Genomic DNA, 144179 nt, shown 5'->3' on the forward strand with positions numbered 1-144179 from the left:
ATTAGTATCAGTGAGTAATCTTGATGATGACATATTTTGGAAAGACCAACAAAAAAATTGACAAAGACAAAGCCAAGGTGGGATGCAGGGGTGATGAAAAGCAATAATACATCTATACTCAGTTTGAAAGATATGCAAAAGAAAACCTTCACAGAAAAAAAAAAAAACATATGGTGATTTTATATAATTATTTTTCAATATTAAACTTTTACATACAAATAAATTTTTTATTGTTTCTTTTTAAAGGGATCTTATTTTAAGAATGCAAACTATATATTAGGTTTAGCCTAATAACAATAAAGATTTTTTATTTTTTTTAAGTGAATTTACTACTGGTGAAAGCATAGTCAGGAAGACAATATGGACATTACCACAGACTGAGGCCCTTGGGAGCAGGGGTTTAATTGAGTTTCCTGGTATTATGTGGCCTGAAGCCAGGGAAAAACCAATGTGGGTACACTAAAGAGAATAGTTCTTCACAATCTTAGGGGAAAGGTTATAAAGGAGTACTGTGACAGATATGTCTTTTTGCATGTAAGTAACATATGCCATAAACATTAAGAAGGTTTAAGATTTTGCAAAGTGCTTGAGTGCATGATCTCATCTTAGTGTCGTAATCATTTTGTGAGGTAGATGCTATAGATTTTATCTTGATTTTATACATGTTGAAATTAAGGCTCAGAGAGAGTAGGTAACTTGCTCATGATCACCCAGCCTGAATTAGAAACATGATTCAAACCAGTTCTTCCTCATTCTCAGTCTAATACTCTCTCACTCCATCACTCTGTTTCAGTGATTTACAAGAAATATGGAAAAACTGTACAATTACCATAATAGACATAATAAATCATTAGAATTAATGGTTATAAAAGAGAAGCTGGTCAAAAAATTGAAAAAAAATCAAGGTTAATCTAGAGAAGAAGCAGCTATTTTATTATACAAAGAGAGGTCCTCCAAAGGTTATTGCAGGGCAGGAAATGTTTCCCTCTCCTTTGATTAACTGTATCATCCTGGGCAAGTTACTTAATCCCAATTGCATTGCAAACAAACAAACAAAATTATCCCTTTTCTCTTCGTTTTTCTCTCCTCTAAGATTGTAAACAATTTGATTTAGTTTATATATGTGCAATCATATAAAACACATTTCCTTAGTAGTCACTCTATAAAAGAAAAAAAAAACATGGAAAAAATTAGGGAAGAAAATACTATGCTTTGATTTGCGTTTAGACTATCAGTTATTTCTCTAGAGATGAATAGCAGTTTTCCTCATGAGACCTCAGCAGTTTTCATAGATCACTGTATTGCTGGGAATAGCTAAATCATTCAGGGTTGATAATCATACAATGTGACTGCTACTGTGTACAATCTTTTATGGTTCTGCTCATTTTACTTTGCATCAGTTGATATCTTTCCAGATTTTTCTGAAATCCACCTGCTTGTCATTTCTTATAGCACAATAACATTCATATACCACAACTTGTTTAGCCATTCCCCTGTCATTTACTTTGACTTTCATAACCCTGACCTGTCCTGTACCTACTCTCAATTTATAATTTTCAGTGTTTATACTATTCACAAATTACAGTGTTAAATTACCTGTTACAATTAAGTAAGTCTTAATTTTTACCTAAGATCTGTTGCATTGCAATGCCTGATTTCTATTAGGCCCTTCTTTAATCTATTTATTGACTGGGTTTACTCTAGGGACTTTTCTCTAATTCAGAGGTCCTACACTGTTTGGTGACCTGGAACCACTTTGATAATTTGGAAAAGTCTATGTACCCAGTTTCAGAATAATTAAATAATAATTGAAGGACAAAATTAGTTACAAATTAGTGAAAATAAAGATATAAATTTTTTCCACATCCAGGTTAACAGACTTCTTAAAATCTTAGCTTCCCAGGTTAAGAACACTTCCTTCCTCTATACCTCTTGATCAGGGTTGAGTGAAACATATAAGCTGGATTATTTTTCTCTTTTTTTCTTGTAAATGTCCAGCTCATCTCCTCTTCCAGTAACTTTTCTATATTACAAATTCTTAAACTGGGGTTTCCCATAAGTTCCAGGGTTTCATGGGTAGGTTTCAGGATTTTGTATTCTTGGATAGAGAATCTATCTATCTATCTATCTATCTATCTATCTATCTATCTATCTATCTACACACATATATATATGCATGCATGTATGTATAGCTTTATTTTTACTAATTTTTAACTGAAATTTGTCCTTTCATTGTTATTAATCTAGGCAACAAACCATTATTCTGAGGAATCCATAGGCTTCATCAGACTGCCAAAGGGGTACCAGACCCACAAAAAAAGTAAAAGCTGCCTTAAATTATGTCCCAATATCACTGTTGTCATTCAGTCATTAAGTGTCTGGCATTTATTATTTTATTAAATGCCCCGTACTATACTTTATATAAATTTAAAAAACAAAAACAAAAAAAAAAAAAAAACAAGGATTGTTCCTACCCTGGAGGAATTGACAACCTAATGGAGGAAGATAATACAAAGGGAAGCTAAAAAGTTGGGAAGGGAAAAGGAGAGAAAGTACTTGAATGGGGGTATCCTGAAAGTTCCAAAACAGTGTAGTTAGTAGGAAACGGAGAAAAAGCTGTGCTGAAGCCAGCATTTTGAGTCTTTTAACTGAAAGACTAAGCTTTTTTTGTCTGTTGTTGAAGCTTACTTTTCCATAAGGGAACTCTTTTAAGTTCTTGATTGTTTAATTAGCAATTAGAGAGTTAACTGTGCCCTGCATTGGTACCATGCTTACTTCAAATAAGATAGTAGTGAAGAGTATAAAACTGAGTAAGAATAACAATATGAAAAGCTAGTCATTAGCTACTTATTAGGGTTATAAAGTTGTTGAATTCTCTTACATAAGTCTCTGGAGCTTGTTCTATTACTTGTATGTCTGACCTGCCTCTTTGTTAGCTACTTGAAGAATTCCCATATCTAAAGCCCTGCCTGTTCTAAATGGAAGAAGCTTGTAATGCCCTTGGCTTTTCCAAGGGAAAGGGAGAGGTAATGGGTCATTCTGACAGTGCTTTAGGTGGTCTGGGAGAGAGCTGGCTGTTGGTCTTGGCAAACTGAGTAAGAAGAGCAAGGCTTGTGAATTCATGACAGTAACTAATCAAGGTTGATAGTACCTTTAGCTTGTAGGCTGCTAAGTCTAACTATATAAAAATCAAATATTGACTTAGAAGAAATTAAAGAAAAGGTCATTTTTAAAAATTATAACTTTTTATTGACAGAACATATGCATGGGTAATTTTTTACAACATTATCTCTTGCATTCATTTCTGTTCCGACTATTCCCTTCCCTCCCTTCACCTCCTCCCCTAGATGGCAGGCAGTCTTACACATGTTAAATATGTTATAGTATATCCTATATGTGTGTGCAGAATATATGTGTGCAGAACTGTACACTTTTGTTGCACAAGGAGAATTGGGTTCAGAAGGTAAAAATAACCTGGGAAGAAAAACAAAAATGCAAACAGTTTACACTCATTTCCCAGTGTTCCTTCTCTGGGTGTAGCTGATTCTGTCCATCAATGATCAATTGGAACTGAATTAGATCTCTTTGTTGAAGATATCCACTTCCATCAGAATATATCCTCATACAGTATTGTTGTTGTATTTATGTAAACACATTTTCCTCACTAGGATAAGGACAGTTTTATTCTTCACTTTGCTTAGCACTCAACAGATGCCTAATAAATGCTTGTTTGATCAATTGAAATCCTTCTTTTTGGCATTTAAGCCCATTTACAACCTAGCTTCAACCTGTTCTTTCCAAGGTTTTTGCTCATTTGAAGACCTTAGCTTTAAAAAGGCCAAGGTCTCCCATTTCTTCCAGGGATGTCTTCAATCATCCTGATCTTCATATTGCCATTGGACCCAAATGGCTCTGGAGGGGGAAATAAGGCAGGTGACCTTGCACAGACCTCCCTCACCTAAATCCAATTCACTTGCATGTCATAAGATTGCCTCCCTGATATCATGATTCTCTTCTAGAATGAAGGATAAACAACAATTTTGAAGCAAATTTACTCTAGGCCACTGGGAGTTTACTGGGTAGAGTACTGATTCTAAAGGGAAGAAAAATCTATGTTCAGATTCAGCCTCAAACACTCATTAGCTGTGTGATACTGGGGAAAATACTTAACTAACTCTCTCTCTTTTTTTTTTTTTTTTTTTTTTTTTTTAAGAAAGCAATCTTCTATCATCTTGCTGATTTTTTTGTTCACTTGCTTTTCAGTCACGTCCAACTCTTTGTGACTCCATTTGGGATTTTCTTGGCAAAGATACTTTGTCCTTTATCATTTCCCTTTCCAGATTATTTTACAGATGAGGAAGCAAATTGAGGGTTAAGTGAATTGCCTAAGGTCACCCAGCTAGTAGTGTCTGAGGCCAAATTTGAACTCAGGAAAATGAAGCTTTCTGACTCCAAGCCCAGCAATCTATCCACTATAACTCTAGCTGCCCTATCTTGCTGATAATATGATCCTAATTTTAAAGAATTAGAATATACTACAATATACTTAGTATTTAAAATATTCTGATCATATTTTCATCATTCTTTGATTTAGAGGGCACTTTAGAATGTATTATCTCATCCTGTGGATAAGCTGCCAAAGAGCCATTAAGTGATTTGCTTGATGAAAAAGTATTTCTTATTAAAATTCTACTAAGAAACTATAAGCAATGACAACTTGGAAGACAAGGAAACAAAGCTACTCAGACAATAGCAAATTTAGATTAGAAATCTAGACTAAATTGCCCCTAAAAGAATAGGCTCAGAAAGAGTTAAAAACTTTTGAAAGAAGCCCAGGAATACTTGTTGAGCTAATGATGGGGGTAATCACATGTTTATTAGCTGCCTTTGGCTTGATTGATAAGCTACATCAGAGCAGTCTAACAAACCCTTATTGAGTGCCTCCTAAGTACATATCCCTGTACCAGGCACTAAGGGGGAAACAAAGAAAGAAAAGATTTTTTCCCATAGTATGAATAAGGGGTAATTCAGTAGTAAGTGGGTCAGCTGGGTTTGGATTGAAAAATGACTAACCTAATTGAACAAGAAGAAAATAGCTAAAACAAGCAAAACACACTGGTCTGCTGGTTCCATCATTCATATGTAGAAATTCGGTTTTTCAGGCTTTCATAGTGAAATGTTTTAGTTGTTTTGGTATTTGGAGGTCACCACACTATGCTCAATTTTCTATCATAAGATTATAGATTGAGAGGTCATCTGATCCAACCCTTTTATTTTACAAATGAGGACATTAAGGACCAAAGATGAAGTGATTTTGCTCAAATGGTACACACACACACACACACACACACACACACACACACACACACACACACACACACACACACACCCTTTTCAATTAATCATCACCTCCTACCACATCTGGTGCTTTTAATCAAACTGCACATTTTTCCTCTTATTTTAGTAAATGGGTAGAATATCTAGCTAAAAGAGAATTATTTTAATATGACTTTCATCATATATTCTTAAGCATTTAATCTTGTTTTCCTTAAGTCAGTTTGACTTACAGCCGATGAGATGGTTTACCTGAAATGTTGGCCACAGATGATGATGATGACAGCAATAATAAAGATAATTCTTTTTTCTCTATTTGTCTGAAATCTGGAGGAAAAAAAAAACTATAATTTTTCAATTTCTGAAAAGTACTCTGGTATATCTCAAAATATGTCAAATGTTGCTTCAACATCTGCTTTCCCCTTAATTACTTTTATAATGTATTATATTTTTATATCACCAAAGATAAGACTATCACAGATTTAGAGCTAGATCTTTGAGAACATCTAGTTCTAGGCCAACTCTCTCATTTTAAGATGAGGAAACTGAATCTAGAGAGGTTCTGCACTTTTAAGAGGGCCAAAGATTCTGGAAAATTTTCCTTTCCCTCCCTTCCTTTCTCTTCCTCTTTGCCTCCTTCTCTTCCTCCCTCTTCATCATTTTCTTCTTGTTTTGGTTGCTTCCCAACTAGGTTGCCATTGCTTAAAGTTATCTTAATAGAAATTTGTAAGAGATTGTTTCATCAAAAAGGTCATTTAAATGACTTTTCTCAGCTTTTCAGGATTTCATAAATGAGCAGGGGACTTATTTTCCAAGACAGCTAAAATATGGCAGCAGAAATGCTTGCTTATAAAATACAGTACACTGAGTAATTAGCTTATCCTGTTTATAAAACTATTCTTCTGGAAATATTTTGTTCCCAACCTCATCTTTGGATCACACATCTGATTGGTTATCTTCCTTTAAAGAAACAATGTCATAAGGCTGAACTCTCTTTGTGCCTGAAGGATTCATTATCTGAATGTGTGGCATTTTTACTTAGTAGTCAGAGTTATAGTTGGAAATCAAACATGCCTTCCTTGTCTAAGGCATCCTTTAAAGTCAACGGGGAACTCAACATTTAGCATACAGAGAGACATGAAGAATAAGATGTAAGGCATCTTATACAGTATATGCATGTGTTACATATAATGTATATAATATGGTTGTATAGATTGTTCAAGGAGGACTAGCACCCCTGATGTGAAGATTCTTTTCAGGGCTGCTTGTCACTTTGAGGTCCATCTGGCACTCAACTCTTGCTTTCTGTCTCCAAAAAGCTGTAGCTGAACCCAGGTAAACTGTCTCAACAAGTGAACTAAACTAGATTGAGATAACCAATAGTATGAATATGTGTATATATGTGCATATATCACTTATCTGTCTTTGAAACAAACTATTTCTTTCTCCCCTGTTGCAGGAATGGCAGGCAGCTGTAAGGTTTATCTGCTTGCTTGAATGGCAAATTTGAATTTCTCCATGGTCTACTTTTTTCCTCCTGTTGAGAATCTCTACTTGGGTCATTCGACCACATGGAGACTTCAAGGAGTCTCTTAAGTATAGAAAACCTACTAGAGACTGACATGGGTTTAGCCTCTGGCCCTTGAAAGACAAAGCTCTCTTGTATTCTCTGTGAAGAGTCCTTTTTCTATAAGGGAACTCTTTAAGTTTTTTAACTGCTTAATTAGTAACTGGAGATGTAACCATGTTCAATCTGGTATCATGCTTACATCTGTAAGACAGTAATGAGTGTAAAAGCCAATAATAATAGAAATTATCATAAATTAAAGTTAATCATCACCTATATATCAGAGACCTTAAAGTGGTTGAATTCTCATATATTTTATATATGTCTGACTTGCCAACAATAGACAAGGCCTTTGCTAACAATGTGTAGAAGAGAGCTCCTTCACTCCTAAATTCTACCAAGAGTTTGGGGTGTTATACATTGAGCTTTTGAGAGAGATGTGGGGTTAGATTGTGGCAGGATGAAAAAGAGAAAAACTGTGAGCTCAAAAAGGAAAGCACAGTAGTTACACAAGATCCAGGCTGCCTTGTCAAATGGAAATTAATAAAATAAGTATTTCAACATCAAATTTTGACTTAAATGAAGTTAAAGAAGATCCTAGTTATTCTAGACCTGAGAATTAGCTTTATCTGAATAGGAAATCCTCAAATGTATTTCTATAGGTTTAAAAAGGAAAGCAAATAATTTGTGGAATCAGTGCCATAGAACTAAAAATCTATTGAGTAGTAAACATTTATTAAATGACCTGGGTTTAAATCTGACCTTAGATATTTATTACCTGGATGACCTTGGACAAGTCACTTAATCTCAGTTTCCTCAATTGTAAAATGAGGATAATCATAGCACCTATTTCACAGGTTGTTGTGAGATATTTGTAAAGTATCTGGCATATAACAGGTGCTTAATAAATGCTTAAACATTTTTTCCTTATTCCTTTTATAATGTTCACATTGTGCTTTGTTTTTTATTTGCGACTATCTTTCCCTTCCTATTAAACTGGATTGTGGAAGGAAAGGACTACATCTTATTCATCATTATTTGTTCATTGTTCCCAGTCCAAATGCATGTAAAGAAAAGATGCTTAATACATATTTGTTCTATCAAACTGAAGTAAGTTCTACTTATAGTGTACCTGGGATTCAGTATACAGTAGTTCTTCGTTAAAGATTCGAAGAGTTGGAAGGGAATTTAGAAATCATTTAGTCCCTCCTAGAACAACCCTAGTCAGGGCTCAGTTTCTACTTAATAAATGTGCTTTCTCCTTATTTGTCTGTTTGTCGGTTTCTCTATCTGTCTGTCTGTCTGTCTGTCTGTCTGTCTGTCCAGCTATCTATCCCTCCACCCCAGGATTAGAGATGTTACACTAATATCTTTTATTTAAAAAAATAAATAAATGAGCTGGCAAAAAAGAAAGAACCCCACCTTAGAAACTTACTATGGGAAGAGGGAAAACTGGTTTATCTTCAGAGGAGGACACTGAAGTAAAAAAAAAAAAAAAGCTTCTACCCCAAAGAGTAACAGGAAATGGCTCCCTGCCTAGAGAGAATTTATTGAAACACTCAAAAAAGAATTTAAAAACCAAATGAGAGACATTAAGAAAAGACAAAACAAAATACCAACCAAACAATCAAACAAAAAACTGTCCAAGAAAAACAAGATTATAGAAAATTTAACATATAAGAGCCAATATCAAAGACCATTTTCAAGGAATTCAATATGGACAAATGATTTATGTTATTTGTTTACATGCATAATGTACACTATATGTTTAAGATTCATATTAACAATAGGGAAGCTGAAAAGAAAGATTGGCAGAGTTAAGGTAAAAATAATAATTATATTATACAAATTAGGTGCAGAGGAAGAATAGACAGAGAGACATTGTTGGGGCAGAGGAGAGCTCATAATTCTGAAAACCTACTCACATGAGAAATGGATTTAATAGGCAACACATAAAGGGTATAGCATCCTCCAAAATCTATAATGAAATAAGGGAAGAAGGAAGGGAGGATGGGGAAACAAAAGTTATGGGAAGAAGATAAGGGAGGGATCTATGGATGGGGAGAGGTTAAGTAACAACAAGGAAAGTTAAGAATACAATTAAAGCAAAATCAACAGGGATAGGAAAGATATGTGTGCATGTGTGTATGTTTGTGTATCTATATATGTACATATGTATACATAAATATGTTTTTTCTTAACTATAACTTGCTTGAGGTGAGGGAATGAAAGGGGGAAAAAGAATAAAGTAAAAAAGTATACAGCAGAGAACAAAACAATTTACAAGGAAGTAAAGGGGAAAAATGGATATTCATGAATATAACTTCTACTAATACATATTTTCTTGATCTGGTAATTTGTTGTTATAGATTTTGAATCTTTCCTAATGAGAACATTAGGGCACATGATAATGTTCTCTTTTGTTTTGTATTCCTTTTCTGTTTTTCTTATTGCTTGTTTTTTTAAATAAAATGAAAAAGGGGCAGCTAGGTGGCGCAATGGATAGAGCACCAGCCTTGAATTCAGGAGGACCGGAGTTCAAATCTGGTCTCAGACACTTAGTCCTGGCTGTGTGACCCTGGGCAAGTCACTTAACCCCAGCCTCAAATAAATAAATAAAATAAAATGCATATTCATATATACATAATATACATATATGTATGTGTCTATATGTATACATATGTATATTTACACTCACACCTAAACACATAGGGGTTTGTGTTCTTATTTTAAAAGTTAATTGATAAAATTAAAATGCACATACACATGTACATATATACAATGCACATATGTGTATGTATGTATATGTCTACATGTATACACACATATATTTACATACTCATCTAAACACACAGAGGGGTGTGTGTATGTGTGTGTGTGTATGTGTGTGTGTGTGTATGTGTATGTGTGTATTTACTTCCAGAGGAATTTCAGACAATGATCTCCAGGAACTTTGTGTCTAGGAATTGTGGGCAATGTGGGATGCTGTTTTATATATATATATATATATATATATATATATATATATATATATATATATATATATATATATATATATATATATATATATATATATCAATTCAAAATTTCTATTTGAAACAAAAAGGGGATGTCTCAGGACCTTGAAAATACACTTATGCATTAAGAGAAAATATTCCACAAAATTAAGTTGAAACTTCAAAAACAACTGGCAAGAAACATATCTGATTCTGTTTGAACATTTTGGAACTTGATAGGGAAGACAACAACTAGCATAAATCATAGGAAGGACCATGGCTCTCTTTGACCATAGGAAGTCCTTTTGTTGTCTGACTCAGCTGTTGAGGATAAAGTTGTTCACAGTTTTTGTACGTATTTCTTTGCACACTACCGTCTTCAAAAATGCATCTTGAATTCTTTGGGAAGAAGATTTAAGAGTGCCAATGATGTTTAATTTTTTAAAATAGTAAATAGTTTTAGAAGTTTTAATTTGATCAAGTTATTTTAGGAATTGTAAAAATAGGGAAGATTTCCAGGTGTCCACCCAGTAGGACATAGCCTTTGAGACCCACAGACAAGGCTTAGTGAAATCAGGCTAGATATCAGTTTCTCCCAGTAGAAGGATGGCTTCATTATTATACCTGCCTGCAGAGATCAAAGGAATTTGAATTTGTTGGGCAGCACTTAGGATAAGAAAACTTTGAGACTTCATTGCCCTGATTGGAAGCTAAATGCTTTTTGTCTGCCTGATGGGGAAAGCTTGACGCAAGAATTGGCACTAATCCATTTCTTCATAAAGAAGTAATTTTATAGATAAACATAATAGACCTAACTTCAAGAAAACTCTATGCTAATAGGGATTTTTATGCTTTTTCCATTAGAAAAGGAACTGTTCTTGATATTTTACTGTTACACAGCAAACACAGTTACAAAGTTTAGCACAATACCTGGCACTTAGGTGCTTAATAAATGTTTACTGATTTATTTTTAGGAACCTTCGGTTATAGCCTTGAAAGTGCTAAGCACATTGAAAGTGCTTTAGTTTTGCATGACAAAACACCCCCTATCATTGACTCAGTCAACAAGCAATTATTTATTAAGCACCTTTTATGTGCCAGTCACTGTGCTAAATCCTGGGTATACAAAGAAAGATAAAAAAAAAAAAAAATCAAAATAAGCAAACAAATAAGGACAACAAAAACAGTTCCTGCTCTCCAGCAGGAGTCTAAAGGACAAAAGGGAGGCAAAATGCAAATAATTATGTATAAACAAGATGTATAAAGGATAAATTTGGGGTAGTCTCAGAGGGAAACACTGAGACTGAGGAGGAAGGTTGAAAGTGAGACTTCAGCTGAGACTTGAAAGAAGTCTGGGAAGCTAAGAGATGGACACAGAGATGGAGAAGATTTTGTTTAAAGGGGAAAGGGCAGCCAGTGAAAAGGTTAAGAACTGGAAGGTGGACCACCTAGTAAAGAATCATCGATGATTTGCATGGTACAATGTGTCTTAAGGCTAGAAAGGCAGAAAGGGGCCAGGGTATGAGGGATTTTGAAAGCTAAATAGAGGGTTTTATATTTCATCCTGGAGATAATCATGAGTCACTGGAATTGACTCATGGGTATATGTGACAAGGGCAGATTTGTATTTTAAGATCACTTTGATAACTGGTTGAAGAAAAAGTTTGGAGAGACTTGAGCCAAAAAGACCAATTAGCAGACTTGCTATAGTCCAAGCTTGAAGAAATGAGGACCTGCAACAGGATGACTGCAGTGTCAGAAAAAAGCAGGGGACATATACAAATAATATGAAGGGAGAAATTAAATGACTTACTGATTATATATGTAGACTAAGAAAAAAGTTGAAGGTGACCACCTGTGTTCAAACTCTGGGTCAGTGGGAGATGATGGTACTTTCTATAGTAACAGTATCATTAGGAAGACAGGAAGGTTTTGAGGAAAAGATCACTTCAGTTTTGGGCATGTTATATTTAATGTTTACACCAGAACCAGTCTAAGGTGTCTACTTTGACAAGTGGATGACAAAATAATCTGCATAGAGATGATAATTGAAATGATGGGAACTAATGAAATCACCAAGAGAAATAGTATTTAGAGAGAAGAGGAACGGGGGACAGAGCCTTGGAGGATTCCTCTAATAGTTAAGGGACATGACATGAAGATCCAGCAAAGGAGACAGAAAAAGAATAGTCAAACAGTAGAACCAGGAGAGAGCCATTTCAGAAAAAGCTAGAAGAAAGAAGATATCAGAAAAATCAAAAGGAATCAAAAAAGAGACAGAACACCAACTTTTCTGCTATTATAAGTAGCTTAGATCCCAGCTTTACTCTGGGTCATGATCCTATATAGGGTTGCATAGCTGAATATGAGGGGTCACAAAGTTATGATTTAATATCAGTAAATGTTTGATTTGTATAAATATTTTATATATCTGCATATATATTTTATATATTTGTATATGCAAGGGGCATGTACAAAATTTTCAGTCAAAAAAGGGTCACGAGTAAAAAAAGTTTAAGAAGCTCTGGCCTAGAGTACTGAGAGTTTAATTGAATTATCTCAAATAACAAAGCTACTATCTATTTAAAACAGAAATTTGTACAAGTCATCCTGCTTCTTAGCCTGGCTCTCCATCCATGACTACATTCTGCCTTTAACTGAAATAATCTAGTAAATAGAAGTCATCTTCATTCTCTTCTTCAAGCTCTGAAGAAAACACTAGACACCTTTGAATCCTTTAGTAAGGAGAATGTTAGTTACACTGCCAAATACTTTACAATGGAAGTAGATGAATCAAAAGAAGGATCTATAAATTAAACCAAATTTGTTTATTAGCTTTGCATGATTTCCCTCCATTCTTGATAATATTGCTTTGAATTGGGGAAGAAGGGAGGAGTTTAATTTGGATCTTTAGTTTTGAGATGAAAAACAACTTTATTTAACAAGATCTTGGCCAGGTTCAAGGATACACAATGAATTCAGTTTTGAGAACTGAGAACTTTTATAGAAAAGAAAAAAACTTCCCTCCTTTCCTGAAATCTGTTAAAAATGGGATAAATGTTGGGTAATCGCAAAGGAAAGGCACTAAGATTAAGATTAAAGAGGAATGGGGAAGGCTTCTGGTAGAAAATAAGACCTTTCTCAAGGCTTGAAGGAAGCCAGGGAAACTCGGAGAAAGAAATGAGGAGGAAGAAAGTTTCAGAAAGGGATTGAGACAGTCACTGAAAATTTCCTGAGACCTGTTCAAAGAATATCAAGGAGGTCTGTGTCAATGAATCATAGAGTATATGGACGGGAGTAAGAAGACTAGAAAAGGTAGAAAGGGGCCAGATTATGAAGGACTTGTGCCTCAGCAAATCAACAATAGGCCTTGGGGGTCACTGGATTAGCAATGACAGCTTTTGGAGCTAGTCCACAGATAGTAAGGAGGTAAAACTGATCAGAAAGAGATTACAAGGGGACTCTTTTTGCTGGTAGGGTGCAGGATTTTGTCATATTGCTCATACAAGGTTCTGGGTCACAATTACAGGGCAAGGAAGAGTTCTAATATTCTAAAGAGTGGACTCCAGAGCAATGGGGATGTTGGTCATAGTTCCAGGGCAGAAAAGAGTACTGGTGATCACTTACAGACCAGAGCATAGGCCAGGAGAGCAGTGATCACATCTTTCCTTAGATCATAACACTTTGGAGGAACTGAAAACTTTGAAACCCCCAGAACTATCTCTGAAATTAGGAGCACAAAAAACCCTGAAACTTGAGATAGTGTCCTTTCTACTTAGAGAATAAAGTCCAATTTTAACATAAAAATTAATAAAGTACTAGAACAAAGAGCAAACAACAACAAAAAACAGTCCAAGTGGTAACAGGGAAAGTCAAAACACAAACTTAGAAGACAACAATCAAAACAACTACATGCAAAGCCTCAAATTAAAATATGAATTGATCTCAGCCCCTTCTCCTCCCCCCAAAATAAGAATTCTTAGTAGAAGAGAAATTGGGAAAAGAAATGAGAGTGATATAAGAAATTCATAAAAAAAGAGTCAACATCTTGGTAAAAAAGGAGCAACAACAACAAAAAACAATTGAAGAAAATAAATAACACTTAAAAATAGAATAAACCAAATAGTAAAAGAGGCACAAAAATTCACTGAAGAGAAAAACTCCTTAAAAAGCAGAATTAGCCAAAGAGAAAAAGATGTGTTTTAAAAATCACTGAAAAGAACTCCTTAAAAAGTAGGTTTGGTCAAATGGAAAAGAAGATACAAAAGCTCAATGATGAAAATAATTCCTTTAAAGTCAGAGTGGGTAGAAATTGAGGGGAGGCCCATCAACTGGGGAATGGCTGAATAAATTGTGGTATGTGATAAACAGGATGCTCTCAGAAAAACCTGGAAAGAGTTTCATGAATTCAGGAAAAGTGAGAGGTACTGTGTACAAAGTAACAGCAATAATATAAGATGATCAGCTGTGAATGACTTTGCTATTCTCAGCAATACAATGCTCCAAGATAGTTCTAAAGGATTTAGGATGATAAATGCTATCCATACCCAGAGAAAGAACTGATTGTGTCTGAATACAGATTGAAACAAACTTTTTTAAAATTTAATTTTCTTGAGGGCTTTTTTTTTTTTTTGCCAGGAGGGAGGGGGGAGGGGAGGGGGAGAGGAATACATGTTTTCTTTCACAACATGACTTTTATAGAAATGTTTTATATAACTTCACATGTGCCTTCTTGATATGGGGTTGAGGTAGGGAAGTAGGAAGGGAGAGTACTGGGAACTTAAAATTTTTAAAAATAAGTGTTAAAAATGATTTTACATATAACTGGGGGAAAATAAAATAAAAATTATTAATGTTTTTTAAAAGTTAGAATTGGATAAATGGAAACTAATAAATCCATGAGACATCAAGAAACAATAAAACAATCAAAATAATGGAAGAAAAATAGAAGAAAATGTTAACTATCTAACTGGAAAAACAACACACCTGAAGAAAAACATCCAGGAGAGAGAACTTTAAAAATGTTACCTACCTGAAAGCCATAATTAAAAACAAAAAAGAACCTGGTCATCATATTTTAAGAAATTTTCAAGGAAAACTGCCATGATATCCTAGAATCAGAAAGTATAATAGAAACTGAATGTACCCATCACCTGCTATAAGAGATCCCAAAATGAAAATATTATAGAAAAATTCCAGGGCTCCCAGATCAAGCAATATTTGTAAGCAACCAGAAAGAAACAATTCAAATATCATGGAGTCACAGTCAGGATTACTCAAGATTTAGCAGCTTCCACATTAAGGAATCAGAAGGTTTGGAATATGACATTTTAGAGGGCAAAGAGCTAGGATTATAACCAACCACAAATCACTTACCCAGAATAGCTGAGCATAATCCTTCAGGGGGAAAAAATAGATTTTTATTGAAGTAGAGTGCTTTCAAACATTCCTGATCAAAAGACCAGAGCTCAATAGAAAATTTAGCTATCAAATACAAAACTCAAGAGAAGCATAAAAAGGTAAATAGGAAAGAAAAATCATAAGGAACTAAGTAAGGTTAAACTGTTTATATTTCTACATAGGAAGGTGACACTTCTAAGTATCCTAAGAACTTTTTTATTATTTATGGCAGTTAGAAGGCATATACATAAAATGAAGGCATGGGTGTGAGTAAACTTTGATCAGATATTAAAAAAATTAAGGGGTAAGAATGAGGGATGCACTGGAAGAAGGGAAAAGGGAGAGAGAGGAACAAATTATCTTAACATTAAAGAGGCACAAAAGAGAGTTTACAGTGAAGGGGTATGTGAGAAATGGATGGGCATTTATTTGCTTTCCATAGTTATGAAAATTAGATTGGAGAAATGAAATTGAAATTGAAACCCCACAAGAACATAAAAAAATAAAGGTGAAAGTTAACTGCCCCAAAATAACATAAAGAGTGGAAGCTCCTTGGGGGCAGGAACACCCTATCCGAATAAGCATTTGATAATTGACAGGCTTTCTTACCTCACATTTTTAGAAATCACTCTTTAGAAACCCCAACCAATGGGGAAAAGAGTCAAGGAATTGGGGAGGGCAGGTCGTATTAGGAAATAAAAAGGGACTTTGCTGTGTGTGTGTGTGTGTGTGTGTGTGTGTGTGTGTGTGTGTGTGTGTTTCTCTTAATCCATGCTTTGTGTATCAGAGATTGTGCATCCTTTCTCATGAGAAATACTTTTTCCTTCCCATCTACTGGAACTTCTGATTGTGTTAGTGGTCACTATCATCTCACAGGAAGATAAAGGGAGAAGATGGGTTGGCAGACAATTTATAAGAGTACAAGTCATTTCCCAATTGATAGGTGATCAAAGGATATGAACAGGCAGTTTTCAGACAAAGAAATCAAAGTAATCCATAGTCAATGAAAAAAGCTATAAATCACTATTGACTAGCTAAATATAACTAAAAAACTAAGATACTACCCCCCACACCTAATAGATTGGCTAATATGAGAGAAAATCAAAATGATAATTGGAGAGACTGTAGGAAAATTGGAATAATAAAACAGAAGTTGGTGCAATTGTGAACTGATCTAATCATTCTTTTTTTTTTCAATTAAAGGAAGATCTAATACTTTATTTTTTAAAAAATAATAACAGTTTTTATTTACCAGATATTTGCATGGGTAATTTTACAACATTGACAATTGCCAAAACTTTTTTTTCCAATTTTTCCCCTCCTTCCTCCCACCCCCAGATGGCAGGTCGACCAATACATGTTAAATATGTTAGAGTATAAATTAAATACAACATATGTATACATGACCAAACAGTTGTTTTGCTGAACAAAAAGAATCGGACTTTGAAATAGTGTATATTTAGCCTATGAAGGAATCAAAAGATCAAAAGATATGAATGTTTTGATAGCCTTTTGGGCATAGTGGAACTCAAAATTAAAAAAAAATGATTGTTAATTTTTTTTTTTTTGTATATAAAAAAAGAAAAAAAGATGTAACACTCCTCAATCTCCCCCTCCTTTTTTTTCCCTCTTTTTCCCCGCCCCCTTGCTAAATCCTTAAGCAGGGGTATTTTGGAGCAACAAGCAAAGCTGTGCTGATTACAGAGCAGTTTGATTGTGTCTGTGTTACATACTAAGGGCAGCCAAAAGATAAAATTCTGGAACTTATATAGCCCTCAAGATTGCAAAGTGAGAAGTGTATTGCAAAGCATTCAAGGTCTTTGCTTGAATTCACTGTTATAGGGCTTGGAGGAATACAATGAGTTTCAGTACCTTTGGCCTTGGAGATTATGTTAGGGAAGACCAGATTCTATTCACAACTAATAATAGTGCAAAGTAGAATGTGAAAGTATACAAAAGAGTTGCTAATAAAGTGTTAAAAGCTTTTTTTTTTTTTTTGGGGGGGAGGATTTTTTTCCCTGATTGCTAAAAAGGCAATTCAGACAGCAGTTCAAAGAAAAGAGAATTACCAAATTCATGAATTATCCTTTTGTTTACTTCAATTAAAAAACCAAAAAAAAAACAAAAAACAAACAAACAAAAAAAAAAAACTAACCCTCTATCTAAGAGGTTCTGGCTTGTTTACAAGTTATCTATTAAAAAATGAAACTGTATTTGGTTTTCACAAGTTTGCATTTTCCATCTGGAAGTCAAATTTAGATATCATTTCTACCAACAAACAACTGCAATCAAAGGCATTTTAAAAGTACCTTTCCTGGCAGGAAGTATAAACAGAAAAATAATTCATTAATTGTCTAATTCTTCTGAGCTATTGCAGACAATACTTTGATTTTTATAATAATGACATTTATGTAGCCTTTAACGTTTGGAAAGAACTTTATATTTAGTGTCCCAGTTGAGCCTCACAACCACTTGGTGAAATAAGTGCTGGTAAATTTTTTTTTACACAATAAATTCTTACACAAATACATGAAGAAACTTGAAGTTCAGAGTCACTTGTAATTTGTCCAATGTCTCATAGTTAGTGTCTAAGGCTGGATTTGAACCCAACTCTTCTAAAGTGCCTAGCACTTTAACCATTTGCCCTGGCTTCCTTTTTTTTTTTTTTTTTTTTTTTTTTAATTTAAATTTTCAGACAAGATTAAAGGTCTGCAAAGTACTTTACATATATTACTTTGAGCCTGTGAAATTGTTATTATTAATTCAATTTTAAAGATGAGAAAAATGAGGCATAGAGGTTAAGTGATTTGCTCAGGGTAATAGTTCAGAGGCTGAATTTGAGTCTTAGCTAAAAATTAAATGAGATTTCCAAGAAAACAAATTGTTTTGTTGTTTTCATTTCATAAAAGGAATTATGCATAGTCTGGCCATTTGGTCTGAGTTACATCACAACTGGGGACTACAAACATCAGACCAGCAGCGTTTATCAAGACCTGAATACACTGGAAAATTTTCAACTCGAAAATAAAATTTCAGTTTACTACTAAATTTTATAATTTTCTCAGCATTTTTGTTTTTAAATCTCCATTTGATTTTTCCAAATCACTCCAGCTTCTTTTTTCATAGGAGACAGAAATCTGTGTATATGCCACTTGCTGTTTCATAGCTAGATTGCTTTCATGTCTAAATTGGATTTTCGATTATCTTTAAGGTGTTCTCTTAAATAATTACTCCACACATTACTACCTTATCTAAAACAAAAATAGCTCATTGTATTGTTTGCTTGTATTTACAGGGCTTGGCATATAGCAGCAAATACTTTGGTGTCCATTTTTCCCTAACTCCCAGTTGAGCAGACCTGAATAATGGCCTAGATACAGGTTTTAAAATCTAAAATTTCCACTCAAGGCTGTATATTCTTAAACACCTGGAAGAATGAATTATTTCTCCATATTAAGTAGCCATAACAATGTTCAGGGCTCAAGGAATTAAGAGGGGTCTTCAATGAACATATGTGAGCAATGGGCTATTATTAAATCATTGCTGACTCTTTGGGGTTTTTTTGTTTGTTTTGACAAAGATACTAAAGTGTTTTACCATTTATTTCTCCAGCTCATTTTACATATGAGGAAACTGAGTCAAACAGAATGGAGTGACTTGCTCAAGATCACAAAGGAGGTATCTGAAGTCAGATTTGAACTCTAGGAAGATGAGGCTTTCTGATTCTAGGCCCAGAACTCCATCCATGTACAGGTAGCATACTTTATTTATGGACTAACACCAAGAAATTTTATATGGTCAGTGGATTTTCAGCTCCTTATATTGATGAGGGGGGACTTTACTGAGAATTCACCACAATTTAGGATAACTCCAGGACTTGAAGAGAACTTAGAGGCCATGTAATCTAACTTACAGTTTACACAAGAAGAAGCAGAGGCTGCCCAAGGTCCTTCAGACTATGTATGTATCAGAGGCAGAATGTGAATTCAGATTCTTTGATTGAAGATTCCTCTTCCCACTGATTCTGGGTTGGCAGAGCAGATTGCCTTCATAAAGCTTCTATTCTAATGGTTCTTTAAAACCTTTTGCTAATTTTAATATCAAAATATTGCTGTATTGCTTGGAGTTCCAGAGGATTTTCATTGCTGCCCACTCAAAGGTCAATAGAGAGATGGAAGTAGGATGGAACACAGTACAAATTGTTTGGGGAAATTGCATACAATCTCTGCTTTCCTTTCCCATTTCTACATTTAGCGTGGGTCTAGAACACATAGAAATAACCATGATTTTAAAATAGCAATAATTCATTGTATTGTTGGCTTGTACAGACATGCTTAGCACAGGGCTTGGCATATAGCAGGTGCTTAATAAATGCTTTGGCTTGACAGATTTTGGAGCTATGATCTGACTTCTAATTCAATGCTTTTTTCCATTAACTTTACCTTGTCTGTCCATAAAAGATATAAAATGTGAGAGATACGGAGAAAGAGAAGGGAGAAAGAAAAAGGAGGAGGAGGAGGAGGAAGAGAGGAAGAAGAAAGAAGGAGAAGGGAAAGGATTAGGAGGAAGAGGAGGAGAACTGAAGAAGAAAAAAGGAAGAATTATTAAGAATGAAGAAGAAAGAAGAAAGGAAGAAGAGAAGAAAGAGGAAAAACAGAGATAGGCCTTCGTGCAAGAGGTAGCATCTGACCAAGGTGGAGAAAAAAGGCTAAGATTTCAGTCAGGAGAAATGAGATAGCCGGAGGTACGAGAAGCACGTGAGCCAAGGTAAAGGGGAGGAAAACTTCCTTTGGACGAATCGCAAACCTAGCAGTTCGTTTTGGCTGGAACTAGAATACTTTTAAATTAAGAAAACATCCATCACTACGCATTTCAAGTGACCAGAATTCAATGCAGTTCGTGTGTGTACGTGAATGTGGTTTATTGTTCAAAGGCAAAAAGGCAGAGCTGCTCTAATTTTCCAAGGCCATTAAAGCAAGGACACACGGCTTTAGCGCAACCAACCACGGTGTCCCGACAAGGGCTGGCGGGGTTTGGAAGTCTGGATGTAAAGGAACTGCCACTTAGGGTGAGAGTGAGAAAGTCTAAAAAGAGGAAAAGTAACTGGAGGAGACCCCCCCTCCCCCCTCTCAGGGTTTCACTCAAGCCACCTCGCCCCCGCCCCCGCCCCCACTCTCGCTCCCTTATCCTGTTGGCAACTGAAAGAGTAGAAACTGTGTAACCCGAGCCCGGCTCTCCCCTCCTCCTCTTTTCCATGTGCGCACCCGGGAGATTACGGAGTTGGAACCTGCTGGCGGGAAGGCTAAAGAGAGGAGCTCCTCCACTCTCTAGGGCTTGGGGGAAGCAGGAATAAGTGCATTGCACACATTTACCCACGCACCGTGCAGCGCGGGGGGGAGCAGTAATAAGCGTCCACTACAGAAAGAGGAGGTGCTGGAGTCGGGAAGAGGAGGGCGTGTCGTGACAACTTTGGAAGCGGGGCTGGACAGTGCGGCTCTGGCCCGGAAAGGAGTGTCAGGGGCTGCTGCTGGAGCGGTGAGGGGTCTTCAGCAGTCTTAGAGGGACCCAGCTGTGGCCGGAGCAGGGGATCGGACCGAGCACCCCGGAGGAGGAGGAGGAGAAAGAGGAGGAGGAAGAGGAGGAGGAGTTGCTGCAGCTGGCGTGTTGGCAGCTGGAGGAGGAGCTCCACAGCTGTGTCTGTGTGTGTCGGGAAAGAGGCCGGGCTTGCCCGCCCCGGGAGTCGGAGGGAGGTTGCTAAGAGGGTAGTTGTGCGGGACTGGACGGTACCTGCTGTTACTGTCTGTTCCAGCAACCGCGATGGACAATCGGGAGCGAAGTCTTTAGTCCGGATAAAAGAGAATCAGAATTTGCCCTGCCTGAAGGAGGGAGGTGTTAGCGGGACGCGGGCGCCGGACGCTTTTGAGAGGACTTTTTAGCCTTAGCCAGGCTGCCTCACCATGGAACCCGTGACCAAGTGGAGCCCCAAGCAAGTGGTGGATTGGACTAAAGGTGAAAACAACTTTTGGGGGACGCTTGCATTTTGTCCTAAGCGGAGTTGGGGAAAGAATGGAGAGCAATGTTTGATTAGGGGCAGGCTCCCTTTTTCCTTTTCGGAGGGGCTGGGGAAAGGGTCCCCAGCCGGAGGGGCAGAAGGGAACAGCTGCCCAAGAGAACTGAAAAGCAAAAGTTGGTTTCAGACCTCCTCGCCAGACGTCTGCCTTCCCCCTCTTCCCAGCTGTTTTTTTGGGAGGAGGGGGAAAGGGGGTGGCAGTAAGAGGGTGGGCAGAAGGGGTGGCAAGGCTTGCAGCTTTGGTTGCAAAGTTTGCAGAGTGCTTGGGAACCCTTGCTTTGCTATTTGAGAGGCAGCGGGCAGTAGGAAGCGCTCCTAGGTCCTTAGTTAGGCAAAACTTTTTTCTGTGCCGGCCTTCCTTGCCCAGCCACGGCTCTGGCTGGCTGCGCTCGGATTCGGCAGTCCTCCGTTGAGCAGCCTCAGTTGGTTTAGTTCTGGCCTTTAGAGGCACAACGCACCTTTTGTGTGGGTGGCTCGGGTCGCTCCTCGTAAATGTCCCCTGTTCGGAGCAACCCTAAGGAATGAGAAGTCTGTGCTTGGACAGCTAAAGCAAGCAAGCATGTTTCTGGCTGGCCGCTTTATTCACTTCCTCCGCGAACTTTGCGGGTTGCGCTACATTAACTTTGTAACATTTGGCCGGGCTGGTAATCCTGACCCCAGGAATTCGGAGCACTAGCTGCCTTTTGTCTTTTGCTCTGGGAGGGTGTTGTTGCCGGGAGAAAGTTGCATTCCTAGGCTGTGCTTGGGGATTGAAAATGAAGAGAAAGAACTTGCCATCTGTTTTAAGACCGGGGAAACCTACTTATCGCCTGTTGAAACTGACTTAGTGGGTAGGAGTGTGTCTATTGGGCTGTGACTTGGGAGTCCGTGTTAGTCACTTTCACTCCGGTTTGACTTGCCTTCTTTGCCGCATCTCCCTGGGAGATGATGGAGAAGGCTACTTAGGCTTCTTTTGTTGAGTGGGCGGGCTCTATCTGCACAACTGGGCTGCTCCTTTTACCCCAAGGATGCTTTGCTCTACTCTCCTGGGTGTCCTTTCTCATGACGGGATGAAACTTTGGATAAGCTTTTAAAACTCTGTCTCTCCCGTGGGTGTGACCACAATTAAAACTATTAACCTCTTCTTGTAATTGCCCGTGTTTCATGCATACAATGGTATACCTGAGTAAGGATCGGAACCATAGATTATGAAGATCTGAGACTTGAAATCCCTCCTCCTTATTTTATTGATGAAACTGCCCCTCGAAGACTTTCCTAATTTCTCTAAGTTTAGTTCATATTGGATATGTTTATTTCCCATAGAATGTTTTATTAGCTTATTTTTATTTATTTCTACTTATTTGTTTATTTAAGCTCCTTTAAGACAGATTTTAGTTTTGTCTTTTTTTTTTTTTTAATTTTGGAGGAGGCAACCCAGGGCAGTAGAATGAGTATTGTTTTGAATTTCGAATTTAAGTCCCATTCATTCAAGTCCCATAGCTCACCCAAAACTGGACTTGAAATCAGGAAGACTGGTTCAAATCTCACTTCACATACTACTTTTTAAACCTGGATTTGTCCTTTAGCCTTACTTAACCTTAGTTTATTAATCTGTAAAATGGGATTAAGAACAGCACGTACTTCGAAGAGTGGTTGTGATGGTCAAGTGAGATATATGTAGAGTGCTGTACAAATCTTCAAGCCTCCCTGAAAGTTACTTATTAGGGTTGAGTCATTTGTAAAAAGAAGTGGTTGGATTAGCTCCAAATCTGTAATCCCATGACTGTATCCAGAGTAGTTTCTTAATAAATAAATAAATGTTATTAACATACGTAGTGTAGGATTGGTTTTTAATGTTAAGACTTGAGTTCAGTTTAAAATGTGACTCATAACAAATGCATAGGCTCTCAGTGTCTACCGGCAGTTTTCTAAGATTGTGTTAACAGGTCTGCATTAGTGAAAGGAATTTCCACCTCAGGGAATTCTCTACATAGATGAAATCATAGATCTAGGAGAAAATATGAAAACAAGATGATAGGGGTACAAAGGCAAACATGAAATAATAATGCTTGTCCTGAAGAAGCTTACTGGAGGGGTGTTGTGGGAACTCTGGATTTTACATCTCTTTAATCCAAATTCATAGTATAGGAAATGCTAAAAACAAACAAAACCCTAGGTTGTTTTTTTTTTTCTTATAGTCTTAGAAACTGTCTTGCTATAGATAAGTTTTTAACATTAGTAGTTATTACTAACATTCGGGGAAGCTGGATGGTTCAATGGATAGAATACTGGAATCAGGATGACCTGAGTTCAAATGTGGCTACAGACACTGCATATGGATTTGGACCTGGGACAAGGTACTTCGATCTTTTGCCTCAGTTTCCTCATCTGTAAAATGAGCTGGCGAAACAAAGGCCAAGCCACTCCAGTGATCCAGTAGATCATAAAGAGTTGGACCCAATTGAACAAGTTCAAGTGTTAACTTCTATTGAGCAGCCATTGACAAACTCTTCTTTCTAGTTGTATATCACTTTACCAGGAAAAGTGCATGCAGTGAGATAATCCTCTGTATATATCACAGTTTGTTTTGTCTTTCATCAGGTGAAGGACATCTAAAACAGAAAGTGTTATTTGTAGTATATGGAGCCTTTCTTTTTATCAGTAACTTCCCTTAGGGTACATGCCTAGCAGTGGAATGCCTAGGTCAGAAGGGATGGACATTTTAGCCAATTTGCATAATTCCAAATTGGTTTCCAGGCTGGTTGTACTATTTTACAACCCCACTGGCAATATATTAGCATCTTTATCTTTCCTATAAACCCCTTCAACTTTTACTATTCCTATCTTTTCTGACCCTTGCTTTTGACTGTAACTGGGGAAATTTATCATATCCTGTAGGACATGTGTGTGTGTGTATGTTTGTTTTCCCCTTGGGATTGGGGTGGTGGTGGGTGTGGTGAAATGGGGGTGTAAATTTGCATCCTGTTATGTTTGTTCAGTGTGATCACTTGAAAAGGAAGAGCAGATTAAAATATTTCTGGCATCAGGTTGCCTTGACTTTATGACAAACTAAGATTTCTCTCTTTGAAGAAAGTTCCCTGCCTGCCTGAAAGAGCATTTATTTGTAGCACAATACTTCTGTGTCCTAAGGTCTGAGCACTGATTAGGTTGCATACCTGTGGTCAGCACTTGGCAACTTTTCTAAATAATACTGCCTCTTTGGACTACAAGTACAGTGACACAGAGTGACCTGGACTATTTCAATATTTAAGCCTAGAAGGCCATAGAAAGGTGGGTCAAAGTGTGTAGCTAATTCATATATTAAAAAGATCTACTTTTCTAAATTAATGGCTTACCTTTTTTTTGAAACTCTATAAATCTTTTAAAATTTATAATAATATAAAACGTTGATTTGTTCAGATTTATTTACTGCCAACTTTTTAATCTGTCTTTTGTATTATCTCCTCATCCCCATTTTATAGCATAACTCTTTTCCCTGAGAAACAAGTTTCATAAGTTGTTGTTTGTTTTTTCTGATGCAGCATGGATTCTAAATCTTTGGGATTGTGATCCACAGAAATCTTTAGATTAAATAAACAGAAAGCATTTTGTGAAGTGAACACAATCTACAATTTAAACTTCTGTGAATGATATTAGGGCTGATATCGGTGAGAATTAGTTCAACTAGCTTCTGTTAAGTATTTATTCTCATCCATGTAGTATCTCTGTTATTAGAGCTGGAAGAGAGACTTTAGAATCACCTCCTTAGGTCTCAATTTTCTCATCTGTAAAATGAATTGTATGGTTCTAGAGGGCTCCTCCAATCCTTGATCCATGATTCTGTGATACTACCTTTGTTCTTGCTTTGAATTGATTCTTCATCATCTCCATCTTTCAGAATTCCTTGTTTCTTTCAAACACTCAGCTCAGGCTTTACAACAAAACTAATCAATATATGGGGCTGGGGCAGAGGGAGGAGGAAATGCTCTTATTACATTCATGTACTTCAATTTATTTAGCCATTCTTTAGTTGATGGGGATCTACTTTGTTTCTGGTTCCTTGCTAAAACAAACCAAAAAAAGTGCTATTTTGGAATATATGGAGCTCTTCTTTTTTTGTCAGTGACCTTCTTGGCCTGACAGTGGAATCTCTAGGTCAAAGGGGATAGATAGTTTAGCCTTTTTGTTTACGTAACTCCAGATTGTTTTCCAGCCTGGTTTTACTATTTCACAGTCCCACCAGCAATGTACTCCTGTCCCCATCTTTCCCATAACTCCTCCATCATTGACTATTCCCATCTTTTCTGATTTTTGACTATAACTGGAAAATAGCTATAAAACTCTATAGTAACTCAGTTAAAATTCACTAAAGCAGGTACTATTTCTTCCCCCCCCCCCCCCCCCCCCCGAGGCTGGGGTTAAGTGACTTGCCCAGGGTCACACAGCTAGGAAGTGTTAAGTGTCTGAGACCACATTTGAACTGGGGTCCTCCTGAATTCAAGGCTGGTGCTCTATCCACTTCGCCTCCTTGCTGCCCCTAAAGCAGGTACTATTTCTAGAGACTAATCAGTTAGATTTTTGAGTTGAATTTTTAGTGGCTCTAGTTTGTGAATTCTAAATATTAACTTTCTGGACTTGGTAGCAAGCAAATTAGAATTAAAATGAACCTTATGGTATTTGCTTATGTGTTTAAGCATTACCTAGAAACAGTAGAAGGTGATTCTTTGAAAAGCTAAATAAACATTCTTCCAAAAAGTTTGCTGAGGTTCTCTTCACAGGTAGATGTTTTAAGGGAAAAATCACGAAATTGGGGAGGAAAGAGTCTATTGCTTTTGGGTACTCTGGATGATTGTATACTAATCCTTTGAGACTAGCTTCCATTGTCTTTAGCAGTCAAATGCTTTCTTGACATTCTGAGAGGTCTACCTCCTTCTGTCATAGAGTAGCCTGAAAGAAAGAATAATATGAAATTCTCAGAAATTCACAGGAGACAAAAATCTAAAAGTCCTTTGTAAAATCCATGGTCTTATATATCTACACCTAAAGGCAATAAACAAGAACTAACCCTTAACCCAAGGGGTACTGACCTTGATATCATATTAGGTACCACTGGGAAAGATAACCATGACTAGACTCCCATTTGTACATGAGCATGTTTCATTCAAATGAATTAGAATAAGTAAAAGGAGAATGGAGGATAGAATTTAGTAGCATAGTATATTAAGATTGGAAAGTGAGAAATCAGAGTCAAAGAACAGGAAATTTGCCATTGAAATATGTTACCATTTCAGGACAGAAAGAGGAGATAGATGAGTTTTGGAAATAAATGGCACTTCATGCCACAATACAAAGTAGTGAAGAAGTTCGGATACCCAGATATTTATTGGTTTTCCCCTATTCTCTGTTGGTGAACATCTGTGAGGCTGAGTTTTTGAAATCAAATATAAGACTTTTAACCCTATTGAATTTAGTCTTGTTAGATCTACCCTAATATTCTAGATTTCTTTGTATTCTGACCCTGTCATCCTGTTACCTATTTTTCTCAGGTTTGTGTCACCTACGTTTTTGATAAACATACCACTTATACTTTGAAGTTAATAAAAAATATAAAAACAATATAGGCCCAAGCACAGATCCCAGAAGTACTACCATAGAGACCCTCTCTTCAAACCATTAATAACTACTCTGTCATTTAACTAGTTCTGAAACCACTTAACCCCTATTTAATCTATATTTCTTCATCTTTTCCCCATATGAGATTGTTTGCCAAATATATTGAATGCAAGTACACTATATAATGTTTCCCTAATCTACCATTCTAAGTAATAGCCCTAAGAAGGAAATAAGGTTACTCTTTAATTTTTTAATGAATAAATATTAGGTATTAGTGATTATTAGACATTCAGTAATCATTCTTCATTAATATAATTCTTAAATTTTGATTATAATAAAAGTCAAATTCATCATCTTATGATTTTGAAGACATTTCTCTTTTTTTTCCCCCTTTAAGAACTGGGAGATTTGTCTTTCTCCAATATTATGATAGCTTTCTTATTTTACATAATTTTTCAAAGATCACTAGCAGTGTTTCTGTTACATCTTTCACTTTTTTCCAACACCTTAGGTTGCAGGGTGTCTTGAATTTATAAAAGGCAGCCAGCTAGGTGCTTATTTTTCTCCTGATTAATATCTAGTCTCAACTTCTTGATAGAGAAAACAAGTAAAGTATTGAACAGCTCTTCCTCTCCATTGTGAGTTAGCTTTCTATCTACCTTCAGCCACTGTCTTTGAGTTTGCTTTTCCCCAATATAACTTTAAATTTACTTCCTTCTCCTTAAAAATCCCTTGATTTCAATTTTATTGTCATCATTATAAGCCTCAACCCATTCTAAATGTTAGCTTTCTAAGCAAATCTTGCAGGACATTTCCAGGTTCTTGTATTTATAATTAATTAATAGCTCATACTTCCAGTTTTTCTTTTTTTAACATATCATTTTGCATGTTCTTAATTATATGAATTATTAGTTAATTATTATTAATATTCTTAGTATTAATATTTTGAGCTCACAAACATCAGAAAACACTTCCATATCATACAAAGCAAAACAAAAAGAATTATATGTGAGATTATAATACTCTACTATGTATAACTTCTTTCTTTGAAAAAGAAAAATTCAACATGTTATTTTCAAAACAAACCTGTTTGTTTTCCTTTCTGTGGATTTTGAAAAAATGCTTCAATGACTCTTTTCTCTTTTCTTGGCAATGCTATCACTAGTTTTCTTTACCCCTCCAAATCCCCTCTCGATAGAAGAAAAAAAGTAAAATACAATCCTGGTGATAAATATGCATAGTTAAACAAAATAAACCCATGCTTTTGCTGCATCCAAAAATATCTATCTCATCCTTCAATTCCATCTACTGATGTTTAAGAAGTAGGTAGCATCAGGTAGACACTGTTGAGGGAATTCCCCATATTTTTTCCACTTAGTCATTTTCTCTTTGAACTTTAGAATTTTTTTCTTAAGTACTTTCCATCTATTGTATGTTCATTTCCCCTCTTGAGTTTTAGACCATCATTTCCTTCCTCCAACTTTCTTGAAACCTGCAAACTCCAAATTTAAGGTACATGTCATTCAAAGCTGCGTTTCTTCTCTCTAACAAATTCCTTCTGGGGAGTTCCATCACTTCTAACCTAGCAGCCAGATCTTGTTGATAACAATCAGATTCAGAATAGCAGTTCTCTTGATGGGAACCTTAATGGGTTCCTTCACATTTTGAAGGATGATCTGATTATGATCCTTAAGGCAAGTCGGGAGTAAGAGCTGCTCTGCTTTTCCTGAGAACTCCAACTGATGACTAGATAATTGAAGTGTCTAATCATTACTATATTATGATATGATTCCATGATTCTTATTTATCTCTTCTATCTGTTTAGGTTGTCTGTAGTATATTTCAATGATTATTCTTTCTGTTTTTGCCTTTTGTCTCCAACCAATTGTCCTCTACCAGGTGGTTCTTGGTATTACTCATAAATTACTCATAAGTTGTTGTTGTTGTTGTTGTTTTAATACAATGCTATTTACCACCCCCTTCACTGCCATTTAGACTGTTGGGCCTGGAATCAGGAAGGTTTAAAATCAAAGCTAGCTTCAGACACATTAGTTATGTCACTTAAACCCAAGGTTTTTGTGAGAATCAAATGAGATCATATTTGTTTTTTAAAAAGCCTGACACACAGTATATATAAATGTTTGTTCCTTTTGAATAAAGATTACTACTTCTGGCTATATCATACAAAATGGGTTTTACTCTACCAATATCAATGATACCTATAAGGTCAGATTTGCCTCCTTGCGTTTGTATATAGTTTTCCATGTTTTTATTACATACATTTTATTTCCTGTGGCATACTTCTTTTTTTAAGTCTTTATTTGATTATCTAAAATAGGAAAAGAAAAAAAATTGCTATGTGCACAGAAAACATGAGAGAGGATTTAAAATATAAAGCAACAAATTCCATTTCAAGAAAGCTAACATAATAAATACAATGTATTATGTTCAGAGATGTCCATCTTTTCTTTGCTTTTTTATAAGAAGGATAGTCTTTTTACATTATGGTTACTCTGGAGAAGATGGGGTGGGATAACGATACTAGCTGATATTCGACTAAAACTTTGAATTTTGTAAAAAAAATTTTAGATACATTCTTTTTTTTCCCCTGAGGTAATTGGGGTTAAGTGACTTGCTAAGAAGTATTAAGAGACTGAGATCAAATTTGAATTCAGGTCCTCTCACCTTATGGACCAGTGTTCTATCCATTGTACCACCTAGCTGCCCCATATAAATATATATTTTTTAATAGCTTTTTATTTACAAGATATATGCATGGGTCATTTTTCAGCATTGACAATTACAAAACCTTCTGTTCCATTTTTTCCTCGCCTTCTCCCCGCTCCAGATGGCAGGTAGACCAATACATGTTAAATATATTAAAGTATTAGTTAAATATAATATATGTATACATGTCCATACAGTTATTTTGCTGCACAAGACAGAATCAGGTTTTGAAATAAGGTAAAAGTAACCTGAGAGGGAAATCAAAAATGCAGGTGGACAAAAACAGAGGGAGTGGAAATGCTATGTAGTGGTTCACACTCATTTCCCAGAGTTTTTTCGCTGGGTGTAACTGGTTCAGTTCATTACTGCCCTATTGGAACTGATTTGGTTCATCTCATTGTTGGAGAGGGCCCACATCCATCAGAATCGATCATCATATGGTGTTGTTGTTGAAGTATATAATGATCTCCTGGTCCTGCTCCTTTCACTCAGCATCAGTTGAAGTAAGTCTCTCCAGGCCTTTCTGAAATCATACTGCTGGTCATTTCTTACAGAACAATAATTTTCCATAACATTCATATACCACAATCTATTCAGCCATTCTCTAATTGATGGGCACCCACCTAATTTCCAGATGCTGGCCACTACAAAGAGGGCTGCCACAAACATTCTTGCACATACAGGTCCCTTTCCCTTCTTTAAGATCTCTTTAAGTCCAGTAGTAACACTGCGGGTCAAAGGGTATGCAGAGTTTGATAACTTTTTGAGCTTAGTTCCAAATTGCTCTCCAGAATGGCTGGATGTGTTCACAATTCCACCAAAAATGAGATACATTTTTTTTGACTTCACATCTCTATGAAATAGGTGCTATTATTCCCATTTCTAGATTTGTATGTGTTTCCATTTCTTTCCTTTCTTTTGTTTTAAAGCCCTTTTTACTCAGTTTGTACAGTTTCAGCCAAACACATTGCCAGCAAATCTTTATTAGTTCTTGTTCTCATACTTCCAAACTTTAGTCCCCAAATACAAATCCCATTCTTAGATATCATCATCTTAAATGGCTGTTTTCTTTAGAAAGAAAGAAAGAAAGAAAGAAAGAAAGAAAGAAAGAAAGAAAGAAAGAAAGAAAGAAAGAAAGGAAGGAAGGAAGGAAGGAAGGAAGGAAGGAAGGAAGGAAGGAAGGAAGGAAGGAAGGAAGGAAGGAAGGAAGGAAGGAAGGAAGGAAGGAAGAAAAAAGAAATCTCTTCTGAAGTCCTTTTTTATTTATTAATTTTATAATTATAACTTTTTTTGACAGTACATATGATTGGATAATTTTTTACAACATTATCCCGTTGCACTCCCTTCTGTTCCGAATTTTCCCCTCCTTCCCTCCATCCCCTCCCCTAGATGGCAGGCATTCCCTTACATATTAAATATGTTGTAGTATATCCTAGATACAGTATATATGTGCAGAACTGAATTTTGTTGTTGTTGTTGTTGTTGTTGTTGTTGTTGTTGTTGCAAAGGAATAATTGGATTCAGAAGGTAAAAAATAACCTGGGAAGAAAAACATAAATGCAAATAGTTTATACTTAATTTCCCAGTGTTCCTTCTCTGAGTGTAGCTGATTCTGCCCACCATTGATCAATTGGATCTGAGTTAGGTCTGAAGTCCTTTTAAAGGACAAGTAATCCATAGGAAAATACCACTTGGATTCCCAAGTTGTGTTTTATTTTCCCTTGACTTCAATAATGTTTGTTACAGCTTCTAGATCCCTTTTGGCAATATCCTAGGTGCCCAGGTGAATCACCAGAAGTAGGTAATATTCATCTGGTTTGACAAGATTCTCTATTAAGTCCTGGATACAGGCCCTGGGAAAACAGGAGATCTTCCTATTGTTCTAAGAGTCACCAGCCTTTGCTCTTCCTCAAATGACCCTAAAAGTCCTTTTTCTCTTTAAATGAGCCTCATATTTGGTAACTAGTGCCAAATTGTCAATGGAGGTATTTTTCTTTCTCAACTTTGACCTTATTCTTCTACAAGTCAGGATTCTCCTCTGATTCTTTTTGTGCCTTTTCCCTTTGGTTTTCACATTGAAGTCCTTTCATTTCCTCCTCTTCCCCCCAAAGATGACTTTATTTTCTCTAATGGGTTGGAGAGAATTTCCTTGAGTCCTTTTTTAATATTTTCTAGCAGGAAACCCAACCTGCCCTTGGAGCATAGGTAGCAGTAACTTGGCCCATTGGAGAACTATATACATGGTATCTTCTGGGACCAGTCATTTCAAAATTTGTTTTATCTTTTGTATTTACTGGAAGTCAGATTCTTAGTCTTGGTTATTATTATTGTTTTTGCTTAGTAGAACCTTGGGAGAATTATTATGATAAATTGCTTGTTTGGTGAGGAAGTTTATGGTTGAGGAAACTGACATAAATAAAAGTTAAGTGACTTGCTCAAGTGTTACACAGGTGGTAAATATCTGAATTCACATTTGAACTCAGGTATTGCTGACTCCATCACTGTCTGCTGCATTCCCTAATTATCAAGATATTAGTATATTAGGTCTTTATTGATTCTTTAAAATAGGAAAAGGAAAAAAATAAAGATAAGATAGAAGTTTCTGCTGTCAAGGGAATTGCCATTTAAAGGGAGAAAGTCAGGGAGGAAGTAGCAATATTAGCTGACATTCATATAGTACTTTGAAGTTGGTATATTTTTTCAATACATTATTTTTTGACCCTCATAACAACTCTCAGAAGTAGGTTCTGTTATTATCCTCATTTTATATATGAGGAAACTGAAGGTCAACTTGAATGACTTGCTGTCAAATGTTTGTATTAGGATGGGAATCCAGGCCTTTCTGACCCCCAAACCAGCACTTTATATAATTATACCATACTTCTTTTCACTAAGCATTGTAATGAGATTCTGATAACATTTGTTTGTTTAGAACTAGTAGTTATACCTTGGGTTCTGGAATGTCTTTAAAAACTCATTTGGCGTTTTGATCTTGAAGAGATTTTCTTCAGACCATTCTTTTATTTTAAAGTTGAAATTAAAAAGATATACTGGTATAGACTTCAAAGTTTTGTTAGACTTGTGGGTTGTTTTTTTTTCCTTTAAAGAGGTTTTTGTATTCACAAGCTTCATTCATGTCATTATTCTTTTCTGGAGCATTCTGCTGTGTGCTGTGCTTTCTGAAACTGCTCATCTGCCTGTGAATGGAGCTTTTGTGAAAGTGGTACAGAACCCAGTTTGTTTGCTTTTGACATCAAGTAGTGATCAAATAATTTTTGCTCTATAATCAGAAGGTCAAATGTGTCTTTAAAACTAAAGTTTTCTTTAAATGTTAATCAACCAGTTTTCAAAATTAGGAAGTGGTGCCCCCTCCCCCAACAAAAAAATTCTTGCAAATTTTAATGCAGAAATGTTTTGGTCATGAAGGATTTGTACCTTTGTCTAAGTGGTTTTACATTTGTTTTCATTACTGTTTGAGGGAAACCTCTTTATGTTACACAATGGAAAAAACGTGCAAATTGTGGATCTGAATCATACGTTGCTGAGGAAAAATCTTTTTTTTTTTTTTTTTTTTTTTTTTTTTCAAAAGGAAACATCCCATTTCCTTATTTTCAGTGGCTTAGAGGTGGGGAGATATCTATGCTTGTGTCCTTTTAGAGATAAAGGACTTAGATTTTTTTCAAAAATGCATTAATTGAACTTTTAAAATCTTGGCTTAGCCCAGTGCCAGGCACATAATATAAGGTGCTTTTTCATTCATTTCTTTTGTTTTTGACCTTGGTCATTTTGCATTACTGTGATTTGAGACTTTCTGGGATTTGCCCTCTAAAACAGTGAAACAGATTTTTAATGTACAGTGGCCCAAACATCATGAAACACCTGTTAAAGTTGTCAGCACCATCTTAACATAGATTCCAACTGGAGCTTTAGACTAATCATTAGCAGGTGACACTTGTATTGGTAACTTTTCTAAAAGAAGTACTTGAAATTGCTGGGACAAGTATTAAAGATAAACATTTGTTACTATTAAGGCTTTCAAGTGTGTAATTATAAAGTAGCTTGATATTATCTCTTCATAGGCCTAGTTGAAGTTATTTTCTTCAGGAAAAAATGCTCATTTATTGAGGGAGAATGTTAAAGAATAGCCTTTTTTGGAGGTATCTTAGTTGAAGAGACCTGGTTCAATATATTGGCCACATGTAAGAGAGGGACCTCAATTCTTAAATATTCAGCTTTTTTGAATTGGACCTGTGTATCCACAAGGATACACAGTAGGGAACTTACATTTAAGTTTCAGAGATGTATTCTCTCAGTAGAGTATTTCCTTGTGTCACTGACAGTTTAATTGACTTAGCTAGGTCCCAAAGTGAGGAATATCAGAGGAAAATCAGAAGATTTCAAACCATGTTTTTCTGATTGTTTCTAGTAATCATTTTACTTTAAATACTTTTGCTTAACTTGGAATTAAAATCACTTTTTTCAAAAAATGGGCACATAAGATAGAAAGAGACTTTTTCTCTTGGTGGAAGTTTACTGGATTGGTTTTGATCCCTACTTCTCTAAGAATATATATTTTGTCCTCCTTCTGGGTTCATTTGTGGGGTTTTGCTTAAAGAAAGGGCTTTGATATTGAAGGTTAATTCTAAGTGATATTTTGAAAAGGGAAAGCTACTCTTTATCATCAAGCCTTTTCACTTATCCACCAAATCCAAAATTCAAAAAAAACCTATCTGACCATCCAAAAACCCTCAAACCAAACCATAAAATTCTCCAATCCAGCAAACAAAAATGTGATCCAATTTTCTTAAAGCCAGTTAATTTTGTAGAAATGAACATCCTAGAAGTATTCATTAAAAACCTTATTTCCTTCAAATTAAATTTTTTTTCCTTTTCCCTCCCCTGCCTATAAATTCCTTTCAGTAAGCTTAGCAAGAAAGAAGACACAAGGAAATGAAAAAAATAAGAAAATAAAATTTGGAAAGTAAGGAAAGTAAACAGTATTAACCTTTGATTCTACTAAATTCCTCCTCCAGTTAAATTTTATCCATTTATTTATTTTGTGAGAAGTATCAGACAGGTGAAAGGAATTTGGAGCTTTATTTACCTTTTAAACTAACAGGGTCCTTAGAACATAAATGCTACTTTTCTCTTAATGGTAATCCTTTCTTTGCAAGTTGATCTGTGGAGCACATGTGCTGCTCAATTATTCACACTCCTTTTCAAATTTGGGTTTATGACAGAAGTCTCTGAGAAATCTGTTTCTTGTAGGTTTTGCAAAAAAGAAAAAGAAGAAACCCTTAGAGGCAGTGTTGATTTAGATTTTTTTGGAGTCATGACTGCTTGAGCTTATATCTCTATTGTGAGATTATTTTCATTCATATACATATACATAAATATATATATGTGTGTGTGTGTGTAGGTGCGTGTATCTGTGTGTGGCATATATGTACATATTGTTTATATGTATATGTACATTACACACGTGAGCATAGTAAATATTTGCATACATGGTTTTATGTGCACATACTTATGCATGCATGGGTAAATATGTGCGTGTGTATGTGTGTGTGTGTCCCTTGAGTTCTATTTTATGAACCATAGAAGACCAAGAAAAACTGCAGAAGGAATTTCTGGAGTAACTGAAATATTCTGTTCTATTGTCTTAAAACACTTCTTTTTTTATTGTATTGTCAAATTCTTTTCCCAGTTTGTCCTAACAGCAATGTAAGCAGGCTTTCTTGTATGTTTTTCCTTGGATTAAGCTCATGAGAATATATTTTCTTAAATTATTCATTATGCTCTTAGTTAATGATCCTAAATCAACTTTTACTGAAATACTTAAAAAAACCCCTCAGATTCAGGTAATAGGGTTCTTTAAAGATTAATAGAGTACTTTGTTGATAACAGTTTTGTGACATTGGTAGAAATATTTTTTACCCCAATTTTAACATATGAAAGAACTGAGATTCAGGTTAAGTCTCACAAGGTCAATTAGCTAGTTTAAGGTTTAAGGGTTACCTGCATAGTTTCTGATTCTTATTCCAACCGTAACCAATGGGGAGTTGCATTTGTAATCACAATTGATGAGGGGAGAAGGGAAAGACATTCAAAACATAGAACCTTAGTTCCCTATAGTAAGTAATTTAGGTTGATATTTAGTTCTAGAAATTTCATGAAGCCAGTGGCTTGAAACTCAGGACACATTTTAGTAGACATTTATTAATTAAGAACAAATAAAATAAGAAAAGTACCTTATTTTTGTGTAAGAGACTACCCTACGAGTTGGAAAAAGCAGAGAGATGAACTCAGTACCAAGGAGCTTAATGGAGGCTAAAACAGAAAAACATAACCATAAGAAAGGGAAAATGTGATAACAGAGCTATGAGACATCAGAGAAAGGCAGGATCATTTTCAGTGAGCAAAAAAAAAGTTGCATTTGAACTGGACTTTGAAGGATGGACAAAATTCCCTTCCTTTTGTGCAATTAAAATGGGAAAATATTAGGTCAATTGATGTCTAATTTGTTTTTTGATATTCCTGGTTCTCCTATTATCCTAGGGAAGATGAGCAGGGCCTTTACCCAGATAGAATAGACCAATTTCTGGGTGCTGTTCATTAATTCTCTGGTTTCCTTGGGCTCCTAGAACCATATCATCTTAACCCAGGTCTTTTTGGGAACCCCAATTCCTTCTAGCTCTCAGTATTTCCTTTCTTTTTTCCTCCTGTCTTTCACTTTATATTGATTATCACTAACTTTAATCCAGTTCTTTTCCTCTGCTCCAAGACTCTCCTGCATAGTTTGCTTAATTTTAAGTACTTATTCTCAAATTAGAAATATGTTATTCTTATATCAAAAGGTGACTTGATATCTGTGCAAACTGTAGTTGAGAGGCTATTGGGATTTGTAAATTGCCGTGAAAACTTTCGATACCTGCTTTACTCAGAATTATTCCACCTAGTAGGCAGTAGGCAGAGATAACTAGGTCACTGCTTCTAGCACAAAGAGTGAGCTTGTGGTTACAGGTAAGATAGTGTAGCAAGAGGTCACTGGAGGGCATCCAAGAACTAAGGTCAGGTACAGAAGAATAGGGTGGAGGCCATCCAAAATGGCTCACCTGGTCATAGTTGTAGTTCAGGTTGGGTTGTGGTTCCTAGAAGTTAAGGAACTCAATTTAGAAGGACTAAGTAAAATTAAACACCATTTGAAGACCTGATCAAGTATATGGAGGGTAATGCTTATGAGCCTCAGGATCTTAGAATTTAGAACTCGAAGATACCTTAGTTATCTAGTTTAGCCTCTTCAATTTACAGATTTGGAAACTGAGGCCTAGATAAAACACAGTCATTTTTAAATGAGTTTTAAAGGTTTTGAACCCAGCTCTTTTATCCTAAAAGTCAGTGCATTATTCTGCTTTTTCTCCAATTCAGGAAGTTGGAGAGCAATCAGCAAACTTTTTATTAAGTACTTATTATCTGCAGAGCATTAGGCTAAGGCAGGTGTAAAATTGAGACTCTGGGGCAGTGTTCAAAGTTTAGGATATCAGAGTCATATAATAGGGAAGGAGGAACATCCATGCTATATTGTTATAATAAGCTCTCAAATGCTGGGACATTTTCCCACCTTCATCCTTTTTTGGGAGTGGGGTGTCTAGGAATTATAAATCCCTTTCTTTAAAGAATTGTTTCATAATTAAAAAAAAAAAAAGTCAAAACTCAATACAAGAGATTTCCTTCTTGATTCATCCTGTTCTAAAGTCAAATGAACAGATTCTAAGAAGAGTGTACAGTTAAATTTTCAGATCTGACAGCCCACTTTAATCAATGTCATCAATAGTAATAACTGATCTTTTTTGAAAATCTTAAAACACTAAAGATCAGTTATCCACTATTGATTTGCTCCTCTATAACATTTGTTCAAGTATGGATATCTCAAATTTTTCAGATGAGAAAATTGAGACTCAGGGGTCATACAGCCAGTAAAATATCGAGGGCAGGATTCAAACTTAGTTCTTTTTTGACCCTAAACCTAGCACTATCAATACACTAAGCTATTTTGCTACTTAAAGATCCAGAAAATGATAGCTTCCTTACGATTTGCACAATCTCAGAATACTCTGACTTCTTATAATTTCAATTAAGAATTTCAAGTCTAAAATGATGTTCAGATATAATTTCTGATAATCTTTTCTGGTATCCTAAAAAGTAGCTCCATGTCTTTGACTTTCCTGGAATCGCACAGCTCCTAAATGTCTGAGGACAGATTTGAACTCAGGAAGATGAGTCTTCTAGATCCCAAATTCTATTTATATACTATCTATCAGCTTTGAGAAAACTGTGTAAAAAAGGAGCTTGAACAAAGATCTGGAGGGTGACCCCTGTCATTTATGATTTATACAAAACCTCTAGCCCAGAATCAGATAAAGATCTGAGCACCACTTCTTCCTCCTCCTCTCCTTCCCACCTCCATTTCCTCTACCTCCTCCACCTTTGGAGAAAGGTGATATTTACTATATGAAGGAACTTCATCTGGGCCAAAGGAGATCTTTGGTTAGATTTGGACACTTTGTTCAGTTCATCCTTCTTTATGAGGGCCATAATGCCATGGGTTGCACTGATGAGCTCATTCATCAGACTCTGGAAGATAGTTGCAGTTGAGCAGCCAAATTGCTGAGTTGCCCTGCCCTGTTAGGCATGAGGAGCATGGGAGCAGCAATGAAGGGCTTGCCATGAAGAGGGGTTTTCTTAAGTGACTGAATAGATGATGGCAAATATTAACCCTTGCAAAATCTTGTGTTCCAAATTTTCCCTTCCTTTCCCCTCACCCCCCCCAGATGGCAGATAATCCAATATATATTAAATGTATGTTAAATCCAATATATGTATACATATTTATGCAATTATCTCGCTGCACAAGAAAAATAAGATCATAAAAGAAAAAAAGAGAAAGAAAACAAAATGCAAATGAACAACAACAAAAAAGTGAAAATGTTATATTGTGTTCCACACATTCTTTGTGATCCACTCTCAAAAAATCTTGCTATTAGAGAACTCTAGCACAACAGATGCTATTTCCTCCATATTGGTTTGTCAGTGACTAAGGACTCTTGTGCAAATGAGGGGGTTAGAATCAAGACCTGAGTTTGCTCCATGGTGGAAAAAAGTGGAGTTTCAAGTAGCATCACCTAATTAGACAATAATAATGATATATAAAAGTTTAGGGAAGGGTCTAATTAAACAGTCAACTTTGAGGCAATTAAGAATGAAGTTAGGATCAAAGGATTTTTTTAATGATAAATTATTCATCAGCAATGAAATAGAGGCATTTTTGAATTTGAACACCAACAGTGCTGAATGTGCTTATAGAAATAGTATTTGGGGATTCACCATTGAACTTTTGCCCTCTTTCCTAGAGTATCAGATTTTCTAGAACACTTCATTTAAGAAAATAAACCATAATTTTAATAAGGTTTTGAAAAAGAAATGTTTTAATTTGTTGGTGATGGCTGTTAGAAAATATGGGAAACAGAATAAATTTTTTAAAAAAGGAAATAGGGTCACTGGATCCCTAGCAGGTGAACAGTTATAAACTTGTTTTTAGGCCTAAGTAGATTGATGACAAGAATAGGAGTTGTTTTTTTCTCTCCCTAAAAGACCACAGGAATTAAAAACAAAACAAAACGTGTGTGTGTGTGTGTGTGTGTGTGTGTGTGTATAAAACACTTGTTTTAGGGTATCCTCTTTTCACCCTCTTTTGAAAATGGGCAATAGTAATCTCATGTCCTTTATTGTTAAGAACTGTAAACATTAATTATAGTCAGTAATTGTAAATATTTAAAAATATGTTTCAATTCAGTATTACAGCCAGCTCTTAGGAGATGAAAGATATTGGGGCTAGTGGAGGAAGACAGAAGGAAAAAGAGAAAGAGGGAGCAAATGGCAAAGGAGAATGAACTTTGGGTGGAGAGTGGGACCTAGACTCCTCTCTCTCCCTAGCATATGAGCTTGGCTAAATTGCGTTTCTGGTCATTAATTTCCTCTTTCCTAAAATGAAGAAGTTGAATCAAATGATATTTTCTAGCTTTTACCATGCTAAATTTATGAAATAAAGAAAAGTAGCAAAAGTGTTGAACTTGGAGTCTGTGGATCAATAGATTTCTTGTCCATACAAGTCATTTAGTCTCTGAAGGCTTCACTTAGCCATAAAATGAGAGAGTGTGATGAGAAGACCTCTAAAGATTTTTCAGCTTTGAAGTCTGCAACCCTATGAGAGAAAGAGGAAGAGGAGATCAATGGGTTTTGAGATCTTTCATTGTGTTATTTTAGTGGAATGTAAGCTTCTCAAGGACCTGTACTCTGATGTCTTACTGCTCCTGCCAAGGTCTAGGATGGTACTTAGCACAGAGAAGATGCTTCATAAGTGCTTGTTGAATTGAAGTTGTCTTTTTGGGCTTTGTAACCATAGGTTCTTATAGTCTTGAATTTCTTTAATCCTTAAATCTTTGGACGGTCTTCTGAATGAAAAGCAAAGAAACCATTAAGTTTTAGGGAGAAGGTTATTCTGTAGAGCAGAACCAGGTTTTTATTTTTATTTATTTATTTATTTATTTTTACAGAAATGTTATTTTTAAAAAGCAGAACTTTAGTGTCTTTTTTTTCTTCTGCTTATCAAGGTTTTAGATTGATGCATTATTTATCAATCAGACCTCAAAATTGTTTATATGAAACTCATCATTTTTAGAGAGCTGTATGAATTACATACAGGACAGGCTAGATACAGAAACCTTTCCCATTTGAATTCACTTATCTGGTGCTGAATTTTCTGCTAAGACCATACAGGTTACATAACATTTAAAAAATTAACTAATAGAGGTTTGTTGTGACCTGGAGAAAAAAGATATCAAAAATTTTAATGGACATGTCTAACCATCTCTTTGTTTTGCAAGATTTTCTGAAATTATAAAGGGATGCTGAGACAGACAGCTTATTACCAGGATTAATAATAGACAGATTATGAAGACTCAATAGTTTTATCTGATAGAAGCAAAGATGTAAGTTGTGGTTTAAAAAAAATCCCAACCCTCCAATATAATGTGTTAACATCTAAAATTCATCTTTGAAGATTAGCATTTTCTCACATGTTTTTCCAATGATATTTAGAAGAGGGAAGAGGATGGGAAGAAGCATGTATTAAGTATCTACTATTTTCCAGACACTGTGCTAAGCACTTTTATCTCTCACAATCACTCTGGGAGATAGGTGCTATTATTACCCCCATTTTAAGTTGAGAAAACTGAGTCAGCATTAAGTGACTTGCTCAGGGTCATGTAACTAGTTTAAGTTGCTTAGGCTGGTTTTGAACTCAGGTCTTCCTGATTCTAGGCTTAGTGCTCCATTCCCACTGTATTCCCTCATTGCCACTTTTTAAAGAAGTTGATCTCTTATAAAACAATGATTTTGATAAAGATTCTCATACTTTTGGAGGTTACTTTAAGCCATTTAACATTTTTGAGTGTCTGTAGACTTAAGCAAATAAGAGATCTATTTTTTATTTTTAAAATCTACCTTTGTGTATGTGTGTGTGAGGGTATGTGAGAATGTGCTTGTCTTGCAAACCTTCAGGCTGTGTTTGCTAGACTAGAAGTGACTTTTGCAAAACATTTTCTTCAAACAATGTTGATGTTGGGTGATTTTGTAATCTTGTAACACATGCAGGTTGGTAATTTTCTCACATTTCTTGAATTTTTTTCCCCTTTTAAAAGTTCTGAACTTAACAAATTAAGTAAAATGAGCATTTCCATATTCACAATAGAACAGATAATGCAGTTATACACGAAACTGAATTTCTGACATGTTGGCTATATAATCTTGGGTAAATCACTAGACCAGCAATGTCAAACTCAAGTAGAAAGGAGGCCACTGAACCATACATAAATAAGTTTTCCTGTGGGCCTCATATTGATTTAGAAAATCACATATTAATATTGTTTTATTGTAATTTTATTTATTTTGTTAAATATTTTCCAATTCTGCAGTGTTGTGAGCTGGTGTTTAATAGTTTTTGCTCTAATTGACACTTTAAGATGATAAATTGCAGAGAAGGTACTAACTTGCTTTGGGTGGAGTGTGTTTCCATACTTGGGAGTTCCCCAAGCCAAAGAAATCACAGTTATAGTCCCTATTCCTATCCTTGATAAGGTAGAACACTTAGAAAAGCTATACAAGCAGATCTCATCTTTAAAACCAGTCTATCAAAGATGCATATATTTTTTAAATCACTAAGGAAAACTGTCCAAAGAAAATCTAAGTATTACTGTTAGGATTCAGGGAGAGCACTCTGGAAGAAATGGTTGCCTCCTTAATTTTAATTTGTGCAGAATTCTTGAAAGGATGGGTTAGAAATTAGTGATTTATTAAGTAAATTTAATTTATGATCTCTTACAGTAGTCTTTCCCTTCCCTCCCAGTGGATGTAAGCCTTTTTTATCCAACACTTCACATTTCTGTATAGATGCTTAATAAATGTTTTTTGAAATTGTATTTGAAGTCTGAGCAAGAATGTTGTGGGGGAAGTTTGGTTGAAATAACTATTTTAAAGTGTCTTAGACATTTAGGGTCCTTTTTAATCAAAAGATCTCTGAGAATTTTTATGAGTTAAACAGGAAATAAGAGTCAAATGAGAATGTAGCTAAAAGTCCTGGAAATCTGAAAAATGCTGTAAAATATCTGAAGGGTTTCTCCCTTCCCCACCCCCAGAGTTTCCTGTTAACATTTATTAATTGCCTACTATATTCAAGACACTGTACTAATGCTTGGGATGCTAAAATAGCAAAAAGGTAACCCCTGCCCTGAAGGATTTAATGGGTAAGACAACAAGGAAACAAATATGTACAGACCAACTATATCTAGGATAAATAGGAGATAATTAAAATAAAGAAGGTACTAAAATAAAAGGAAGTAGAGAAGGCTTCCTGCAGAAAGTGGGATTTTAGTTGGGCTTAAAGGAAGCCAAGAAAGGCAGTAGAGTGAAGGAAAGTGAGCATGGGGGACAGCCAGAGAGAGAGCCAGGAACCAAGAGATGGAGGGTTCTTGGAATAGCCAGGAAGAAAAAGGTAGAAAAGTTAGCTTATGGAGAGCTTTGAAAGCCTAACAGGGTTTTGTATTGGATTGTTTTAGGGGTTTTAACAAAGGATTGGTAGTGATGAAGCTTAAAACTGAAAATCATTTTTATTGTTGTATGAAATGAGTCTTAAAAAAAGTTATTTCAGTTGTTGGAATGTGGATGCTTATTGTATAATGAGTGTGATTTTTTCCCCCTTCTTTTTGCATAAAAGAAGAATATAAAATTTTGTGGGAGAGATGGAACGATATGTATTATTTGGAGAAACAAGCTTATAAATTATTAACATAGATTCTAGGAGTTTTGGCACAGAGATTCAGATTTCCAGTGACATTCTTTTTATTATTATTATAGCTTTTTATTGACGAGACATATGCATGGGTAATTTTTCAACATTGACCCTTGCAAAAACTTCTGTTCCAACTTTTCCCTTCCTTCCCTCCGCCCCCTCCCCTACATGGCAGGTAGTCCCATGCATGTTAAACATGTTAAAGAATATTTTAAATACAATATACATATTTATACAGTTATCTTGTTGCACAAGAAAAATTGGATTTAGAAAGAAGGTAAAAATAACCTGGGAAGAAAAACAAAAATGCAAATAAACAATAACAGAAAGAGTGCAAATGCTATGTTGTGGTCCACACTCATTTCCCAATGTTCTTTCGCTGGATGTAGCTGGTTCTGTTCATTACTGATTAATTGGAACTGAAAATCCCAGATCTTGATCTACAAGAAATATTATAAAGTGTCTATTTTAAGGAAATGTTAGTCTTAATCTTAGTAAACAATTTAAAAAGAACAAATTATTGAGACCTTGACATACTGGAAGCTAGATAATGGGATGGTAGTAATAATAATAATAGCTATCAACTATTATAAGATTTTAAGGTTTGAAAAAGAATTTTTCATATTTTATGTTATTTAATATAATATGGATAGCAGCCTTGCAAAGTAGGGCTACTATTACTCCTTTTTTTTTTTTTTTTTTTTTTTTTTTTTTAATACAGATGATATTTAATGATTTGTTGAAGTTTCATTTTCTTTACCATCATCATTACATTCACAGTGTGATTTCTGGTGCATCAACTAAATTGAACTAGTCAGGTGCTCTGAGTATTTTTTGCTTGTTTTATTATCACTCAGATTTATTCTATTTACTCCTTTACTGTAAGGTGTTTCTTTTGACCAGCCCAATGGGTGTGACACTCCACGGGTACCTACATGGTCCCGCCAAACCCAATTAAGGATCTCAGCCCATTTTGCCAAGAAGACATTTCACAAGACCTGCTGCTCCTAGAAGCCCTGTGGGAAAAGGGTATCAATGTTAATTATCGACCTTCATTAGTCATCAGAAACACTTCCCTCTTATTTCCAAGCCACAGAAATCCACAATCTTCTGAATGAAGGGATTCTCTTAGATACTTATCAAGAAGAAAGAATGATGGCTCACTCTTAACCACAGTTATGAGCTCCATAAAACCTCCCACGTGAGAAACATAAACAAATAACATGCAGCATGCTATTACTATTTTTAAAATAAACTGAGGTTTGAGATGGGTAATCTTTCTACTTCTCATTTTTGTGAGGGAGAGTTGGTTCAGTTTATGTTAAATAAAAAGGCTTAAAGTATTACCTGATAAGTCTGCCTGTAGATAAAGTGAGCTTCTTATAAGATATCCTGCTACAAAAGGGAAGGGTATTTTTGTTTTCTGTTTAGTGTGTTTACGCTTCCAGGATGTGCTTTCTGCCAAGATGAACATTTTATATTGCTGTGATCACAGTCCTCATCAACTGAGGCACTACTTTCATAATAAGCCAATCTTGTATATAGCTTGTTGGTACATTGCTATTTGCATGTTGTTTTTCCTATTAAGTTGTGAACTCCTTGAGAGCCTTTTGAATTTCATTACCACTTAGTATAGTGCTTGGCACTTAGTAGGTACTTAATAAATATTTACTAATTGATATGTAAATTTTCATTGATTTAAACAGTCTAGGAGATATCAATTTCATTTACTAAGCTCTTTTTTAAAAATTTCTATAAAATTTCTGTATCTAATTGAGCTTTGTGTAGCCAGATGAACTTGGGGAGCAATGGGATTTCTGTTCATCTTTAAACTTGGTCATCTTGGATCCTCATTTTCAAACTTGAAGTTGAAAGGAAACTACAGAAATTTTTTCTCTTAACTTTCAGAGATGGGCAGTTGACATCTAAGCTAATGAGTAATGATCATTGAATTCTGATACGAGTGTCAGAAATTTTTGTTATTCAGTTATGGCTGCGATGAAGATAGTAAAGTGATTTGCCATTTCCTTTTATCCTTATTAAGTATACAGAAGTTGTGACTTGCCCATGGTCACATAGCTAATAAGTGCCTTGAAGCCAGACTTAAATTCAGGCTCTCCTGACTCCAGGTCCAGCTCTCCTAACTCCCTATCAGAAATTTTAGCTCTCTTTAATGATTTATAAGTCTCAGTCTTGAGGAAAGCAGGAACTTGAAGCCCTAGGTTAAAATAACATCTCTAATTCTAATAATAATAATTAGACATAAAAGACGTTCAGCATGGTATAGTGTGGATGGAGGGCCAGAGTCAAGGATTTGGATTCAAGTTCTGCCTTCAATGTACTGACTAGATAGCTTTTTGTCTTAGAGTCAAGACTTGAACATGAAGTTCTTCTTCTGTTCTATTCACTCTACTCATATGCCTCCCCAAAATAGTATTTTTTTCCAGTCCAATTCATTTATTTTTTCCAAAAATAGTATTGTTATTATAATTGCATTATTACATTAGAATTACATAATTGCTAATATCTGACACCTACCATGCTGTATAGTAATCATCTTATTGGATAAGTAGTCAGAAAGAAAGAGCTAAACCCGTATATTTAGGCTGTTTTCTGGGCTTATACTTGGATATTTGGAAGGGAAGGAATAATTCCTTAATATGAAAATACAGGGTGTTTGGGAGACTGAAATCTCAACCAATCCTCAGGTCTCTGGAGATGAACTGGGAACAAGCTTATGTTTTGGTAGAACTGGGAATTTGGTAATTACTATTGGTTAGTGGTGTGAAGAATAGGTACAGCTTCATTTTAAAATTCTGAAGCATGTGTGGGTTTATTTTTAAGGATTCAGAATTTTTTTTTTTTTGACTCAACAAAAGCTTTTTCTATTATGATCCAAACCTCTACTCTTGTAGAGGAGTTTAAACAGTTAATCTTGAAGGGATGCCCATTATATCTTCAGACATATAGAGAGCGATTTTTTTTTAATTCATTTTTCCAAATTATCTCCTCCCTCCCTCCACTCCCTCCCCCCGAAGGCAGATAATCCCATACATTTTACATGTGTTACAATATAACCTAGATACAATATATGTGTGTAAATACCATTTTCTTGTTGCACATTAAGTATTAGCTTCCGAAGGTATAAGTAACCTGGGTAGATAGACAGTAGTGCTAACAATTTACATTCGCTTCCCAGTGTTCCTTCTCTGGGTGTAGTTATTTCTGTCCATCATTGATCAGCTGGAAGTGAGTTGGATCTTCTTTATGTTGAAGATTTCCACTTCCATCAGGATTCAGAATTTTTTAATAAAAGACAAAAGTAAAAAACAAAACAAACAAAAAAGACAAAAGGACAATACCATGGGTACTTCTTTTAATATATTACTTGAAAAAAAAAAGCCCATTATGTAATAGAAATTTGTGATTTCATATATATCTCTTTTTCTGTTCTTTTTATGTGGAAATATTTATGTTGATGTTTATTGCTTTCATATTAAAAAAAAAAAGTGATGGATTCCTCGGTCTTGGAAGTTTTAAAGCCAAAGCTTGCAGGATCCCTCCTCAGGTGTTTTATACTGGATTACTTTTGGGTAGGGTTTGGGCTAATTGGCTGATCAGGTCCCCTTCCAATTCTATAATCCTGAGGTTCTGCAAAGAGCTTTGTCACTTTCAAGACTATCCATTCAGAACGTTTGGATAATATTAGCTACCTTTAATTCGTCATAGTTTTGTGTAAATGCTAAAGGTGTTCTTTGGGCGCCCACTTTCATATGATCTTTAGGAATGCTTGCCTTTCAGTTGTTGTTGCCATGGAGGAAACTTGAAATGAATGATAGGAAACAGCTGTTTATAACTTAGAAAGGAATCTAACCTCATGGTGAAATTTAACGTTCAAAAGAACCGTTAGTGGGGAAATCCTTTCAGATGCAACACGTCAGAAATATGGAATGTAGTCCTTATGGCTTCCCCATCCTTTCCCTTCTCTTACATTGCTATGTTCTTTTTTACAGGTCCAATTTAAGTAACTTCACTAAAGTTTAATCAATAGCTAGCTAATGAAATTGGACTTAGAGATGGTTTGATAGGAGTTCAAATCTTCTCTTTACCTCAATTACCTACCAGTTCTCTGACCATAGACCAAATCAAATAAATTCTTTGAGATTTAGTTTCAGTATTTGTTGTGATCAAGGAGATAACATTTATAAAGTGCTTATATAATGTTTGACATCTAGTTATTACTATAATAACTTCTCATTATTACTATTAGTGATGTCTTATCTCATCATTTTATTGGCAAACTACTTGTGTCCAACTGTACAAGGTATATACAGAAAGAGAAGAGATACAACTCTTGTCTGAGGAACTTATGGACCAAGTAAGAGACTCTCAGATAATAAATAATAGAGGTGGAAGGGGGAATTTTTGGTCATTCAGTTAGGTCCCCTTATTTTGTGGATAAAGAACCCAAAACTCAGAAAGATGAAATGATTTAAACATTATTAAATGATAAAAGGTAGTAAAGTGAAAAGTTCAGATATATTTAAAAGTATTTCAGAACTGAGTAGAAGTATACATGCTCAGTTGAAGAGAGTCACTCCCTCCTCCCCCCTTACATTATTATATATCCTACTGGAATTGATTCACTTTATTCTGGTAATTGTCTATTCCCAAAATGATTTGGCTGTTTTCCTCCTTATCTTCTTCCTCAAACCTTTCTTGGATTGAGAAGAAATGTTATCTTTGTATCTTATTTCATGAAAACTAACACAACTATGCTTTTTTTTTTTTTTTTTAAAGGATTCAGAATTTCTTAATAAAAGACAAAAGGACAATACCATGGAAGAATGCTGTTTATCCTTGCCTTGTAGCATCTTAAATGTTAGCAAATTTAAAAAAAAAAAACAAAAAGCATTTCATGGGGACAGAGAAAATATCCTTCAATAATCATTTCTGTCAGCATCCTCCTTTGATTTTGGATAATCTTACTAAATGTTGTCTTTCTATACTCCTAGTCAGTATCTAAGAATCAGTGGAGTCTTTCAAACTTAGGTTGGTATTGAGCCAGCATTTGGGTCATCATTTTTGTTAGAACCTGTTCAAAAAGATTTGAACAGTTAAGGGCCTGTAGAGTTGTACTGAGCCAAAGGATAGCTTTGGCTTTTGATGCTTGACAGTGGTACGAAGAACTCTTAATGGGAACTGTGATCCTTGTCACCAGCTGCCATAGATAGTCACCCAATGGGTGGGAGAATTACGGTCCAATTCACTGTTTTCATAAACTCCAGTTGGATGACAGGAGGAAAGAGCATTTTGACAGCCTTCTGAGCTGAAGTTTTGGCAAGCTGTAGTTCAAAACAAAAATACATCAGCTTGCTGCAAACTGCATTTAGGCCTGTTCCCTGTGGTGCATTAGCGATGGTCTGTGCAGGGTGATTGCAGATGGGATGCTCTCACAATGACCTCAGAGTACATTATTTGGGCAAATGGTAAAGTGCTTTAGTCATTTGAAAATTTGCCAGCCACTTGTTGTCTTTCTCTCTTTGCTATATTGAAGGTGACCAAGGTTTGGTCTTCAAGTCTATTTTTAAAGAAAACAATCTGATGTAATGGGGAAGATGCCCAGCTATCTATCTGTACTTGTAATTTCCCAACTTCTTTCTACTATTACCATAAACTATATATTACAATTATTTACATAACTGTTAAACATTTCATAATGTTCATAAACATTCCATAAAAATCCAAACTTGTGAGAAAGTTAGAGGCAAGAATTATATTCATTTTATTATAGCCAGTGGAGAAACTGAGGATCTAAGTTTAACTCATTGATAACCTCAATGGGCAGAGCTGGGACTTAAAATTTAGGTCTTTTGATTCTAATTTCAGTGTCTTTTCTGTTTAAACATGAGAACTTGAAGTATATATATGCTAACTATCATAAGGTGGAGGGGCTGACCATGATGATTTGTTATTGTGATAAGTTTTTTTTTTTTTTTGCTAACAAATTATATTTTAGACTTCAAACCTTTTTTTAGGTAGGTAGTAAGACTCATTTAAAATAGACTGGGTCCCTAGATTCCAAATGATGTATTTTGGGGCTCAGCACCAAATGCTGAGGTTGATGCAGGCATCAAATATTGGAGTTGGGCCATGTGAAGAATTCTTAGTGATCATTCTCTTTGGCAAAAGGTAGGTTTATTTAGAAGAGGTTATAGACAAAATAAAGAGATACAGTAGACACCAGGAATGGTAAATATGAAATAGAGTTAGGAGAGCATATAGTTAATAAGAAAAGGGATTTTTAACAATTAACAATGGAAAGGACAAATTCCTTAATGGAACTCACAATTAACCAGGAGAAAGGGAATGCTCCATGAGGTTGGACCATGCCCTTAACTGAAATGCTAAATCCTAAATCTCTTTGTTAGTTATAAAAAGGAAAAAGACATCATGAGCCATGGCATGGGGGAGGAAAAGGAGACCACAAAGCAGAGTATCATGGGGGACTATAACTCCAAAAGGAATTCAGCAAAGGGTGTGAACCATGGTCAGATTTATAGGAGAAATGTAACCTCAGGAATTTGACATAACTCATTTCTGACTGAACATAGCAAGGTGGGGCTGCCCACAACCTCTGCAGAGGACAGGACAATAAGACTGAATTGATCCCCATCAGTACCCTCCTCTGTTTACTTCAGGAACTAATTCTATCAATGTTTCAGGCTTTCTCCCCTAACCTCATTATTGAGATAGTGTAGTGTGGGTATGCAGACCTAGAGTTAATCATGCAAAAATTAACAGTTTTCTACTATGTGTGTTTTCATTAAGTCTTAGGTTTTGTTTTTGTTTTCTTAAATACAGTAAATGAGGTCTCTAAGAAGATATGCCTGGACTTGTCTGGAGGCTGGGTTTAATTCTTGGCTTTACCCCTTAACCAGCTGTGATTGTGGGCACATTATCTAATTTTTTTTAAAGCCCCAGTCTCTTTTTCTGAAATCTCTTGTGAGGAAAGTTCTTGCCAAACTTTTAAGGGATCTCTAAATATGAAATTAGGGCAGAGTCAGTCATGGGAGAATGGCTATATTTAGCAGTGAGCTGGTAAATGTTTAACAACTGGCTTTCTGGGAGGAAAAAAAAACAAGAAAAAAATGTATAGATGCCAAACTTTTAACTTTAATCTTCTTTATCAACATTTTCTCCATTATTTTCTTAAGTGTAGCATTCAACAACACATTAAATCAAATCTTGTTTTGTAGCATTTGCCAGTTTCCCAGGTGTAAATGCCCACACTGAAAAGTTAACAATAGGGAGCTGGTGTGAGCTGGCTCTAGACCATTCTTGGTTCCCCTATTTCCTTTCAAGGCTTGGTCTTAGAGAGGGGATACTGAGAGTACTGGATTTGGAGTCTAGATCCTTTGAATCTTAGCTCTACGTTTTAATTCTTCTGACCTGGGACAAAACATTTAATGCCTCTCTGCCTCAGTTTTTTATCTGTGAAATGAGGAGATTGAAATTGCTGGGTTATAAAGTCTCTAAATTTGTGATTCTCTCTCTGTCTCTCTGTCTCTCTGTCTCTCTCTCGCTTTCTCTCTTTCTCTCTCTCACACACACATTATTGGTACAAACACACACACACACACACACATACACATATATATATATATATATATATATATATTTCGAGATGGGTATTATAGAGATTCTCTGCCCTGGTACCCATTGCTAAATCTAAAATTCAGAAATTCCCCTAATGAATCCATTATTCAAAACTATCTGGAAAGTCATACATATGAGGAGTTGAAAAATATGGACAGTTGTAATTTTAGTTGCATGTTGCTTATTTTCATTGGGGAATTTTTAGCAAAGGGCTGTATTTGTGTGGAGTTCTCAGTCAACCATTCTTTTGACTCATGCATTCCTAAACTTGCAGCAGGAAGATCTATGTTTATATGAAATATGGGGAAGATATATTCCCCCTTCTTTCTTCTTTGTTGACTAAAGATGCACAGCTGAGCTATTTTTCATTCTCTTGTTTTTAAGGGGACTTCCGATTCACAAGCAGTTCTAGCAAAGCTAGAAGCAGAACCTAAAGCTTTGTTAGTAATATGTGTTTACTTACATTTGAGCAGACACACCCTGGCTTGGAATGAAAGTATCCCAACTAACTGGAGATGAAAAACCTAGGTTTTCCTGGATTTTAATTGTTTTTGAATAACTGCCTTACCTGTTGAGCCCCTATCAGGGGAATTTCCCTTTCCAAGCTTTGTTTCCTGTACTCATAAACTTTCTCCACTTTCTCTTTTCTGATGGTCTGTTTTGTCTTGATATCTAGGGCAGTACCAGAATACTTAATATGGAACTTTCACCAAGGATATGGAGTTCAATTTCATTTGGAGGCAAAAGTTGTCCTTTGAGCCTCCTGATTATCACTGCCAATTATCTCTTGGTTTTAAAAAGTCAGTCTTTCCTCTTTCTTTCCCTTTTGTCCTTTCAAGTGGTTCCCTTCAGTCTTTTTGAGGATACTATTTGGGGGTATGTGTCATGAGAACAAGAGATGTTAGGTATTAAGCTTTTCAAAATATTCCTCCAAATATATGAGTAGTGGACTGGAGGTCAGAAAGCTTTCTCTAAAGCTGACTAAAACTGCACTACTATGCATTTAAAAAGCATTTGGACACCTTACTTGTCTCAGTAAATCAAGAAAGTTTAATTCTGGCAGGCTGCAGGAAATGTACATTAAAGAAGATTGCAGACTTTTCCTTTCCTTAAATCCAATATTAGAGTCTTATTGTGACATCATTAGTTTGTTGAGTTTTGGTAGCTTAGATTTTTCTTACACCACACTGTTTTCAGTTCAAGAAATAGAAATATTTATGAAGACTTAGATCCTTGTTCTTCTGGATCTTAATAGCCCATCAATCCAAACGCACTTATTACCTCCTTTGTGCTCCGGGATACAAAAACAAATTGAAAGCTGCTACCTTCCCCTTAAGAAAGTTACAATTTAGCCTCAGGAGACAATATGTACATGTGCTAATTGAACGGATACATTGGGGCATAAGAGGGAGCAAATAAGTCAACTGCTGTTTGAATAGACAGCAGAGAGTGATGGTGGCAGATACTGTTTAGTGGCTTTGGGGGGGATCGGAGAAGACTTCAAAAGACGTGAAATTTCAGTTAAATTTTAAAGGGAGGATTTTTTAAATGAAATGTATCAAAAAAGTAGAGTGATGATATTGTAGGCAAGTACCTAAGATTGAGATGAAGTATGGCTGTGGTCCTTCCTATAAATGGTGATCTGGAATCACCAATGAGAAGAAGAAATTTATTCCCTCACTTTGGAGGTTCCCAGGGTAAAGAATGCAGTAGAAAAGGAAGCTAAGGTTTAAAGCTAGAAAAGATTTGAACAATCATGTAGTGGAGGTCCTTTACCATTTTGTGTCATGGACTCCTTTGGCAGTCTGGTGAAGGTTGTGGACCCCCTCCTCAGAATAATATTTTTAAGTGTAGAAAATAAAAATACTTTGAGTTACAAAGGAAAATGATTATTATATTAGTGGCAGTATATTTAATGAATTAATGAAGAAAACATCCATATTGACAATAAGATAGATTGTAAAGTGGGAGCCAGATGTTTGGTTTTGTTTAATCTGTAAACATTTGTCAAAAACTTGCATGCAATGCACTGCTAGGCACAGGAATACCAAAAAAACAAAACAAAACAAAACAAAAACCACCACGACCAACAACAACAACAAAAACTGCCTGCCTTCAGGGATATTTCATTCTGTTGGTGGAGAATCTGTTTTTTTGTTACAAGAATCAACTTCTTTTTGTTTGTAGTGAGGAAGTGATTATTAGAAATTTGCAAATGTTTAAAAAACATTAAAAACCCAATGTATCAATAAATCAATACTCCCTTTTCTGTCACCCTGCCATCCCTCAGTAAAAGCTGGGATCAGTTGTGAAATGGTAAATAAGAATGTTGATTTCTTTTAGGAGCACAGATACTTTTCTCCTGACCACCCCTAACTAAAAACTGATGTTCTTTTCTTTTCCTTTCATGATTTCCTTAAAATCATGATATGCCTGATTTTCTTCAGTCTTAAAAACAAAACAAAACAAAACAAAAACCCTGAAATATATTTTCAATTTTCCCTTTGCCTTATCTTTTGTATCTGCTCCCAAAGGCCTACTAGTTTTTCCTGGGCAGTATATTTGCATTTTTCTTTCAGATACCTGAGACTCTACTTCAGTTTTCCTTGCTTCATACTACTGTAGGGAAAAACCCTAACTATAGAGACAGAGGAGCTGGATTCAAATCCTACGTTACTAAGTCTCTCTGGGATTTATGTGTAGCATGAAAGGGTGAGATTAGATAACCTTTAAGCGGTTCTCTATTTCCAAATTTGATGATCCTGTCTGATCTCATAATTCCCCATAAATGCTTGTGGTGAGACATTTTCCACCTTTTCCTTGATCTTCTGATCAGTGGTTTGGTCAAACTCTCCAGTGGTGAGTGCTTGTTAGATATTTTAAATCCTGATAGATAATCAGATTGCATTAGGAATGAAAGAGGGCAGTGAACTTGGTATGGACTGTGAATATTGGTATATTTTGAGGAGAAAGAAGAGGAGCCTGTCCTAAATACTCCTGAGGTTGCCACATTTTTGAAAACTAGTGATAATTGTATTTTTGTTTATCTGAATTGTTTTCAGGACATATTTGCAAATTACAAGAAAGCCTGGAGCACATTATTGGCTCTCTTAATTGCCTAGTTAAGCTAATAGAAATGCAGCCCTTATACTTCAGTCTTACTGATAATGTTATCTTTTGGAGAAGTTTAAGTGCATACAGTGCATAAGTGCATAAACAAAGCATTTGGTCTGTTTTATACAAATATATGTATAAGTTGGTTTGTAACACATGGATCTTGACTGAGACTTGCAAAAAGTATTGATAATCATTTCAGGAATCTCTCCTGCCTTTCTTCCAGGGAAACTGAGATTTCTACTTTTCAGAAAAAGTGGGCACTCCACTTTCTAATCTCTGAGAGCAATACTAGACTACAACCATATCTATCTTTTTCCTTAAATATTGGTGGTATGGAGGCACAATTTTGTTTAAAAGAAAAGAAAAGAAAAGCTTGGGCAGGTAGATAGAGTACCTGCCTTGGAGTGTATGGGTAACCTGACTTCAGGCACTTGACAATAGTTGTGACCTTGAGCAGGTCACTTAACCCTAACTGCCTCCAAAAACAAACCAAAAAAGCAAGAGTTCCACAGAACTAAAATTCCCAGATATTAAAAATGACCCCTTTAAAATGACATTTTTTATTAAAGCTTTTTATTTTTCAAAACATATGCATAGATAATTCTGAAACATTAGCCCTTGCAAAACCTTGTGTTTCAGTTTTTCCTCCTCTTTTCCCACTCCCCTCCCCTAGATGACAAGTATTTAACAATATATGTTAAAAATGGTAGAAATATAAAATGCCATATTTTTTAAAAAGCCATTTGAATGTAATTATTTGTACATTGCTAAATTAAAATTTCCCATAACTTTCATTTGCAGAGCCTTAGATCTCAGTTTCCTCATTTGTAAAATGAGAGGTTTGGATTGGTGGCTTTTGAGGTCTTTTCTAAATATCTTCTCTGATCCTATTCTTGCTGTCATGATCATACATTATTTAACTATGGTAAAAAACAGGAAAGCTTTGGTGACACTACATATAACTGTCCAGAGACAAACTGTTACCAGACATCTGTGTCTGCTTTTTATCTAGTTTTTCCTCCCTGTTCTCTTGCAATCAGCTGTTTCTTCTTGCTGCTGTCAATGCCCTGCTTCTAGCAGACACACAAACTGCTTCTGATTTGTGGCATTTAATCCCTTGTAGACTGGAAAATCAAAGTTTATAAAATTTTAGGAGTTTAAAGGTTCTTAGTAAAGGTGTGAATTTTTTACTCAGAAGCAGAAGCTTTTATATCTTTTTATTGTTAACCAACACATTTGATAATTTTAAACCAATTTCTCAGAACCTCTTCTCTAATAGGATTGATAAGGTAAGGTCCATATTGTAGGGACTTTTAATGATTAATAAAGGATGCAAAAAACAAGGCATAACAAGTGCCTTTCTTGGAGGGGTAGAGTGGGGTGGTGGGGTAGGTTGCAATTTAGTTGGGTAGATAGTCAATCATCAAGCATTTATTAAATGTTTTCTGTGTGCTAGATAGTATGCATATTGCTGAAGATACAAAGAGGAAAAAACCATAATCTATTCTCAATGAGTTCATGGTCTAATTGAGGAGGCAACATGAAAACAACTATATACAAATGGATATGTAATGTTCTTTTCTCTAAATTGTAATCATTCTCTGGGAGCAGGTTTCTTGGAGCTTCTGGAGGCAACCTTAGTTTCAGTTCAATTTCAATAATCCCAAATGCAGGCGGGGATTAAAAGTCCAAATCCTTTACTTTCTCTTTCCAAATCCTATCTCCTCTTGGGGCTCAGCTAGTTTTCTGGAAGCCTTCCAGTTTGGTTTCAGTGTTCTCCACAGGACAGCCTGCCACCACTTCTCTGTCTTCCTTCGTTCTACTCGACTTGTGAATCTCCTTGACTGAATCCTGACTCTGAATCTCCCAAAATCCTCTCTGGCACTGAGAGCTTCTTGCTTATATGCTGCCCACTGAGTATATACCAATCATTACATCACTAGGAAACCATTATTTGTTGTAGGATTAAATCAATGCTAAACTAGAATTAACCATTGTCTCCTCAATTCCACTTAGTACCTTGTTTCAAGTTCTGGCCCATAACATCTCCTTGTAGAGTCATACTGAACCATGCTAAATTAGATAAGTATTGTCTCTATCCATTCCAGTGACCTTGTAAGAATCCTAACAGGGATATGTGTGTGTGTTTATGTATATATATGTATATGTATACATATATGTGCACGTGCATGTATACATATACCCACATACACATGCATGTGTATTCTGATATGTGTGTGTGTGTAAAGTCATTCATAAAGGGAAGGCACTGAGATTGAGGAGGGCTGGGAAAGATTACTTGCAGAAAGGAGAGTTTTGAATAAAGTTTAAAAGAACCCAGGAGACAGTGGAAGGGAGAAGTTCCAGGCAATGGGGGACAGTCTGTGAAAATGCTAAATACTGGAATTGGAACATGGTCATTTCCTCTTTAGAAACCTCTTCATGTATTTGCACAGTCCACATATGTGGACTTTAGCCTCTAAAAAAAAAAAAAGTGAGTTTTATTGAATTCAAGGAGAAATAGAAACTTACCTGTACTAGTTATATAGTCAAAGTTAAGTCATACTTTTTGGTTATTCCAAGCAACTTCATTTTGCATAGAGCACCCAGACCAGCCTGCACTCCTGCAGTTGCCAGCCTTTGTTTGCAGAAAGTACCTTTTTATTGCATATTTTTTTATTGCATACTTTCATTTCTTCTTTCTCCTCCCTTCCACCCCTTTGTAGAACCCTTCATTAAATAGGTGGGATAGATGTAAAGGATGGAGAAGGATTTTAGCAGGTGGAGAAAGTTAAGTAAAGGCATTCTAACAGGCAGAGTTGGTTATCTAACACAGTGGGCATAATAGACCTTAATAGATGCTTATTGGTTTGGGTGGAAATGGGGTAAAGATGAAATGTTGAATTATGACATGCTTTGGTCCCCTGTAAAGCTTAAACATATTCTTGGCTTCAGCTATATACTTTATACTCATAATTTCCAAATCTGTATTACTCTTTTCCTTTCAGACATGTCCACTTGGTTTTCCCATCACTTTTTGCTGGCTACTATATTCCCAAATAAGCTAACCTACTCCTAGGTTACTTATCTCTTTCAGTGCCCATTTTCTCACTTATTTGCATTAACTCATGGAGTGATTTTTTGACACTGTCTACCTTTTCTATTCAGTAAACAAATTATTTTAATTTGTTCTATCCATCTTCACATCTGTCTGTCTTCTGCCTAAGCATTCTTTTATTTCTATCTCCACAGAGACCACCCAAGTCCAGGCTTTCTTTTCCTTACTCCTCAACCACTATGACAGCTTCCTGTTAGCAGTTCTTTGATTCCCCCTTTCAGTCCATGCATGCATACTTAATCTTCTTTAAATACCTCTTTCATCATACCATTCTTGCTCAAACTCCAGTTTAGCTCTTAAAACCCCCTATAATTTATTCCAACTGAAGGATTGATGTTATTTGCCTCTGCTCTGCAAAATGAAGTGCCCATTTCAATCAAGATGTCTCCTTAATGATCTCTGTATGTGCTATACTCAGTCCTTCCTTCATGTTGATCTTTGCTTGGGAGAGGTTTAGACTCTTAGGAGAATGTTTTCTCTAATATCCAGGTTATAACATATTGTACATCCAGTCTCACACACTCTGTGAAGCCTACCTCCACTATCCCAGAGATCTTCTACTCTCTTCTTGAGCTTAGAGGCAGCTAGAAGGTACAGTGGATAGAGTCAAGAAAGCCTGAGTTTAGATTTGTCCTCACTATTATTATCTATGTCATCCTGGGCAAGTCACTTCACATTTGTTTGCCTCAATTTTTTCATCTGTAAAATGGAGATAATAACACTTACCTCTCAGGATTGTTGTGAGAATCAAATGAGATAATATTAGGAATGCATTTATCAATCAGCAAGCATTTTTAAGTGCTTTGTATGTGACAGATGCTGAAACAGATATTAGAAAGACCAAAATAAAATAATCACTGTTCCTAAGGAGTTTACATTCTGTTGGGAGAGACAACTATTGATTTATTAATTTTATACATGTAAAATTGTGTGTATGTATTCTTATATATGTTTGTGTGTATATATATATATATATCTATATATATAGCTAGCTTGTGTGCATATGCAGTTTGTGTATACATATACAATGAATACATATAGAATAAATACAAGGTGACAGTGAGTGAAAAACACCAGCAGTTGAAGGGATGAGGGTTGGGTCAAAAAGGACTTGAGCTGAGCCTTGAAGAAAGTAAGGGATTCCATACATGGAGAAGTTCTGAAGTCAGAAGATCTGTGTTCAAATCCCACTTTTCATTCTTGATTGTGACTTTGGGTCATTTGACCTCTCTCTACCTTAGTTTTCTCTTCTGTTAAATGAGGGAGTTGAATTAGACCTTTGACATCCCTTCCAGCTCTAGCCAATGGAGTTATTTTAATAGTGTCATGGTCAGACCTGTTCATTTTGACAGACTTGAGAGAGGGAGACTCAAATTTAGAATATATTTACACAGTTTTATGTGGGTTTTTACTAATAAAAATAAAGTGGGTTTTATTGGATTCAAAGAGGAGATGGCAACTTGTACAAGTTATGTAGTTAATGTGAAATGTTATACTTTTTGATTTGTAACATTTTAGTGTCAGTATTATTCATGGTATACTTTACTATAAAATTCAGTTTGAATGGCCCCTTATTTCTGAAAATAAGACTCACCTATGTTTTAAAATACAGTATGGAGCTCAATGTTTTATTAAGCTTAGATGATGTAAGCCAGATAATAATTATCCTTAAATTTTAGAAATGCCGAACTATGCTGTCACTCACTGTTTAATCTATCCTGTAAATAATAGATGTTTTGGATTGTCTAGGGGATGCTGAGTTGCAATTAAGCACAAATACATGATTGTGTTTTTACTGTAGTTGGGACCATTGCTTTCACTAATGCCCATCTAGGCACTTTGTCCCATTATGAATCAAGCTGTCTGTACTTGCCTGGGCTGTGCAGGTGCTCTTTATTTTAATGTGCTTCACATCTATTTGCTCAGAGAAATTGGCCTTTGAAAGTGTTTTTTGTTGAAACTTGAAGAGCCAGGTGCCTCTAGCAAGAGTGAGGACAAGCTCTGGTTTTAGTAGGCTTTATTGGAAATTTGCTAAATACAATTTGTTAACATGAGGATGGGCTATGTCTCAGTCAAGTGGAGTAGATTATTAGATTATAAAGCTGTTCAATGAGCTGCCTTTTGAATGATTCAGTACAGAGTAAGCCTGAGAATTATTGTAGCCCTAGTATTATTATTGCCATACACCTGACTTGGGACAGCTCCCTTTCAGGAGATATTTTTATATAGCATTTGACTTATTCTCCTGACTCAAACTATTTAATCAGCTAGACACAATTTTACCAATGATGTATATAAATCATTAGAAAAGAAGGCCCTCTATTAAAATGTAAATACATGGATTAATTACAATTTTAAGGGAGTGCTTCACTTTAGCCTTTGTATCCAGATCTTAGCACATGTCTGAGAAGAAGTCAATATGCATTTATTAAGTGCATACTAAGTGCTAGGCATTGTACTTAAGCACTGGGAGTACAAAAAGAAGCAAAAGACAAGTCTCCTGAAAAAGTTCACAATCTAATGGGGGAGACAACAAGCAGATATGTGCACATAAGGTATACACAAGACACACAGTAAACATTTAATAAATGCTTTTTTGGGAATGGAACCTTTTTTCCTCCTGAAGATCTCACAAGAACTGTCTCAGGTGATGATTTTAATTTAAAAGCGATGCTATGAAAAAACTGTATAGACATAGTCATTCACTCTCTGTGACTATTAAGTGCTTTCTTCTGCCAACTGTTTTTTTTTTTTTTGAGAAATTAAAAAGTACTCCAAAAATGTTAACTATTTGCTATTTACCATCAAAAGGATATCTGTTTTGAGATTTTTTTTTTCCCCCTCAGTAATGTGTCCAAGGTTTTCATTGAGCCATCCACACCATTATGATCATTACCTCCTTATAACCAGTGGCACAAAATTGTGAGCCTATTGGCTGGAGACAAAAGGATTTTTATTTTCTCCAAAACCAATTGGCTCATTTAAGAATAGCTCGTAGCTTTATTATCATTTACTCCTTGCTAGGCTCAAACCTATGACTTTTGGCAAGATCATGTTTTTCTATAGGAAACATTTTCCATATGTGTGAATTGGTTATTTTAACAAGATAAAATACCCTTTCCCATGACCTTTTAACTATTAGTATGTCTAGTTGAATGCATTTCAAGGGTCAAGGCTTAGGAATCTGACCTATCAGTTTTAAGCAATATATCTTGTGGTGAGAAGAACCATTTCTTCTCCATTTGTATACTCTCTTCTCAAAACACCTGTTTAACTTACGCCTTTTAAATCCCATAGCATCTTCTTCTTTTTTTTTATGTGAAGGGGGAAGAGGGAGACTAGGACTCCCTATTTTGTTCAGGCTAGAGTACAGAAACCATTCATAGGTGTGATCCTACTCCTGATTTGCACACAATCATTTTTGCTCCATTTTTTATCTAGACCGATTTGCCTTCTGCTCCAAGGGATCCACTGTAATGACATTGGACTTAGTGTGGACACTGAATTAACTTCACATACTATAGCTCTGATCTCTGGAGTTCAAGTGGAACCACCACTCTCAGCCTTATTAACAATAGTAATGATAGGTATGTGTCACCATGCAGAGCCCATAGTGTATGTTTAAGAAATCTATACAATGACTTGGACATAGTAAATTTAAGCTTTTAGGAATGCTTCCTTTCCTTCAAAGTATGACAGATGTTTCACTTTTAGCAAATTATGAAATGTCACTAGATTCTGGAGCAGCTACGGGGCAGAAGTGGAGAAGCATTATATAGACAAGTGGTCCCTAGGTTTCATTAGATTGTCCAAAGGGGTCTATCACCCACAAAAAAGGACAAGAAACCTTGCTCTTGACTGTACTCCATCACATACCAGCACTTTTCAGATTTGTGAAAAATAATTAAATGTTCTTTCTTCTGCTCCTAAAAACTAACTAATCACCCCTCATTACACTTTTTGGTCCACATTATTGCTTTTGCATGTATGTGTGTGTCTACTGCAGTACAAGTGTTTCCTTTGTTTTTGTTTTTATGCTAAAAAGCAGGTCAGTACATGATAGAATGAACAGGGATGTTCTCTGCAATAAGTACACCACAGACATATTTTTGTTTCTAAAGCCCTGGAGGTATATGGGTCTGTACTGACCTGCATTGAAGACCTACCTATCATTTTCCTTCTCAAGTCATATTGTTTCTTTGTCTCATTTTTCAGGTTCTTATTGACACACAGGAAACTTGGAATGCCTTAATTAACTTCAGGTGTGGTTCATAGACACTAAATTTATTTAATCTAAGAAAGTGAAAGCTTAGATTTCCCTGAAAGTATTATTTTCTTCTTAAATATTTCAATTTAAAAAGGAAATAAGGGGCAGCTAGGTGGCACAGTGGATAAAGCACCAACCTTGAGTTCAGGAGGACCAGAGTTCAAATCTGGTCTCAGACACTTAACACTTCCTAGCTGTGTGACCCTGGGCAAGTCACTTAACCCCAGCCTCAGAAAAAAAATAATAAATAAAAAGGAAATAAGTTGAGAATGGATGTCCCTGAAATGATATAAATCATTACATCCTGATTTAAAAGAAGTCATTGTCTTTGTTCCCTGCCCCACTATCTACTCACTATCTCATAAGAGATCTAGAGGTGAAAGGGATCTGAAATACCACTTAGTTTAACCTTTCTCATTTTAATTTTTAAATTTTATTTAATTTTTAATAATAATAGCTTTTTATTTTTCAAAATACAGACAAAAATAGTTTTCAACATTCACAGTTGCAAAACCCTGTGTTCCATATTTTTTCTCCTTCCTTCCCTAGACAGTAAGTAATCCATTATAGATTAAACGTGTGCCATTATTCTAAACATAAGAAAAATCGGATCAAAAGGGAAAAAAAAAAAACAAAAAAAAAGCAAAAGCAGCTGAAACCCAGAGAGATCAACTGATTTGCCCAAGCTTACAAAGTAACCTAGTAAGAGGTGGGAAGAAGCAAACTTAAGTCCTGCTGTGACTGTCATCAAATGATCTTTTGAAACATTGTACCTTATTTCCTCCTTATTGTTGGCAACCTATGGGAAGAGTTTAATTTTGTTCATAAGGGCAAGATTAAGAATTAGTGAAATTTAGAGCCTAGCCTATCAGAGAATGTTTTTAGACTCAATCTCTAGTTTAGGGTCCCGGCAAAACCAAGATAGAAATCCAGCTATATAACATTGTTTCCAGTTTTGATATTTTATAAACCTGGAAGGTACCTCAGAGAACATATAGTCCAGATTCATTTTATAAACAAGAAAAAGAAAGCCCAGAACGTGCTTATCTTGCCTAAGGACTTAGTTCTAAGATTCTGCTAGTCTTAAGGGGATCATCTTGTTTTTTTGCTGATATCTCCTTTGTAATTTTAACATGAAAACAAAGATACATTATCAGAGATGCTCTAATTCAGTCCATACTTAAATAATAGCCTCCTTTAATAGAGCCCAACAAGTGCTTGTTCAGATTTTGCTTTGCAGTGTTCTAGCAAGACTATTCCATTACCTCCTGAGGCAGCTAATTTTACTTTTAGACAGGTTTTGCAGGAAGTTTTTCTATATGTCATATAGGAATATGCCTCTCTTTTACCCATTATTCTTAGCTCTTTTCTGATGCGAAATTTCCTCTTTGACAAGTTAAACATCTCCAGTTCCTAGATCATTTCTTGAAGGATTCAGCCTTTTTCACCACCTTCTTTGTTCTCTTTAGAACACATTGCAGTGACCTTTTAAAGACAAGACATACTCATATAGTTCAAAGTGAATTGGTTACTGTAGATGTGGACTGACCAGGGAAGAGTCCATTAGAAAATGATTACTTCATGTTTAGTTTATAGTGCCTTTTATTTGAGATTAAAAACACATTAGTACTTTGAGGAGTTGTCACGTCACACTTGTTGAACTTGGAGTTCACTAAAACTCTTGTCTTTTTCAGATGAGCTGTTGTCCAGTCTTACCTCTTCCATCTTGTGTTTGTAAAGTTATTTTTTTTATATAAACTTAAACTTTATATAAACTTAAGATATGTAGTGAAATAGAACTTGTACAGCAACCATGTCTTGGTAAAATCATGGAGTTCAACCAGGTTGAAGATAACCAACAGACCTCAAATGTTATTGGTGACTTATGAGAATATCTACCCCAAACTGGATGAGAATAGTTTGTTCCAGTGGCCATTAAGGTGGCTAAAACAGATACTGTGGCATTCTTAGATCTTGCTCAGACATCAAAGACATGAAAGTCATCCTACTACTTGCTGAATCATTGCAGTATCTTGACTTTTATCTTGCCATTGGACCTTGATGATTGAAAGAGAGAATAAAGATGATGACCTTGCATAATTCTGCCTCATTTACATTCTATTCACATGCAAGTCAAGATATTTCATTCAGGCTGCTGTTCTAGTTTACTGTTTATTAACATTTTTTGTGTGTCATGATTGTCACTTCATTGACATTTTGTTGAAGTCTATGGACTCCTCAGAATAATGTTTTTAAGTGTATGAAATATATAACATTACAGAAGTATTTACATATATATAACTTATATGTGTGTATGTATATAGCTATATAACATATACACATAAATACAATAAAAAATTTTAAAAAACCAGAATAGTTTGCAGACAACAGATTAAGAATAACTGTTTCTAGCTAGTCACACTGTCTTTATTCAACTGTTCATTATACTAATTGCCCCTTCCCTTAAGTGCCCCTTAATCCCAATAATTAAAATATTGGCCATCATAGGACCAAAAACAGATCCCTGGAGCACTTCATTAGAGAATACTTCCAAATCAGCATTGAAATATCAGAGACTCATAGGTCCAATCATTTGCCAGTTCTTCTATCTCCACGACATGTATTATATTTTTGGATGCACATTTTAAAATATGAAATGGCAAAAGGCATTGTTAACATTTTTGTATTTCTCGTCTTGTGAGTAGCTCAAGATCTGTAAGTAATTCGATGTTTATTCAACAACCATTTATCAAAATCCTTTATGCAAGGCACTGTACTAGGAACTGGGGACAAAAGGACAAAACATAGCTCCTGCCTTCAAACAGCTTATATTCTACTGAAATGTAATTCCAGTTTAATTCCATTAGCATCTTATAAGTATTAGGTAGTAAGGTATGATTATTTTATAGATGGAAGCAATGAACTGTAAGGGAAATGATTTGTTCAGAGTCACAATAGGAAGCTGTTTGCTGAGCCAAGCGTAGGGTTCAGCTTTCTTGAATTTCCATTCTAGCAGTATCGAAAATACAATGTTCACTTCTATGAACCCTCTGCATATTTGCCAAGTTATTCCCTGTTGTCATACTTTGCTAATTTTTACCATTTCTGCCAGTTGATTGATACTAGAACTCCAAGATTACTAACTTAATGGGACTGATACAGACTTAAAGATTATTTTTTTCTGAAGTTTTCAAAATAATTGAAAGAAAAGTGGAAAAGATGGTTCAGTGATGGGTATGGATCTTCCCAGTTGGAAGCTGGCTGAGAGAAGGAGGAAAAAGACCAAAGTAATCAATACCACCAACCCAGGAAGATCATGTGGAGATTTTCAGTGCAATTTTGGGAAGTCAAAGTTTATACTGGCATCCACTGAATCACAAAAAAACTGTATTCAGATATCTTATTAGTCAAGAAAACATGAGAAACCAGAATTTTAAATACTTTGATACTAGAGCTGATGCCACGATCAGCCAGAATTGATAATGAAACTGAGAAAACTTTCTTTTCTGTTGATGGAGAAGCCACTGGGGTCCCAGTTACCCATGGATACTGTGCTAGGGCTAAGTAAGGTTCAGGTGCAAACACCCAAGCATTTTTATCCCTCAGTATCAATTACTGTGACCCTTGTGATGTTTTCAGGTAGAGGAGAAACATGTCACTTCTTAAAAAGATTCAAAGCCATACAGAAGGTGGAAAAAGTGAAAAGCATGATAATTTTGGCAGCCAAAATTTTCTGGTTGAAATTTCAGCTAAGTTGCGTTCCTTAGCCATTCAGAAACTTCTTGTGAGGGCCAAACTTTATCTGATTTCTGATATTTTGGTTATTTGAATCCTTGAGCTGTTTGTACTATACCTGTTATTTTTACTTCCTTAAATTAAATTATTCTGTCCAGAGAACATCTTACAGATCTGCTGTTTTAAAGTTATATTTCAAGTTATGTGTCATTCATTAATGTAATATAAAAACAATACAAACAAAAACCCAGCTTGGAAGGTGACATTCAATGAGGACTTTTGCTTTTAGAAGATACCTTCCCAGAAGTCAAATTTCTGAAGAACAGTATACCTCAAAAGTCATTGCTAATAGGAATAATAGGTGACATTTATAGTGCTCTGGTTTCAGAAGTCTTTAATGATGAGGAAAAGTAGCTGATGCTTATTTGTCATTTATTAATAAATTTATTATTTATAATATTAATCAATATCATTATTATTTATTAATAACATCACTTAACTCCCATTTGTCTCAGTTACTCATCTGTAAAACAAGGGCAATGGAGAAGGAAATGGCAAACTACTCCATATCTTTGCCAAGAAAACCCCATGGACTTTTGTTGATCTAACATAGAGTTGGATGCAGCCAAATGACTAAAAAGCAGTTGTTCTGAGGAAGGTGGAAAACTTCTTGATTTTTGCTTATTCTCTTGCCACTACTAAGCAATTTTAACTTTAAATCTCTTGTTTATAATTCTGTTAACCATTCAGGACTATTTAGATAATTTTTCTTAAGCATGTGAGAGCTTTAATTCAGTTTTCAGTACTGCAGTAAATTGTAGCATTATTCTGTTCCTGCTTAGCACACAGTACACAGTTTAAAAGAACATCTCCCCTCACTATGTAATTGGATAAATTTCTTATAGAGAAACAAGATTAAAGTTTTTCTGTAATTATTTTACAGGGAAATTCTGAGTATTAGGAATCTAGATCTGTGGGGGTTTTTTGTTGTTGTTGTTGTTGATCTTGATCCCAAAAATCCTATCTCCTGAATGATGGGAGGCCTGGAATCCAATGAAGAATGAATTCATCCTGTAGTTAAATACTGTCTTATCTCAGAGGCACAGTTGTTTTAGGTGCACTAGGAGTATTGACACCTCTTTGCACTCTTCATTGGAGAAGTGGTTTGTTTTTTTTCTATGCATAGAGATTTTTGATTTGGGATTTCATATTAGAATTATAAAAATAGTTGATAGTCCTATAATTTTGATGGTGTGGGTGTTGAGTGACAGCTATGGGGAGAAGTGAAAATATCATAAAGCTAAATGTTTAAGCAATTCCTGAATTTCTGGCATGGGAATTATTTGTACTTTTGGGGAAATAGTATGAAAGAAAGTATTCTGACATCCGATTTTGTGGCCTTGGCTCAACTTGATGTTTACCTGGGAAAATAACTAAAAAGAAATGGGTAACATAGAATCAATTGTAGGACCAGAAACTTTGCTCCAGGAAACAGTAAGAGTTCACTTTGCTGCTCTAGTAAGAAAGAATACTGTCTTTGTTGGTTTGGAATATTGCTGTATATTATTAGAAACAATAATTAGCTGTGATCATTGTACAACATTGTAGAAGAAGGTGAAGGCGATTGAAATGAATTTTACCTATCCTAGGCCATGACCAACAAGGGCATTGTTCTTAATTCAAATATAGAGTTGGTTTCTTGGTTGTTGCAGATGAAAAAAAATCTCAGTAAACTGAGATGAAGTTAATCGGATATGAAAATTAAACATAGTAAAATTCCAAGGAATCAGATTCTACTTATTATGAGAGAGCATTAGGTTCAGCCAACATCCTCACCTTGTTCACAGCGGTAATAAAGAATCTTACTTTGATATATAATGAGGCTTGAAACTATAAATATCAGTGAAGGCACATCTAATTAATTTCATGATTGTTCTTACCTGTGTAATCTGTCCAAGGGTGAGTTTTTAGGTAAGATATAAGGAGGTAAGGATGTGCTTTGTTTTTGCATCCTGTAATTGACATCAAAGGATTAGTTGTCACATTCATGTGGAGGTTAAAGAGTTTTTAGCCTCAAAAAGCTAGAGAAAATAGGGTTCTGTACTCTACTGACCACTTTAAAAGATCAAAAAAGGAATTAATTAAATTCACTTTAAAAAAAGTAAACTAAACATATCCATAATAAAACAGTGTATGTAGAAAATGAAGCTTTTTACTCTGTTGCTCAGCCTCCTTGCTGTGTCTGTAGCCAATTACTGTTAGTATTATAAATTAGCAGATATTGAATACCAATTTGACCCTTCCTTGCTGCTTACTGGAATCACTCAGTTCAATTCACCTTTGTCTTTCGTCTTCCAGAATAATAATTAGGTTTCGTAAATCCTTCTTTCTATCTTCAAAGTAAGTTTCTCAGCTGCGTTTTACACTATAGGCTTGCATTGTCACCATACTGGCTTATAGACATTTCTAATGTTCTTTTTGGGTGAATGATACAATATTCTTTTTTAACCTGGGTTCTTAACAGAAACAGGTATTTTGCAAACAAAACATCGATTTAGCCTAATATGATCACTTAGCACTATGTCTGACACTTAATAAATGTTTCTTGATTGACTGATCTAATAGTTACCATAGTAAAAGCCCAAGCCATTTTAACAGTGTACTTGGGTACAGCAAAGTCAATTAGAACCTAAGCTATTATCTGTATAATTACAAGTAGTATAGAAAATAAAATACTTAATTTATATGTAAAAGAAAAACTCAATGTATGGTTTAGAGTCTATAACTACTCTCCAATATAGGACATAAGAAACATTATTGTGCCTGATGGAGAAGGAAACTGAAGTATAGAGTTGAAACGACTTTCCACAGTCATACAGCTTTGACTATCACATCTAGAAAGTAGGTTTGCTGATTTTAAAACTAGTCAGTGTTCAGGTTTCTATTATATCAAACCATCTCCTCAAACAAACATATTTCAAGATATTCAGATTAAGACTCACAAATCAGGGGAAATGCCCAGATTGGAATACATACATCTCTTGTTCCTTTTCTTTTTAAACTAATTTTAGAAATTAGTTTCTATTCTGAATGATTACCTCAATGTACATATCATATTACTTCTATTTACTCTTATTTAGGCACATAGATTGCTGTGGAATGCTAAGGGCAGAGATTTGAGTCTCAATGTCAGAGATAATCCTGTTCATTCCAAGCATGAAAGGGGTCACAGGGAGCTATGGGAAGTGAGGGAGAGAGTTAACAAAAAGTTTTCTTCTTTAGGTACCTCCTTACAATGTGACTTGATTATATGATTCTAAAATATTATGATTTTCCATAGCAACTGACACATTTGAGTTATAATAAAATAAAACACACTCTAAAGTCAAATATCAGTAAGTTTTGGGTTTTATCTGTGTCCTTGTATGCCATGCTTTAAGCATAGAGAATCAAAAGTTGACTTTGCTTTTGTGACTTTCAGAGGTTTCTAAAAATAGAAAATAATGCTCTAAAGTCTTATAAATTCAAACGGATTTGATGAGGCAGATGTCTAGAGGGAGACATTTGCTTTTATTCGTTGTTGACACAGAGGGTCATAAAATATCTAAGTTGGATAGGAGTACCTCAGTTTAAAAAAAATTCAGTCAAAAGTTTTCTATAGAGTGGTGGGAAAATAGATAAGGCTTTGACATTCAGGTATAAGACGTGAAATAGGATCCCAAAGTTATGTGCCTGTTCTGTGGGTTATAGAAGAATAGACTTTAAAGAACATCTGATAGGCTGAGGTTTAACTATGTCATAGTTCTGTGCACTCCACATAGCAGACAATTGAAAGTTGAAGAGGTTGGAGTCTAGATACTAGTTTCCAGTTAGTTAAGAGACAGATCTGTTGTCTGGTTGTGACCTAATTAGTTATCTGATATAAATAACCCTTATACATGAAAAATGAAGAAAAGCTCCAGGTATTTAATTTTAGTACATTTTCTATAACTTCTCTTTAAGCTGATTTTTTTATTTTTTATTTGCTTATTATTAATAACAAAGTTGAAATTGGATTTCAATAAAGGTTAAGAATGCCTTGTATCAAGAGCCCAAGATCCATTAAAAAAAAAAAAAAAAAAAAAACCTCACATTTTTGCTTATCATTTAACTTGAGTTTCACTGTGTGTGGAAATGACCTGCTTTAAACTTGAGACTAGAAAGTAACTGAAACATCAAAGAGTTGCTATCACCATCTTTTGTTAACTCAACTTATCATTAGCTATACAAGTGGGGAAACCATATCAGGTGATTTGTTTGTAGTTGTATAATTTATAAACTACATAGAACCCTTTTCCTGAGTCACCTAAGTTTTACTGAAGAAATCAGTGTGAGGAACTGATGATATTGGAGGCCCCCAAATTTGTCATTATTCCAAGTTGTCAGTGATATGTCATTGCAGGGATGTGATGGTTTGCTTTGGTCTTTGGTCAGGTATATTTCCCAAGGGTAAGCTGTAAGAGCTTGAAAGTACATCATGATCCTGTAGTTAAGTTCTCCTTTTGTAACATGCATTGTACTAACATCTGCTATGCCTGATGACATATTCAGTGTTCCTCAGTCATCTCAAAAAAGAGAAGGGTGTGTATGTGTGTGTGTGTGTGTGTGTGTGTGTGTGTGTCTCTGTGTGTGTATACATGAATGTATACATTTTTCAACTCTTTTCCAAAGTTGTTTGGTTATTATAATTAACATTCAGCTTAGTTTTTGTTGTTTTTGTTTACATTATTGTAATCATTGTGCATATTGTTTTCCTGGTTTTGCTTTTTTTTAGCTGCATTTATTAGTTGGTATAAATCTTCTTACACTTTTCTGAATCCTTCATTTTCATTGTTTCTTATAAGGCAGGAATATTCCATTATGTTCATGTACCACAGTTTGTTTTACCATTATCCAGTTGATGGGAAATGCAATAATGGGAATATGGTCACTAATTTTCAGATGTAGCTGACTCATGTAAAATGTAGCCAAGATGGTTTTTTCTGCCAAAAATTTTTAAAGGTATTTCCATTTCAGTATAAAACTGACCCTGTTTAGCTAAAGAACTAAAAGGATTAAGTCATTTCCTATACTTTAGTAAGATTCAGTTTTGTGCTGCAGAATGTAATTTTATGTTATAAAATAACACTATATACTGTTAAAATTAACATGACCATTTACAAGTAAGTACTTATGAAATGCTTGTTGACTTTGCTTTTGTCTCTTGTTCTTTGCTTCCATTTTATACCTCTACTGTTCATAAAATCATGTGGATTTTTTGTTGTTGTTGGTTGGCTTATTTTAAAAATACAGGCTGTGTAGTGTCATTAAAAAAACATTAAACAAGAAAGTAATTTGGAAACTTTGACTTTTAAGTATCATTAACTAACAACCTATGTGACTTTGGGCAAAATAGTTCCCCTTTTTATACCTTGATTTTTTTCTACAAAATTGTTTTATGTCATTTCTGATTCTTCATGAACCCATCTGAGGTTTTCTTGGCAAAGATATTGGAATGGTTGCTATTTCTTTTTTCATTCTATAAAATTAGGCAGTTGGAATTGATCTTCTCCAAAGTTACTTCAAACTATGATTCTAATTACATCCAGTAATGTGGATATGAGAGAAACTTGTATTGTTTCTATTACTTAGTTAATCCATATTGAGGCTTGTTCTGAATTCATCAAGAATTATGGGAATCATTAATTCCAAACTCAATTCCTCATCTTTCATGCAAGTAAGCGAGAGGACATTTTATGATTCTCCTAATAGCTATTTTTCTTGTAATACAAGAAGACTTTTATAGACCACTTCCATGTTGGTTATAACCATGTAATACCCAGTTCTGTTGAGAACATTTCAATGAGTATATTTGGAGACCATCCAACATACATCTCATCTAGCAAAAAAGATTCTTAAGTCATCATAGTAAGTAGGTTATATGTTGTAAGAAATATGAGTTGTAATATTCTTGTACAAGGAAAATGGATAGTTCCTTTTTTTAAAATTTAAGTTCTGTTATAGGAGTTAAAGCTACAAATAATTTTTTTAGAAATCATCTAGTCCACCCTCAGTCTATTATTTTTCAGTTTGGGAAAGAGGGTCAAATAATCATATTTCACATATATATTGTCAACTGGACAGAACCAGCCTTTTACGTGACTGGAGCTAAACAGAGCATAGTAGGAAAGTCGAGAATCCAACAGAAATTCAATTTCAGAGTTTGGGAAATAGCTGGCAAGTAGGGGGACACATTAGACACACATGTGCTGGGGTACATTTCCCCTCTAATAGGGGGAAATGAGGAATGCGGGTAAATCTTAATACTTATACTAAATGGCTACACAGTGAGCTGTGTCCCTGACAGTGAGGGGTAATAGCAACAATCAAACAACTTTGTTTCGTAACAGAACTTCCTGAGGCATGGGTACTGTTTGATGCTTGTTAAAGTTCATAGAACACCTGGTGCTGGTCAAAGCAATATAGTAATTGTGATTTTTGCCAGAGGGTGAGATCATCCCGAATGTGAGCGCAAAGGATTGTTGTTATTCCAAGCTCAGGGCATCATAGCCTGCTTCCTGGACCTTAGCTCTGGACAACAGGTTATCTCCCAATATCTTGACAATATTGTGCTTGCTTTGAAGTTTGCAAAGCTCTTTCTTCACAAGCAAGCATAGGGAGGATTTGGGAGACTAAGTAAGTGACTTTTTCTTCCCTTAGTACTAGTACATGATTCAAATAGGATTTGGAATCAGAATTTTTGACACCAAGGACAAATCTCTATCCATTGTACTATTCTGTTTTATGCTAGAGTTAAGATTTCCCTTAACCTAATAATATTAACTTAATGCTTCAAATCTTAGCTAAAATTTTACTTTCTACAAGAAACCTTTCTTGATCTGTCTGAAAGTTAGTGTCTTTTTGTGATCACTCTCAATTTACAAAGCATATATCTTGTTTGTATATAACTTGCAGGTTGTCTCCTGACGAGTTATATACAACTGATATTATTAGATTGTGAGCAGAAACCTTTCTTTGTATTACAGTGTATAAATGATTGGTGATTTGTTCCTTAGCAATATGATTTTGGGAGAATCACAAGCTAAAATAAGATATCATATTCTGTCCCTTTGGGAGAGGGGCAGAATATTGATTCTAGGGTCAGGGGAACTGGATTCAAATTCTGTCTCTAATAATGATAGTAATAATAGTAATTACAAAGAAGAAGTTTGTAACACGTTTTTACAAATATTATTTGATCTTCACAACAACCGTGGGAAGTAGATGCTATTATTTTTTTTCTATTTTACATCTGAGGAAATTGAAGCAGCTAATTAACTGATTTGCCCAGAGGAACACAACTACTAAGTGTTTGAAGCTAAATTTGGACTCAGGATTTTCTTCACTGGGTCCAGTGCATTTATTGTATAGGAGTGACTCTTCAACAGGTTCCCTAATCTCTCTGATTCCCAGTTTAATTTTTTATAAAACAGGAATTGGGGAGGGTATATGAATTTATTTAGATAATCTCTGAAGTTCTTTTTCTCTAAGGTTCAAATGATCCTGTCCCAGCCCTTAGACTTCTTGACTTAAAATCAGTTTTAAAAAAAGCTAACTTCCAAACACTTCTTCTTGAACAAGGTGTTTTTTGTTAATGGTGGGCTTTTTTTTTTTTTTTAAGAAAATTCTAAAGAATGAGTGTGGCAAACAGGTAAAAATTTAGAATGGCAGTGCTGTGATTAGTGATCATTAGCTTGATTTATGTATGGAAATGTGAATGAAGAGATTCTAATCATTCCCTATTTCTTTTGCTAGGGTTGGATGATTGCCTCCAGCAGTATGTCCATAAATTTGAACGGGAGAAAATAAATGGTGAACAACTTTTGCAGATTTCCCACCAGGATCTCGAGGAACTAGGTGTCACACGAATTGGGCACCAAGAACTTGTATTGGAGGCTGTGGATCTTCTATGTGCATTGGTTAGTTACCTTGTTTAAAATATACATAAGAATCTACAAATAGAAATGTTTTGGTAGAAAAAAAAAATTAAGGGTTTTTTTTTTTTGTTTGTTTGTTTTTTTCCTTTTCAAACCCAAATCTGACACTTTTTCTCTATTTGAAGCTTGGCTTATGCCAAATTTATAAAAGGGGGAAAGGGAAGGAAGAGATGGGAATAAGAATTCATGTGGTACCTTAAGTTCTTTTTACAAATATTTTATTTGATCCTCACAATTATTAATATATCTTTTTTCAGTTGAGGAAAATGAGGTTAATTGATTTGCCGATGTAGACATAGCTAATAAATGTCTAAGGCCTGATGTGCCTTTCATGCCTTTCAGACTGTAGGCCCAGTACTTTAGCCACTGAAAATGAATTTTTTTTTGTTATTAAATTCATATTTTCTTGACTAATATATAGTAGGATAGAAAAGTAATCCAGAAAGAAAATAAAAGCTTGGGTTAAGATTAATAATAGGAATGGCTGTTTATTTTTATGTAAACATCTCTGTTGCAGTCAATTGCTTGGATGTTTAGTGGAATATCAGATAATAGTTGCTGTTTGATATTTTATAATTTCCTACTGGAAAGGAATCCTGGAGATCACTCCCCTTTCCCATTTTATAGATTTAGAAACTAGAGCCAAAAAAATTAAATAGCTTCATCTTATTCACCAAAGTAGTAATCAGAGTTCAGACTTGGGCCCTAATTTCTGACTTCAATTTCAGTGATTTAAGGAAAACCAAAGCCTTTGAAGTAGACATAGATATTTTTTTTTTTTTTTTTTTTTTTTACTGTATTTAAAAATACGAAATTTTTAGTATTTAGGAAGAGGAATCCTAAAGGCAGTCCTTGAGCCTTTGACTTCATTAATCTTGAAAACAAACACCACAATTAACTAATCTGCACTTTATCATCATAGTTATTTAGGGCAAGGTTAAATGATTTGCTCTTGGTTATATAGATAGTATGTGTCTGAGACAAAAGATAATCCCTGCCCTCCAGAAGTTTACTATCTGTTACAGGAGATAACAAGCAGTCAAATACAGACAAAACAAGGCATATACTAAATCAATAGGAAAAGGAAGATACTGGAATTAAGAAAGGTTAGGGAAGCTCCTATTAGAAGATGGAATTTTAGTTGGGACTTTTAAAGGAAACCAAGAAGTTAGTAGTTGGAATAGAACAAAGTGAATATGGGGGATAGCCAATAAAAATGTTGGGAACCAGAAGATGGAGTGTCTTTGGGTGGAATAAATAGGATGCTAGTGTCACTGTGCCACACTACTTTTCACAGATAATTAAGATAACAAAAATTTTATATGAACCACAAAAATGGTCAAAATAAAAATTTTTAACAATATCTAACACTAAAATATCAAAATAATTTATTTTTAAAAAGATTTTTCTACATTAACACAACTTTAACAATAATAATGGCACCTAGATAATTCGGTAGATAGGGTGTTGGCCAGGAATTAAGAAGACCTGAGTTCAGTTCTTAGCTCTGGACACTTTCTAGCTAGCTGTATGGCCATTGGCAAGTCACTTAAAACTGTTTGCCTTAATTTCCTCATTTGTAAAATGAGTTGGAGAAGGAAATGGCAAACCATTCTAATATCTTTACCAAGAAAACCCCAGATGCATCATGAACAGTCAGACACAACTGAAAAACAATTGAACTACAACAAAAAGAATAGTAGTGTAGGCACTTAATGATTTGCTGCTTGATTTGTATTTGTATCTCTTGATCCCTGAAATGGTAGATCAACTTTAGCTGCATTTTACCTGAATAGATCCAGCCCTAAAACTGTTGAATTAGAAATAGCCATATTCTTGTTTCTGCACTAATTTTGGTCCTTTGTATCTCCATCTTCAGGGGAGCATTAAAAAAAATTTAATTACCAAGTGAAAAAACCTCTTAGCCTTTCAGAGAATACTGTCAAATGAATTAATAAGCAAGGAAAAAATTTTTTGTCTCCTCCTGGTCTGAGTTTTTTTAAAGACAAGTCAATTTACATTTTTTAGATTTCTACCAATTGCCAGGCACTATGCTAAACATTGGCAAAGGAAACAAGCATTTATTAAGATTCTAATATATGCAGGCACTCTGCTAAGGGCTTTATATTTTTCACTAACTGATCCTTACATCAACCTTGGGAGGTGAGTGATTTTATCATTTCCTGAGGTATATGAAGTTTAAGCAACTCAATCAGAATCACACAGCTAAGTGTCTGAGGCCAGATTTAATTCAGATCTTCTTGATTCTATCCACTGCTCCATCTACCTGCCCTCCTAGACAGCTAAAGAGGCAGAGAAAAGCAAAAAAAAGTCTTTGCTCTATAGGAGTTCACAATCAAATATTTTAAAAATAGATAGTATTCATTTGACTAAAAACTATAGCTTTGGTTCTTTGGATTATACTCAGCATCACCTTGTGCATCTTACTGTATTTCATTGTATACTTCATATTTGTGGATTAAATATTCCATTACATGAATATATATATATATATGAATATTTTACTTAAAAATAGTTCTGTTGAATTGCCTTTGACAGTGTTATGTTATGGATGCCTTTTCTTTAAAAGTCCAGGTTCGGGCAGACAAGAGCATTCAAATTGTAATGTTAGGAAATAGTGCCAGAAGTGTATACAATTACATCATGGAGAATGGTGGGAAAGAATGCTCTCTCGATTATTTTGCCATTGCTGGTCTAAGTTCCATTGATTATATAACACTTGCTGCATTGTCTGAATTCTTAAAATGGACAGAGTCCTGTCTTCCTCTCTGAAATGCACTGCCCTTGTTTAGGAAAAAAAATGAGGAATTTATTTGTAGTTGATAAATGAGCTGCCACGAGGGAGACGCTGTAGCCAAGTGGTCTGAGTGTTAGCCTGGGAGTCAGAATCTTTGAATTTTAATCCTGACTGCCAATGATTCACTTTGTGACCTTTGGGGGGACATTATGCAGTCTGTTTTTTCCATCTATACTGTAACACTCACCTCAGACATGGTTGTGTGTCTGAATGTTTAAATGCTTTGCACTTCTTGGGGGGGAGGAGTAGGGGAGTGCTATAGGAATTCTGCCAGTTTACCATACTTTCAAATGCTATTATTTTCAAAGAAAGGGGTTTTAATTTTAGCTGGGATATGGGAAGTATTAAAAAAAAATATGTATTGGAAAAATTACCTTATAATATGATCTGCTACAATATTTAAATTCTTAAATTTCCATTGTCTTTTTCATTTCTGGTATTAACTGAAAGACAGATAAATTAGCCTGGAATACTATTTTTCTGATATACCAAGAAATGAAAGGAAGGAGAGGGCAATCATATGAGCACTCACTATGTACATTAAGTGAAATAATGGTCATGACAGCTACCTCAGGGCATTCCTTTTTCTTCTTTTTTTCCTTACCTCTTAAAATATTAGAATAGAGTGAACAACGCTGGAGACAAGCCAGATCCCAAAGCTATGCTTTATCTCCTACAATTTCCTCCTAATTTCCTTAGTAGACAAAGTTTTGACCTCAGACCCATTTCTGGAAATGCTTTGTGCAGCTCCAGTTAATGCATTAGACAGAAAGTTCATGTGATGTAGTTGAAATAAAGTGCTTGGGAGGGGGGTAGACTAAGGGGATGGCGAGACTGTTTGGTGTCTTTGGTTTCAAATTAAACGATTTTTATAAGAATACTTGTTCCATTTTTAATCTATGATGCAATGCTTTTTTTTTTTTTTTTTTGTCATGGCATTCATCTCTCTCTCTTTTTTCATATTTTTAATTCAGTACTAACTTAAATAGCATTTCCTCCCTTTTGTGTTAAGGAGGGCTTTAGCTCTTGGTATATCAATGGCATCGTGGTGTAATGGAGAGTGGGTGGAATGTGGGGGGGGGGCGGGTTCGTTTTGAATTCTGCCCCATATGCTCATGAGCTTTGTAATTCTACTCTAGTCACTTAACCAGCTCTGGGTCTCAGTTTCCTCATCTATAAAGAGAGCTGGACTCATAAACCTCTGCAGTTTCTCCCACCACTAAAATCGATCATCTTCTGATTCAGTAAGTTGCAAGCTCATATATCTTATTTAATGCCACTGAAACTGAATTCTTGAGGGTTGTACCAGACTTCGAGGACATGAATCTTCTGAAGGCCAGCTTAGCTAAATTTGGAGAATCACTTCATTATTCAAAGGTTGTTCTCCAGGTGATGAATGTCCTTTGGTCCACTAGCAGTTCATGAACAGTTTCTTAGTATGGGGAAGATTTGTTGTTTCTGTTCATGGGGTTATGGAGTAACCATGTTGAAATCATAATGATGAATAACCCTTCTCTCCTGCAAATATTTTAACTTGCTTGACTGCTCCTACACTGTCTCCTTTGTTGGCTCATCATCCATATAGTAACTCCTAACTATGGTTGGAACTCAAGGTTCTGTCCCAGGTTCCTCTTCCTCTCCCCCTCGTTCCTTTCATTCTTTCCTCTCTGTTTCTTTCTCTTTCCCACCTGTCTTACTTTTCCTTTCCCCCCTTCTCTCTCTCCTTCCATCTTTCTCTCCTTCTTCTCCCCCTTTCTCCCTTTGTCTCCTTTCTCCTGACTTCTGCCCCTCCCCCAACTAAGTCTTGGCAACTTTTAAATATATAGCCCAAGCACCATTTTCTGCACGAATGCCTTTCTTGATCTACCTAAATGCTAGTGACTTCCACTTCCCAAATATCTTGTGTTTAACTACTTTGTTTGTATTTAACTTTATTCCCTTTATATTTATGCAGTATATATCTATCTGTAATTGTTATCTTTCTCATTACAACGTAAGCACATTGTGAATAGAAATTGCTTCATTCTTTGTATTTTGGGCAGTGAGGTGGTAAAATAGGCAGAGCTCCAGGTCTGTAATCAGGAAGACCCCTATTTGCCTCAGTTTCTTCATTTGGAAAACGGGGATCATCATAGCACCCACCTCCAGGAATGCCGAGTTTAAATGAAATAATAATTTAAAGTACTTAGCACAGTGCCTGGCATATAGTATGTGCTATATAAATGCTATTTAGTAATAGTAGTTGTGGCACATAATAAATAATACTTTTTGGTTGATTGAACCCACTACAAGGTGAAGTCTTTCCTGAGTCAGTCAATTTTTAGTTCTCTGCTATTCCCAATTACTTTGTTTTTCTTTTGTATTCATTTTATGATGCTTTCTGTATTTTTATTTGTGCTTCTTATCTTCTCTGTTAGAAAGCAAAAAACTCTTTTTGAGTAGGGAATCTTCTCCCCTCCCTTCCTCCCTTTCTTCTCCCTCCTTTTCTCCCTTCTTTCCTTCCTCTCTTTCTTCTTTCCTTCCTTCTTTTCTCCTTCCTCCATCTCTTCTTCTCTCCATCTACCCCTCCCTCTTTCCTTCCCTTTCTTCTTCTCTCCCTCCCTCCTTCCTCTCTCTGTCTCTCTGTCTTCCCAGATGAGGAAACTTACTCCTCTTATATAGATGAGCCTCTTCTTTGCAACTTAAAAGTTTTGAGAGAGTCCCTCGGAGCATTTCTGAGTTTAAGTAATTTGCTCCATCATATAAACAATTTATGTCAGAGGCCCAATTTGATCCAGGTCTTACCTGATGCTAAGACCAGCTCTCCATTTGACTGTGTCTGTCTCTATAATACATTGAAGTTATATAGCAGATCATTTATGGCACTATAGGTACTTAGAGGTTTATGTGAATTTTATAATATCTTGGAAATACTTAGGGCAAAAACAAGTAACTAATTTCACCACCAATGAATAACAGAAGTTATATAGTGGGTTGCCATGAGTAAAATAGTTTATAGAGACTTTAGAAGGGAGATTAAGAAAGATTCCTTAAAAATCTGTTGAAATTTAAGTAAGGCTTGAGATAAAAAAAAAAAAAGTGAAATCTCTTGTTATCTAGCTAAGAAGATCTACAAAAAGAGCTTTGATTAAAGATTGTTAGGGCAGGATTGGGGAGGAGGGAAGACACAGATTCTCAAACTCAGCTTTGATTTAAAAAAGCAGTTTTGATTTAGAATTAGGATGTTGTGTCTGAAGCCTGCATAGGAAGGTTTCCTTTGGACTTGGCCTAAGAGATAGTTAATTTGGGAATGAAACATTACATAACCTTATTTGTTGAACTGTGAAATCCCTTTAATTTATCAGTTTGTACTTTGAAATTCTGCATGCTATATAAGATAGAGTTTTATAAATCAATTTAATTACTAAAAAGAGCTTGTCCTGGGAAAGAGACATTGGTAGATGCTGAGAATACAAAGACCAAAACAAAATGGCCTTTGTCCTTAAGAAGTTTGCCTATTTTTAGGGAAGATGCCATATTGACCTATAATCATAAATAAATGGTAATGTGAACAGGGAGCATAAGCTGATATAATTGGGGAAATCAGGAAAAGCTTTACAGAGGATATAGCAGGTTAGCTAAACTTTCAAATTAAGGACTTTTTTAGTGACACAACTGAGGAAGTAGAGCATTCCAGACATGGGTATTTCTCCTACTCAAATGCAGAGGGGGAAGTTTAAATCTAGGAGTTGTGCATTCTATCTGGAATATAGTGTATACTATAGAGGTATAGCGGGAAATGTGCAATAAGTCTAGAAAGGATATTAGAATTGGAGTTTAGAGAGCCTTAAGCCAGTCTGACAGGTTTGCATTTTATTATAGAGTCACTAGGTATCGTAGAATTTTTAACAAATTACATGGACAGATGTGTCCCATTTTGTCAGATTTGTAGAGAGGGCATATAGGAGGGAGTAGAGACTAGAAGCAAGTTTAAGCAGTTTATACTATTAATGGGGCAACTAGGTGGTACAGTGGTTAGAGCATTTGTCTGGAATCAGAAAGATTTAACTTTTCTGAGTTCAAATCTGTCTTCAGAACTTAGTAGCTGTGTGATCCCGGGCAAGTCACTTTTTGCCTCAGTTTGTCATTTGTAAAATGAATTGGAGAAGGAAATGGCAAACTACTCCAGTATCTGCCAAGAAAACTCCAAATAATGTCATGAAGAGTTGGACAGGACTGAACAATAGCAACATAATGCTAATAATAGTAATATAATACTTATAAGTATTATAAACTAAGGTACTGGCTTTGTGAGTAGAGAGGACACAAAAATGAGATGGAATGGGAGATAGAATTGATAAGGCTTGACAATCAACATAAAATGTGAAGGAAAGAGTCAAATATTACTCTGAGGCTGAAACCTGGGGGGAAAGATGACTATACAAATAAAGAAAAGTTATATTTTTAGTAGGGATAGATTGGGGGGGGGTGTGTAAAGGGAGAAAGAATAAATAAAAGCGAGATGGAGAAAATGTGAACGGGACATAGAAAAATTCTGAGTATTAGATTCATGGGGAGCTTATGAACTCAACAAAGGAGCAAGCATAGAAGAGAAGACAGGCTCCTGGATAGCTTTGATGGGCAGCTACCATAAAGGGAAGACAGATAAATAATCCCACAAAGGATACTGAAAAGAAACATTTTAGATAGGGAAAAAATTCAGAAAGAGCAATTTCACAGATAACAAAAAGAGAGAGTAGGGAGGAGAAAATGAGATCATAGTGTCAAATACTGCAAAGAAGTCAGAGGGGATGAGAACAGAGAAAGATCATTTAACTTAAAAGTTAAGAAATCAGTAGCTGTTTTGCACAGAACTGTGTCCAGTAGAGTGGTATGTTCTGTAGTCAGATTTCAAAGGGGTTCAGGAGTAAAAGATGAAAAAGTGACTAGTAGATGGAGAAGAGTGTATGAATTTTCTTTTTCTTTTTTAAAAGAAGTCGGAGAAGGGAAAATGCAAATTTATAGCTTGAGGCAATTAGAGGGCCAGACTAAGATGTTTGGGGGATTTTTTTTTTTTTTTAATCTTAATTTTTAAAGAATAGGGAAGCCTGGGCAGCGATTTAGGAACTTGTAGATAAAGTGAGATTGAGACTGATTAGACAGTAATGATTGATGGAACAAGGTCCTGGAAATAAAAGTAGAAGACAGAAGTTGTTTGGCAAAGTAGAGGACCAACCCTTTCTCAGAGATTTGAGCAAAGGCCAGGATGAGTAATTATAGGGGTGTGTAATGGGGAGAGGTCAGACCTAAGTTAAGTAGGAGGCAGATTTCAGCTTCTGGAAGAGAGTTATGTGAAGGAGAAATTGCTTTAAAAGAGAGGAATAGCATGATGGTCAATAAGAGAAAAAGAGGCTTGCCAGTTAAAGTTTGTGTGTGGCGTGGGCCAGTATACTTTTATTACAAATTTAACAAAAAGAAATTTGATCCTCAAATGAAGCATTAATAGCTCATTAAACAATTAACAAAAGGATATGCAACAAGGACACATTAACATAGCTTCTATAAATGGAGAGGCCCTCCCTCATCTCTACATGTCTGGTCAGCAAGATGAAATGACTCCACTAGTCTTCAGCTATCCACTTAGAATGGCCTTAACCAATATGCATGGGAAGCCATGTCAGTACAACCGGAGGCCATCAGGAAGGAGTATCTAGTGAGACACAGATTGAGCCTTGCTCCACTCACCCTGGCTATTTTCCCCTTTTTTCCTAACCCATATTAGGGCTAGGAGTAGTGTTGCTAAACATTGGTTCTATCAAAACGTGATAATATGGATATATGGTGAGATAACAAGGCTTTCCATATATCTACGTACTGTGAAATGTATGTGACTGTGTGTGACTATGATCTAGCTGAAGTTCTGAGTTCAAAATTCGAAGAAGATAATTTCCCAAGTCTGTTTTCATGGTGATAACAAAAGTGAGAAATCTCAAATGAGCAAGTCAGAGACGATAATATGTGGTCTTACAGTTATCCTTTTACTCTTAGGAAAGATATCCTTTGTCTTAAGGAATTAACTGTAAAGTTAAATGACAGAATAAGAGAAGATAATATAAACTTGTTTCAAAAAGTAAAAAAAAAATATAAATGCAAATTATAAAACTCCTTTTTTTAATTAAGGCTAATTTTCAAAACATATGCATAGATAATTTTCAATATTCATCTTCACACAAAAACTTTGTGTTCCAATTTATTTTACTCCCTCTCCTCCCTCTTCCTTCCTAGATGGCCAGCAATCTAGTATATGTTCAAATCATATCAAAAAGGAAAAAAAAATGAGAGAGAAAACAAAAGACAGGAAACCACAAAAAGAGTGAAAATGCTATGTCCTTTCTCTGGGTGCAGATGGCTCTCTCCATCATAAGACCATTGGAACTGGTCTGAATTACCTTGCTGATGAAAAGAGCCACAAGTAAGACTCCTTTAACCAGGCCTGTTTTAATCCTCTTATTTTTCATATTCCGGGTCTTTCTGTCCCTCATCTTTATATAGAATTAAATTAGGGTAAATTAAAATTGGGTATAATCTTCCAATGGGGGTGATTTAAATTTTTAAAAAATTTGCTAAGTAGATTAATCATTACCCTTCCTTGAAAAAAAGAATTCCTGATCCCATTAAATTGATTGGACCATAGGATCATGGATTTCAAACTGGAAAGGACTTGAGGATCCATCTAGTCTTAATTTCTTTACATTATAAATATGGAAAGTAAGGTTCAAGAAGATTAAATAATTTGCCTTTGATGACACAAGTAGATAGATTTTCCAAGTAGGATTTGAATCTAGGTCCTCTGAGTCCTAAAATCAGTGTTTTCTCTTCCAGGCTTTTGTATTTCTTACTTTGGGTCACTTTATACCTTATTTTGGTCCATATGTAGTTTGAGGTTCATTTATTCATTTATGGAATAGAAAAACATGGAAGTCATTTACCCACTCAAGAAAAAGATTCTACCTTTCAGAAGGGGAAAGAGAACAAGCATTTGTTAAGTACTGCCAATGTTTTGGGCACCATGCTCTAAGTGCTTTATAAACATCTCATTAGCTCCTCACAACAATCCTGAGAGATAAGCCCTGTCATTATCTCCATTTTACAAATGAGGAAACTGAGACAGAGAGAGGTCAAATGACTTGGTTAGGGGTCCAGAGGTAGACAGTGTCTCAGTCTGGATTTGAACTCGGGTCTTCCTGATTCCAGACCCAACACTCTTTTCTACCGAGTCACTTAACCTGTTGCTCAAACAACAGCAATTCAAAGAATTGTGCCAAGATGGATTAGGTCTGTGGCCTTTTGGAATAAAAGGATCATAAGATCATAGGTTTAAAGTTAGATAGGATTTTAGTGTTCATTAAGATCAACTCCCTCACTTGTACAAATAAGGAAAGGTGAAGCTCAAAAAAAAAGGTATTTACCCCAATGTCACTCAGCTAGTAAATGTCTGGGGCAGGATTTGGAACTAAAGACTTCCTGACTCCAAGGCTAGTCCTCTGTCCCCAAGACACTGTGCTTCCTCTTCATAGAAACGGATATAGCATTCACAAACAGTCCATGAGGCAGTGAAGAACACCATAAGATTAAATGGTAGAAAGGTTGCTCCAATGTCCCTTATACATCCCTCCTGAAGTTCTGCTGATTCCAAAACCAGATGACAAAGATGCCAGAGCCCCAGAAATGATCTTCTGTCCCTATTCTATTTCTGCCTGTGTGTGATCATCCCAAGGATCAAGGATGTGATCAAAGATGGTTACATCCTTTTAGTTTATCCAATCAAAAGGCTTTTGCAATTTAAACCTCTGACAAACCGGAAGCTGTCCAGGTTCCAGTAGCACATGGCAGGAGCTGGGATGGCTCCCAGGTGTGTCTGGGCCTCTCCCTGCAGGGATTAACTAAATGCTTTTTCTTTGTACCTGATGATGTCTCTGATTAGTTAAGTGGGAAGGGGGTCTTGCACCCCCAACCTGTTCCACACACCTCTCTAGAATGAAAACTGGAGGGCAAGGAATTAAATGTCAGTTAACTTCAATGTTCTACATATAAGTGCTTTCACTGGCTCTTCCTAATCTCAGAAATATTCTTTCTCTTCCTCTCTGCCTCCTGCTTCTTTCAAAATTTCCACTAAAATCTCATTTTCTGCAAGAACTCCTTCCCTCTAGTACTAATCCTTCCCTCTGAGATTATCGCCTAGGTTACTCTCAGTATAGCCTGTTTTGTTTGCAGGTTGTCTTTCCCCCTTACATGATTGACTTGGTGGGAGCAGGGTCTTTGTTTTGCCTTTCTGTCCTCAGTGCCTGGTACATAGCATGTGTTTAATAAAATGCTACTTGACTACTTGATAAAAGGCTCTTTTATATATGCTAAGAGGGGTTGTGGTATCATATAGTGACATTATCCTGATGTAGCCCTAATATTTATAGCAGAATGTGACCCTAGCAGAGCTAGCTTCCTCACTTTACACATGAAAAGCTGAGGTCCTTAAAGAGTTGTGTTTTAAGTAGGAGAACTTGGACTCATTCCGAGGTCCTCTGCTTCCTAAGCCCTGTAGTCTTTTTGCTTTTTGAAGTTGTCATTTGAAGCTGCAATGATTTCCAGGTTAGTTTTTGGAGTAATAAAGTACGAATTTCATGTTGAAACCCTCCTCCTCCCCCCTTCCCCATTTACTGTTCAAACAGACAAATCCAATTTGAGAACCTGTTCATTTTCTGTGTTTCTTTGCAGCAGGCTCTTAAATCAATAATCCTTTCCTGATTATATTTGTTCAGTAGGTGGTACTTATCAAGCCAGTAATAATCCATTTGTTATTATCTCCATGTTAGGGGGAGAAAGGGGTGTGTGAGGTGGGGTGTGGGTGTGGGGTGGAGTGTGGATAGAGAGGGGCATAGGGGCCTCCCTATGTGAAAGAGAGTCTGGAACAGGATGAGTGTAATTTAAACCTTTTTTCCCTCTCCCTTCCCCCTCCCTTTTCTCTCCTCCCTTATTTTTTCAGGGCCATACCTGGCATTAGTACAGTGATTGAGAATAAATGTGAATCAGGAAAAGATGAGAGAAGGAAAGCAAGAGGACACTTGCAGGGAGCTTTATTGTTTTATCCAAGTTGAAGTTTTTAGCTCCCCTACATTGCATTTTCACTACTTTCTCTTCAAAAGTGAAGTCAAGTAACATTAATTCATTGCCTACTATGTGCCAGAGTGGAAAGCACCAGAGATGCAAAGAAAGGCAAAACAAAGCAAACAAACAAAAAAATCTATTCTGAAAGCGCTAGAAATCTAATGGGAAAGGCAACAGCTAAATATATACGGTATATATTTGGGATAAATTGGAGGTGGTTTTAGTGAGATTAAATGAGGACTAGGAAAGGCTTCCTGCAGAAGATAGGACTTTAGCTGAGACTTGAATGAAGCCACGGATGTCAAAAGATACAAAAATGATGAGAGAATGTTCCAGGCCAGTGAAAATGTTCAGATGGAGAGATGGATTGTTCTAAATGAGTAATAGCAAGGAACAGTGTTATGGGGATCAGAAAGTACAGAGAAGGAAGGAGTAAAGTGTAAGATTAGAAAAGTACAAAAGGACCAGATTATGAAAAGCCTTAAAAACCAAACAGAAGATTTCCTATTTGATCTTGGAGGAAGAGGGAGACTCTGAAGTTTATTGAAATAAAAAAAAATTATTCAAATAAAAAAAAAGCATTTGAAAGATAAGGTTAATAACTAAAGCTTTTGCAAGAAATTTTTTAAATCAATCCGTCAAGTGTTTATTAGGCACTTACTTTGTGCCAAGTTCTGGATTGCTCTGATGACACAAAGATAAAGATGAAATTGTCTTTGTCTTCAAGGAAAATTCTTTTATGGATGGGTTAGGGTTGAGGAGGCAGCATACATGAATGTAGAGAATATACAGGAATAAAGAAAATGAGCAAGTAAGTTATCCTGACACTGCTATGAATTGGCTACATGAGAGGAATTTCCCATAACTCAAAGCACTTAAGGTGATTTGAAAGGGCAAATGATTTTCCACTGCAAGGGAATGGAAGTACAAGTGTAATCACAGATCTATCTTTATGTCAAACTGTGTTTAAAAATACAGTTTGGTGTTATATCATCAATCAGCTTTAAAAAAAACTCTGAAGAACATCCAGCTTTGTTATTGTCATTCTCTAGGGAAAAAAACCATGTTCAAGCATGTCATTTCTTAATGTCTAGTAAATGACAGTAAAAAGGATGGATGCACATCCAGGCATTGTTGACATAGAATATTCTTTTTGTTATAACATTTATAGTATTTTGTTAAAATCTGGGAAAAGGCTTAGTTTTTATTGTATGTAACTGGATAAAACCATTTGTATCCATTTATATTTGAGTAGTTTAAAAAACCCCAACAAACCAAACATCCTTCTCCCCCCCCAACCATGGTAATGATTATTGTATAGCTATGGAAAACCATCTAAAATTAAAACTTAACTCCAAAAAATATGGCAGTGAAATCAGAGGGAGAATTTTAGACCTAGCAGGTTTAGTATTGATTGCCCAGCAGCTGTAGTTTATAGGAAAAAAAACCCTCAAAATTTAAAACTTTTCACTTTCCATGACTTGTGGTGGAGGAAATTTATTATATATTTCATAAAACTATAGCCAGACATGAGTTAACTATTTTCAGAAGAAAAGGAATATTTGTTATTGGAAGGTATGTTTATAATCAGGACTTTTTTGGAAAACAGTAGTGTAAAAGGTTAGAAGATGGTCCATTGAATCAATCAGGTGAGAAAAGTTGGGGTTGAAAAGAGCTGAAAGGAGGAGGAAATGGATTAAACCAGTAAAACCCCATAGAGCTTAAGAGATCTATTACAAATTTCTTCATTTTAGATAGGAAGAAATAAACCCTGACTAGTGAATTAGGCCCAGAATCATACAAGGAGTTAATAAAACCAACAAAAACTGAGGTTGCCTGAGTCACATGGCTAGTGTCTGATGTCACATTTGAATTTTGATCTTTTTGACTCTAGCCTAGCCCCTTAAACAGCTGCTTTGTTTGTAAGTGCATTTGTATTTACGTTTAAATGTAAATTTCTTGAGGGCAAGAAATGTTTTATTTTTTTTTCTTTGTATCCATCTTTTAGTTAAGAATTATGGTATTATTATCTAATAAAGGTCACTACTTTATAATTCATCTATGAGGCTAAATCATACTGGATGTCCATTAAATACTTTTGCATGATAACCAAACCCCCTAGCAAGGAAAAAACTGTGATTTGGATTTGGGGAAGGGGAGATTTTGAGTTATTTAGCATTTTATGATTTCTAGGCATGAAAATTTGTAAGCATGATATGTGTCTGGTCTATATCTGGGACTGGAGATAAAGTGGCAAAAATGATACAGATTCTGTCCCTCAATGAATATATTCTCTAGGGAGTTGCAACATATAAACATATAACTGTATATGTGCACAAAATAGATACAAAACATAAGTGTGCCTGAGGTGGGTGAACATTTGAGGGAGGATCAGGCTATCTTTCTATCCAGAGAATACTGAATGTGCCCTCCACATTGCTGTTTTCACTGGACTAAATTGTCACTTTATAACTTTTAAAAGTACAACATGAAGGTTGTACATTTAGTCTTGATTTTTGTTCTGATCTTCCTAGAATGTCCTTCATTTCTACCTCAGCCTATTGTATTCCTCCATCATCACTCAGCCCAAATCCTACTTAAGCTAGGGCTATATATTCAGAGAGAGAGAGCTTAAAGATCATATAGTCTGTCTATCTGTGAATGATGAATAGCAACTACACACATAAAGTATGTACTTTACATGTAAAGTTTCATGTATGTAAAATAGAAATGATATGGAATAGGAACAGAAATATAGAGCAAAAATACTTTGTAAATTAGCAAAAGCTAATTAACTTGTCTTTTGTATAATTAGCAAGCACTACCTTGAAATGGATTGCAATAAAGTCTTTGCTGAGTCTCAAAACCATTTGGGGTTTTCTTGGCAAAAATAATGGAGTGATTTGCCATTTTCTCCTCCAATTCATTTTACAAATGGAGAAACAAAGGCAAACAGGATTAAGCGATTTGCCCACACTCACAAAATATGAGATCAGATTTAAACTCATGAAAATGAGTATTCCTCTCTATCTGTTGTACTACCTTTCTGCCTAGTGATGCCTTCAGAGATCAATCATTCAGGGTTTTCAAGCATTTGTTGACTTGCTAAAATTGATATTGGCCTTTTTGGAGTGCTCTTCATAGAGTTTAACTTGCTTTATTTTGTTTTGTTTCCCACAGAATTATGGCCTTGAAACAGATAATATGAAGAATTTGGTTCTGAAACTACGGGCCTCTTCCAATAATTTGCAGAATTATATCAGTAGCCGGCGGAAAAGTTCAAATTATGATGGAAACTCCTCCCGGAAACCTCCTAATGAATTCCTGACCTCAGTGGTGGAACTCATTGGTGCTGCTAAAGCTTTGCTAGCTTGGCTGGATAGGTAACTTTACTAATCTCCCTTTTCTTTTCCTGTCAGGTCAGGAGATAGGATGCCTGGTTGACTTCCTTTTGTTATAGAAACATGAGTGACTTTTTTCTCACATGGACACTCCCCAAGGAGTTATGGGTCAGTGACAGACCTCAGAGTCCCTTTGGAAAGTCTTGAAAAGTGTCTTAGCAGGAGGAGATACATCTCAGCTCCTTTCAAGACTGAACTTATTTTAAAGATTGTGTAGAGTAATTTGGTTAGTATGAGATTGACTTTTGGCAGTAGCAAACTTCCTGGTCCATTTTTGTTCTGTTTTTTATTTGGCAATGTACTGCCTCCTGTGTTAATGCTAGTCGGAATAAATTATTCTATTACAAGAGAGGAAAGGATTAAATATAACAAATATAGTTAATTATATACTCTGTGGACACATACCTATCAGCTGACGGGGTTGAAAGCCTAGTACATTTCTTGTCTCAAGGAAAGGTTTTTTCCTTCTTTTTTTCTTTTTCTTTTTCCAGGACTCCATTTACAGGGATCACTGACTTCTCTGTGACAAAGAATAAAATCATTCAGCTCTGCTTGGATCTGACCACCTCAGTTCAGAAGGTCAGTTAATTCTTTCCTTTGACATTCTTTCTCCTCTTGCCTTGCCAGAAAATTGAACGTTTTTCTGTAGAAAGAAAATAAGCTCACTTTGATATTTTTTGCTCACTTTGATGCATGGTATTTCCAGATTTTACCCTTTTAGGTGCTGCCCAGTGCTTAAAATTGTTTTCTATTCAAAGGCCCTGAACTTCAGAAAGGCCATAGAAATATTAAAATTTATGTCTCTGATACCTTAACTATCTTTAAGCTCTCAGGGCCTCAATTTCCTCATTTGTTAAATAAGAGATTTTTACAAGGTCATAGGATAGTTTATATAGAGTATACGTGATAATCTCTGATTTTAGAGCTGGAAAGGACCTTGAAGGGCATGTACTCCTCATTTTTACAGACAGGAAAACTGAAATCACCAGTTTGTTTTTTTTTTTTTTTTTTTTTTTGTTTGTTTGTTTGTGTTTGTTTTTAATGGGGGAGTAAGTTTCCTGATAAGAGCTTCTTCCAACAATTGGGAAGGTGAAAGTGGCAGATTTATGGAGATTTTGCCTACTTGGATATCAGTATGTCAAGCCCCCTTGGGAGCGCAGTGGGGTGGGAAATAGGACCAGGTTGCCAAAGCGAGGAATAAATTGACCCCCTGGTTGAAAACAAGTGCCGGTTTATGGCAAGAAGGGCCTGGGAATAATCCCTGTACTTTCAACCTAAGTGAGAAGGGAAGATCTAATCTTTAAAACAATTAAAAGAGACCTAAAATGAAAGTGAATGGCACAAGATCATGCCAGGTGGTGAGTAGCAAAGCCTGAACTTTAGTGATCTCTTAGGGATCTTTTAGTCCTAATATTTCATAATTCTGTCCATTCTACAATTATTCCATGTTCATTTGCAAAATAGAATTTGGCAATAAATTCTATGACCAAACTGGAAAAGAATATGGAATATTACTCTATCCTCTGTTGACCATATCCCTGTGGGGCTCAACATCCTGAATGAGTACTGATTTCATTGATTTTGTTTTTTTGGTTTTCTAGACCCTAAAAAGTTGATTTTTGAATGGATTAATTCTGATTCTTGTGACATTAAGCTGCTAACCATCTCTCGGTTTACCTAATGCTTATGTACTTTGGAGAATGCTTTTGAGGTTCTATTTTTGGAAGGGAGCTCAAAGGACCTAAAGTAACTGTATCCCTCCTCCAAATTTTCTTGGATTGGCATCTGGTTTTTGATAAAGGATGCCTGATGTATATTAAAAATACAACCAGAAAGCTCTCTCCAGCTTCCTTCCTTCACTTCTACCTTCATGAAAGAATTAACATAACCTGGTTTTCCCCTTTCCATAGTCCCATTTTGCTGCTGCTGCTGCTTCATGTCAGAATTGATTTGTAAAGCTCTTTGTTTAAAAATTAACTTGAGTACAGTTAAAGGATCTTTTTTTTTAAACCAACTCTGTGATTTCATAGTTTATGGAATTCCTGGTGAGGTGCTCCCTCTCCCAATGCAGATGGGCATTTTCTTTGTAAATTATAGTCTTTCACAAATTGCCTGAAGGCTTAGAGAAGTGACTAGCTATGTGTTTTAGAGGCAAGACTGGAATCCTGGTTTTTCTGACTTAAGACCACCTCCCTATCATTTTTGCCAAGCTGCCTAATTTCAATAATAGTTCTAAATAGAACAAGCAAGCCTTCTTATAGGACAAATCTGTTTTTGTTATGAAGGATTTTTTTTTCAGGGTTGGCTTTATTTGTATGTTTTTTTTTTTTGTTGTGGGAGTATTATGTATATTTAATATGGTTTGAAATAAAAATAACGGTAGTAATTATGTGGTTACATTTAAGATGAATTAAATGAGTTTTATACTTAGGCAGATATCTACTTCAAGGCAAATGGAATGTTTCTTGTGCACCTAGACTGTATATTTTCTATTTAGGTGAACTATTGGCATGGCTTGGCCAGTTGGCTCTTTTATCTACAGTGAACAACCATGAACCTGAGGATTTTTACTGCATAGCTGTAAAATTGCAGTAAAGACTTCTTTTGTCTTTAAAATTTTATTTTATTTTTAACTTATGGAATAAAACAAGCATTTCCATAATATAGTATAATAAAAAAGATGATTGCATAGAAAAATAACACAAGAAATTGCAAATCTATTATGTGCAACTTGCTATTCTTTTAAATATATAATAGTTATGTAAATTTCTTTTTCCCCCTTTTTTTCTTCTGTCCTCCTCTCCCTCCCATTGGCTGAACCAATTGTGGTATATGATTATGATGGAATACAATATGTGCTAAAAGATTTGATGAACTCGATGACCTTCGAAAAACATTGAAAAACTTGCAAAGAATAAAGATATTCCTTGTCATCTGATAACTTTAAAAAATCATTGATGTGTTTTGAGGAAGACAAGAAAATGAAATTTTATGGTTTGGATTTTGACCTGTCATAAAAAGTTGAATGATTGGACATTTTATACTGAGTAGCAAGAATTCCTTCTATCTGAGCAGATAGGTGGAATAGTTGATAAGAGTACCTGGAGGCAGAAGGATCTGAATTCAAATAGGTCTTAGATACTTAGTAATTATGTGATCCTGGACAAGTTACTCAACCTGGATTGCTTCCAAAACAAGTAAACAACTCCATTCATATAATTAAATATTGATAATACTTTCCTCTGAAGACTCCTTTCTCCTCTAGTGGTCCTTTTTAAAATTTTAATCAAATCATAACTCTTAGGTGTCTTCCAAGGCTTCCTTTGATCTTTTTCTCCTCTTCCTCCCTTCTCCTACCTTCCCTTTCCCTCTCTCTCTCTTTCTCTCTCCCTCTCCCCCCCCCTCCCCTTTCCACCCTTTTCCTCCTCTTCTTTCCCCTTCTCTCCCCCGCTCTTTTCCCTTTCTCTCTCCTTCCAACCTACTCTGATTTTCACATTTCTGTTAATGGCACCAGCTTTTTGATTATTCACCAGAATCAAAACCTTCATCTTCATTACAGCTTAATTACAGCTAAACAACTAGTAGATCTCCATGCCTGTGGATTCTACTTTCCAACTGTCACTTCCATTCTGTCCTTTCTATTCTTGTTGCCTTTGTTTTAGTACATGACACCTTCTAATCCATATTCCTATGGCCCGCTTAACCTTTCTAGTACATAGTTCTTGTCGAGTTATTAGAAAGTCAACAGAACTGGAGAGGGGAAAGGGGAGTAAAAATATGACAGCACCCGATTTGGATTTGAACAACTTTGGGATCCAGATTTAGTTATGTGCTAGTCCTAAACTAGTCATATTCTTTCCCAGGAACTCAGTTTCCTTGTTTGAAAGGAGCATACTAGTTGACTTTTGAGGTTTATTTATATTCTTTGTTGCTTTATCCTATGATTGAGAGGTTCTGGAAGATGAGGGGATAGAGAATGGGACATAACGTGGCACACCTGTACCTTCCTTTCCTGATCTAGCCTTGCAGGCTAGGCTCTACCTAACCTTGGAGACTGAAATGATGCAATGAAATTTTAGCGTACCCTTTTCCTGCTTGTAATGTCAGCCTTACCATTTGCCTTAATGTGACAGTGACTTTTTCCCAATTTTTCCCCCGGGACAATCCCTCTGGCTTCTTGCCAGAAACTCTAAAGCCACACCTGCAACCACTTCCTTTAGTCCTCACAAGATCGTGGGAACTCCATGCTCACTAGTGGCAAAAAGATGGGGAGTGTCCTTGCTCTAAAGCTGGCTGGGGCAGTTTTGGGTGGCAGAAAGGTTGTTGGCAGTCACTTGGTTTTGTCTTTACATGAGTAAACCCTTGTAGGTAGCACTCTATGGGTTTGCCATGAAACTGGGAATTGCTAGTTCTAAAGTCAAATGTCTGTTTTGTCATTGGCTTGAGTTCTATTAAGTGCCCTCTGAATTAATCAGAATTATGTCAGAACGATCTGGCTCACAAGGATGCTGTGTCTATAAATTAATGCTTGAGAGATTTGTAATGAATGGCTAGAAAAGCAAACTACTGCTTTATGATAGCATATGGTCCTGTAAGCATGCAGATTTTTAAAACTGATTGTTAATAATTCCTACCATGACAGTTAGAGTATGTCATTAAAGTGATGAGTCATTTTAGCAGATTGACTCTTTGGGTCACATTTACCAGATGAGGAAGGCATTGGACTTCACTCAAACTTTCTATTATTCCATTTCCTAAAGGGTCTATAGGTTCTACTTATACAATCTCCCAAATCTCTCTCTATCCCATTTATTCCCCTCTCTTGCCACTTCTACTGCCGGTAGCTCCTTTTGAGACCCTTCTCACCTCTTGTCTAGACTATTTATAGTTGACATTTGTTCCTTCTTTTCTCTCCCCTCTAAAATCTATCCTTCATACCGCTGTCAAAGTAATCTTTCTAATGCACTGACTTGATGGTGTTACTCCCCTGCTTAAAAGCCTTCAGTATTTCTCCATTCCCTACTGAATCAAAAATAAACTACTTAACCTGATGTTCAACTCCCTACCTTTCTACTCTTTTAAAAATTTCTTCATGCATTCCCTTTTGTGTCCCTAGCCAAATGAGATTTATAATCTCTTTCTCCGTCTCTTCCCACCTTCCTGTGTCTAGTTGCCTTTGCTCATAGCATTTCAGATATACCTTTGGATAGTTCTCCTTTTCTTCAAGGTTCTGTTCAGATGCTAACTCCTAAGATTGTGCAAGAATTCCTGCCATGTCTTCTTCCAGCTTCATAGCTTCATTCTTTCCTCCTGGAATTTCTCATTGTGATCTACTTTGTATTTAATCATTATCTAAGATATTGGAAAAGGGAATTTATGAGTGAGGAAAGTTCCTCTAACAATGCAGATTAGCTCCTTCTTGATGACTATTAGTGCCTTCAAACTGTGAGAAATTAAGTGCTTTGCTCAGATGCACAACCGAGTATGTGTTAGAGGTGGGATGTGACCTCAGATCCCTAACTGCAAGTTAGTTCTCCATCCATAATGTGAATCTATTCTGGTTATTTCTATGCATCTGTCTTAGTAGATCTTAAGTTCCTTGAGATCAAAAACTCTGAAAATCTTCATTTTTATATTCCTAGTACCTAGAACATAATTGCTTAGTTGAGTTAGATTAGATTTATTCAATATGGCCCCGGAATTTTGTCTTAACAAATTAGATTTATAGTTTTGAATATGTACCATGTCACACAACAAATTTTATGCATATAAAAATTCCAGTGCTTAATGAATTTAGTTTTTCCTGGAGTAGTTATACTCTTTCAGGAGTAGGAACTACCTTTTGTCTCTTTTTTTGTAGCACTTTTAGTATTTAATACAGTACCTTTAGTATTTAGTACGTAGGAACTTAACAAATATTGATTGATTTCTGGATATCTTCTTTGTGACATATTTTATTTATTAACACATAATTCTTTCTGATATATTGTGCTCTTCCTTAAGGGCATTTATCATCTTTTTATTCTCTGTGCCTTAAGCTCAAACTCTGTGTTAAAAAAAGGTTTTTTTTTTTTTTTTTTGAGTTAAATTGAATTTAGCAATAAGATATTCTTTCAGAAAGAATTAAGTTTTTTTCTCAGAACTGTGTATTTGTAACATCATGAATATAGGGAGTTTAAAAAAAATCACTGATGTTCTTTGTAATTTCTTGCTATTCTTTTGCTTCCCCTCCTGTAGGCTTCTCTTTTATACAAATAAAAACGTGCAATCTTCTGCCTCACTTTTCTACTGAGAGGAAAGAAGTTCATTTGTCTGCCTCTTGGAAGCAAAATTAGTCTTTGTATTTAGTGAGATCAACTACCTTTTTGAATTATGAGATTACATGTAAAGATTATGAAGTTACAAATTCTTTGTGAACTTATTTTAAATGATATATAAATGCTAGCTATTATTATTCTCACTTATGTCATTGTAGTCTTTGTCTATAATCTCTTGTTTGTCCTTTCTGGAAGCAGTTTCCTCTTATAAGGGACCTAAGTTAATCAGGAAGAAGAATATTAAGAAAATCTTAGATGTTTGAGTTGGAAAATTAGTTATTTTGGAGAAATATTGTAATCATCCAAGTTTTTTAACCTCTGCTACAGGAGCTCCATTTATAAGAGTTGACTGGGCTTTTCAAATTTTCTGGTAGTAGGAGAGAGTTAGAATTTCTTGGAAGAAAGACTCCCTACAAATTATAATTCTTTAATTCCCATGGTATGCATTGCCTGATTTCTTTTCACCCATTTCCAGGGCACACTGGTTCTGTCCCTTGTAAATGTTTCTCTTGACTTAAGTGAAATCTATCCTCTGGCCATCTAGAAGCTAGTTGTTAATTTTCTTTATGTATTGTGAAATAATACTCACTTTTGGAGAATATACCCATTGAGTTCAACAGTGCTGAATAAAGTTTAATTGTAGGCCTCCAAGTAAGGTTTATTTTATTTCTGTGAAAAATCTTAAATTTGAATTGAAATTCTCTGTGGCATTCAAAGTCTAGAATGGCTGACAGTTAAAAGTTTTGCTTATGTAGAACATGCATTTAAACATTTTCAGTCTGGCTGTTTTTAAAATGAACAATGGTGATTTCTGTAATTTGACAACTGGGTTCATTCAGTGTTCAAAGTCTTTTTTTGTACCTAAGCTGAGTAAATATGCTTTGCATTCCAGTCCTTCCTTTATTTATTGTCATCAATAACATGCTCTTAAGGGGATTTTTCTTTTTTTTTGGCAGTGTGTTAATGAATGTTTTGTTGGGACTTTTTTCCATCTGTGAAGTATTGTTATATCTGATTTAATCTGGATATTGCTTAAAATAGCCTATTATGATTTAGTTTATCAACGTCATTATTTGGAAGATATTCTTAGAGGCAGGCACAGAGCTGAAACTTTTGAAGGCTTTCTTGATACCCTGATTGCAAAAAGAGATTCAGGAGACCCATGAGTTTTGGCCACTGGCTACGAGGTTGATTTTCCTTTGCTTCAGACTCACTATTCTTAGAGCTTGTGCCAAGAATAGAAGAATCTATTTGAAAATCAAGGTGACTTAATTCAATAGATTCCTAATGAATGGTGGACAGGAATCATGTGGGAAGCCAGGTCCTATTCTTCTCTCATTCCGATTGCTAACTTAGCTGCCTTACCCCCTTTCCCATCCCCAGATCCCCAACATTACCAGTAAATGCCACAAGGTCATGGATTTACACTTTCAAGATGAAATTTTCTTTGACTCTTTGACATCCTTCAATTCTGTTTAAATTTTAAGCTAAAGAATAGGTATATAGCATATATTTTATGAATATATGTTTTTCAGTTCTTATTCTTAAAAACACTTGGTAATGCGATACATTGTTGGGGTTCCACATCAATAGATTGGAACCTATTGGGTGGGAAAAGTGTTATTTCTTTAAGATACTGAAGTCAGTTTGCTTTTTCTATGACCCTTTCACATTTAACCTACTTAGAGAATTTATAGTCTGTGTACTTCCCCAACCCCCACCTCCCCCAATGCCTTGTGATTTCATTAAAGAGATGAAAAGACAACATGTTGGGTATCCTGGTAGCACTTGATACTAGAGAAAATAAGATGAAGATCTTTTTGGGGGGAAGAAGAGGGAAAAATTGACATTTACTAGAAGTTCAAGATAGAGGTTTTTTTGCAGTTGACATTTTTTTAAAAATATTTTTATTTCTTAGATTTAATTATTATTTACCTACTTTCTTTAGGACTGTCCCGTGGCTGAAATGGAGGATAAAGTTGTAAATGTTGTAAGTATATTATATTCTTATTCTTATTCTGAATTTTAATGATAAATAGGAATAGGAAGATAGAGGGAAAGAGTAAACATTTAAGAGCTTACTTAACTGTTAAGAGAAGTGCTTTTTTTTTTTTGTCAATTGTGTTGGGTGGTGTTTATAGAATATTCATCACTTGACATGTGGATAGTGATGGGAATACTTGATGTAAAGAAAAGGTGAACACTTTGGGCAGGAAAAAAAAATAGAAGTTTTTGCTTGGAACAAAAGCTTGAGAAAGGTTCCGTGTATTACTTTAGATGCTGTGTGTGACTATGGAGGTACATCAATAAAATCTGCCAGATCCCTGCTAGAGGACAGGGTTTATATTTAGTTAAATGTTGGAGGATGCAGTTGGCTAAGCTCCTTATAAATATCTCAACAGAACAATGACTGACTAACAGAGGTAGCTGGGGAGATGGTGGATAGAGTACCAGACAGGGAATCAAGAAAACTTAAGTCTGAATTTGACCTCACATATTTACAAGATGTGCGATTCTATTCACTTAACCTTTTTGCTTTAGTTTCCTCAAACTATGAAATAGGGATCATAAAAACATTAATTCACGAAATTTTTATGAAGATCAAATGAGACAATATTTATAGACAGTCACTTTGCTTAGTACTTGGAACATAGTAATACACTATATATGTTTATTTTCTTCCCTTCATTTGATAGGTAAGGATCACTTTAATTCAAGTAAGGGAATTGGGAATTCTCTTATGATTAAAGAGAAGCTTAATGGAGCTTAAGAAAAGCAAAGAACAACTGGACCAAAAACCTCCCTCAAAACCTTCAGTCAATATGTGTGGTCTGAGATTCTGAACAGTGATATGTAGCGCTTTCACTATTTTTATGACTATCTTACCCAGATGTTATTATTCTGAGTAGTTCTTTTGATGTCAATGAAATCTTGGTTTAATGATCTTGATCTAATGTACTCTTTTAGTTTAAGATTTTTGGGGAAATATGTTGACAGAAATCTTTGAGCATGTAGTAACTATTCATCATCACTTCCTCCTTTTGACATAAACCAGGCAAGGCTTTTTGATAAGGCCTTCCTTCTGCTGATGAGGAATTTAGCAGGGCAATTGCTATAAATATATTTTCCATAAATAGGGAGGCTAAACAAATAGGAAGAATTTTTACAGTGTTACCTCTTGGAGTGCTTCCTCTTCCCCTTCTTAAAAGAAAAAAATAATCTTTGGAATTCATTCATCAGTCCTTTAAATTCTACAAAGTGTGTTGTTTAGTTATGTGAGTGTTATGTTAACTTGTCATGAGAGGCAGCTTAATGCTATGGCCAGAGGGCTGGTCTTGGAGGGAAGAGGACCTGCAATTGAGTCCTGCCTTTAATTATTATGGGCTGTGTGACTATGTGCAAGCCACTTAATCTGTTCTGTGCTCTCAGACAAATTATGGAAGCTATAGTTGCATCATTGGAGAGAGTTTTAAAATTGGAACTTTTCCACATGAATGTTTAAAAATAATAATAGCGCTGAAGCTTATTTAATTAATTAAAAAAAAAAACACTGATTTTATGAGGAATCGATTTGGTGGTAATATTTATTTATGTTATTAAAGTAGAAATTATAAACATCTGATGAGGGTGAGATGGGGAGGGGTACATTAACAAAGTTCTCCAAAACTTTACTAAGTATGGGTTATTCCCAATGGCTACTATTTTAAAATCTATATCCAGAAGAACTTTTATTGATGATTTATTCAGTCTTTCCTCAATGAAAGTCAAGGATCTTAGCATACATCCATGCTTTTTAATTAATAATTAATGGAGACTTAACGTGAAAACTGGGAGATATCACAGAGCAATCTTTTTTAGGGAGTAAAGCACAGTAAAACATTTGCCAAGCATTATTGCTTAAAGAATGTCATCAAGAACTGAAGATTATCATTGGATCATGTGTTTACTTGCAAGTAGTCTTTAGAAATTAATTTGTTAATTTAACCATTTTTGATTTATTTTTTTCCCATATAATTTTAGTCCAAGGTCCTAAATAGTATTTGTGATAAGACCATCAGATCAACTACCGATCCAGTCATGAGCCAGTGTGCATGTCTGGAGGAAGTTCATTTACCCAATGTTAAACCTGGAGAAGGCCTGGTAAGTTTTCCAGTATTAGTTCTCTAAGTAAAATATCTTCTTGTTTGGCAGATTAAAATTATGTTAATGATTGCTCAGCTTAACCATAATTTTCAAAATGAACCTATATTAATTCCCATTCCTTTTTTGCATATATGTTTGTGAATTTGAGCTATATTGAGATTTATTTTGTATCTTTAAATGTAAAATGAAAAAAAAAAAAGATTTGAGTGAAATTGTTACACCAAGGAGAGAAGTGCTTTTTTTTGGGTCAATTGTGTTGGGTGATGTTTATAGAATATTCATCACTTGACATGTGGATAGTGATGGGAACACTTTATGTAAAGAAAAGGTGAACACTTTGGGCAGGAAAAAAAAAATAGAAGTTTTTGCTTGGAACAAAAGCTTGAGAAAGGTTCCGTGTATTACTTCAGATGCTGTGTGTGACTATGGAGGTACATCAATAAAATCTGCCAGATCCCTGCTAGAGGACAGGGTTTATATTTAGTTAAATGTTGGAGGATGCATTTGACAAAACATAAGGAGAGATAGTGGATAATGAGCCTTAATTTTTAAAGGAAACACGACAATAACTAAGTGCTTTCAGAGCAAGTAGAAATGAATGCCTCATTCATTAAGAACATTAGGGTTGTAGTGAATCAGAGCAAAAGGTGGTTGGTCAGTCAGTCAACAAGCAAGAATCCAGTGAATTTAATCAGGGAAACTTTCTGGAGGGAGGCATTTTTGAAATCAGATTTTGAAGTCAGTGAGAGACCTATTATCAGAGTATTGGAAGTTGTCATACAGGAAGAAAAATAAATATTCAAAAATCCCACAAAAGAATCCAAAGTCTAAATTTGTGCTTCCTTGTGTGCAGGAAAAAGTGATCTGTATAGAAAAACATGAGATTTTTAGAAAAATAGTGGGGAAGGAGACAGTTAAAGACCTTCTGAGGCATTTAATATTTGGTGTGATATGTAATCTAGAGAATTCTTGTAGATTCTTTAGCAGGTGAATGATAAGATAATTGAAATTGTCTGAAGATGATTCATCATAGGGCATATTGAGGAAGGGTAGAGTAGGGACTGAGCAGGAATCGGAACTTTTCTCTGTAATTAAATATGTTTTCAAAGAAAGGATAGAAGAATATAGTGCTGCATGCTTACAAAACCTTTTTTTTCTAGTTGGGTTAGTGCATTATCTAAACTTTCCAAAGGATCGGGTAAACCTCAAAGAATGAGCTGAATGATGCTTTTCAGAGAGAGAGGTGTATATCCTATTGTATTTTGCTTCAGGATGGTGATTTCCATAATATTCAGTGCTACATGCTAACAGCCTTGTGCTCTAAAAAATGAAAAAGAAAGCCTCTAAAAATTTTTTCCTTAAGCTTTCCATGCAGATAGAAAGATGAGATTATCATGCATGAAATGATTTAGGTACTGACCTACTTATTGAGTACAAAAGAAATAGTACAACTTGAATTTACCTAAACTTGGAGTGAAGAGAAAGGAGGTAGCTTTGATTATATATCTTAGTAGTGAAAAAGATCATTTGTTTTTAATTAACCGCAGGCAAGAGAAATGAATAAGCTAGATATCTTTTGGCTCCTTATCAGATACCTCTAATTCTGCATTGATTAGATCTAGATTAATTCCTGAGGTCCTTAGAAGTGGTTTTATTCCGAAGCCCTTGTTCCATATTTCCTTGTGAAGTTAAGCTGTCACTGATACATGTGGGATTTGTTTTTGTTTTTGGTCTAGACTAGTGATTTCATCATTGAAGGGATCTTCCCATAGCAAGACATTTTCCATGCTGGCGCAGATTTGTTGTTCAATCATTGGTTCTGTCTAATGCTTTGTGACCTCATTTGGAGTTTTCTTGTCAAAGATACTGAGTGATTTTTGCCTTTTCCTTCTCCAGTTTGTTTTATAGATAAGAATACTGAGACAAATAAGTTAAGTGCCTTCCCCAGGGTCACACAACTAAGTGTCTGAGGTCAGATTTAAACTCCGGAAGATGAGTCTTCTTGACTGCAGGCTCAGTACTCTATCCATTGTGCCCCCAAACTGCTCCAATCTCTGTGGGCCAGATCTCTATCCACTGTGCTACACTACCTCAAAAAAAAGCACTTTATAGTAATTACAGAAGTGATGGACAAAATCTTCTTGTCTACTGGAAATTTTTAAATTTAATATATAGCCTTTCACTCCCAGTTATTACACTTTTAGGAGAATACAAATTTTAAGCTCCCAAAGCTTTTCATATTTGTTTAGAAAAAAAATCATAATAATCAAAGAAACTATAAGAAATCTCATCTTCCAAATAGAGAACTTGCCCTCTAGATAAGTATGTTTTCTCCTCATAAAGTATAAGGAGTTCAGTTAAAGTATGCTATGTGTCAGATTGGAGGATATTTCTTCAATAATATTGAATTTCTCACTTATCTTACTCTGGACACTTTGACCCACTTGGTGCATGGGAAACTTGGAGAGAGGTTTTTTTTTTATATTTGCCCCATAGTCTGTGAGGTGCCAGTGGGATTAGCTGTTTTGGGGGATTTCATATTGCAGCTTCCCCCCCACTGAAAGGTTTCTGAAACTTACCTCCAGCCTTGCTGTAACATTCTGGTGTGCACTAATAATATCTTTTTTGAAAAAAAGTAGCCTACATTAGTACTGAAGCCAAATTTAATATCCTTTAAAAAAATAAGCTCAGCTGAGCTTAAAATTTGTTTGCTTTAAAAATAGTGTTTAGAACCTAAATATCAAGGGATGAAAGAAATAACAGTTGTTTTGTCTCTAAGCAAAGAAGTAGGGAAGAACAGAGATTGTTAGTTGGATATTTGTATTATCAGAGCTGGCTCTGAGTATTCATCTGATGAGTCTCCAGGGATGTGACAATCCTGGATTTCTAGTGCATAAGTGGTAAATCAAAGAGAAGATTGCTTTCTGGTTGTTTCCTTAGTCTTTCCATATGTTTGAGGTTTCTGTTCTTCTTCAGGTTTCTTTGGCTGAAGCCAGAGGCTTTCACGTTTGTTTTACTTGTCCTAAATATAGATGTTGTTTTAACAGAACTCTGTTGGTTAATACATTTGTTTATGGATTACCCTAGGGCATGTACATCAAATCAACATATGATGGACTGCATGTGATTACGGGAACAACAGAAAATGTAAGTCCATGTTAATTAAATTCCAGAAGTATTTTTAAAAGAAAATATGAAAAGTCTACCATGTTTATTTTGATTGTTATTTTTTTGTAAATTGAGCATTCTTTCTCCTATCCTCTCCCACTTTAACAAATATGCATAATCAAGCAAAAACAAATTTTTACTGAGTAAATGTTATCCTTGATCTTGTGTCCATCCCTTTTCTATCAGAAGATTGTCCTGTTGCTTTAATTATTTATTTATGTTAAAGCTTTTTATTTTTCAAAACATATACATGGATAATTCTTCAACATTAACCTTTATAAAACCTTGTGTTCCAATTCCCCCCCATCCTTCCAGTCACTCAGATTCCTAACTAGAATCATCATAGACTCCTCCCTTGCCTCTCCCAAATCTAATCAGTTGTGATGTTTCATGATGACTATTTCAACTATATCTCTCTTCATTTTTCTCCTCCCCTTTCACAGGCTAATTTAAACTTTCAGCACTAGTTGATAAATAAAACTAATTCTACCATGGCAGGTAGTCCAATATATGTTAAACATAATAGAAATGTATGTTAAATCCAATATATGCATACATATTTACACAATTATCTTGCTGTACAAGAAAAATCAGATCAGACCAGAAAAAAAAAATGAGAAAGAAAGTAAAATGCAAGCAAACAACAACAAAAAAAGTGAAAATGCTGTATTGTGAACCATACTCAGTTCCCAGTCCTCTCTCTGGGTATAGATGGGAATGGACACTTTTATTGTTAGTTTCTGCTAATAGAGCTCAGCTTTTTCATCTTCTGTGTAATCTATATTTGCTTTCCACTCTTTTGTACTCTATCCATTTTTTAAAATTCCCATGCCAAATAGCACATTTACTTCTGTGGGTAGTGATTTCTTCATGAACAGAAATTGGTGAACACATTTGTTTTGCAGACATTTTTAATTAAAAGCTTGTCAACATAATTGTAGATTGCTATGTTGGACCTCCTACTGGACTGATGTTCATTAGTTAAATTAATCATATATTCATTTAAGTTAGTGCTATATATACACCAAGCACCGTGCCATATACTGGAGATGTAAAGACAAAACAACCCTTGCCTTCACAAATCTTTCATTTTACTGAGTAAAGTGATAGGTCTAGCACAAGAATTTGAGTGAATGGAGCAAAGGGAAAGTTGGAAAGAGTATCCTAGGAATATTTGAAGACTATCTTAGGGAATATGGAAAGACTTCATCCTCTCTCTCCCAGTTGCCTCTCTTTCCCCTCAAAGGAAAAAGCAACTGAACTTGGAGCTTTGAAGAAAGATAAATAAGAGGGAAGGAGATATCTAATGATAGAGTGGGAGGTGTTTCCCAGTATTCTAAATATGGGAGAGTTTACTTGTAGAGGCAGAGGAGTCCTGTTTGGCATGAATGGAGAAGTATGTGAATGGGTTTTGTGTGAAATAAAGTTGGGAAAGTTGTTTGGAGCCAAATTATAGAGAGGCTAAAATATACCAGACTAGGTTGATATTTTTGCTCAAGAAACTAGAAAACCCATTTGCTCAGTGATGGGTGACTGGCATGTTCATACTTGTGCTTTTAGGATAAAATTAAGATCATTTAGGATAAATATGGTAGCTGGTATCAATGGATAAGAAAGGAAGAAATGGAAGATGGGGAAAAGGTGTAGAAGGCTGATAGAATTAGTATTATTTATCAACTAGTGCTGAAAGTTTAAATTAGCCTGTGAAAGGGGAGGAAAAAAAAGTGAGAGATATTGTGGAAATAAATAGTCATCGCAACATCACAACTGATTAGATTTGGGAGAGGCAAGGGAGGAGTCTATGATGATTCTAGTTAGAAATCTGAGTGACTGGAAGGATGTTGACCCTCAACTTTAGATGAGTGAATAAATAAATAGGGAAATTTGGAGAATGGCTAGATTTGGAGTGGGAGGGGAAGAAGAGGAGTTCTGTTTTGCTATGCTGCATTTGAAAGATTTATAGGACCCCCAGATGTCTGGAGATTGTCCTACAATCACTCAATGATTCAGGATCAGACTGTGGGAGAGATATTAGAGCTTGATACCCAGATTAGGGCCATTTGCATAGAGATGACAATCAGACTCACTAGAACTATTGAAATCATTTGGATAGAGAACCTTGTGGTACCGATGGGATGCCACTCACAGGAGTCAGTATAGATCAGAGACAGAGAGGAGTGGTCAATTGGATAGGAGGAAGAGAGTAGAACCAAAGGAGAGAAAAATTACACAGGAGTGTGAATGGAAGAGATGTTTAAGAAGAGAAAGTGTATTACAGATGACACAGTGGAAGGGGGAGATAGAAGAATCTAGGGAGCAAAATTCAGAGCGAAGAAGCAGGGGAAAAGAACTTTTTGACTGAGCAGAGGGTGACTAAATAATAATGTTGACATTTGTGATTTAAAGTTTGCGAAGGTTTTATAGATGTTATTTTATTTGAACCTCTATGACTCTGAGATAGGAACTTTGGGTATTATCTCCATTTTTCAGATGAGGAAATCTCAAGTAATTTGCACATGGCCATGCCCTGTCAAGAAGTAGCCAGGTCTTATAACTGGAAATAAATTTGCTAGCCAAAGGATTAAGGGGAGTATCAGCTGATGGAAGTAGAGTGTTGTGGAAGTCAGTGGTAATGGAAGCCAAGAAAAACATGGAAGAAAGAAAACCATTAATTCTATGTAGTCATTTCATTATTCTATTTCTTTCCTTTAAGGACCTACTTTGCTCTAGGCATTATGCTAAGCTCTGGAAATAGAAAATTGAAAAATGAAAAAGTTCCTGTACTCAAGGAATTTATGTGAGATTGAAGGATGACAAAATGTACACATAGTAGTATATACCAAGGGAATAAATTAGTGAATAGCAAAAAAAGAAAATTTTTAAAAAATCAATTAAATTCCTTAAATATATTGAAGAAAAGACAGAAAGACATTCTAAAAGGAAAACATTCAAACATAGTACTGATACTATTATGTTAAACTTAGTATATAATTTAAAAATTAAAATTTACATAATAGATTCACTGTTTCACGTACAGTCCTCTAATCTTTTTGTATTTAGAAGTGTTCACACTGATGTTTATCAAATTTATTTTGTAAAAAAATTGAAAAAATACAGATTATTTAGAAGTGAAGTACCATCAACTGTACCAAGCTGGAAAAGCTTCATGTAGAAAGGAAAACTTGAAGTGAACTTTGGAGGAAACAAAGCGGATGGGAAGAGGAAAAAAATAAGCTTTTACATCATACCAGGCATTGTGCTAAGTGCTTTAGGAAAAACAAATATATGAATATTTAATGATTGTTATTTATGAATATTATCTCATTTTCTCCACACAACGAATCCTGTAATTATTATCCTGTTATCATTTCTATTTTACAACTGAGAAAACTAAGGTAGAATTAAAATGACTTGTCCAGGATCACAGATTTGAATTCAGATTTTTCCGACTCCAGGTCTATTTCTCTATCCATTGTTAGGTGCCTGCAGAGGGTAAGGAAGAAGTAAGAAGAATGAGTACATTCTAGGCATGGGAATAATACGTGCAAAGCATGGAGAAGAGAGAGAGTGTTTTGTATGGGGAACAGGAAGATGGCTAATAGAGTTTTATAAATGAAGTGAAAGAAGAGAATGTACAGGATAGGCCAAAAGTCTTAGTGCTTTAACTTAAAATTGCATTTAGAATTTTGGGATCCTATGATAAGTGGAAAATGAAGGTTGAAGCAAGGTTGTGAAGAATTTAAAATGAAAAACAGGTATTTGCATTTGATCCTAGATGTAATAAGGACATACAAAACTTTATTGGGCAGGGAAATAATGACATGATCACACTTGTGATTTAGGAATATTACTTTGGCAGCTACATATGAGATGGAATGGAAATATGAGAGATTTGGAGCAGAGAGTCCAATTAGGGGGCTGTTGCAATAACACAAATAGATAAGGGCTTTTGAAATAGGATAGTGGCCATCTGGTTTGAGAAGAGGGAATGATGGCCAAAATATTTGGAAGCAGAATCAATAATATTAGGCAGGTAGTTGGCTATATTGGAAGAAGTAGAGTAAGGAATGGAGGATGGGATTAATGTTGCCAATCTGGCTAAATGGGAAGATAGCAAAAAATAATTCTTTGATGTTGTTTTTAACTTCGTCATAATTCTTGTGTTTGTTTTTCTCTAGGTTCTCATTATCTTATTTTGTTTCAGCTCATATTAATCTTTGAGCTTTGTTTTGTGATGTGAGATTATATTCCATAAAACCATGTATCTCTAAGATTTGATTTGAACAAGTCTCTTTTTAACAAGAAAATAGCAATGCAGTTTAAGATACTTCTTACCTAGAATATTATGCACACAACTTGTAGAAGAAGTTATATAAAAATAGGTATCTTTCATTAATCTTCCTTTTTCCTTTACTAATTACCAACCTAAAATTCATTATTCTTTATGTCAGATCTTGCCATATTGTTTTCATCTGGGTTAGTTTTGGCCATTGCAGAGCAAATCCCATCTCCCATCATCATCAAAGTGATTCCTGTACTTTGTATAAAGGTGTTAAGAAGGGCCTTGAACCCATTCCCTATAAATTGCATACATTCTGGATAATCTGGCTCTGTTGTTCCTATTATTCCTCCATAGTACCTAGTAGTAGAGTGAGAATCCCATAGACTCTCAGTCAGTTTTGGTCAGTCAAGAAGAAAAGGAATCCTGCCTTCTGTTTTTCAGAGTTGGAATTTTTCGTCTATCTGTTCAGTAACTGATTGTATTGGATTACTTGAGCAGACCTGTTTAGACCCAGATCTCTATCTAGTCTACTTGGCAGCAATTTCAATCTTTGATAAACATGTGGAACATTATAACCTTACTACTGAGAGGCCCACAATCACCTTTTTATTGTGTGTGTATTTGTGTGGTTTAAAGATTGAAATGTGAGACTAAATAAAGCTCCCTTTGAGTCTGAATGAATTTTCAGATGGAAAAACCCCATTCACCTGAAACTGATTTCAGAATCATAAGATTAGTGAACATGGCATAATGGATAGAGTCAGGAAGTCCTGAGTTCAAATTCTGCCTTAATTGATTATATGATTCTGAACAAGTCATACATAGTCATACTCAAGTCATACAAGTCATACTCAGTCTCCTTATTTATAAATTGAGAAGGTAAATTCCAATCTTTTAGATTTTTTTCCACTTTCAAAGCTATGACTCTATGAATTTTCCTTCATATGTTTAAACAAATAACAAATAGGGAGATTGTGGATTTATTTGAAATGTTCCTGACTTGGCTAATCATGTTTGAAAATATAGATACAAGAATGGCAAAAATATAGGAGAATAAAGGTTGGCTAAAAGAAAAGTAGACAAAACTAGAGAAAAGAGGCTTTCCAAAAAGGACTTATAACCTATTGCTTTGTAGGAGGTTTGTTGTTGGCTGGCGTGGCTGAGACCTGCATGTATTACTAGTCTTTCAGGTGAGCCATGGCTGGTTGTTATGGTATCAAGGTGAATGTTTTCAAAAATAGCTGTCACAAATGTGAATACCTTAACATTGGACCTAAATACATTAGTGAACATCTCTATTGTTTAATATCATTTGCTTTTGTTGAGTGCCACACCTGTTGGGTGAAAGAGAAGTATGTGTCTAGGATTTAATTCATGTTAACCATTTATTAAGCACTTATGTGCTAGTCAGTGGAAATAAAGGGGGAAAAAAACACACACACAAAACAGTCCCTGCTCTCAAGAAGCTTGCATTTTAAGGGAGAAGCACATATTCATCTAAGAATATACCAAATAAATCCCTGTTTGCCTTAGTTTTCTCATCTGTAAAATGAACTGGTAAAGGAGACAACAAAAACCATTTTAATATCTTTGCCAAGAAAACCCCAAATGAGATCACTAAGAATCACTAATGACCAAAACAACTGAAAAAATCCAGGTGTTTAACCTGTAACTTCTATTATTTGAACTAGTTTGGCCTCTGAAATTCATCTGAACAAGGATTTTCCATATAATTGTCCTGTCAAATGCCCTACTCTCTGACCTCCTTCTTTTTCACTAGGGTAAACATTCCAATCTTCATAGGGCATTGTTTCCTATTGTAACAGCTTGACAAATACTGTTAAAATGAATATGTTTTTTAATCAACCAGACTTATAGAGTATTATCTTTAAGCAAGGCCAAGTAAGATTTATAGGAAGTTGGGAATAAAGTTTTTTTCTTTTAAAGGATTGTTCGATAAATCCATTTGAGTAGTGGAGAGAGAAATAGCTTCAGAATCAGGAAAATCTGGGTATTATTTTGTCTATACCTTTGCCATATACTTACTATATGACATCAAGCAAGTCACTTAATCTCTCACTCATTAAAAGTATAAATTTATACTGGTAATACTCTATACCAATGAAATCATAGATCCCAGACCATCCCAAAACAGTGAGGTCCTGGGATATTACTGTGTTTGTGGATCTGTCTGTGTGAATTTATCTATACATAAATTAATTTTTATATTTTTATATATACACAGATAAATATCTATCAATAGATATCTACCTAGTTAGCTCTAGCTATTTCTTCTTAAATCCAGCCTGTAAGAGGTATAGCTACTATTTTTGTTTTTTTAATCAGACTTTACACATAGGTAACAATGTGCATAATTAAGTAAAATTCATAAATATAGATATTCTCAATATAACTAGATAAATGGTTTTGTTTATTCTTATCTAGTCTCCTGCTGATAAATCTCAGAGGATTCATGCGGGTGATGAAGTGATTCAAGTTAATAAGCAGACTGTGGTAAGTCTTAGCAACTCTCTTAATGATGTTTTGTTTTGAGCATCTTGGGATGTCTCCCTAGAATCTTAATTGGATGTGAGACAATTTCCTGGTTGTTGCCTTCCTTGTTGACCTCTCCTTAAAGGAATGATTTGTCAGACAGAGGTGATATTAAAAACACATGTTCTAGCAACTTTGGGCATATTCTTGTAGCCTTTTATAATTGTGACTTTCCAACTTCTAGAGAAAGAAAATTGATTGTTTCAAAGACTTTTTCTGGGATAATATTAGGACTTTTAATTGTTTCACTTACCTCTGTGCTTTGAAACCCCAAGGCAGTAGATTTTGAGAAATTAAGAGTTGTAGCTGAGGCATTTTTACTTTTCTTAAAGCTCCCACTAATGTTGTTGGTTCAACTTGCTAGCCCTTTAATATATAAATTGTTCCATAGTCTTTAAAATACGTGTGTGTGTGTGTGTGTGTTGTGTGTACTTGGATTGTCATTAAGAATTTTCAGGTTTATTTCTTATTGTCCCTTCAATATCTCATAATTAGGCATTTTTTAGACTTTATATATCTATATACGTGTGTGTGTGTATATATATATATATATATATATATATATATATATACATATATATATATACACACACACAGATGTCTCCTTCAAATAATGGTTCTGAATTTTGATTACCTATGGTAATACCTTTTTCTCTCTCCTCTCCCTGGTGCCCCCCCCCCTTCCTTTTTCAAGGTGGGATGGCAATTAAAAAACCTTGTGCGGAAGTTGCGAGAGAATCCTACAGGAGTTGTGCTCCTCCTCAAGAAACGCCCCACAGGTTCTTTCAACTTTACTCCTGCTCCATTGAAAAACCTAAGATGGAAGCCACCTCTTGTTCAGGTACCAAAAACTAATCTGAAGCTTGTAAACAAGCTAAACTGGCAATGAATTATTTTTCTTGGAGATTCCAAGATGCCTTTTCTCTATTCCCATCCCCCTTCCTGGTTTTGCCAATTATTTATTTTCTTTTATTTTTAGTTATTAGTTTTCTTAATGATTTTTCTATGTTAAACTTGTGAATTGTGAATGTCAGGTTTATTCTGTTTAATTTTTGAAAAACATTCTTTTGAGATATATTTAGAAACTAGGTCCTTGATTTCCAATGTAATTCTGTTATTCCTTGCCCTCCCTCCTTCCCGCCCTCTTCCCCAAAAAGAGACAAATTTTAAAATTATACAAATGTCCAGACTTGCCTGGAAACTAGCTTCAGAACTCTTGGAGTTGAATCTTTAATGAACATTTTCTAAACATAGTAATAAATAGCACTAAAATAAAAGGTTGTACAATTTTGAAGGGTACAGAAATGATTGGATGGCTAGACACAAAGTAGTTGTAAATGGTCCAGTGCAACAGGAAGTTTCCAATGGAGTAATAATCTGTAGTTAGCTCCGTGCAATTTTCCTATTTTTAATCAACAAATTGAATAAAAGAATAAATAGTATCATCAGATTTGCAAATGACACAACATTTAGAGTAATATCTGGATTCACTGGATTATGGGATCCAAAAAGACCTTGGGAGACTAAAGCTTTGAATTTGCTTTAAAGAAGGTAAAATTCAATAGGGCTAAATGTAAAGTCCGATACTTGGTGGCCAAAAATGAGCTTCACAAATACAAAAAGGGGAGGGAGCATGGTTAGACAGCATTTGAGTCAGCAGTATGACATGTCAGCAAAAAAAAGCTAATGCAGTAGCTTGCAAGAAAGGGGAGGTGGTATACTTCTGTACTTCCCTGGTCAGACCTCATTTGGATTTTCACTTCTTATAGTTTAAGAACTATCTCTTTATAGGTAAGTTTCCTTATTGATCAGCTGAGAAGACATTCAAAGGAAGGCAATCAATTTTATGAAGAGCATTAAATCTGACATATCAATGCCTTCATTTATTAATTACTTATTCCCTCCAAAATATTTGTCCTATATGTTTGGAGAGCTATAGATTTATTCTCACAAAATGTGTATGTTTAAACCTTGATAATTGAATGTTGGAAGGGGAAATTTGAGTATAAATTTTAAGATTTTGTATTTAAATGATTGGAAAGTAGAATTCAATTTATGCCTATTTTCCTCTGAAAATGGGGAAACAGGTAAAACTAAGTTACTATGAAATTTGTTTTTTATTTTCAGCAATATTAGCTAACTTTTTACATGAAGATTGATTAGTATTTTGTATTTGATCATACATTTATGAAATTGAGAGCAAGATGTGGTGTTTTAAGAACAGAGCGTAGTTAACATTTTAGAAAATTGTTTCCCTTTTGGGAATTCTTATACTCTGGTGAAGGCATATGAGAGTAAACAAATCCTATTGTCCCCATTTTATAGATGAGAAAACTAAATCTGAGAGAGGCTAAGCAGCTTGTCTGGGATCACACAGATAGTAAGGGTCTGAGGAAGCATTTGAATTTAGATCTTTCAGACTTCAAGTGCAGTGCTCTTTTGGATGGGTCTAATTACTCAGTGTAGGACTAAAGCAATGTCTCAAGGGGACATGGGAATGACTACTTGTTTTTTCCTTCAGGACATTTAGCTCTAAAGAATGTCTTCCTTTCTTGACTGTGGAGCTTGGAAATTTGTTATTGCTGTTTTTAATCTTTGTCCAATAAATTTCCTGATTACCTCCTAATCACCTTTAATTATCATTTGCTTCCTATGAGAGCCAACATACCACAGTGGGTAGAGAGCTGGCCTTAGTGCTGATGCTGATTTTGTATTGAGTAAATTCTGTTCCTGAACTCCCTATATTCATCAAAACACCGACCTGCTTTCCTCCCTCCCTCCCTTCCTTCCTTCCTCAGAACTATATTTGCTGATTGGCACCAGAAGCTATAATGAGGAACAATGGAGTGATCATTGAAAAAGAAATAGATTTAGGTATGAGGTCAGCAATAACTTGCAATCAACTGGAGACATCCTTAATTGGAATGAAACTACTTTGGGAGGGAGTAAGTTCTCCCTTTCTGGAAGTTTTCTAGTCAAGGCTATGATGAGTGTTTGCTAAATATGTTGTGTTTAGATGAAGTTCTTGTTCATATTTGAGTCTAGATTATCTTGAGGACCTCTTCAATGTGAAATTAAAAATTTTAGAAATATGTTTGTTGAACTGAAGAGGGACTCTTTTGGATAAAGAATGGCATTTAAAGGTGGTAAAAATTATAAAAATGCCCTAAAGCTATATAGACTTGAAAGTTGTTGATTATTGTAGGAAAAAGCATACCAGCTGACACTACTTTTTGAGAATGTGAGGGAATGGCAGGACAGAGCAGATTTGCTGAGGGAGAGGAACAGTATTCTCATTGAAATGTTTTTATTTCAGACTTCTCCTCCACCTACTACCACCCAGTCCCCAGAAAGTACTATGGACACCTCACTGAAGAAAGACAAATCAGCCATTCTGGATCTTTATATCCCTCCACCACCAGCTGTCCCCTACTCTCCCCGGTATGCAAATAGTCATGTTTTGGATACAAGAAACTCCTTTTTACTGTGAATTTTTAATGGCAGCAACATTTTGGATGTGTTATATTAACATGGATTTTGGTAGAATTGAATTTTGAAAGTATTATCAGCATAAATAATTAAAATTCTTAGTTGGAGAAAGAAAGGTAATTATCCTATTCATAAATTTCTTAATGTTCCCTTCTCCTTCCTAGTTAATGTAGAAAACTTTAAATTGGTAATTAGCAAGGTTTTGACCAAGCATTTTGAGGTTTCAGAATATGAGATACGGTATAAATACTAGGCACAATCTATTTGTCCACTTCATTTTTTTCTTCCCCCCTGAGGCTGGGGTTAAGTGACTTGCCCAGGGTCACACAGTAGGAAGTGTTAAGTGTCTGAGACCAGATTTGAACTCGGGTCCTCCTGAATTCAAGGCTGGTGCTCTATCCACTGCGCCACCTAGCTGCCCCCTAGCTGCCCCCTATCCACTTCATTTTTAATGATGAAATTACTCTTAAATAATTATTCCTAAATGGACAGAGGAATGTGGTAGTAATAGAATACAATGTATACTCTAAGAAGGCATTGTTGTTTGGCTAAACAAATTATGTACTTTTTGAAAGTCTGATATTCAAGGAGAAAATAAACTTACTGTAATGTTACCTGTCTAATCATAGAAAAAGAACAATTCCCCTCCTAACTTTCCTTCTAGGTTCTTACAAGCTATTTAGAGAAGAGAAATATGTAGAAAAGAGAAGGGTTCGAGAGTACTTCCAACAGTCTTTGTATGTCACAGAAATACAAGGCCATACTACATAAAAATATTAGGTCCACTCTGCCACGTATTTAAAATCTCATATTAGCTATGGTTGTTTCGCATAATTAGCTCCATTATTAGAAATTAGGAGGCTTTCAAGAGCTTGTCATCCTTACATCTGCTGAAATGGAGGAAGAAGTCAAAGAAAAAGGAATTTGCAGACTAGTTGGAGAAACCATAAGAAAGCACTTTTCGGGAAAACATGGCAGCCAACTTCAGAAGAGAGTATAGACTAGCAGGAAGAAATAAAGTTAGCTGGGATTGTTCATACAGACTTCTCAAATAGTGAATTCCTGGTTATACTTTAAAAGAGGTGAGGGATATAAATTCACAGGAGGGGGGAGAGAGGTCAAAGGCATTTCTTCTGCACAGAGAAATACTCAAGTAGGTATTTATGCATAATAAAACTTAAGTGATGCAGGCAGATCAGTTATCCTAGTACTTTTTTTTTTTTTTGCATTTATCTAATAGGCTTTATTAATAGAAATCATTTAATTTAAATCTAGAGACAGAGCTATACAACCTTTATATTTATAAGTCAGTTTAGGTGATTTAGCTTTTATCTCAGTGGCTGTACTGACTTCTGGAAATAGGCAAACACTTTGTCTTATTAGGGTAAAGACTATTTTGTTCTGCTTGGTATGTATGCAAATATATTTTTTTAACTAATATATGTGTCTATTTGTGTATACATGTGCACAAATCTATCATGCACAAAGAGTATTCTCTCCCCCTCGGATCTTGGCAGGAAACTTTCTCTTGGCATGGCAGAAATGATTCAAGAGATTACATTCTTAACTTCTGACCTGATGTGATGCCTTTTCTGACAGAGCAGAGACTCTTTAGGTTATCACTGTGACCTCTTTAGAACTATGTATTTGTATAATTTTGAATCATACCAAAAGTACTTCATTTTACATTTCTTTAAAAGGAGCTAGAGGATTTGTGTTTATTTTCAGAACCACTGTTGGTATGAAATGGTTGTTTTCTTCAATTCATTTCAAAATCATTTATTTTAAGTGCCTTCTACAGTACAGGCTCTATGTTAGGCATTGGTGATAAAAAGAGCAGCATGATGTACTTCCTGCTTTTAAAGAACTTATATGCTCCTAGGAAATGGGATGAATAGCCTAAATATATGACGACAGACTTCAGTGAACATAGCTCAAATACCTGTTGAGTCTTTTTCCCCTTTCCAAAGGGGACATGGGAAAGCTTTTAGAAGTTATTAGTCATTTTAGATAAGGAAACTGAAACCAAAGAGACTGAGTGACCTAAAATCACACAAATAGTGACAGAGTCAGGATTCACACCCACAACTTCAAGATTCTAAATTCAAGACTTTATTCCCTAGATGAATAGTAATTATATGCTGCACTTTCTCTTGAAAATAGAACAAGATGAATTTTTTTTTTCATTTTAATGACAGATTAAGGAATCTTTTTGAATTAATATGATTGTTGGATGTAAATTTACAGGGATGAGAAGGGGAGTTTTGTTTATGGAGGTCCCAGTAAATGTAAACAGCCATTACCAGGCTCAAAGGGCTCAGAATCCCCCAATTCCTTCTTGGACCAAGAGAGTAGAAGGAGAAGATTTACTATTGCTGATTCAGATCAATTGCCTGGTTATTCAGTGGAAGCTAATGTTCTGCCCACAAAAATGAGAGAGAAAACACAGTCTTATGGTGAGTTTATGGATTTTTTTCTTTTGTTTGGTCTTTTACTTATTCCTCTCCCCTCCCCTTTCCTTATTTGGAAATGCTGGTTGAATTTGGCACACTCTGAGGGTAATCTGAGGAAAACGTAAACTTCAATGAAAATCTAAGTATAAAACCATGTATTCATCTCTCTAAAGTGAAACGTTGTTCTGTCATTACTGTTGATGGGTATCAAAGCCCAGCTGGATGAGATCAGATTTCACTTTTAACTTTTGGTACATGCCTTTTAAAGTTTTGGGTCACTATGTTCTGTAGACATGGAGCCCGTCATTCTTTATGCCCCTTGTCTAATTGCTTGCCTTATAAACAGAATGCTTTGGAATACTTTCCATATTCTTCAAGTGTTATTGCTACTGCTCGAATACTTGTGGCATTATGAGTGGAATGACTGCTTGGTGTTCCGGAAAATTTCTGTTAAGCATAAACGTGCATAGCATGCCATCTTTTTTTCTCTTGCCTATATAGGGAAGCCCCGGCCCTTGTCAATGCCTGCAGATGGGAGCTGGATGGGAATTGTGGACCCCTATGCCAGACCCCGAGGACATGGAAGAAAAGGCAAGTTGTATTTTATTTTCAGACAACTCCCAAGTTCTCAGTGGTTCCAAACTGAGAGGGCTGGCTGATAGGAGTATTCATTTTTAAACATGAATCAGAGATTATTTGAGAGTGAGTGAAGAAATTTTGGTTCTACTCCCCAGTTTTGTCAAAAACCCAGTACTTGCTTTTTATTCACATTTTTGGCACCCTCCATGCTTTCTGGGAAGCTTGGAAATATCCTGGTGTCACCAACTGATGTAGGACCAAGAAGTAGTTGGCTCATGGGTGGAATTTGACTTGTGCCATTTGTCCTTTTTAACTCTAGGCTGGTATTAGAATTTTTTTAAGGATTGTAAACACTTTAATCCTGGCCTCTTTATCCAGATGTGAGGTCTAAAATCACTTGGAAGAATTAGAAATGGAAGTATAAAAGCCCTCCTTTTCTTCCTCCCTTATTTCAGATGATTTCCTTCTTCTTACTGTGGGCTAGCTTGGGTACATAGTACAGCTAGAAGGAAATTTCTTGAGGAAAGCATATTTTGAGTGTGTCTATTTTCAAGTTGGGCCTCAGAGTTAGTGTTCTTTTCATGAAAATGAGAGAGAAAATATAGTCTTCAGGTGAGATGTGATTTGTGATCTAGTAAGAAAGGAAGTCATTGAATGTCCTAGGGCCTGAGTTTCTTCAACTATAAATGAGGGGATTGAACCTCATGGCTTCTGAGGTCCCTATCTGATCATGGCTCACAGTGTGCGGCAAATAAACGTGGTTAGTTGGTATTCTACTGTTATTTGAATAAATTTCTTAAAAGTAGTAGAAATTTGTTAATATGCTCTGTAATGTCACTGTGCTCCAATTTTGTTCCCATGTCCCCTGATTTATCTTTTTCTTTTGTTGTGTTACACGTGCTTTTCTGTTTGTATATCTGTAGTCTTTCTATATGATATTCAAATAAATTCCTGACTCTTAATAATTGTAATTATCATTTCTTTCTAAAACTCAGAAGTGTCACACAGATAAAATCAGATTATCTGAAGTATGAAGATTATATTTGCAAAATTTCAATTTACTGTATCTAAGTATAGGTCTTGCTATTCCTTCTCTGTCTCCCCAAATCTTTTCCATATCAAATCTAAGAAAGGCCAAGTACATGTATAGATGTTAAAAAATAATTTATTAATAAACTTATTAAGTTTAATTTCATTTTAGAGATACAGTCTATATTTCACTTGATATGACACATTAAAATTTTCTGGAGTTAATCAGCAATTTTAAGTATTTCTTGCCAACTTGGTAAAAGATGTTTCTCTTACTTAGCTGCTGATCAGCTTATATACATATTAGGAGTATAACATGTAACAAAGAAAATAACAGAGGGAACTTAGGTCTCATTCATGTTCTTTCTCACCATTTTGCAAATTGATGACGCTAGAAAAATCAAAATAAAACCAATAGATATTATTGAGTACCTATAGGGTGCTAGATTCTGGTAAAAAATAAATAAATAAAACCTCAAGGATCTTATAGTTTTACTTGACAATATAAAATTTGAAATGTTGAAAAAATAAAAATAATGAAATAATTGAAGATAATAAGATGTTAGAAGGCTATATTGATCAGTCAGTACATATAGGAATTTCAAGATGTGTTTTGAGTTGTTAGTTTGAATATTGATCCGAAATATTCTAACTATATTAAAACAGGTGAAGATGCCCTATGCAGGTATTTCAGTAATGAGAGGATACCCCCAATCATTGAAGAAAGCTCCTCACGGCACCGTTTTTCCCGACCTGTGAATGACAGACATCTAGTCCGGGGTGCAGACTACATACGAGGCAGCAGGTGCTACATCAATTCAGATCTTCACAACAGTGCTACCATTCCCTTTCAGGAAGAAGGGAGCAAAAAGAACTCTGTTTCATCATCCAAAAAATCTTCTTCCACGGAACCATCACTACTGGTCAGCTGGATCACTAGGCTTAAATTGTTGACTCACTGAGATTTGCCTTTCTCTTGGACTCTATCACTATCTTGTTATTAAGTGCCTTCGTTCCTCAGCTGACCTCTTCGTATTTTGACCTACAGTATTATGTAGTGACTTCTTGTTTATTTTATTTTATTTTATTTTGTTTTAGTTTTATTTTATTTTGAAAGCAAGCTTTGAAGTAATTGGACAGAAATGAATTTGGTAGGTGTAATGGTGGTGGGCAGAAGAGAAGGAGAAAACAAAATTCAGAAGTATATTACCTTCAAACAAGAAGATTTTGGTTAGCAGCTGGAGACAACTCTGAACTGAAAGTCAGCAGGATATTTTGATACAGGAACAGATAAGGGGACTGTGTTGGTGTGTAGCACCACTTGTACTTATATTTTTGTGATTATAATGATGGAGACCCTGTAGTCATGGAGATATTTTGGGTGTGGGGCTTAGCTCCATGGCTTGAAAAAGCTGGTGGGGAAAACACCATGTTCTTTATGGGGAAAAGGTGTGTTCTACAGTTGCATAATATAGCAGCTTTGACTTGGAAACTTCAAGTCTGAGAAATGTTTTTTGTTTTCTTTGAAAGCAGAGAATGATGTTGGGGAATTTGTTACACTTGGTTATTCCCCTTTTGGTGGAAATTTCATTGTAGGTCATTTAATTCTGGAGCATACAAGCACCCATTAGTTATGGTTTACTACACATGCAAGAAATACATCATCCTTCCGTGGTTATTTGTGCAGTTTTTGGTCATGTTAGCATGTACTGTCTTTAAGGGGAGAAAAAAAGCTATAAGATTGATTTGCTGGTAACCAAAGCGTCTTTCAGAAAAATAAAGCAACCAGTCTTTAGGCTTATGAGTGACTCAGCAGTTTGCATTTTGAACTGTTAAGTATCTACATCCTATGAAAGAATCCTTTATCAAAAATCTTGCTATTCAGAGATACCTTGGAAATTCTAATGGTCAATAATTTTCAAGTAGCATCTGGTATTTTTTGGGAAAAAGTCATAAAAGTGTTGGGATATAAATTGTGTTTAAATGAATGTATGATATTTTATTAGAAGGAAAAAGTCTTATTGTGTTAATTTAAGTGTTTAAATATAGTTGTATATTTTTCTTACTCTTATCAAATGTGTACTTGGTGTGTTTCTATTATTGCGCCATGTATAAATTAGCCAAAGTTATGGTAACAGAACTTTATTAATAAAGCCAGATTTTTCTGATGCCCAAGATTTCTCACAATAGTCCATTTATGTGAGAATTCTAGGTGGAGCATGGGGTGGAGAGGGATAACCAACATGGAATATTGGGGGGAAAAACCCAAACAAACATGGATTCAGAAGGGGAAAGACCCTGCAGAAAAATAGAGACAGTTTAGGAGAGTTAATTCTAGGCAGGACTGCCTATTTATGGAAGCTATTACTGTCAAAGTTTTTTTCTCCATGTTTTCCTATTTCAGTGCAGTTTCTTATTTTATTATTATCCCGCCTGAAGTTCTATCAGTTAGTCATATGAATCTCTAATAAAAAGCAATTCTTTGTAAAAAAAAAAAAAATTTGCAAAAATTTTTGGAAGAACCATTTCCAAATTTATGAGACATTTAGACATTTTTAGACTTTTCACAACTAAAAGTAGTGCTACAATGGTTTGTACTTAAGATTCTTTTCTGTGTGTGTGTGTGTGTGTGTGTGTTGGGATAGACTTGACACAGGCCATTTCAGATTCAGAATTGGACCAAAATAAAACACTAGAACATCATTCAAATAGATAACAAAAATAATTATTTATTCATAGCATATTTAACAAGGAAAATTTATCACTCAATCACTTACTTAGCTTGGGTAAAAGAGACCCCTTGAGTCTCATACATACACTGATCCTCTGCCATTCTCATATGTGTGTGTGTATGTGTATTTATATGTGTGTGTGTGTGTGTGTGTGTGTGTATGTAAATTTGCAAAATTTTCTCTTTGATCTGGGGTTTTGGAAATTTAGTTATAGTGTTTCTATGTGTTTTCCTTGTAAGATCTCTTTTTGGTAGTGGGGTGTGTGTGTGTGTCAGTTTTCTTTTTTTAAGATATATTTGTTCATATCTTTTGATCATTTATATATTCAGTAATGGCTTTTGTTCAATCTTTTAATTTTTAGATACCAGGTCTTTATTTTTCATTTAATATTTTAATTCTCTCCAATTATGTATTATAGCAATTAAAAAAATTTTTTTTAAGTTTTGAGTTTAAAATTCTATCCTTCCTTTCTTCCCTCCCCCATCTTGAGATGGCAAGCAATTCGATATAGTTTATGTGCAGAGATGTAAAACATTTTCATATTAGTCATTTGTACAAAGAAGACTTGAATAAAAAAGGAAGAAAGTGGAAAAAATAGTATTAGGATAGTATCAATTCTTTCTCTGGAGGTAGATAATATATTTCATCATTAATCTTTTGGGATTGTCTTAGGTCATAGTATTGTTGAGAATAGCAAAACCATTATCAGTTTTTCATCATACAATGTTGCTGTTACTGTGTACAATATTCTCCTGATTCTGCTCACTTCATTTTGTACCAGTTCATGGAAGTCTTTACAGCTTTTTCTGACTCATCCTGCTTGTCATTTCTTTAAAAATAATTTTTAGAAAATTTACTTACTTTAAGATAAATACAAAATAAGAAAAAATGAATTAGAAAAAAAGACCAAAAGGGGGTGAAACATTGTCATGTGCCCAGCAGAACCTCAGAAAGTATTCAAAATATGTAATAGTAAATTCCATATCAAGAAAGGATGTATAATAATAGAAGACATTGTATTCAAATGTCCAACTATGCTTCCTTGTAGAAATTCTTTTGTTCTCTTCTGTGCACTTTTAAACTTTATTCTTAACTTTGTTATTTATTTATTATTAATCTTTATCCTCCCTTCCTCATCCCTCCTACCTCCCCCAAGCAGGCTACAGTTAAGCATGGATATATTTTATATACGCAAGCATGCATACATGCACATACATGTGTGTATATATACACATATACATGTGTATATGAGAGTGTACATATACATGCATATGGGTATAAACATATACCCATCTGCACACCCATCAGTACATAGACATGTATCTATATATGCACATACCTCTGTCTATACACATAAATACATATGTATTTATATGTACATTTACATCTAAAATAATATTAATATGATTGACATATTTTTAAAATTAATTTTATAATTATAACATTTTTTGACAGTACATATACATAGGTAATTTTTTACAACATTATCCCTTCTGTTTTGAATTTTTCCCCTCCTTCCCTCCACCCCCTCCCCTAGATGGCAGGCATTCCCATACATATTAAATATCTTATAGTATATCCTAGGTACAATATATATGTGCAGAACCGCATTTTGTTGTTGTTGTTGCAAAGGAAGAATTTGATTCGGAAGGTAAAAATAACTTGGGAAGAAAACCAAAAAAACTAACAGTTTACACTCATTTCCCAGTGTTCCTTTTCTGGATGTAGCTGATTCTGTCCATCATTGATCAATTGGAATTGGATTAGCTCTTCTCTATGTTGAAGATATCCACTTCCATCAGAATACATCCTCATACAGTATCATTGTTGAAGTGTATAATGATCTCCTAGTTCTGCTCATTTCACTCAGCATCAGTTGATGTAAGTCTCTCCAAACCTCTCTGTATTCATCCTGCTGGTCATTTCTTACAGAACAATAATATTCCATAACCTTCATATACCATAATTTACCCAACCATTCTCCATTTGATGGGCATCTACTCATTTTCCAGTTTCTAGCCACTACGAAAAGAGCTGCCACAAACATTTTGGCACAGACAGGTCCCTTTCCCTTCTTTAGTATTTCTTTGGGATATAAGCTCAGTAGTAGCACTGCTGGATCAAAGGGTATGTACAGTTTGATGACTTTTTGGGCATAGTTCCAAATTGCTCTCCAGAATGGCTGGATTTTTCACAACTCCACCAACAATGCATCAGTGTCCCAGTTTTCCCACATCCCCTCCAACATTCATCATTATTTGTTCCTGTCATCTTAGCCAATCTGACAGGTGTATAGTGGTATCTCAGAGTTGTCTTAATTTGCATTTCTCTGATCAGTAGTGATTTGGAATACATGATTGACATATAATGTAGATTTCTCTGATTGAATCTTTAAGTTTGACTTTGTCTAAGATCAGTGATTACTAGCCTATTTTTTCCCTAATAAATTCTGCTCTTGATCCTTTTTGTTGTGCTTGTATATATCTCTTAGTTCCTATCACTGCTAACTCTTCTACTTTAGTTCTACTCCTTAACTTGCCTTGCTATTATTTAGCCTCTTCCCATCCATGGATCTCTCCTTTATCTTCTCTCCCCATTCTTTCTCTCCCTCTTTATCCCATTCCCATTAGACATCTTATCCCAGTGCAGATAATCTAATCTAAACATCCTTTTGCACCTGACCTTATCCTATTCCACCCTTTCCTTCCCTTTTTATCCTTTTCCCACTAATCTACACACTTTGTCCCACTGCCTTAAATCTTAACACCCTTCTATATTCTATCTTATCTTATTTACTTCCCCTAATTTCTTTGTAGATTTTAGAGGGTATTATATTCTTCATGGCAGATTTAGATATTGTCCCTTATTTAACCCATACCCAATGTGAGTTGGGTTTCCTCCCCAATCTAATGCCTTTGTAGGTTCTTTCTCTGAACTGCATTTGTATAGTATAATTACTATTTTTACCTTCTTCTGGAGTGTTTTGCTTTTTAGAATCAGATCATACTCAGCTCTGCCCCAATCTTTCTTTTAGACTACTCAACTACTGATGTCAGTCTTAGATATATGGTTTACATTTCCACATAGAGAACATAAATACTTTGTCCTTGTTGGTCCCTTGAAATTTGTTTTTAATTCTGCTTCTTATATGTTAAATTTCTAATTTGGTTGAGACAAAATCCTGAAAATCTGCAAGTTCATTGAATGTCTATTTTGTTTTCATTCAATATTATGCTTAATTTTGATGGATATGATATTTTTGGCTTGCAAGTTTAATATTTTTGATTGTCAAAATATAATATTTTAGGCCCTGTGGTCTTTTATTGTAGCTGCTGATAAATTCTGTACTATTGTAATTGTAGCTCCAGCATATTTGTTTCTTGTAAAATTTTCTCTTTGATCTGGGATTTTAGAAATTAGTTATAGTGTTCCTATGTGTTTTCCTTGTAGGATCTCTTTTAGGTGGGGATTGGTGGATTTTTTTTTTTTTTTTTCCTTTTTCTACTCTCCCCTCTTGTTCTGTCATTTCAGCACAATTAAAAAATATTGTCTTATTGTGTCAAGATTCTTTTTTTGATCATAGTTTTCAGGTAGCCCACTTATTTTATACATTTTCTCTTCTTGATCTGTTCACCAGATTTTTTTTTTTCCTGTTTCACATTCTGTTCTGTTCTTTTCATTCTTTATATTTTGTTTTGTTATTTCTTGGTCTATTATAACTTCATTGGCTTTCCCTTGCCTAATTCTAATTTTGAAAAATTATTTTCTTCTTTAAGTTTCAGGATCTCCTTTTCTATTTGGTTGATTTTTTTCCCCCCACAATTTTCTTGCTTTTCTTGGATAGTTGGTGATTTTTTGGGTAGTTTTTCCTCAATCCTTCATTTCATTTTTAAAGACTTTTGAGTTCTTCTATGAATTCTTTGTAGGCAGGTATTCATTTAACATTACTCTTTGGGGTAGGAAAGCCTTTTTTTTTTTTTTTTTAACTTCTATAGTATTCCTCTGAAAATGAATCTTAGTCTTCTCTATTTTCATAGTAAGTTTCTATGGTTGGTTTTTTCCCCCTTTTCCTGCAATTTTTTTTTAAATGAAGATTTATTGGTGTAATTATCTCTAACCTTGAAAACCCCAAAGTAAAAACTACACCCTCCTGTAAGTGCCTGCAGCCAGCAGCATCCCTGCCCCACTGCTTCTGGTTCCTTCTTGTTCTAAGCTTTATCAGCAGCACAGCTGGGCCTGGAATTCCCAATCAGTAGAGGTTTCCTCAGTCTTTCCAAACTGAAATCCCTGACACCCACTCTGGGAGGTGGAAGTTCCTGTGTTTTGGAAAGAGACTATCTTAAAATCCAGTTAGCCCCAAGGCTGCCTGCTAGTTGTTTCTGCAGCGCTACCTTGCAAATGTTTACACTTCATACTGGTTAAACCTTGGTTCTGGGGTCTTTCTTCAGGTTGTCTTGCATTGTTCGCAGGAAGACCCCTATTCCAGATGAATCTTATTTGTTTTTCACTTGTCTATGTTTGCCCTGAGGTATACTTTTGTTCATAGGAAAAATCTGGAGAGCTTAGAATTTTCCGACCTACTTCACCATCTTGCCAAAATTCTTCTCTGCTTGTCATTTCTTATAGCACAATAATATTTCATCACAAGCATATACCATAGTTTGTTCAGCCATTCCCAAATTGATGGCCATCCTCTTTATTTCCAATTTTTAGCCAACACAAAAAGAGCTGCTATAAATATTTTTGTCCAAATAGCTTCCTTTCCCTTTTTCTTGATGTCTTTAGGATATAGACTTAGCAGAGGGGTTACCAGGGTTTTATAAAGAAATTTATTGTAATTTCCCCCCCAGTTAATATGTTCCCTTCTAATTTTCACTGCATTGATTTATTTTCATTTTCAATTTTATTGAATTGAATTCACCACTTTATTTTCTGTTATCTTCTTTGGTTATGATATGACCTATTATATCTAGATCTTAGATCTATTTGAAGCTTAATTGTGGTACCAGATTGAGATGATGGTCTAAATATTACTGCCAGACTGCTTTCTAGCTTTCTCAGTATTTTTTTTTCCTAATACTTCTTATTCCTGTAGTTGAATTTTTGGGGTTTGTAGAACTTAAATTCATGCTAATATGTTTTATTACATCAAGTTTTCATGTATCTAATCAGTTTTGATTGACTTTTCTGATTTTTAATCATTAGCAAATAGTTTTAATATAAGGTTTTGCAGTATACTTTAAGATTTGGTACCAGACACTTTATTTCTATGTTTTTTATTACCACAAAGAGTGACATTATGACTATTTTGGAATATGTTGAACTCTCATTTTTGGCTTTAACTATCTTTGAATATATGCCCAAGAAGAGGATGATAGATTCAAATGCTTTGGTAGTGAGTGGAAAATTCCAAATTGTTATCTTGAATTGGATGAATTCATGGCTTTACTTGCATTGTATTTATGGATCTGTCTTCTGATAACCTTTTTTCCATTGACTTCTCAGTTTTTGCCAACTTTGCTAATTTCCAGAATGTTGGGTAAAATCTCAGAATTGTTTTAATTTGCATTTCTCTTGTCCTTAGTGATTTGAAATATTTTCATATGGTCGTATATAATTAGCTATTCTTTTAAAAACTATTCGTTCATTTTTTTGGTCACCTGCCAGCAACAGAATGATTTTACCATTCCTTTCAGTCACCCCAAACACAGAAAAAAAATACAAAATGAAAAATTTTGGGTTCCAATGTTCCCCTGTAAAATGAAGGAATTGGATTGTATGACCTATAATATTCCTTCCTGCTCCTTTTCTCCTGTACTGCTAGATGGAATTACCAGGAACCTCTTTCATTGAACTTTTAGAGACTTGCAACATCAGTGAGTAGAGAATGTTTTGAATGGATGGGCACAGAGCTCATATTATATTGAGCTTGTGTGTTTTGGGCTGAGAATAATTTAAACTTTGTGCTAAAGGAAGTGTACAAACTCTTTTCCCTGAAGAAATATCCTGTGTTACTTTGCTCATTACCAAAAAAATACTATCAATGGAAAGCAGGAAAGGGCCCAGAATCCAGCCTTATCAAAGCAAAAGTTCACTTTTTATGAAAAGTGGTATGGCTCCAGTTCTCTTGAAATAATTCATTGCTTCCAGAACAGACAGTCATAAGTTGCCTCTGTAACAAAAATGTTTTCCAAAATTAGTTAAAGATACCAAATTGGTTTGTTTTAGAAAACTTAAGTGCATATATTTAAGTTGAATAAACTATAATCATTAGTCATTTTGTATCAGAGCAGGGAAACTTTTTTTATTAAGGACCATAAAACCATGAAATAAAATGGAAGGCTATAATCATCCTAATATATTACATATATTAAAATAAAAAAAAATCTAAATTCCACATTTCCCCCAACTGTGCATGGAATAGGTCCTATGCCTACAGTAGATATGCATGTACATTGTATATCAATTAGTATGTTCCTTAAATATAGAATGTTTTTTGGTTATGTATTTTCACATGCAATCTTATAAAGTAAAGTCATTTTGCAGTTCAGAAGACTGAGCTCAGAGATTGATTTGGTCAGACAAATAACTAAGCTAGTTAAATGGTTTAACTGGGAACTAACTTACCTTCAATTTCTAAAACATGGCTTTATCCCATTAATGAATGAGCCAATCCTCAGCTGAAGGAAATTAAAGGGGGGAAAGTCTCACACATCTAAATTAAGACAAGTAAACTCAAAGTTTATTCAATAATTAAGATGAATACTACAGAAATATACTTCAATTTTATAATTTTTTCATAGTGGCCATTTCGAGGGAAATAAAGCTTAAAAAAAAGGTAGAGAAAGAAAAGTTTACTTAAGATTCAAAAACATTTCATTTATTAACAACTCATATTTTTAATAGCATTTTATATATGTTATCTCATTTGATCTTCCCATTATCCCTAGGAAATAGGTAGTGCAATTATTATAATTCCTGTTTTGTAGACAAAGGAAATGAGATCTACATTAGGTTAAATTATTTGCTATCTTCACATATCTGGAAACTTAATCCCATCTCCTGAATCTAAATTAAGAAATCATCAATTATGTTATACTGATCACTTGCTTTTTTTTTTTTAATGGAGAAGGAGCACCCTTTATATGAAATATTATTACAAAAATGTTACAAAAAATTTAAATTCCTACTTAACTTTGGAAGAATTGTTATTCTCTCCATTTCTAATGGAAATGTTAACTTGAAAATGGAACAATTGTACCTTATTTTAGAAGAGAAAAATAAAGGTCTACTTTGCAGACTAGCTCCTTTCTTCTGCTATCCTAGAATATCACTGCGTAAAAACTTAGTCTTTATAGTGTTTTGATAATGATAGACATGACTTGATATGACCCAACATATTTAAGGACTGACTATTTGTAATACTGGTTTGGAGATTATCTCAATTTTCACTTGTGCTTTTATAAGATCATTTCTCAGTAACAGTAAATTCATATTTTTATTCCCATCTTCACACATTTGTTTCCTGGAATATGTATTTTTGACCCTGGCATAGACTACTCCTTTGGAGATTATTTGGAACCCAGGTTTTTAATGAATGAAATGAGCTGGTTGAGGTATGATGCTATAACCTGGTCTAGTCAATGATTAATTTAATTATCTTTCAGAAATACTTAGGAGTTCTGATAACATAGCTTTCCAACTTGATGGGAAATGGAGATTCTAAAGAAAACTAACAAAGAGTGAAAATTTTTTTTTGGTTTCCCAAAATAGATACATTAAAAATAATAGTTCATGCTGACAAGGATGATATCTGAACTGTGATGATTTAAAACTATGTAAGATCTAGGATTGGTACCAGATGGAATTTTAAATGTCTTAAAATGCAGAAGTTATCCAATAAATACTTAAAACTCTTCTAGCTGCCAAGTTCAACTGGAGAGGTTGGGGGTGTTCTATTTGTCCTTGGCAAGAGCTGGTGCTGGAAACATATTGCTATGGCAAGGGCAAATTGGATCTTAGTATTTCCAGATAAGCAATGGAAAAATTGGTTGCACCAAATTCAAACTAGTCTTACTTAGGGATAAGAAGATAATAAAATTATCTTGCCCAGAAATGATGTGTCCTATAAAAAGTCAATTTAAGAATGAGCAAAAACTGACTTTTAAAAAATGTTATTAATATTTGGATGGAAATGTTATCATCTATGATAATAATATTAGATGGCTTTTATGTACAGTGATATAAGGTTTGCAAAGCACAAATATTATTGTATTTTATCATTATAGCTCTGAGATATAAATGCTATTCTCATCCCCATATAACAGATGAGGAGATGAGGTAAACAGAGATTAACTGACTTGCTTAGGAGCACATGGCTAGTAAATTCATGAGTTCAAATTTGAATTTGGGTCTTTCTGACTCCAGGTCCAGTGATATATCCATTGTACCAACCCATTGCATTAAGAAGAGTCGTGTAGTGTAATAGAATAAATTCTGTTCCCATTGTCACCAATTATTGATTGTGTGACTGAAGGCATGTTGTTACTTTGTCTCTGTGGGTTTCAGTTTCCCCATCTCTAAATTGAAAGGAGAATTAGATCACATTAAAGATATCTGGTAATGATTTTATGAAATTCTCATTAGTCTAGTTTGTATAATGCATACTGTTGGTGCATTGTTGTATTTAGGAAGATTTCATAGATTTTAAGAGTTCAGGCTTTGGTGATAAACAGGGTGCATTAAGTTTCAAATTCATTTTCAATTTATAAAAAAATAAAACCTTTGGAAATGGAATTAGTTAAAATAAAATTTTAAAAGTATGAGAAAGAGTTGATCTTTGAAGCGACAAAAACCTGGGTTTCAGTCTGATGTGTGATAGAATTTTGCTTTATGACCTCAGCCAAGTCATATAACCTCTTAGGGTGCTTTACATCCATCTAAGACTATAAATTTCAGGGAAGATGCCAACTTGAATTAGTGGAGGTACCTTAAAGGAGAGCTTCATTTGAGAGTTCCCTATCCCAAGAAATCACATATCCAGCCTCTATATAAAAGGGCAGGAATTATTCTAAGACTGAGTAGGGTCATTACTTGCATTAGGCATTTTCCCCTTGCCAATAAAATTGATGATTGGATTCACATACATATACATGTTTATACACAGGTATGTCTCCATCTTGAATGGCTTAATATTTCCATTTATAATTAATAGAATTTATACAGTGCTTTGAAATTTGTCCAAACACTTTACAAATAACTTATTTTATCATCACAGCAACCCTGGAAAGTAGATTATATTGCCTACGTTTAAAAGATGAGAAAACTGAGATAGATAGTGACTAGATCACATAGTAAGTCTCTGGAAGCTAGATTTTGTAATCAGTTTTCCTGATTCCTGGTTCAACATTGATTTCATCATGTAGTTAGTTCTCCCCAAAGTCCCCAAGTTAATATGATATGCTAATGGAGCTGTGCTGAGATGAAGGTTAAGTTCTTTCATTTGAAGGTATTTTACCGTAGTCCTTTCAACATATAGTATGTTCAATATTTTGTTAAAAGTAAACATGGAGAAAACCCCAAAATATAATTTTTGCTAAACTAATTCATCTCTGAAGTTGGATATAATCCTTTCAGTTCTGAGGATTATGGGCTTTTCTTTTGATCTCTTGCTACTTGCTAACACCCACATTCTGCATTTTAATCCTCATTATCCAACTTAGATCACCATTTTCTGGCAAAGTACTTAGATTAAAACACTGCAGCAGATGTCTGAGAGTTAAGCCTTTCTGTTGCATTTGAGGATCATGAAATTCTAGATACATTAGTGGGGGGGGGGGACGGCAAACTTATTTTTAAGATATTTTGATAACTTTTAACAATTGGTTTCCTTTGTGATCTTATCTATTTTATTTTATTCATTTAAAAATATTCTGAGAGGGGGTCTGTAGGCTTTGCTAGACTTACAAAAGGGGTCCACGACACAAAAAAGTTAAAAATTTTTGCAGTATAGTAACGATACTCATGTCCTAATTTAGAGCAAGTAAACTCTAAAGAATTTAGCTATCAAATAATTTACTTGTTCTGTTGACCATCACTAAGCTTCCATCACTGTCAGGAAGCTGCTCTTAGAAGGAGTAACTTTGACAATGAAGGAATATTTTGCTATGGTTTTTGCTGCCGGCCTAGATATTTCTGCTAATTCATAGTTCGATTATTCTTGACAGAGCTGTGCCTTTAATTTACCAAACTCCCCAACTGTAAGATAACTCTGATTTTCTTTACCAACTTTTCTTTCAAGATCCCTCAAAATAAGAAAATTTAAACAACTAAAAGGAGCAGACCATTAGAAAATTTGACCACCTGGATGACTCAGTGATTTCTGCTTATCTCTAATTTGCAGTTAAATGCCACACAATTTTCTAGTGATTTTTTTCTATTTTGTTGGAGCAAAAAGTACAAAAACTAGAATAGCAATTTCAAGATTATATCAGATGATCAACTTTTCTTATTAATTGTTGAGTTTGTGGTTGTCTCAATAGAAAAGTAAGAGCACATGTCTCCTTTATCTCAGACATTATGATATCTGGAAATGGAAAGAGAAGTAAAAAGATGATTCCATGATTGTCTTTCCCCACCTATAGAATTATTAATTATTAAAGTTAGAAGAAACCTAAAAGGTTATGTTATCAGATCCCTTCATTTGACATCTGAAAATAATTAAAGCTCAGAAAAGGTAAATGTCTTGCCTACATTCACACAACTAATTTAGTATCAAAATTAGGACTTGAATCCACCCAAGGGTTCTAATTCAACACCTTTTCAATTGGACCAGAAGTTGTGCAGCCAAGAAGAGCTGAATGGAGATTCTAAGTGAGACATGAGAAATTATGAATAAGCAGTTGGGATTCTGGATTTGCTTGCTCCTATAGTTCTCACCTAATTATCTAAATTGGGAATTCCATCCAACTGAATATGTGTTTTGTGTGAGCCCTGCTAAGATATAGCCTACTTAGAAATAGAAAAAAACCCAAATTCATAGCTAATATAATGAAGAAATGCAATCGTAATAGAACATAGGACTCCCTATTAATTATCTGCACTCAATCTTGATGGGAAAGATATAATACCTGTAATTCATTGTGCAGTGTTGAAGATAAACTAGCTTGGTTCTGCTTCTTGATACCTCTGTGATCTTAGACCACAAGTTATGTAAGCTCTGTGAAATTCAGTTTCCTTGTCTTTAAAATGAGTTTGACTAGATGACCTTTAAGTCAAACAAAGAATATTTATTAACCTATTTATAAGAAAGAACAGTTCTAGGAGTTGGGGATAAAACGCCAAAAAAAGAAATGGAACCACTTCTCACCAGGAGCTTATGTTTTAATAGAAAAAGCAACAAATATGCACATATATATGCATATAGATACATAATATACACATATATATCATAAAGTAAATAAATACCAATGCAGATACGTGGATACATTGTTTATATGTGATATATAACAAATGCAAAATCACTATTTGTATACATTATATATATACCTTGTATGTGTGTGTGTATATAAATATATATGTATATATGTTGTGTTGTATATATAAACATTTGTGTGTGTATGCATATACACATGTACACATACAAGTAATGAAATGCTAGGGAGTAGGGAAGGGAGTATATTAGCAGTGGAGGTGTGGAGGGGGAGATATGGAAAGGCTTTATAGAGAAGATGATGCTTGAGCTGTATGAAGGAAGAGAAGGATTCTATGAAGTGGAGATGAGGAAAGAATACAATCCAGGAATGAATATGGGTTATGGAAGATGGAGTATCCTGAATGAGGAACAGAGAGAAGACCAGTTTGTCTGGATTCTAGAGTGAGATGGGAGCAACATTTAATGAGTCTGGTAAGGAAGATTGGGGTTAGGTTGTGTTTATATTTTATTTTATATTATATTTTATTCTAAAGGCAATAGTAAATCTTTAGAGTTGGTTGAATAAGTTCCTTCTAATTCCAGATCTTATTAGGGTGTATTTTTCTGTATATTTAGATTCAACTTGATTATATTTCAGTTTTGCGTATCCAGAATTCTTTGCCTCAAGCAATAAATCCCATAGATCCGGAGGGGGTTAGGTGATCAGGAGTTATGGCTCCCTTTCCATTAATGGAATTTTTAAAAATTGCTTTTCCTCTCTACTATTTCCCAAACTACCAGGCTTGGCCAGTCTGTCTGTCCATTCATCTATCTGTCTCTCCATTTCTAATCTATCATTGTTCTGATGGGTTTTAAGCTCACTAAGGATAGAGATTATATCTCTCATTGAGATATATCTGGTTTCAGAATCAGAGAAACTGAGTTTGAATCTTATTTCTGCCAATCGTTGCCTTTGGAATTTTGAGCAAATGATTTAAACATCAGTGAGCTTCTGTTTCCTTCAGGAAAACAAGGAGATTGGATTATCTCTGACAATCCTTCTCTTCCATCTCTTACGGGGTTCTCAAACTATGGCCCGAGGGCCAGATGCTGCCAGCCGGTTATGGCAAATGGGCTGAGGGCAGAGACGGTGTGTGAGCTTTTATTTTTACTCTAGTCCAGCCCTCCAGCATTCTGAGGGACAGTGAACTGGCCCCTATTTAAAAAGTCTGAGAACCACTATAAAAACTCTGTAATCTATATGTGACTGGCATATAAGTCTTTTCTGCTTATGTCTTCTTTACCTCCTCTGCTTTATACACTGTCTTCCCCAAGGAAGGTTCTCAATCTTTTTTGTGTCATCAACTCCTCTGAAGATCTGATGAAGCATGAGAACTTCTTTTCAGAATAATGCTTTCAAATTCATAAAGTAAAATGTATAAGATTGAAATAGTTATAAAATATTCTTAAAAATCAAGTTCATGAAAAGTTAAGAACCTCTGCCTTATGTCTATATTATGCCATGCATTGCTCAGTTGTTTCCTGAGCATTTATATTGACTACAACGATATGAAAGAAAATAAAAATGCATAAAAATTAATGTGAATGAATAAATGGTGTTAAAAAGAGCAACTAAGAAGTTATTAGGGATACGTTGTACATAAAATTAATTTTAAAATTTAAATAAATATTTATTACATATGTTTATATGATGGTGGCAATGGTAAAATTACAAGATGAACTATTTTTAAATGAATGTTGCCTAAATGGGAAGGAAAAGACAGCTGTCATTTTATATTATCTTCATTAGTAAAATTACTACTTCCATGAGCAATCAAAATTTGGCTGTATACATTTATGTAATGCTATCATAGTAGACTAAATTCAAGACTAGAATGTTACATTAGAGGATAAGTATAGGTAAATAATCAAATATTTTTCTAGGCTTATCCTATTCCTGGTGCAGTTGAAAGATCCACTTATACAACCTAAATTTAAATGCTTTTCCCAGCACTTACTACTTGTGAGAACTTACATCACTCAATTTATATGATCCTTACTTTCCTAATTTGTAAAAGAGGAGGTTGTCTTAGATGGTTTTCTTAGATGACCTTCCACTTCTTGATCTGTTAGCATCATAATTTAAAGGTAGAAATGAACTCAAGGAAAATCTGGTCACAAAATTAAAGACTTGGTGCTTGAAGAGATCTTGGAAATCATCTAAGGTAGAGGTCCTAAACTCATAGCCTTCTAATCTCATGACCCACAAAACTCCAGAGTGCAGTCTGAAGTCAATTAAAATGGAATTGAGAAATGCTGAACAAAATAAAAATAAAACTTAACATAAGCAATGTTAATTTGTATTCGTCCACAGGGCACTGTTTCCATTGGAGTTTGACACTGAAGATTTATTTAGTCTAATCCATTCATTTTATAGATGAGCAAACTGAAATCTGGGCAGCTAGATGGCAGAGGAGATCAGGAAGATTCATCTTGAGTTCAAATTTGACTTCAGAAACTTTCTAACTGTGTGACCTTAAGCAAGTCATTTTACTCTATTTCCTCATGTGTAAAATAAGCAGGAGAAGAAAATTGCAAACCATTCCAGTGTTTCTTCCAAGGAAACCACAAATGGGGTCAAGAAAGAAGAGTTGCACATGACTAGAAAACAATAATAACAAATTGAGATCTAGATTTGAGTACCCCATTGCTGCAAATGCCTATGCAAGCATAAAATTTATTTTCTGAAAAAGATTGTCTTTTTTGTTGCTTCTTCTCCATACAATGCAGATATTTAATAGGAAATATACCATCTACTTCTAGAGTATGAAATGGAAAACTGTTACACACAGCAAATTTACTCAGGTGGAATCAAGTTACAAGGCCTTCTTAGAAAAATTGTTTCAGTTTTTTCTCTCCTCTAAGAAATGGAAGTCATACTGAATCCAAAACTTCCCTCCTCCCCTTCCCCCTCTCCCCCTTTAAAGCAGTCACATCTACCACATGCCTTGGATTTCATTAAATTGGCTCTCATCCTGAAGAATAACATTTCACCAGGTGTCAGGGCTTGCTCGTTTTTATAGGGAAAATAAAATCTGGCAATCAACAACGATTGCTTTGGTTATAGGACTGTAGTAACTGCCCTGAATGTGAGTACTTTCAGGAGCCCTACAAAGGGATCATTTAAGGCATGTACAGCATGTCTCACATAAGTCCTGGAAAACTTAATGGGGCCTACCCTGATTGCAGTTTCCTCTAAAGGGTTTAGGGAAAAGGGGGAGTATTTTTAGTGCCATGATGATTGGTTAAAGGTGGGGGCAGTTTTTGTGTCTTATTGGAAGCAACTATTTTTAACACTAAATGGTGCAATATAACCAAGTGTCTTTGTCCTGAGGGAAGAGACTAGATCCTTTGAGAATACTGATGTAATAGTTAAGAGACAACTGTGGTTTGGAGACAATCAAATCTAATGATTACCTGTGATGTGAATAATACAGCTTTTAAGTCATTCTGTTCACAAAATGACTATTTTTATTCTGTTTATAGCATAGTGTGCCCATCTAAATCTATGGTGAACCCCTTCTCTTTTATATAGGAATGGGGGAAAGTCATAAGAAGAAAATAGCAGCAATTAGGGGAAAAAAAAAACAACCTTCAAGATACTATTCAGCAAAGATTTGAGCTTATTAAGACAGGCTTGATTGAATGAAGGTTATCTGTTGCTGGGAGGAAGCATTCCCATGTCACTATCTGACAGGGTGAGACAGTGGGGCTACAATCCAAGACTTAAGAAGAAAAAAGAAAAAAAAAAATTTTTTTGCTTATCAATTATACCATATGTTTCCAGTTTCCTGAAGCAAAAACCAGTCACATTTCCTATGAAAAAAAGTATTCTTTTAATGAAATTCTTCAGTTGTCTCTGTGTATGCTGTAATTCTGGATTTAATAGGACTGACTACAGAACTCATTCTTTGCCTTGTCATTTATCTCATCCAGAGTGTCCCTTAGGAATATTAAAATATGGCTTGTGTCTTGGTCTCTGGAGCAAAAGTAAATTGTCCTGCAGCATTTCCCAACACATTCAGACTAACAGCACCCTGAATGCAAGATATTCGTTAACAAAAGATCTACATCCAAGTCTACAAGAAGTCAAATAAATTTCCCTTCTTCTCTAGGAGGATTGTATTTCTGCCAGGGACTACCCTAGGGTTAATGCTCCACCCTTGACCACCTGAAAGAAGAAAGCATTTGGAATTGCTAGAGCTGACCCCTTAGTGTCCATGTTTTTGTTTTTGTTTTTGTTTAACCCAATTCCTTAATTAATTAAGGAACTCCTCCCTTGTTGGCTTTTAGCTCTTGATTTGCCCAGAGAACTTTTTAATTATTCTCCTGGACCAGATGGTTTCCTGAATAGTCCTCACATGAGAAGGCTTTCCATTCTAGTAACTAAGGCAGAGTCTGCTATCTTAATGTTCAGTTCTGGCTCTCTCAATGTTTCATTTTCCTTTTTTGAAAATACTGGTCCAAAGATGTAGCCCAAGTATCTTGAAACTAACTTTGAAACCATCATTCATATCCTTAATGTTGTGTAAGTGGACTGAGTACTTTGGCCAGAGAGGTATATTATCAAGACCAGAACTTGGTCTCAAATAGGATGTACATGGGATTATTAATGCCTTATATAAGGAGATTTCAATGCCAGAACAAAAACTTTCTTAGTTAACTCTTAAGTTCGATTCTTCTTGTGAACATCATCTCCATATCACAGTACATTTAGATCAGCAACATGTAAAGATTCTCAGAAAAAAAAAAAAAAAAGAGCTAGGAGGGAGAATAATTATGCTAATCACTAATTTTCTATCTTTAAAACATAAACATTTCTTATTTTCCTTCTTGACCTCGATTTCCGAATTTATTAGTTAGTGGTCAGATTTTCTTTTCTCCTGGAGTTTTAGTTCATTCCTTATTTGCTCTGATTCCATCTCTATTCTTTCATGTCCCAGAGATTCTTTTGGTTTTTTGGATTTTCTTTGGTAAGGGCTAGGACAAAGAATACACAGTAAGTAAATAAAAGTTAAAAAGACAAGAAGCAGTGAGTCAGGTATAGTGGTAAAACTTGTAATCCTTATAGCTAATCAATGTCTACATTTACTCAGGCACCAATATAGGCAGTTCTTGAGAGGAAAAAGGAGAGAAGATAACTTGCTATTCAGGGAATGCAAATGGAAAAGAGAGATGGCCAAAAGTTTCAACTTATACATTGATGGGATCGAGCCTGGGAGTGGCCACTATACTTTCTACCTGAGTGAGACAAAAGACCTAATTTCAAAAATTTAATTAATTGAAATTTAAAATTTTAAATAAAAATGGTGGACTTTGATCCTAATAATGCAATCCATTCTATTTAGTCAAGCTTGAGCTTGAATCTGGTAGGGAATGAAGGGTTGTGGACAACTTTATCTGAGAGACCTAGGAGAATACATATATATATATATAGGCTTAAGGGTTAACAAAGGAAAAATCCTTTGTTTAATCATTGAAAAAATCTCATGGGATAAAATACCGTTTACTTGCTTTGAGAAAAAAAGCAGCAATACCTTTTCAACACTTTCTTCCTAATAGTCTGGCATGCCTCAGATTTGCAGGTTAGCTTCAAAGAGATTAGTTTGACCCTATTTGGAGGGAGATAAACAACAGGTCTAATTCGCTTTTATAAAATTTTAAATTATTAAAGCCCTCAACAGTTTTAGACGTAATATCCTATGTTAAGAAATTATGAACATAATAAAAAAAAGGAAATGAATTTCAAGACTCATCATATGCCAATTTACTGATTTTTAATGAACTCCAACTTTTAATAGAAAGGGAAGAAACACTGTCCATTATATAGCAATGTGGATTATTTGTCTTAATAGAGTGTAGTGAAGTTTTGGGGTTTATACACTATTGAGTTCAACAAAATTCTTTGTTTCTCTACCCATTCCCCTCTTGTGCTATCTGAAGAAGACGTATCTCTACTGTATGCTAAACTCATTCCTCTGTAATATGTTCACCCATCATATTGATCTCCCTATTGTCAGGGCTGGTTTTGGAGATATTGTGAGGAAAGGTAGTTTGAGTGCAAGCAAAGCACCAGGGAAATATAGGTTCCAGTCTCAATGGTATTATCTCATGATTTGAGACAGCATGATGATACTGAGGTTTAGGACATTAGAACTAGAGTCTGCAATTTTATGAAATTGTGAAAAGGCATTGTTCTGATGAGATCCAGAAAGGAAAGATGGACTGCAATAGTAGTGGTTGATGACATCGAATGTATTAAAGTTTCACCAGAGTGGCCAGAATCTTTGTCCACCAGAGGAATTATAGAATGGAAAATTTGGTCATTAAAGAATTCTCTTTTGGGTGAGAATTTAGGTGTCCTTTTCCTTCTGTTTCCAAAAATAGAGATATAACTCTAAAGTTTCCTGATTTTATTTTAAACTGCTTTACTGTTTCGTTGACATTTTAAAACCTGGTTTCTCTAGAACAAAAGATGAAATTGATTTAAATTGTTTTGAGGAGATGTCTTTAATTGGGAATAGAGCATATGAGTATGGCAAGGTCCAGGGTAAGGGTGTAATACATGGCCAGCTGGCTTCATGCATCCTCAAAACAGACTGAAGTGAGATTGTGAAATATTTAACAAAATGAATAAAAATACATAAAGCATGGATTATATTATATATTAAAATTAAGTCAATATGGTTGGCAGAGATTCTTGTGTATGGATTAGTGGACCTCATTTATTTCTATATGAATTTGACATCATCACTCTAAATTTTATGCTTCACAGAATATAACTGGCTGCATGATATTTTTCCAAGTTTGGTATTTCTGAAAGGATAATGAACTTTTTAGGAGTTATTTTATTAATAATTTGGACCACTTCAAGAACTCTCCAGCAATTCCCCTCCTTTTCCCCCTTACAATGTTCCTCTCAATTGGTTCTTTTCAGTATACCTAAAATTATGCTTAGATCTTCCAGAATCTAAAACCAAAACTAAACAAAAAACCCTAATTTGCCTCAATCCTTCCATCAATCTAGAAGTATCATATTTCTCTCCTCATTATCAAATATTTTAAATAAATAATTTGTACCCAAAGTTCCTTACCAACCATTTTCTCTTCAATCCTTTGAAATCCAGCTTCTCAACCTTGCACTGAAACAGTTTACTCAGAGTTCACTAGTGTTTTCCTAATTGCCAATCTAATGGCACCTTTTATATTCTTATAAGAATTCTTTTAAATTCTTATATTTTTTGATCTCTCTGCAATACTCAGTACTGTAATCTGTTTCCTTCCTTGGCTTCCTGTAGTTTATACTTTGCTATACTAGTTGCTTTTTACTCTTTCTAATTCTTATTAGTGGGTCTTCCCAAGGGCCTATCTTTGATACCTCTTGTTCAATAAGAAATATATAAATATTTTTAAATTGAATGACTATTCAATTTTTAAAATTTGTAGCTTCATTCTTTTGAACTTACTGAAGCTTAAAAGTTTACTAAACTAAAACTTAAAACTTTAGGACACTATATATCTCATATTCTGAGTGGCAACTCAGAATAGAGAAGTCCTCTTTCCCCCACATTTTAGCAATAATTTAGCAAAAAAGTGTTATGTTTTTGGTTTTCAAAATATATAAATTTGATAACTTGTATTCTAATCTCACTTCAAAAGTCTATAATACACAGGTAAAAACATGCCAGAGGTTTCCTGGGGGCAACAAGATCATCATTTTTTTAAAGCCTTAAAAATGACAGGTGGATGGGTGGAGTGTTATATTATTCAACATATTAGGTAAGACAGACAAAGGAGGGCGGATCACAATTAATTTTGTATGATCTTCACTGCTTAGGCAATTTAGAAATGACTTCATTTACTTTTAAGTGGCTTATGTGGGGGGTGGGAGGAGGTAGGGGGAAGGAGAAGACCTAAATTTTCAATAAAGCAGGATGCCTGTAGGTAATTTTAGGAATTTTAAGGTGTGTGCTAAATTACTTTGCTTAGTAAATATAATTCCATCTTGCACATGCTATGTTCTTTTCCGTGAATACCGTTGAGTGATTTAGGGGCCAGGAAAGTAGTTTGGGGAAGCTTGTACTTGTGGAAAAAAAATAGTGAGAAATGAAGTATTACTTTGAATGATAGGGAACTATTCATCTACCCCTAACCCTGGAAAAGTCAGAAAAGAATCACAGGATTTCAGAACTTAAAACAACCTTGAAAGTTACCTATCTGGCTAATTCAATCCCCTACCCAATGGTCTAATGCCTTCTACCTATCACATTGCAAAACAGTAGCTGTCCAGCTTCTAAACATTTCCAATAAGGAGAAGCCTCAGCTTATCTATTTAATTGGCTCCCTCCCTTTTTTTTTCCTCCCTGGGAAGACGAATCACAACTCTCAAAGATTCAGTGCAATATATAGGGCCCATCCCTCTTATCCAACCTCTTCAAAATAGCTTTATTTGCCCAGGGAGTCTCTAAATGTTAGAAGTAGAAAGTGAACAGGTTTGAAAATCTGGAGGGATCCTGTCAGAGCAGCTTATATGGAGCATATGGTAAAAGACAGAGGCTCTGAATAAGTCAGCTCAGGATGAGGGAGTAGGGCAGAAAGGGGATATCCCTGCTATGGACCTTGTACCTATCTAGATTTTAGCTGAAATAACATTAAAGAAGAGGTATTAACATCTGCTTTGCCACTTTGAACTCTAGGGACCATGGTACTCTTTCATCTGACTTACATCTGAAAACTTCCATATGTGTTATATCCATTAGAATATGAGTTTTTCTTGAGAGAAATCACTGTTTTAAATTTCTGTTTGTATCTCCAGTGCTTGCACAGTGGAGATGTGGTAAATGCTTAATAAATGGTTTATTCATTTATTTATTTATAGAGAACAGCAAGATGTATATTCCAGGAATAATAACACTAATGTTCACTGACATTTATATAATTCTGTGGTTACAAAGTGCCTGTTATACATTATCATCTGTTAAAGAAAATAAGAATGCTTAGCCTAGAGAAGACAGGATAGATATCTTCAAATATTTTGAAAGATTGTCATGTGAAAGAGCAAACAATACTTCAGGCCCTTCTTTCTTCCTCCCTAGATTATTGCAATAACCTCTCAAATAGTCTTCTTGCCTTTTCTGCCTGCCTTTTCCATTCATGCTTCTCACAGTTGCCAAAATGATCTCAAATTCCAGGAATTTTGATCAAGTCACTCCCCTGCTCAACAAGTGGCTCCCTTTTGCTTCTAGATCTGCATCCAGAGGTGCCACTGTTTGGCATTTAAAATCCTTTACTACCTGTTTCCAGCAACATTTTCAAGGCTTATACATGAATCTTCTTCATATACTCTAGGTTTAACCAAACTGACATCTTTACTGTTACCATTAGGATTTTCCATCTCCAACTTCCATGCTCAAATGTACATTCTCTTCACACTCTTAAGATCCCTAGTCTCCTTTAAAGCCCAGCTCAGATGCCATCTCCTAATTGATTTGAGGTGTTTCCTGATCAAGCTGTTAATCCTGTCCTTTAAAAATCACATTGTATGTTCATATATATATATATCATATACCCCCAGTAGAATGTAAACTCCTTGAGGGTACTCCTTAAGGGTAAGGTCTATTTCATTTTCATCTTTGTACCCCTAGCATCTAGCATAGTGCCTGGGATGTAATAGGTATTTAATAAATGCTTATTGATTTTGCTTATTGATTAGTTTGCAAGGTCCCAGTGGACACAGCTCTGAGCAGCTCTATGTACAAGTAGGGAAATTTTTTGGCTCAGTGTGAGGAAAAAACTTCCTAAAAAATTCAGCCTTCCAAAAATGAGTTTTGGGATGCTCCCAAGAGAACTTCAAGCAGAGGATGAATGACTACTTGTCAAATGCTAAATAAATGTTTTATGGCCAGTCAGCCATGCTGGTGAAGGGATTCTAACATTGGTAGGGGATAATGCTAATTTTGTCAGCTGATATAAGTCATCTTCCAGAAGATAATTGTCACATGGTCTGTGGAGAGGAAGGATGCCTGAAGTATTCTGTTTTCTCTTTCACATGATAGTAGAAAGAATTGAACAAGCACACATAACTACTAAATGGCAGGGCTTGGATTCAGATTTAAACTTTTTCTTTTACCAAAAAAAAAAAAAAAAGGAAAGGAATATATTTGGGGGTGGGGAGTGAGAGAATTTTGTAATTATTATTCACATTGAAGTGAGCAAAGTTACTGACCACTTTTTTTTTAAGTTTAATTTTTTCTAATTAATAAGCCTTTGTTTTCCTCCTTTTCTACCTTTTCCCTCTCTCAACAATTGAATAACAACAACAACAAATAAACCCTTCATAATAAATATTCATAATCAGGCAAAATGAATCCCCACATTGGTTGGGTCCAAAAATGTATGTGTCATTCTGCATTTTGAACCTACTGGCTCTTTGATAAGAAGGTGCTTTGCATAATTAATTTCAGAATTAATAATTCTGAAATCGTGGTTTGTTATTGCATTGATTAGAATTCTCATATTTTTGAAAGTTGTTTTTCTTATTTTTCTGGTTCTGTTCTATTCAGTTCAGTACTTATGGGTCGTCCCAGTTTTTCTGAAAGTACCATTTCTTATGATGCTATAATATTCTATATGCCATAGTTTGTTTAATTATTTTCTGTCAGATAGTCACACTCCTATTGCCTTAGTTTCTAGGGTTTTTTGCTACTACAAAAAGCTGCAATTAATATGCTTATACATATGAGTTCTTTCCCTCTTTCATTGATCTCTTAGGAGTATAGGCCTAGTAATGGTACAGCTGAGTCAAAGGGTATTTATACATTAGTAACATTAGGGGTGTAGTTCCAAATCACTCTTCAGAAAGGGTAGATCATTTTACAGCTTCATCAAGAGGACATCTGTTTTCCTGTAGCCACTCCAATAATTATCATTTCCCTTTTTTGTCATCTTTGCCAATCTGTTGGGTATGAGATAAGACATCAGAGTTATTTTAATTTTTATTTCTCTAATTATTAATAATTTGGAGAATTTATCTTATGGTTTGACTATTGATAGCTTGGATCTCTTCCTTTGAAAACTTCCTATTTATTTTATCTTTTAACCATTTTTCTCTTAAGGTATACCTGGCCATGTTTTTATAAGAGGATAAGTGCCCTATGAAATAATTTCTTCAGGTCCATATTTCTAAATTAGGACAAGTGAAGCACATAGTAATGAAGCAGAGGCTTAGCCATTACTTGTTGATGAATTATTGTACCTTGTGCAAACTTTGCTGATCATTCATTTGAAAGGGAAATTTTCATATTTCTAACTTGCTCCATTGAATTGACTTTTCTGGTCTGTAAATTCACCAGTAATGGGGGTAAAGTGTTTTATAGTTATACTTTGGTCTATATCCCTTCTTTAAAAGACAAGAGGAAAGTTCATCAAATCAGTGGCTTTCCTCTCCAGACATTCCAGAAAACATGACACAGCTCTTTTTGTAGTGGATAGAAACTGGAAGATGAATGGATGTCCATCAATTGGAGAATGGTTGGGTAAATTATGGTATATGAAGGTTATGGAATATTATTGTTCTGTAAAAAATGACCAGCAGGAGGAATACAAAGAGGCTTGGAGAGACTTACATCAACTGATGCTGAGTGAAATGAATAGAACCAAAAGATCGCTGTACACTTCAATGCTGTATTAAGAGGTATTCTGATGGAAGTGGATATCTTCAACATAAAGAAGATCCAACTCACTTCCAGTTGATCAATGATGGACAGAAACAACTACACCCAGAGAAGGAACACTGGGAAGTGAATGTAAACTGTTAGCACTACTATCTATGTACCCAGGTTACCTATACCTTCGGAATCTAATATTTAATGTGCAACAAGAAAATGGTATTTACACACATATATTGTATCTAGGTTATACTGTAACACATGTAAAATATATGGGATTGCCTGTCATCAAGGGGAGGGAGTAGAGGGAGGGGGGGATAATTTGAAAAAGTGAATACAAGGGATAATGTTATAAAAAAAATTACTCATGCATATATAATGTCAAAAAATTTATAAATAAAATAAAAAAAAAAAAGAAAACATGACACAAAACAAAGCAGAGCCTGGTATGTTTACATGTTGACCATTTTAAGGGCAGAGGAGAGGGGTTTGTGTGTTGTTCATTGAATGAAAAGTTAATGTTTGATAGAATATCATCAAACTAGAATGATATCTGGAGGCAGCCCCAGATATCAGTGAAAAGTAAAGCTTTTTGTTATCCTTTGCTCATCACACACACACAGAGAGACACATTTAGAAATTATCATTTTAAATATTTCAGTAAGAATGATTTCTTCCCCCCCTCCCCCATCTCCCTTTAAAGAGATGGGAATTATGAACGTGGACTATTGTTTTTACTGTCAGACACAATTGATGGGTTGATTGCTTTTTACTGAAGTTTTCTCTCTTCTTGTTGCTAATAGAAGAAAAGGGAGAAATCTATATTTAGAAATGAATGTGGTGTATATAAAAATATCAGAATTTTTTTAAAAAGAAAAAGTAAAATTTACTTTTTAAAAGAAAAAGAAAATGATGGTCAACTCACAAATACAAATACATGATCCAACATTAAAGTTTATCTCATTGTTTAGGAATCCAAACATATTTACTTCTCTGTACCCAATGAATGGGAAGAATAAAGACAGATTACATTGAAGCTGTCAAGATCCCAGAATTATGTTTGTTTTGGGAAAACAGATACCAAGTATGGATTAGGAACCAGTAGACAAAGTTAAACAGACTGGAATTATCAGAATATTAGTACAATAGGAAAGCAGAGCAGAGGAAACTCAATACAGGAAGTAGCTAGGTACCTATACTGAGAAGGTCCCAGCTGCTCCCACTTTGGCAGAAGGTTGTAATCAGATGGTATATGAAAGCCACAGAGCAATCAATCCTATTGGTGTCAGTTGCTTTGATCTTTAGGTAAGGATAGTGAGCAATGTTTTATGAAGGTAACAAAGGTCTGGAGAATTAATCAGTTCTCTCCTCCTCTCATGCTTTCCCTTCTCCCAACAAATACACACAAGTTTGGGAATTTCCAAAGTTTTCTTTTATTCCTTTCTTTCCTTTTGTGTTATTATTGTGCTTGCAGCAAAGCATCTCCCTGGAGGACTCTGGGAGAGCATGTACTATATGTATCCTTTGTTTTTTTCTCTCTGCCGTCAAACACACCTGGTCTAGTAATTCTGTATTTTCATCAAGTAACTTGGGCTTTGAGTATGGAAAATACTCCCCTCCCCAAGTGATCTTGGCTGTTCTGAATCTATATTTCAAGATCAGAAAAAAGCTATGATCTAGACAACTATTTTTCAGCTATTCCCTTCCTCATGGAATGTGCCGATGTGAGAAATCAGTGATCAGAGTAGATGGGAATCAAAAACATAGGAAAAGCAGATTATGAATGAGAAGGAGATTGGTCTTAAATTCCCCGGGTATTCTTTTTCCATCTCTCATCATTTTGACCTAGGTCAAGCTATTAGAGAAGTACAAGCTAACCAAGAACTCACAACCAAGTCAAAGAAATAGGGTAAGGGATCAAGAAATCATCTCT

General features: G+C 35.1%; 1 protein-coding gene across 1 annotated transcript; it reads left to right on the top strand.

Moving 5' to 3' along the window:
- The first annotated feature begins 20607 nt into the window (after nucleotides 1–20607).
- Nucleotides 20608–118446, top strand: CNKSR3 (CNKSR family member 3). Its single transcript, XM_074309471.1, has 13 exons — nucleotides 20608–21306; nucleotides 72821–72984; nucleotides 88142–88344; nucleotides 88854–88941; nucleotides 96628–96669; nucleotides 98700–98819; nucleotides 101910–101969; nucleotides 108718–108786; nucleotides 109520–109666; nucleotides 112142–112266; nucleotides 114562–114770; nucleotides 115269–115358; nucleotides 117042–118446. Exons 1-13 carry the CDS (start codon nucleotides 21255–21257, stop codon nucleotides 117335–117337), a joined length of 1665 nt encoding a protein of 554 aa, XP_074165572.1. The 5' UTR covers nucleotides 20608–21254; the 3' UTR covers nucleotides 117338–118446.
- The last annotated feature ends 25733 nt before the right edge of the window (nucleotides 118447–144179 follow it).

The sequence above is a fragment of the Sminthopsis crassicaudata genome, chromosome 4 (genome assembly GCF_048593235.1).
Source record: "Sminthopsis crassicaudata isolate SCR6 chromosome 4, ASM4859323v1, whole genome shotgun sequence".
NCBI lineage: Eukaryota > Metazoa > Chordata > Mammalia > Dasyuromorphia > Dasyuridae > Sminthopsis > Sminthopsis crassicaudata.

What these genes read in the sequence shown, in the direction of transcription:
- CNKSR3 (XM_074309471.1), top strand. Translation starts at nt 21,255, where the DNA reads ATGGAACCCGTGACCAAGTGGAGCCCCAAGCAAGTGGTGGATTGGACT. An exon ending in AGTGGTGGATTGGACTAAAG is followed by an intron (nt 21,307 to 72,820) that starts GTGAAAACAACT and finishes TTCTTTTGCTAG; the next exon opens with GGTTGGATGATTGCCTCCAG. An exon ending in AGAGAAAACACAGTCTTATG is followed by an intron (nt 114,771 to 115,268) that starts GTGAGTTTATGG and finishes TTGCCTATATAG; the next exon opens with GGAAGCCCCGGCCCTTGTCA.